Source organism: Haliotis rufescens, unplaced genomic scaffold (genome assembly GCF_023055435.1).
Source record: "Haliotis rufescens isolate VD_foot unplaced genomic scaffold, xgHalRufe1.0.p SCAF_5, whole genome shotgun sequence".
NCBI classification, from domain to species: Eukaryota; Metazoa; Mollusca; class Gastropoda; order Lepetellida; family Haliotidae; genus Haliotis; species Haliotis rufescens.
Window position 1 is genome coordinate 36,526,003 of NW_025964223.1, and position 127,142 is coordinate 36,653,144.

Here is a 127,142-nt window from a genome sequence, read left to right on the forward strand (position 1 = left end):
AGTGAAGAGATAGGTGTTGGTCGGTTCAACCACACCATCCTTCTTGACAGTAAACCGCTTCACAGCTGTGACAGACTGTTTGACATGTTCTTGGATCAGCTGATAATGTTTTCTGAGAGGGGGGAAAACATCGTGTCATTGGAAAACTTGAGTTTATTGAAAATGTTAGTAAATTTACCATGCTTTACCACGCTATAACCGAGTTAGCGCTATATTGAAGGGCGCAATAACAAGGGAACACTGTATTTCTTCTTTGGTCATGCCAAACAGGCAGCATGCTCTGTCATGGACAATTCCCATACATGAGTTCAGTGTCTGGTGCTCGGGGACATCAACCTTGATATTAACAAACTCTACAAGGAGAGAACCGGATTGAAGCTTGGTGATATCTGTAGCCTCTCTGCAGATACCAGCGATAACTTTGGTGATTGCAAACAGATTTAGTTGGACGGTTCCTTGTCACAAGCTTAGATAATCAAAAGGTGTGGCCAATAATCAGACCAATTTGGTGAATTCTTGAAAATTGTGAAATTCTATTTGTCTTCATTTTGAACCAGGGAAGTTGGGAACCCATGTCTTAAGGAAAATGATTCAGCACCCCTTTTCCCTACCCACCATCGAGTGTCAACAAGGACAGTCTTATGATGCAGGGGATCTCCAAGCTACAAAGACAATGGATAAAGGGATGATATACTCCAGCAAATTTGACATGAAAAGCTATAGATGTCTACCGAATAAAAAGCTGGTTCAGCCCATGATCATGAATTGGAGACGAACAGTATTCAGAGGTCAGCATCACCAGATTGGCCCATGAGCCACCACCTTCCAGGCACAGGGCTCTAAGCAAGTTTATAGACTGATACAAATATAGATAGAGTGAGTGAGTGAGTGATTGAGTGAGTGAGCATGGTTTTACGGCGCTTTTAGCAATATTTCAGCAATATCACGGCGGGAATGGGCTTCACACACCGTACCCATGTCGGGAATTGATCCCGGGTCTTTGGCGTGATGAGTGAACGCTTAAACCACTAGGCTACCAGACCACCCCCAAATATATAATAGACATTTAGAATGAGTATATTTTCAAAATGCCAAATGCTTGTGCAAATTACTGTATGCACAAGACATAACATGACCAGTGGATTGACAGAATGGGGCCCATTTTTACCACCCATCTAGGCAAGGTTAGGGTCGAAGTGGTGTGTTGGACAGTATTACGGCCCTGTCGCCCTCAAGCACCAGACTCCCTTCCTCCACCTACACATGGACGCAACCCACAGCAAACAGTTTGCCCAATCTGGTTGCCTCTAACGACCAGCAGTGGGGTGCTGGGGACAAATTCTACTCCGGGTCTCCACCGGAAGTATACCTTAGTTTAGCTGCAAGTTTTACAAAGTGATATCAGCTTGATGACAGCATTAATGCATTATCAATCATTGAAAGATGATACGTTACAAGGTGATCTCAGACTCCACTTTCAACATCATGGGGAACCTGGATTTAAACCCATGATCACAGGTTTCTGGTATGCCTGAGGGACGTAACTCTGCACATTGTATTGTGAAGACTCAGCCATACATACAGCCTCAAATTCCTAATAAATGACTCAAGCATGTCTCATTAGTTTGGAATGCTTATTTCAAAAGGTATGACCTCGGCCTTCTTCACCAAACTGCGAGGTAACATGCCAGAACTAGGTTGAGCACAAACATGAAGTCCCATGCCATATGTTCTGAATGAAACAGTTAACCTGTCATTTCATAAGTGATTGATTTTTACCTTGACCATGACAACTGACACAACTATGACATATGACATGTTGATTAAAGATAATTTACAGATTGAAAAATGTCTCATTTTATCATAAATAAACATCAAATATTTCTAAGGTTTTGGCCAAGTTTCATACCATGACATTGGTGATCTTTACTTTATAAGGAGGTAATCCAAAATTTTCTCTTCCTATGACCTTCATCTGGAATATGGGTACAATGTGTGAAGCCCATTTCTGGTGTTCCCCGCCATGATATTGCTGGAATATTGCTAAAAGCGGCGTAAAACCATACTCACTCACTCACTCATCTGGAATATTGTCTCGGACATCTGTTGTTGAAACCAATTGTTCAATGCCATCAAACCCATTAAGCATCCCACCCTACAGGGAAGATGCTTCATTCTAACGGTAGAGTCACTCTGGTCCACTGGCCCCTAAGACTGAGATTTGGATGACACCAAGTTCATTCCCTTATCTACAAACAACAAGACGAAGTCATCAATGTTACCTGCCCTTTTAAATGTGCATCAAATCAAAAAAGCTATGACATATATCTCATTATACCAAAAATGGTTACTGCAAAAACTTGTGACTAAAACTTTTTCTATAGACAGAGCCTTTTGAATATACATGCACTGCATTACCAGCAATGTCCAACTCTGTCAGAGTATGATGTCACACAATCAACAAATTCACCAAGTCTGGCCATGCAATGCATTAATTCACCTCCTAAAAACAAGCATCAATAAGTTCAACTAGTTGCCCTATAATCACAAAAAATGCGATGTATAAAAGTATAAAAATATCAAACATAAACTTTGCTGAATAGCAACAGGCATCAGTTCAGTGCATGCCTGATGAGTTTTACGAGTGATGTTCTGGAAATGAAACGTGATGGATGGATTGATGATGCCCATTTCTGTATCCCCCACAAAACATTGTTTGTCTGGTGGAAAATGAAGCCATGCTGTGAAACAGCAAACTGGACATTACAGGTCATATGATATGTTGATAGGAAAACAGACATAATGAACATATAAAAGTAGTTTATTAAACAGGTACATTATTTAAATTGTACACTAACCATGCTAACAGATAGTCAGAAAAGTATGTTGTAGTCAGTTGCGTAGAATATGCAACCGTCACTGTTTCTCGCCTGCTTTCTGGGTTGGCACACCTCTGAGATTATGACACTTCTTGAAACAGAGCTACAAGTATAGCTGGAGGGATGTCTGATGAAGTATGTACAAATGTAAACACAATTTACAATACACTTGATGTTTATAGTTCAACTGACCACAACAAAAAGTCACCAAGCAAAATACTTGAATTTTTGTATATGTCTTCAATTGACAATATAATCAGCAGTAAAAGTATAAAAGGAACAACATACTCACTGGTGATTTGAAAAATCTAATACAAAGAACAAAACAAGAACTTCTGATATACATATTCACAAATTGATTTCAATTTTTATATTAAACTTCCCAAGTTAATCTGCAAAATCATAAAATATACACAATGTGGCCTTAGAAATCATGTTGCCCACGGTGACAAATAATGAGTACAAAGTAGTGACTTTTCAAATATTGACTTCCTCAGATTATTGAGAATGAATGACAGTGATCTCCGAGGCCTTGATGTTATCTCAATGGAATGATGACCATAAACTGTCCACAACCTGTCCTTGTAGCAGCAACATCAGGTACACCATACATTGTATACTGGACGGATATAATGGAATGTCCTCCCCCTGCCATCCACCTGCACATGCACATCAGTCTGGCTCACAATTGGAAGACACCTGAAATAAATTTGGTTTTGTGTACTTTATCTTCAAATTCAGATCATGAGATTTAGACCAAAAGCAACTCTTTATACAGATTATTGAATTCCTAGTTAAAAATTTAGCAGTGTCAGCAATGTCTACGTTTAGGCCTCTAGCAAATGTCTCATTCATTATCTCTTACCTCAGGATCTGGCAAATGTGATGATGGAGATTATGCTGAAGATAAGCTCCAATCCTATGAGAGCTAGTTGTATGGCTGCCAGTATCACCTCCACCCGGAGCACATATGTCTGCCACAGTATAATGAACAGAGCCCCAAACAGAGCAGGGATACTCAGCAGAACACACACGATGACACCAACAGTCTGTTCTGTTAGGTTGCCCTTTTGACCTGCACAAAAATCAAATAACATTGCTACAGCAATGCTGACATGTCCTTGTGACCCGAAACATGAACTCAGTCAACAGTTTTCTGAATGTCAGGCTCTCAGTTCTGTATTCATTTTTTCACACTAACTTCATTGGAAAGTAACTTCAGCAATGCCGTTCTCAAGAAACCAAGAGGTTTAAGAGGAGATGTTGATAATAAAGTTAAACTAGAAAAACAGGGGAATGTAAAGGTCAAAGTTTTTATCTGAGTCAACATCAAAGAAAAATGCCAATACACTGTAGATCACCTGGATATGTATCCAAATGTTTAAAATGTCAACAAAGACTGACGCTTAAAGAATATTGCTATCAGCATCGAGTCAAAAACCTTCTGCATAAATAGTGAGGACTGAAAACAAACATTAAAATCTAATGATTTGAACAAAATATAATCTCAACGTTGGGAAAACTATATATGCCAAGTTCAGCTCCCTCAACTAACTATGCCACTTGAGAGAATGCAAGAGCATGACGAAAACAAGGTAAGAATTTCAGATCACTTGACTTTCAAAAAAACATTTCTAAAAATAAAGTCACAAGGCTCTGTAGCTCACCTGACTTATGAAGACATTTACACTTATATTGGTACAAACAGTTTTAATGAGTTGAAATTGGTGCAAAGAAACCTAAGAAAATTAGATAAGTTGAAATGGGATCACATTCAAGATAACGGCCCTTAGATAATGACATGAATGCATGCGTGTATGTGAGTGGCTGCTTGTATTTGTCAGGAGTAAGGTCAAACTTCACATCGCAAAAAATGAAACATTATGTCAGGTACCACTATTTACATCAATGCCAAATTTCAGTAAATTTTGAAAAAGTATGGCTAATTAACAACCATTAATAGGTTTGAAATCTTACATAACGTATTTGCTCAAATAAGCACACTGGGTCCATAAGAAATTAACAAACGGGTTGCACAAGAAAACTTACACAATTAGTAACATCAACATAACATTTGATGTCAGTGATTGAGCAGGAGAGGATAAACTTTGTTCAAACGTTGATGGAACAAAACCTGTGCGCTAATAGACAACGTGATTGATAACTCTTATTTTCAACATGCTGTCATCAATTTTGTCATGTGTGGCTTTCTTGTAAGACAATCCAGAAACATAAGCATGATAAGCAATGACATTGACATGTTTTAGTTCTGCTCCCCTGCACTCCTGATGAGTCATGCCCTACATCATAACTTCAAATATTAATAATTGACAAGATTGAAAGAAATTAATCTGCATCAATTATTGTTCCAGAAATAAAACTCACTGACCTTATCAAACACAGAACTACAGTCCAAGTTTAGCACATGGTATAACAAACTCACCCACAAGCAACAGACTGGCTTACACTAGCCAAATAACAACAGCCATAGCTTTTATGACATGACTTAATTCTATGACAACTAAGGTTTGTTTCAAGGCACCTTTAACATTAGACTGGTCATTGTTGCTGTAAATAACAGTGAGTCAGTGTAATATCCAGATCAGTTCCAACATGATTTTGCCAAAAATAAAATTCACAAAGATCCTTTCGCATCACTTTAATAGATGAATACTATGGTCAGGTCTAACTATTTACCAGTAATTCATGCTCCAACTAGTACTGGAATCTAAGCTAATAAAGACTAATCCTTAAGCCACTACAACATGTACCTTACATTAGTGTTGATTTAGTTGACAACATCAATCTGACTTGTGCAACTTCATTCCCATTTCATAGTGCCCCTGTAGGCCTCCATAAAACTGATTACCAGATTAGGAAGACAATACATATTGCAAAAATGAGGTTCCCCCATGCATAATCTTGCAGAAGAAGGTAAAGATGCAAAGCAGCAATCTATTCATGTATCAAAATAAAGCTAGTAAAATCTAGATATTTTTTATGTTTGTATACTTATCCTTCATTATTCCTTTATGCATTTACTGCTTGTTCTTGACAGAAATAAGAGCTGTATGAGGTCTTGCTGAAGAAGTTGTTCCAACTGGTTGTGTGGCTAATCCAATCACACATCTCCTACATGATCACAGAAGTGATGCAGCATGTGTCATCACATTACTGCTAGATCGTAACATCTGAAGATATCGTGGGGAGGCATCTGCAATGGGTTGGCCACTTTAGAAGAAGTTATGCAGTATAAGTATACGATTATAAAAAATATCTAGATTTTACTAGATTTTTTTAACTCATCCTGCATTGCTCCAGGGATCGATTTTGCTATATCCAAGCTGCACCTATTGCAAGTGCAGGTAACTTTTATTGCCACGTTGCACCCAGTGCAGGTAAAACATTGCAAGTGCAGGGAACTTTTATTGCCACGTTGCACCCAGTGCAGGTAAAACATTGCAAGTGCAGGTAACTTTTATTGCCAGGTTGCACCCAGTGCAGGTAACATTTCTCACCACACATGCACGGCAGGAGTTATATTTGATAAATGTCGAAAACTGAATTCTTGTAGAACTGGCTGCAAATATTTTAGAATCCAGGAAACAAAAGTGCTCAAAAATAGTGAAATACACAGGTCTGCATGCAGTGAACTTGCAGAACTAATTCTTCACAATTACCACTAGAACTGTCACTCATGAGGTTACAATCACATCAGAGACTTTGAAACTTCTGTTGAAGGTTGTTTACTGGATATCAAGATGTGAAAAGCCATATACAGATTTCCTAAAAATAAAATACTGGGCACATTCTCAAGTTTATTTTCTCTTTGAAGGTATTTAATATTCAAAAGAACTAAAAATACAGTGTTTGCCGCCAATATTTTGATGGTGCAACCTGATTAATTCACTTGGTTGCACCTGGAGCAGGTGGTTAAAAAGAATGAAATCGTACCCTGTACTCCTAAATGCATCTGCATCGGATGGCACGAAGAGGGCATTCCTTCAGATCTGATCTTCAATAAACTCTCCATAGACTCCATAGATGTGTGGCATCGAGTGACCATTCCTGTCAGCGGGGAAGGAGAGAGTCAGGTATGCGTGATGTCCAGGTATCATTGCAGTAATAGAAATGAAACGGGTTTAAAGTCTAGAACTGACATACTGAGCCAATGTGTGCACCATGTAACCTTCTAGTCTTGGGTGACACACACCGGAGAGGTTGAAAGGTCAGCTCCAGACATGTGGAAGCGTTACTGGCGTATTTTGGCAATGATCTGTGGGGCAACCACCAAAGGGCCAAAGCTGTGGATGTCTTCCACATCTTATTGGGCCATCTCTCGCAGGTAGTGGTTGACGAAAACTGTGTCCGAACACCAGAAGCAGCCTTCCATAATGGTTCAGATGGAGCAGTTGTGAAGTGCAATGGTAGAGGCGACAGCCCGGATCTCATGCAGGTTGTTGGCTCTCGGAGGATCCAGTCCCATGGCCTCATAAGCCTGAAGAATGATGTCATGAAGCCATAGTCAGTGAATGAGTTGGGTTTAACGCCGCTTTTAACAGTATTCGAGTTATATCGCAGCGTGTCAGCTGAATGTTGGAGGAAAGCTCGAAGTGATGCAGGTCTCAGACATTTACCACTTCGGTGAAACCCAGGGGCACGGGTATGGTGCTGACAAACCTAGAAACATAATCTGGGCAAACCGGGATTCGAATCCCACAATCATAGGTTTCTGGCGTGCCCAAGGGACGCAACTCTGCATAGCAAAATTGCGACGCCTTAGACGACTTGGCCACCCGTGCCCCCCATGAAGCCATAGGACGATCGTCTTGCGGTTGACTTCCACCAGCGACGATTCTTGGAGCGGCGAATGAATCTTTGCAGCGCCCGCTCCGGACATATACTACTCAAAAGAAGTTAAGGGTCACCTGATTCTTTCATATTACAATAATTAATCTCTCGTGCCATGACAGATTAACATTACTAATATGAAAGAATCGGGTGATCCTTAACTTCTTTTGAGTAGTATATAAGAAGTTCCTGTTTATCTTCAACCCCCACTATCAAAGATAGGGGCAGGATAGTGAAGGATCTATCCAGCTGTTGATTCTTGGCTATGAAGTCCCAGAATAGCCCAAGATGAATGTCTCCATGTGATCTGTGCTCAGATCTAACGTGGGTGACGTCCAGAACATGTGCTGCTATTGCTAGAGTACCACATTCAGATCCCCCGCCAGGGGTCTGAAATTGGCCTTCTGATCTTCCAGACGAAAAGAGCGTAACAAAGCTTGGAGTTGGAATCTTGGTCATCTTTCTTTTCGCCAAGATGAAGTTCAGGGCCAAAAGGTAGGTCGTGATGATGCGAGGCTCTCGGTTGACCTGATCTTTTGAAGGACCCTGGGGGTATTGGATGGCAGAGTCTTTCCAGGGGACTATGGATCGACTGCACAGGCTTGTGGATCAGGCACCGGAGACATCAGTGTTTCCGGTCATATTTTTATCTGCCGGACAGGTGCCGGCAATGTACCAAAATACCGGTCATTTGTGATTTTTGTCAGTCCTTAATAAATTCAATAAAATACAACACAAAACATACTGACTTGTTTATTAAAGTTTGCGTTTCTTTCTACGAAAGATCTTCGTAGCTTGTTTAACAGTATTGTTGACGTCTGCGTGTAGATTCAACAGCATCAGGTTGTTTATCCGTTGTTGGGAAAGACAATTGCGACTGGCAGAGTGTATCCTGTTTTGCAAACTGAATCCACGTTCAGCATCAACGCTGCTAACTGGGATAGCAAGTGCTATGGAGCACAGAGTGGAAAAATTGGGATAAATATCTGAAAGTTCAGAAATCACTGTCTTGCAACTTTGTTCGAACGAGTCGGCTCCTATGTTGTTGACCACCATCTTGAAAGGTGTGAAGTCCTGCTGCGCCCGGATGCGAGTGATGACGTCATTTTCAGCTGGACCAATCGGGAGGCAGAATTTGTCCAGTAATTTCTTGAAGGATTCCCTCCGTGAGCTGTCAGTTCCTCTTGCGTTTGGGGAAATGGATTTGGGTTGAGCACTTTGTCCAGACAAGTAACGATATCAAGCGAGTCATCCGGAAATCTATTTCTCAGAGAGTTACAGAGTTCCTTGATAAACCCACAACGGGTTTTCACAAACGCACCGATAGATCGCGGGTCCCCATATGTGACCTGAATTCCACGAAATTCCCCGTTGCTCAGATTATCCAAGAAATGCTGTTCATTTTCACCTGCGGTGTTTTCTAGACTGGTAAGGGAGTCAATCGTAGAATTCACAATTGGGATAATCATGCCCAAGTTGATATTCTCTCTGTGAAAAAGAGTAACAATTTTGTCCATCACAAGGAGCACGTCAGTCATCATGTAAGTAAGTCGGATAAATTTTCTTGTGAATATTCGTGGCATCAGCATTGTTTCGCTCGGCAGATTCCTCTTCAATTTCGTGAACAAGAGCTGGCCAGTTAGATTTCACTGCTTTGACCGCCCGTCCCACGGAAAGCCAACAAACACTGCACGGTTGTTTTAAACTTGAAAAGTCCGAATCTTCAAGGACCTTCGAAAGTTCTCGCAATCTGTTGTATCGCGTCGCTGAATATTCAAACAGTCCTTCTATATTCCGCTACGACCTTTGCTGAAGCAAGTGCGACACGATGGGCTATGCAATGGACGTGCACAAGATATGAATTATGATCCTGCAACCTCTTCCCAACTCCTGAGAGTTTCCTAGACCGACCACTTTTTCCAGAGGAATGTTCCATTGAGGCAAAGTTTCTAGAATTTTTTCCATGATACATTCGGCTGTTCCACTATGAACTGAAAAATTTCCTAAAAACACTGTTTCTGCCTTTCCGTCGTTAACGATTTTCACAAACAATATAAGTTTTTTTTCAACTGTGATATTAACAGTCTCATCGATAATGAGTCCAATAAACTTGCTTTTTTCAAGTTTAGATTTTAAATTTTCTTTAGTACTCTCAACTAGTGCATTCTCCATCGGGTCTATCGTGTCCGAATGAGTGTACGTTTCTCCCTGTAAATGTTCACATCCGTTCCGCTGCTGCAGTTCGATTAGTTTAGAAAACTTGGAGGTAGCAATATTTTCTTGAGACATGAATAAAACTGTGTTTAACATTGCTGTTAATTTCTCGTCAGATTTGTCTGCTGCCACCTCCATATGCGCTGCCATTGCATTTTTTTTTTATACATCGTTGTACAGGCCTGATGATGAGAGGCGCTGTCTCTATGATCTTTCAAAGCAGATTTCTTGAGATTTATACAACCTTTAGTGAAACCTTTAGATTTATTTGCTGCCTCGCAGATTCTGCAAAACATTATGGTTTTGTCGCCCTCCTCCTCAAAACGTAGCCACTTGAATTCATTCGACCACTCCGCATTAAACTTTCGCAGTACAGATTTCCTTTTTCTTTTTCGAGTGTGGTTCGCTAGGCATTTTGTCCGAAGATTTCGAGGTCGAGGGAGTTGGCATGTTTGATTCAATACATTCGCTCGCGTCAGCCGCATGTTTCCGTTTCAGATTAGCACTAGACGTCTCCCCCCCCAAGAAAGTGGAAAGATTCGTCTGCTTCGCCTTCGACATGTTTAATCTCGTGCCACGAGGCGTCATAGATCACGTGATTACCAACGTCATCTATCAAGACAATATTATCCAATCAGAGCGAAGCAGGTCAATTGGTGCGGGATAGTCATGCTATTAATAGATGGGGGTTTCCCTGGAATGCGAGACAGACACTTGCGTTTCTGTGTTTGATGAATAAAGCCTATCAATTTATATGACAAATTTGTTAGGCAAGTAACTGTTGACATGATCATATCTACAAACAAACAATGTTTTATCGGACATGGTAGCCGACAGCGTTCATATTTATCGGCTTGTTGATATTTTTATCGGTAAAAAGCCGGCAATTACCGGAGAACGGAAACACTGGACATGAAGGTCCAGATCTGAAAGTTCTGGCTGGTGGCAAACAGGTCAATGTTGGGGTAGCCGAGGTGTCGACAGACAAGACTGGAGGTGTCCACATGGAGTTTCCACTCTGTGGGAGCTATCTTGTCTGGTCTTGAGAGGGTGTCTGGAGAGGGCGTCTGCAAGGATGTTGCGGCAACCTGGAATGTGTTGGACATGGAACTGGAGCTCCAGCATCTTCCCAAAGCTTCCCAGTGTTTACAGCCAACTTGCATCTTCCTGGCGCGTGAGTGTTTACTGACTATAAAAGTCCAGTTTCCACCCTTGCCGAACTAAGCTGGAATTTCCAGGCTCGAATGTAGCACCACCAGTGGCTATAATGAGTTATGTCCCTTCTATGTCCCTCCTTCTGACCAATAAGATTCCGTTTCTCATATCACTTCCACTTGCTTCAAACAAAATGGCGGCGCCCAGTCAAGACGATCTGATCGATAATCAAGACAAATATTGTTATAAAACGTGTTTTACCCCTCCAAGTGCATTAACTCACTTAAGCACCTTGATTAAAAGCAGGAGCAAATTTGCAAAATATCTGATGACGCTGAATTCCATGCTGCTTACGAACCAGATGTCTAGTTTGTTAAGCAATGTTGATTGGACTTTGCATAAGACTCATTAGTCCAGCCAAAATGTAACTCCAGAATACTCCAAATGTGAATACCAGCCTAGTTCGGCAAGGGTGGAAACTAGGGCTGGTGATTTAGATCAATAATCGTAATTATCATGGATGGAAGAAGGTTGTGACGATTATCGATATGAATATAATACTATCGATAATGACATGTATTTTTTCGACAAATAAAAGTTTTTACTGCAACACATTTGACTTAGGCCTATTTGTTTTGCTGTCCTTGTAATTATCGCTAGATATAATCAGATTCACCCTAACATACAGTTTTTTCACCTTCGCTTTATGTTTAGTCGCAAATAATAATCAAATGTTTCAAAACGTAAAAAGTTCTGCTTTGAATCGAACGACAACGCCATTACGTGTTGTTAGTGGGTAATTACAAATTTAGTCACTGGCATCTAAATGCGGAGTCAGGATTTTAGAAAATATGTATATTTTCGAAATAGTATGAAGTATCGTGATTAAAATAGGTTTCATAATATTTTATTACTTAAAAAGAATTCTTCCCATTCTATTTCATTAAATTTCAAATTTTATGTCTATTTGGTAACTACGTATTCCAGTCTGTTTCAGGGTTTTTTCAATGATCATAGTTTTGGTTTTTCCCGGTGTTCTCAACTCACAGCCCACGTGAGGTCCAGGTTGGGTTTGACATTTTTACGATATGGCAGCAAAAATCCATAATTTCCTCGAAAAGGCAAAAAGTGCTGTGTGGAACATTTTTGGTTTCCATCGAAACGAAACTGATAAAGAACTTGATAAAGCAATGCCGTGTGCAGGCAGTGCTTTACTAAAGTAAAGTATTCCGGCAATACTACTAATTTGCAAGTCCATATAGACAAGTATCATGGTTCAAAAACAGTTCAGAAATGGCAACCAACTATACAACAGTGTATTTCCCCAAATGTTAGTGCAGTAAAATTGACTATGCACAGCCCCAAAGCTGAATCCATTACAAATGCAATAGCTGAACATATCGTGCTCGACATGAGGTTGGTCTCCATTGTGGAGTCCCAGTCATTCAATAAGATTCTAAAGGTTTCAAAGCCGAGCGATGAAATGCCTTCTCGTAGTTATTTCAAGGACAAGATTATACCAAAAATGTACCATGATACCAGAAAAATGGTTGAGATGCAGTTGAGGGTGGCGTTTGATGTGTCTACAACAACTGACTGCTGGACATCATCAGCGACGGAATCTTACATGACAATAACTGCACATTTCATACATGATTGGAAAATTGTCAACTACGTACTCCAGACACACGAGTTACCCGGTAGTCACACAGCTGAACACTTGCATGAGGCTTTGAAAACATCCGTTGCAGATAGGGGATTCGATCCCTTCACTATTGTCTCAGACAATGCAGCAAATGTTGTTAAAGCCATTGGCATGTTTGAAAACACAATACACATTCCTTGCGTCGCCCATACTTTGAACTTAGCAGCAAAGGAGGGTATGAAAGCAAATGCTAGTCTCAGCAAACTGCAATCTCGCTGCAGACACCTCGTTGGTTATTTCAAAAGAAGTCCGCTGGCCACAAATGTCTTACATTCCAAACAGGAGTTATTGCAACTACCACTTTACAATCTTATTCAAGACGTCGAAACGCGTTGGAACAATACATACGATATGCTAACGTGTTTGCTGGAGCAAACTGCAGCAATCCATGCTGCGTTCACTGATCAAAGTCTTAAGAAAGACGCACGTGGCCTGGTTTTAGATCCCTCCGAACAGGACCAAGCAGAACATCTTATCCGTGTCTTGCAGCCATTAAAGCAAGCTACAACCCTTCTGTGTGACGCTACTCTGCCGAGTGTTTCCATGGTTTTGCCAATGATGCACAAGCTTAGGGTTCATTTGACTGTCAAAGATGGGGACAGTGGGCTTGTTAAAGCTGTTAAATCGGCAATTTCAGCTAACTTGTCCAAACGTTACACCAAAAACAAACTCAGAGAAACACTCGTAGCGTCAACGCTGCTGGATCCACGATACAATGGGATACCTTGTATCACTGAGGATGAAAAATCTGCAGCAGAGGATCAGCTATAAAGAGAAGGGACAGAAGTACATTGCAAGTTATCAGAAACACCAATGCGTTTGAGCATAAAGCAGGAGAAAGCTGACTTAGCTGAGAGCGAACCAGCCCTTCCCGACTTGCCCCGATTGCCAGATTTTCCCAACGTACCAGATACTGCAGATAGTACAGATTCAAGCAAGTCTGGGGTGACAGTTGAGACTGAGCCACCCGTGAAAAGGATCAAGACTAAATCTGACAGCATAATTGGAAGTCACTTGGAGTTGACGACTGGTTCTCAGATGTCATTGTCACAGGAGTGGAGAAAGTTGCTGTAGATCATAATCAACGGGCAAGAGAGGAGATATGTAGGTTTCTGAAGGAATCACGGCTATCTGGGGACATGTCTGCCCTGGAATGGTGGAAGATGAAGGAAGTGGCATATCCAGCACTGGTAGTGCTAGCCAAGCGTTATCTCTCCATCCCTGCCACATCCGTCCCCAGTGAGCGGGTTTTCAGCGCCGCGGGACTTGTTGTTAATAAACAACGAAGCAGCTTGAAAACAGACAATGTCGATAAGCTGATATTCTTGAACAAAAACCTTAAAAAGGTCTTTGATCAGTGATGATTTTCATGTTCAATACCAAATGAACTCATTACTATTTGTCATATTTGAGGCAGGTGACCTTGTCAGATACAAATAAGTTTTCAAGTGTTAGCGTTTTGATATTTAGCGGTACATTCACTAAAGTCAAAAACATGAAAAATGAATTGCTGTTAGGTATTTTATTTTTTTGCATTTACAAAATGAATTGATGTTAAATTTAATACTAGTTCTTTATATTTTATACATTTACAAAATGAATTGATATTACGCATTTTAAAGTTCATAGTTTGATTGTTTCTCAAAGTTGGTGACTGACACCGATTGCCGATTGGAGCTATTCCAACTAAACGTTTATAAAGTTATTTTAAAAGTGCATTCTTCATTTTTTTTTATTTCATGACTTAAGACTATTAGACTAATCAATATATAGTAATCATGAGAAAGTTTCGTAACACATTAGTGCTGAGACGATCATTACTACATTATTACAAGGGTATACAAACTTACAGCGTTATAATCGCACGATGTTTGTTTAATATCAGTCTGTAACCCAATCTGTGCCCCACCACGAAAACAATGACGTAGCACTCACCTGACCTATTACGTATCACACCTGTGAACCTAGTACAACCTACTACATAGCACACACCTGTACAGACCTGACATTCACAATGGCGGAATATTTGATAATTTTTTATCAGAATAGTTTCGTGAATACTGTACATAAATGACAAACGACTATATCAGGTGAAATTACATTTAATTTCTCAATTATTCTCACTTTATACAAATAATAATTGTCTTTGACGACATGAATCTTAAACTCAGATTGTTCATCGCTAAAAATGCGAAAATGTTGAAACACTGAGTCTCCGAAGAAGTGAATTGCCATTTTTCTGTAATGTCATTTTACCAAAATAGAATTCTTCGATATTTATCGATTATTGATCGATATGTGACTACCAATAATCGATCTGAGTAATCCATATCGATAACCAGCCCTAGTGGAAACTGGACTTACATGGTCAACACCCTTGCCTCAGGAAGATGGAGCGCCAGTTGATCAACTAGCTGGAAGAATGGACACATAAGATGAAAAACCCCAAGACTAAGCTTCCATTCCATGTCTGCCAGAACATTCCGACATCCAGGCATGTGCTGGACCAGAACACGTAGGCCCAGCCAAACTATCAGATGTAAGAACCGGAATGTCTGTTCAACACATCAATAACTTGCCATAAACTTAGTGTGCAGTGTTTCGAGACACATGTAACAGGTATGGTTCGAGTGTGGCCTCCCCTTATCAAGTTACTGATGTAGAAGAACTCTAGTTTACACTGTCAATTTGCCCAAACCAAGAAGAAAAATATATAACCCAAAGAGCTGTAGACATGGTAGAAGAATTCTGTGCATGATAGTTACTTTCAGTGGAACAAGGGGTGCATTCATCATGTTCATGTACATGGGTTGTTTATCTTACTCAAAAACAGTGTACATCACAGGACTGCTGCTTCTATCATTGAATGTAAATGTTCTGATTTTCGTTGCCTTATGGGTCTCAATTTACAATAAGCATCTTTCATTGGCTCAAAGCCACAAATTGACCAATCTAAATCAAGTTCACACATTTTTGGAAATATAGTAGTCATAGTTCTGATAGTGCCAAAGATTTTTCTGCTTCAAATCCCCTCGGTATCGCAGAATCACCGACCACAAGTTATGTTAGGGATACACAGAATGGCTCACCATGGTGACAGATGGAGGGAAGGTAGAACAACAGAGAGAGGTAGACATTTTCAGCAATCTCATTAAAATCGCTATCGCTAAACAAAGATCTGAGGACATCCCATTACGGGTCACGTCAGAACGACCTTTCATCCGACCAATCAGAGCGTCACTTACCAGATCATGAAGGTGACAATCAGAAGGTGTTTTCTAATCATGCAACCTCTAAAACGTCAACACAGGGTATTCCGAACAACAGTTACAACCCGTACGACTGATTTCGTCAAACTTATCGTCTATCTCTCACTTCAGTGGGATAAACATTTGAACGGAGGAGGTGTTGAACAGGATGTAGGAAGCATTGCTATACAATCTCAACCATATATTAGACATTCCGGAATGTTCGTTTGTTCAGTTTTCAAAATTTTAATCGAGAACTGTGTCAACATATTTTTCAAGCATAGTCTGAAATGGATGTCGCCAGGTTGAAACGAGTGCCAGAAAGCTCGAGAAAGCTGCTTTCTAATTGGCTGATGTCGACTTCTTGTTGGTCATTTCAGTGGTCGGTCAAAGTTAGCGAAAGATCGTTCTGACGTGACCCGTAATGTGATGTCCTCAGATCTTTGTTTAGCGGCAGCGAGAACTCAGATCTGATTTTTATGAGATTGACATTTTCAGCAAACCTGGTTTGTGACCACAAGTGGTTGCAGCATAACTCAGAAAGGAATACTATGACATGCCAGCTTTGTATAAATCATGTGAAATCTAATTCAATGACAAACTACATTATAATTTATAACAAGTACAAATATGCCTTGAAGAGTGATCACAAACTGTTGAGGCTAATTATATATGAAATCGGACGTTGTTGTTGTTGTTGTTGCAATACATAATATCTGAAAAAGATGCAATGCAAAAGTTTTGTGTATTGCTAACGTTACTTGTAGAGGGCGATCCTGCATCATTAACCTGCATACCATAGGGTTTTCAGTTTTATATGATCTCTCAGAGTGTGATCCCATAAGTTTTAAAAATGACCCCATGCATGTATGCTGAAGGGGTCCCTGTCCCCACTTTTTCAGTTTCTTGGCAGAAGTCTGGACTCAAACAAATGAGCCTATAGTACTCCATAATTGTCATTTACTAATTGGTTAAAAATAACCAGAGCAAAAGATGGATAGTGAAACTGTAACAATGCTGACAATTGGCCTTTAGTACTGTTCATGTTAACAGTAAGTAACTGTGAAAGTTCGAGTCATAAAAATAAAATAAAAACTTACTCATACATTTCATATTAGTTCAATTGATGATAGAAGTGCCAAGAAATAATAAGACAAATAAAGATAAACACGAACTGAATGCAATTTGAAAACAATTATTCTGTGAACTTGAAATAAATATGGACCAATTTCGTTTCAGAATATTCAAGCACAAAATGAATGACATATCACAACCTTCATCTGTTTGTATAATATTGTGGTACTGGTACTTACCGAAGAACAGTCGAAGTGCCTCGACTCCAGCCAGTAGGAAGACCAGAATCACCTCTGCCGCCAGTGTATTGGTGGCATACGGCAATGTCTCACCTGCAAAAACATCACACATAAATGTTGTTGCATATACATTTCAAACTTTACAACATTGTTTCAATGTTAGACTGACCACACCTTTCCAGTAGCAAGATACTCTTCTACCATACAAATCTCAGTTGTATTGCCTAGTGGTTTCCGCCAGTAACAATGAAACAAAAATGACATGGTACTTTTATTAAATACCCATCAGCATTAAACATTCAATCCCATCATACACCAAGAATTTACCCCTATACAGGAATTTATAAAATATCTATGATATGTTTCAATAAAAGTATCAATGCACATCATATAAAATGAAGACTTCAACTAACTTACCTTTAAATACATAGATTAGAATTTCGGCAATGAAGAAAAATGCAAAATACCATCCATTGAGGTAGAGAAGTATTTGGTATGGCAGGGATGATCTCTGAGTCCCGTTAAGGCTAAATCCACTTCTAATACATCATCTTACTTTTTTTCAAACTGATAAGGTTCAGTAAAAGGTGTAAAGAAACGTCATTTACCATGTTTAGCCCCAAAATTCAGTCCACAAGAGATAGAGAGCAAGTGAGTAGGGCTCTTATGTGTAGAGAAGGCACTTTTTAATGCCAGTCAATTTCCTTAACTGTTTCACAAAAAACACAGTAAAATCCAAATGATTTGAACAAAATATGTGATCACAAGAAGAAACATACATGCCAAAGGTCAGTTTCATCTGCCACTTTCAGAGATGTTACAGTGTGTGTGTATTTGTTTGTTGTGTGATGTCAAACTCAGCTGTATTCCAGCTTTATGACGGTGCGCTGTAAATAATGTCTGGACCAGACAATCCAGTGATCAATATTGTGACCAACAATGCCAATGCCTATATCGCTAGCCATTCCTATAATGAGCAGAAATGGTTCAACAGTTGCCATTAACAGTTTTTTTTAATACAGCTGTCAAGGCAGCATATTGAAAATCTGATCTGACCCTCTTGAACAACTTCAGATGTGTACATTCGTCGATACAACCAGGTGAAGTTTCAGCTTCACTGGTCTTGTGGTTTCTCATGAGATGATGCATTTTAAGAGAATTTAGAAGAACAGTCCAAAGTGTAATGGTCAAAAACAGGTAATGATTTTAAATATCTTGAAAAAAAGAGAACATGTTTGTTGAGTCCCACATCTACATTAATAAAACTACACAAATTTTGAACAAAACTATTTCATAGCTATAAATAGCTTTTTCATTATGGCTGCCATGGCGGCCATATTGAACATCAGATTTGTGCCTTGAAAACAAATTTAGGTTTCCTCATGGGTGGGAAGAAGTATGTGAAGTTTCAGCTTCCTTGGCATGGTGGTTTCTGAGGAGCAGATGATTACAGACACAGACGCCGATGACAACAGACGCCAGACAAGCAAGTTATGACATAAGCTCACTTGACATTTAAGAAAGGTGAGCTAATGCTAATGAAAATCCCCTATCATGCTTACGGTTATTGACATGTTTGAAGATGATGTCTTGGACCAGTATTTTTAATACAAATTTGGATCATGTGGATAATATAATTAGCTGTTAGCTTCATATTTGCATAAACCATGTAATATCTACAATTCTTCTTCCCTTTGAGATAAGGATACAACCACCTGGACTCGACCTGCAAAAAGAGAGAACAAAGAAGGCAAATGAACACACTACAAAGTCATATCATGGCATCAAATCTACTCAACAATCTATTGTGGACTTGCGATATATGAAAAGGTTACCCTGCTGTACTTTGTTTGTGTTTGTGTTTGTTGGTACTGTTTCAGTGTTTGGGGTTGAAGTAAATCTTCCAGCTGCTTAAATTCTAAAAAAAGATTGATAGACAAAAGGTTGAATTTCTAAAATAACAATGTACCCTTAACCATAGTTCACACTAACATGTTTTGTAGCTATATTATATATTTATTTTGAAAAGAAATCATTTGACCACAACAGTGGGATGAAGATTCATATCATTAAAACATTTAAAGCATGTAAATTGTTTACTTAAAATGACAGTTCATGTATAAACAGTGTTTTATTCAAATTTTACATGAATTTGGATATTTGTGGTGTTAGTATACTTATCCTGACACAGAGCATTGTCAAAATCTATTTCCTTCTTAACTTTGATCATATATAACAAAGAACCCTTCACCATGTTCACTACTTCCACATCAGTACTCAGCTTGATATCCAGACCGGGGATGATGGATGGGTGGGCCGAGTCATCTAAGGATTAGTATCAATATCATGGATATCCAAATTCATGTTAACTATTTCTTATCCTGACACAACACATTGCAATGCTTATCCCACAGATGGAGGCAGGCTCTGCAGCTTGTGGTATTGGTAACCAGTGCCGGGTTATGTGGTCACCTGTCACATTCCTACTCACCAAAACTATTTATGGTCAAGTACCTGTGCAGCTTCCGACATCTGAAGTCAGGAGGACTGGAACTTCACAGTAGTAGCATATAGCAACAAAAGCCCAACAATACCTCATACAAATATTTGTTAGGAAATTGTGTGATAGACCACAAGGGTAATTAATATCTGGCAAGCACTGAGCATGCTGAGCAGTGACTTGTGGTGACTCTCAGGAGACGAAATTCAGATTGTGGTGGAAAGCAACAAGATCCCAACAATCCTTCAGAATATCTATTGTGACAATAAGTGACACATGAGAGATGTCTGGCCAACGCTCAGCAGTGACTAGTCCATAATGCATGGAGGATCAGAAATTCAGATTGAAGTGAAGAACAGCAAGATTCAAGCAGTCACTCAGAATATATATTTTGCCACAAGGACAGTATCTGGCAAACTCTGAGCGGCAGCCTGTAACGATGATCTGCTTAACATCCATAAAGGGCAAGTAAAGTCAACATAAGTTTGGCCAAGCATTTGTGATTGAGTATGCCCTAAAGGCTTCTGAAGTTGCTGTTCAGTATACATGAATATCAACGTTTATGCAAAAATTCAGATCTGGTGAACAGTGTTTTCTTTAGGTTTTCAACAAGTCAAAACTTTGTGTACAGATTAAATAAAACACATTGCTTCATGGGAAGATTTCTGTACGGTAAGTCTCTTCTCATTCGACTTGAGTGGAAAACATTTCTTTCAGACTGATGAACATGTGTGTCAGTTAACATCATAAGCTTCAGTCGTCTGAGGCATCGAGTCCGGTATGGAAGTTGCCATTTTGAAACCAGTGCCTGGGATTTCCTCAGATCTTTGTTTTGCCGTAGTGAGAACTAAGATCTGACTTTAATGAGATTGTTACTTCCGCAGCAAGCGGAGTCCCATTAGAGGACAGTTCCTTCACGCCCAGCTGTCTCTGTACATCTGTTGGGACTTCCTTTTTCACGGAAGTTAGATCTCAACCTGTTCTGGGGATAAGTATTACATTCTGCACATTTAGAGCCTAAATAACCAACAACCTGAATCTGAATATGCAACCGGAGTCTGAAAGGGATCGAATAGCTTCTGTGGTTTTCGACTTCACAGTAAAACCATTGAACTTTTCCATTTGTTTGCAGTTACGGAACTCATGTTAGTTTATGGCAAATGTACGCCCTGTCGTCTGTCCTTGTATGCCGCAACCATTAAAACACGCCATGCAGCATGTCCACGCATGATTTACATTAGCAACCAAACTGTGTTAACGCGCAGGTGTCTGATATGAATGGTAAATTATATGGAAACCAAACAGTATGCAAAATGTGCATATGCTTTATGGAAATGATTAAGTGGCGATCTAAAGTAATGGACCAGCATCCTTAATTTGCAAGATATTTACCCCTCTGTTGTTGTTGGTTTTGAGCTGCCGCCATTTTTGGGAAGCTACATTATCTGCGGGATTGTTTCAGTCACATATCATTAACATTTTTTAATGAGACTTTCCATTATTTGTAGGATATGATATTAAATATTAATATCAGATGTTTTAATCCTTTGTCAAATTGATGAGACAGTTGTTTCATTTTCACCGCGGTACTGGTACATGGCCGACGCCACATCATCAACGTGACAATCGCATTTGCCAATAAATAGAGATCACAGTAGGTGATCGTTAACTTCTTGTGCACCTGTTATTTGTCAGGATCACTGTGTTTTCAAATAACTATTCAGGTGTCGACATAAAGTTCCATTACAAGACATTTTTAACCGAAACCAACAACATCGAATCACGTGACATTAAAGTTCACGCACTTCCTTTTCGGCCGTCACGACTTGAGAGTCAGGAGCCATGAGTGGACAGCAGCCAGCTTTACATAGAGGAATCGTCAAGCAGGTATATTCAAGCAGTTGAAATGTGTTGACTATTGCCGTGTTGAATGAAAGAGAAGACTTTTAGTACAATAAGTGTGTATCTAAGCGTCAACGAACTACAAAACACACACAATATGGGAGCATGCCCTACATCATGTAGTAAACATGCACATGTTCAAAAGTAATAAATTTTAGACTGAATGAAATTTGTGTACAATCCATTTACCATGCAACTGTTTATTAGCTGGTTACCTGAATAATCGTATTAAACTAATTCCACTCCAGAGAACCTTGTGCTGCAGATACAGAACCATATGCAATTTATGATGCCATTACCAAATTGAACATTTCTCTTCTGGCCACTGACAAGTTATTGCCATTTTTTCAGTGTTATTTCTGAAATATTCCTACTTTGATTTTTTGTAAAAATGAGCAAATGCGCTTATTTCTGTTCGTTGAAAAAGTTTAAGTCAATTGCTGCATTGTCGCGTCGAGAAGAAATAAAAGCCGTGGAAACAGGTGTTTCCAAGTGAACTAACTGTACCATGTGTACCAGTTATCACCATCGTCTAAACAGCATGTGATCACACACATCTTTACAGATGCTTTTATCAATTTATCGTTTGCCAATGGACGTAAACCAATATTCCTCAAAATCAATCTTCACATTCTTATCCTTGATACTATATATTATAGATTTCACAATATTTATTCAGGTTATGCATTATTTAAAAATAGTTCTAAATTAGTTTGTAAGATCATATTTTTGTGAAGAAACAACAGACAGATTATAAGAAAAGACTTAACTAAATGTTTGTCATCCTTTAATTTGATTTTTATTCCAGTGTGAATTAGTCCTAATCAATTTTGCTGATCATTTTATAGAAATGTTTCTCTCTTTTATTGAAAAAAGGAGCAAAAGTAACCGATGTTGCACTCATGTAAACATACTATTGATGCTAAATGACAAAGTTGAGTATGCAAGTTAATTAGTAGTTACCACCCCAAACTTGCGAAAAATCCAGCCATCTAAAACCAAGTGCACTTTCTTTATACAATTTTTTATTTATCCTGGATTACTCTTAATGCATTCACTTATGACAAAAGATAGGACAGCGTAACAGCGATGGTCCTGGGTGAAGTAAAACTGTTGTTCGTAGTCCCTCTTTTCGTGACCACCACGGCTGACCTGTGACCTTGATGACATGAGGTCACCTCTTCACATCACTGCCTGTCGCACCAGTGTCTCAAGACGCTTTGATGGGGGTAGCACAAACGCAAGCCACGTTCCAGCGAACACCATTGAGCATTGCGTCTCGCTTACCTGCGCCGAGCTCGGCCCCTGCCTACTACCCAAATGCATCTACAATGTCATCAGCCCTAGGGCTATCAGCGTACAATTGTATCCTGCTCCCACGTCTACGCCTATATATCAGAAGCCTGCGTCAGTTACATCTATGGCTCAGGTCTTAGCACCCATGCCTGCGCCTAACATATATAATGCACCTATTGTTCGTCATAATACAGCGCATTCATCATTGAATAGTGCCATTACGCCTGTGCGGACATAGACGCATGACTCCTATTCGCCAGGCGGATCGTCTAAGCCCTTGGTCAGCAGTAGCACTACACATCAGAGGAGAAGTTGTTCACCATCTAGCCAGTCACGTAATTCTGATTTGCCAGAGTATTCTAATGGTGAAGAGAGAGAGACAGAATGGAATACTCATCTTGGTCTGGCACAAGTACCTGATCAGGTAGTGGATCGCCTCATTTTAGTGCCTTCACCGGGTAACGGGGTGGATAAAAAAGACACAATATGGACACATCCTCATCAATTCCGGTCGACCCGATGATGACAGATATGATTAGATCTTTGGATGAGAACTTCTCCAGGCTGACGCTTACGCCATCGTTTAAGCCACCCAAGTTTAGGAAGGATGAATTTCCTATCCAATTTTGGAAGAACTAAAGCATCCATATGGACGATTACTTTCTCAACGTACTATGTCACAGTTACCAACTAGGCGTAGACCACGGCTCCTCTCCCTTGGAATTATCCAAGAGAGCAACATCTGCTATTAAAGGCAAATATAGATATTCTGTTGTTAAAGAGAGCTGTATAGATTGTACACACTCCAGCTTTAACACCAGGCTTTTATTCTTACATCTTCCTGGCACCCAAGAAGGACTTGGGCAAGATGAGAATGATACACAATCTCTCTGTATTCAACGAACATTATCTGAAGCGCGCACCCTACTTCCGGCTGACCACGTTGAGACTGCTCTTAACCAGCATAAAGGCGTTTGATTCCTTGATCAGTCTCAATAAGCGGGATGCATACCTGCATATACCTATCCATCCCTCCGACTGAAGGTTCCTCAGATTCCAGTTCAATGGGGTTCACTACCAGTGGGCAGTACTCCAATTTGGCATTTCAGTGGCCCCGTGGCTATTTACAAGAGTAATGAAGCCCATAACTGCGCTTCTACAACTGAGGAACATTTGGTTCGAGTCATCCATAGACAACTGTCTCCTGTGTCATCAACACATGCAGACGTACGCCAACAGGATTTCACCAGAAGACTACTGGATCAACTGGGATGGATAATCAACAAGGCCAAGAAGGAGTTAACGCCATCCTATCGACTCCAGTTCATAGGAGGCCTGTTCCAAACAGACCAGGATCCCTATCTGTTCCGAGGGACAGATGGCTCAAGATTTTACGCCTCCTGTCACCTGCTCTTCATCTACCACACACACTTCGCAAACGGAAAGTGTTGTTAGGGTTACTCACATCGGCACAGGATCTAACCAGCAGAGGCCAAATTACAATTCCGTCCAATTCAACAATTCCTGAACCCTTACATCAGGTGTCAGATCCATCTAAGGCCTTACCTCAATTGGTGGACGGTAGAGTCAAATGTCTTAGGAGTCTCTTTTTCCGGGTTACCCTGTAACTACACCTGTTCGTAGATGCCTCCCTTCCGGGGTGGCATGCTCACCTGAGAGGCCAGACAGCCTCAGGGCTATGGTCTGGCGCTCATTGAAAGTGGCACATGAACAACTTGTAGTTGGAAGCGTTAATTCCAGCAATCCAGTTACTGCTTCAGAAGTTCGGGCAACCAAACATCGACCTGTTTGCAACTTGCCAAAATTACCAACTCATGACATGTCTCCCCGTTACTGGATCCACAGGCTTGGGTGGTGGATGCGTGGGCATCCTTTGGGAAGGACTAAAAGCGTACGCTTTTCTGCCACCAGTTTTACTCCCCAGGGTAATGTAAAAGATCAAGGAGACAAGGAGCTTTGCTCTGACTTTGGTCACGCCCTGGCGGCCAGCGAGAGGGTGGTTCATCGAGCTCAGAAATCTAGCAGAAGACAATCCACTACCCCTCCCACAGTGGTCCAACCTATTTATCCACCCTCACAGCAAATTGCCTCATCCAACACCAGACAGGTTTTGTCTGCACGCTTGGTTCGTCTTAAAAAGGCGTTAAGTGCAAAGGGCTATTCGGCGTGGGCAGCAAAAGCTACAACGTTAGCTCATCATCCCTCCCTCTACTAGAGGTTTATACGATGACAAGTGGGGATCATTTGAAACTTTTTGCAAGGCACTTAACTCAGTTGCACTTAACTCAGTGTTGGGTTCTGGAAAATGGCAAGATGACTAAGGTCCTGGAACTACATGAACTACAGGCCCTATTACGCTCATTTGGGTTTGTGGATTAGAAGGCCAGGTTCCACCCACCTGCTTGGGACTTGCAAGTGGTACTTCGATGTTGGCGAGGACCCCTCCCCTTCGAGCCCCTCTATGCATCCTCATTTTATGACCTCACCAAGAAAACAGTGTTTCTCTTGGCTTTAGCCACGGCGGCATGGGTGAGCAAACTACATGTGATCAACATCAACTGGGTTCGTTTTGAGCATGGAACACACAGGTACATATCGGGTTGTGCTGGGATTTTATTGCAAAAAATCAACTACCAGGCCAACCCGAACGTTCCTTCACCATCCCATCAATATTGACTATTTTGGGAAGCGAAGATGAGGTTGAACTTCTACTATGCCTAGTGCGGGCACTGTGAATTTTCATCCGCCGCTCCAAGACTAGGCGTTGTTTAAAGAAGTGGTTATTTATACCCGCTTCTATGTCCAAGACTAAAGGTAGTTGCAACACCATATCTCTATGGTTACGCGCAGTCATCCTTCAGGCTTACGAGATCGCCAATCTGGATCCACCGAGAGCGAATAAACCTCACAAGATCAGGGCGCTAGCCTCTACCATGGCTTTACACAGCAATTGTTTAATAAAAGCAATCATGGAAGGATGTTTTTGGAGGTCCGACACAGTTTTCGCCAGTCATTATCTTTGCGATGTGACTCTCGAGGACGTCGAAGGTGTACAAAGTTTTGGGCCGTTCTTTGTAGCCAAGCAGGTTACCAACCCCTGACGCAAATAATGAACTCGCCCTATACAGAGCCATTCTATATCCAGTGCAGTCGCTCAGATTTCGCCAGTGGAACAATATTAGATAATTGGTTGTCTACAAGGGCTCTATGTCGTAGTAAGTAAGACTTAGCTGGTAAGCTAATTTGATCTTTATTACAAGGATGTATAGGGAGCTACTCTTTAATTCATATGCTCAATTGTTTTCACATTCAAATAACCTGACCGTAATGGCGTTTCTCTGACTGTTTCCGCTTCACGGTTTATCGTCTACGGATGTCGTTTCTTCAGGTTGTGAATTGTTGAGGTTTCTGTATTTTGAGGGTTCCCACCTCCAAACCGTCCGATACAGATGCATTAAGGAGTAATGCAGGAAAAGTAAAACATGTAGTTAAATCTAAATATTTTTTACATTTGTATACTTATCCTGCATTACTACGTCCCACTCGTCACAGACTTGCCTCCCCACTTTGGCATCAGAAACCTCAAAAGTATGTTTTTCTGAAAGCTCGAGCGACAGACAGTGAAGTGAAGAGGTGACCTCAGGTCATCAAGGTCACAGGACAGCAACGGTGGTCATGAAAAGTGGGACTACGAACAACAGTTTTTATTTCTTCACCCAGGCCCATCCCCGTTACGCTGTCCCGTCTTTTGTCGTAAGGTAAGCAGTGAATGCATGAAGGAGTAATGCAGGATAAGTATACAAATGTAAAAAATATTTAGATTTTACTAAAATTATTTTTAGTCACCTGTGTCACCTGATTGCGTCAATCAATGCTCATCAACGTTAATCACTGGATTGTCTGGTCCAGACTCGAGTATTTACAGACTGCCGTCATATGGCTGGAATATTGCTGAGTGCGGTGTTCAACAAACAAACAAAGTCACATGACCAACAGCCAAGTAAATGAATCCATACTGGCCACTGACCGGTTATCTCCACATGTAAAGTTTCTGGCTCCACTGACTCATACTTTCACAAAAGTCAAAGTAATTGTGCTTATTTTAGTCTGTGGAATTGATTTCAGTTATAACGTGAAGATCTGGGTAGAGAATAGGTCTTCAGCAGCCCATGCTGGTCGTTAGAGGCGACAACAAAATCGGGTGGTCAGGCTCACTGACTGGGTTGATACATGTCATCGTATCCCAATTGTATAGATCGATGCTCATTATGTCAATCACTGGAATGTCAGGTCCAGACTCAAATATTTTCAGACCCCCGTCATACAGCTGAAATATTGTAAAGACTTTATTTGAATTCCTCTATGGGAATGAACACAAAAGAAGATTGATAATTAGATGGATATTGAAATGCTAGATTTCTATATTAATTATGCTACTGACTGAAATTGCTAAACATGTTAAATGTAGTATTTCTTCTGTACCAAGCAAAGAAGTTTGATGGACAGGATACTATACTTAGGAAAAATGACCAAAAAGCAACAGAGTAACTACAACATGTACAATTGAGTAATCCATTATCCCCTGACACAATGTCCACCATTCCAGAGCCACTTGTAGTACATAGCATATGGTAAGATTCCCATTATCAGGATTATGCACTGTAAGCCAAAAGGTATCTATTTTGAAGTGAGGAAGTATTTGACACTTGCATTTCATGTTTTAGTTTTACTGTTTGTTTTACTACAACCAAGGGACTCTGAAGTCATGCTTCAGCATGTGTCATGATGCTGTTAACTAATAACCGCATAAGGATACACATCTGTTGTACACTATGCCAGAGTGAAAGAGCAAGAATGCAATCTATTTTGTGATAGGCAGTAGGGCAGAAGCCTTGTGGTTATACATTTAAGGTTATACATTTAAGGTTATACATTTAAGGTTATACATTTAAGGTTATGCATTTAAGGTTATACATTTAAGGTTATGCATTTAAGGTTATACATTTAAGGTTATACATTTAAGGTTATACATTTAAGGTTATCCATTTAAGGTTATGCATTTAAGGTTATACATTTAAGGTTATCCATTTAAGGTTATCCATTTAAGGTTATGCATTTAAGGTTATGCATTTAAGGTTATGCATTTAAGGTTATACATTTAAGGTTATACATTTAAGGTTATGCATTGTCTCATCTCAGTGGTGAAATACCCCCCTTGCCCAAATATGGTGTGTAAAGTCTATTTCTGGTGTTCCCTGAAAGGCTGTTGCCGGAATATTGCTTATACCCCATACACTAAATTATAAGTAACTTCGTGACCACACCAATACATGATGAGACTGAATAACAGACTGATCTTTATCAGACTGATCTAGAGCCAATAGTCTGAACCCCGTTTTTAGTCAACTATGTTTTGGTATTGCATGTGTAGTACTAGTAAGCCCCATAAGCGCCTCCACAAATCTTAAGAGATGATGCACACACTATCAGTGTCTGGTTTGTCCAGATTATTTACAGGCTGCCGGCATATCACTGGAATACTGCTTTTGCATGCGTAACATCATGGAAATTATAATTATTATTATGCACTTACTCACCAGTGAATTTGCCTTTCTATGCTTGCCTTTTACCATGTTTACTAATTATTTTCCTAGATTCTCTCTGGCGATGCCATTGTTATCAGAGGTCAACCAAAGGGTGGTCCACCCCCTGAACGGACCCTCTGCTTCTCCAACATACAAGCACCCAAGGTAGCTCGACGGGCAAACCCAACAGTTGAAGGGGCCACAGAAACCAAAGATGAGGTACAGAAAGATTTTAACTTTAATTAATAACAGGGAGTAAGAAGTTTTAACATGATGAAAGGGCAATGTGTTTAAGATGGGAAACTTGTTGATCAAGCATATTGAGGTAATTCTCAATCAGGTCATCAAATGTGAAACAGGAAAGGATTATCTTGTTGTATATAAGATGTGGTGAAAGCAGATTTGTTTCCCAAGCTTCTTATGAAATTAAAGATGTCCTCAAGATCTACATAACCATTTGACCATGATTATGATAACTCTTCCCATTCTTTCTCTTTTTGGCAAATTTGTCATGGCCTATCGGAGAGTGGAATTGAGCAAACAGTAGGAACAGGAGATTTTTCTGCACGGAATCGTCACTGGGTCCCATTTAGAATGATTCCTGGGAAGTTGTTTTGCATGTTCCACTATGCCCTCACTAAGGATGTTTGACCTTTGTTTCAGCCATTTGCATGGCAGGCAAGGGAATATCTGAGAAAGAAGCTGATTGGACGTGAGGTCGTGTTCACTGTTGAGTACAAGGCGCCAGGAACTGGGCGCGAATATGGATGTGTTTATTTAGGAAGAGGTAGGAATCCCGATAAGCCAGCTTTTGAAAACAATCAAGTGGCCGTATAAAGATTTGAAAGTGTGCCATGGTCCTAAGCTGAAGCAAAAGTTGTTTCCAACAAGTCTACTTCTGTCTGAGGACCAACTCGCATAGCTGTCATGTGATCGACGGAAGTGACGTCACATTTCTGCGTAATTACTTGCTGAAGCTATAGTGGGGAGGCAGGTCTGTGACGGATGGTCCCTTAACCCTTTCGCCCCGACTGCCCGATTTATCGGGCAGCATAAACCGTGTCCCAGTACCCGGCTGCCCGAAAAATCGGGCGGCTACTGTCCAAGCCCCACACACGGCTGCCCGATAAATCGGGCGGCACGACCGTGTTTACAAAATCGCTCTTTCTACTTCCTTTCTCGTGTGTAATCTCGTTCTAAATATGGAAACGAGATCTACACGTAATGACACGTCATTCGATGGAATATCCCAGTCTTTTTGGCGCGAAAATCGCGAATGTCACCTGTTTTCGCGACAGGTATTTTTTCTAGCTTTTTTCGCTGTTTTCATTTTTTCAGTGTTTTCAAGTTTTATTTCACTTGTAAACCCCTGTAATTAGAAAATAACAAAGGTTAGAGACAATAACAACAAAGAATATTACAGTATACTTAATCCTCTTTACAATGGTATATGATAAATGTATATTAAAAGCAAGTTTCTGGTAGAAAAAGTGCATCAAAAATGATAGTGTGATTTTCCAATAATACTGCCAGGGAGGCCAGTGTGCAGGCCTTGTCAGTGTCAGGGACTGCAGGGTTTCAAGGGACATAACTCTGGGGCAGCCAGTGATGAAAGAGTTAAACATCTATAAAATTCATGTATGGTGAAACATCCACAGAATTCATGCAACCAGATTATCGGACACATATTATCCAGACCAGACAGGTCTCACAGAGTGGAAACTCCACCCAGAGGCGTTTCAACTGGTGCATCAGCGGTTTGGCCAAACCAACATCGACCTCTTCGCCACGCATCAGAACTACCAGTTAATGACGTATGTCTCACCGATCCCAGGTCCTAAGGCTTGGGTGGGAGACACATCCCTTGGGAAGGGCTAAAACTGTATGCTTTTTGGCCTACTGTTCTACTTACCAGGGTGGGCATGCCCAGTGCCGTACCATCTGATACAGACGCAGTAAGGAGTAATGCAGGATAAGTAAAAAATTTAGTAAAATCTTAATATTTTTTACATTTGTATACTTATGTTGCATTACTTCGTCCAAGGGCCCACCCATCGCAGACCTGCCTCCCCACTTTAGCTTCAGCAAATAATTATGTCCGACAAGAAGTAATGTGGTGAGATGTGACGTCACTTCTGTTGATCATGGACAGCTGTGCGAGTTGGTCCTCAGACTAGTTTGGAAACAACTTTTTCTTCAGCTTAGGACCATTGCAAGGCTCTGTTTTTCTCATAAAATGTAAAAAATATTTAGATTTTACTAACATCTTTGTTTAAATAAATTAATCTCCTTTTGTAATGAAGACAACACTGTCAGTTCCATAAATGAACATTTTACAAGAATGTAAAATGTAAAAGTACTATCACGCTTGCTACAAATTTTGATTTACCTGTACATACCAGTATACGTATGCAAGCCCTTTAAACATATCATCCACAATTTTCTCAGTGTATTATCCAGTCAATCACAGGTCTCTTTCATAGCAGTGCATTATCTTAATTTGTCCATTATGACACATCATTTTATCTATCGGGGTGGTCAGGTAACCTAGTGGTTAAAGCGTTCACTCGTCACGCCGAACATCAGGGTTTCGATAACCGACATGGGTACAATGTGTGAAGCCCATTTCTGGTGTACCCCGCCGTGATATTGCTGGAATATTGCTAAAAACGGTGTTAAACCATGCTCACTCTTTCATTTTATCTATTGATTGACATTGGGAGTGTGTGCCATAATCTGATTGTATGAATTCTATGCATGTTTCACCATACGTCAATCCTATTTATCGATGCTCATGATATTAATCACTGGATTGTCTGGTCAAGACTCGATTATTTACAGACGGCCGTCATATAGCTGGAATATTTCTGAGGTGTAAAACAACCAACCAATCAATTCTATGGATGTTTCACCATACGTGAATTCATGGATGTTTCACCGTACATGAATTCTATGGATGTTTACACCATACATGAATTCTATGGATGTTTCACCATACATGAATTCTATGGATGTTTCACCATACATGAATTCTATGGATGTTTCACCATACTTGAAATCTATGGATGTTTCAACACAATGAATTCTATGGATGTTTCACCATAAGTGAATTCTATGGATGTTTCACCATACTTGAAATCTATGGATGTTTCACCATACTTGAATTCTATGTATGTTTCACCACACTTGAATTCTATGGATGTTTCACCACAGTGAATTCTATGGATGTTTCACCATACTTGAAATCTATGGATGTTTCACCACAATGAATTCTATGGATGTTTCACCATACTTGAAATCTACAGATGTTTCACCATACTTGAATTTAAAGAATGTTTCACCACACTTGTATTCTATGGATGTTTCACCACAAGGTATTCTATGGATGTTTCACCACATTTGTATTCTATGGATGTTTCACCACACTTGTATTCTATGGATGTTTCACCATGTATGAATATTTCTCTTGGTAGATAATCTGTAATGATACAGAGCCTTGTGGGTCTAGTTTAGAAGTCGGTTGTAATGCAGCACTGTCTTTGAAGAAACAAGTTAATCAATCTTGAATTATGAATTGTGCATTACTTTACTGTAATCGAGTCATTTGTTTGTTAGATGCTAGGCCAGCTGCTTAAAATCTCCTCTGTGACTTTCAGATCAGTCTGGGGAGAACATGACAGAGGCCATGATTGCAGAAGGATTTGTGGATGTGAGAAGATTAGGCCTAAAGGCAGATGAGTAAGTTGCATACTGTCAACTGAGATGTGGTCATTTGTATTGTGTAACATGTATTATTTTTTATCTTATCCTGCATTTCTACCGTAATGCTTCTGCTGCTGTTCTTTTGACTACAAAGACGGAGCTGAAAGAGGTCTGGCTACAGAAGGTGTTGTACCAACCAGTTTTGTGGCTTCCTCCCTCCCACAGCTACCACATGTCTGGAAGTGGCGATGTCATGTATAACCACATCACTGCTAGTCATAGGCCTGTACAGACGTTTGAGAAGAAAGAAACCTTTGCTCACCCTTTGAACCAATACGTTCTCAATTGTATATATTATAGTCAGGTGTACTAGGGTGGTCCGTTCAGGCTTACCCAGGGTATGATTTTATTCTGGTTTATCACCTGCACCAGGTGCAACAAAGTAAATTAGTCAGGTTCCACCATGGCTCTCCACAGCAATTGTTTAATCCAATCGGAGAAGTGGCTTTTGAGGATGTGCAAGGTGTTCATAGTTTTGGTTCCCTGGTGGTAGTGCAACAGGTTGCAAACCCCAGACGGTCTTGACTCTTACACCTCAGAACTGATCCTGCGTCCTCTCTGATAGAACTTACTCCAGGCTAGAGGGTTTCATGTTTCCGCATATTCCAGATGCTTGAATCGGAATTTAGAAGTCGGACGATGCCCTTTTTTACTTTTTCGTTGACTGGATTTCACACCTCCTCCTATCCTTTGTGTAGCTTTGTCAAACAAGAAGGTCAGTGGTTTCCGTTTTATCCCACTCAGGTTGCTATCCAGACTGGCAGGAGGGTCTATCCTAAATTCCATCTGAAAGGTATGCCCCTCTCTGCTTCTTCCGATAATATTGCATTAAGCTAGTAATCCAGGATGAGATAAAAAAAATAGTAAAATCTAAATATATTTTACATTTGGATTCTTATCCTGCATTACTACGTCTGAAGTGCCTATCCATCGCTTTGCTACCTCTTTACAAAGTTTCAGATGTCCGTTACTAGCAGTGACGTAGTTATACATGACATCGCCACTTCCAGTCACGTGGTAGCTGTGGGAGGAAGTAAGCCACACAACTCTTGGGTACAACTATTTCTGTAGCCAGGACCTCTCACAGCTCTGTCTTCCTAGTCAAAAGAACAGCAGTTGAAGCATTATGGTATTAATGCAGGATAAGTATCCAAATGTAAAAAATATTTAGATTTTACTAAAATTCACCAATAATTCATGTGTCAATGGTTTCCAGCCCAGCTCAACAGCGTCTCATTCAACTGGAAGAAGCTGCAAAGGCTGCTGGGAAGGGAAAATGGGCAGACGGTGCTGGTGAAAATATCAGAGATGTTAAATGGACGGTGGAGAGTCCACGTAACTTTGTAGACTCACATCACAACAAACCAATTGAAGGTCAGTTATGGAAATACATTGATTTCCAGTGTTGATTGTTGCTGAACCTTCATCCTGCTGAATTGTTCTCACACTTCTAAGCTCTGCCTGCTGGATTAATTTTAGCATATGATGCTGTAAAGAGGGTGGGTGATTTCAAACAGCCTTTATTAAACCTGGGACGAATGAACCTATATTTCGCACATTTATTACTGACTGAAAAATACACATTATTATATAAAAAATATCCTGACATTTTCAAACATACAGAGGTTAAGACCAAAGCAAGAATATAATTTGTAAATTTTCTTATCCGAATTACATGATTGAATGTTGAATGCCTTTCTGAATTAGGAACCTCTTAAATCATTAAATTTTTGCTGCATTTCTCCTTAATGCATTTACGGCTTGTGCTATCCAGGATTTTACTACTGGTAGTATTTTTTTTATTGGCAAACAACAGTGCAATGGTAAATTATGAACCATTTCAGTAAATTTATTATGCATACGTTAGATAAAATAAAAACATAATTATTTAGGTCATCATGTCATTTGCTGAAAGGAGAATATTAGGCTTATTACAAGTAATGTTATAAAACCTGCAGGAAACAATAACCTACTTATAAAATCCTAATTTCCAATGTTTTGTTTAAATATTTTTATAGTCAAACATACAAATGCCATGTTGTAATGCTAGCAGACCTATCGAAAATAAAACATGGCACGAGCACAGCATGAACTATTGCTGTTTTAATATCAGCAAATTTACATTGTTTCATATAAACACATTGGTGAAAGTTCATGATCTTCTAATTCGACGAGTGTTATAAAGGTGGTTTTCAGTTTATTTTAATGAGATAAAAACGAAACTAACGATTGCAAAATCAGATTAAATCACTACATATCAGTTATCACCTCTAATATGAAATAACATTGTGACTTTAACAATATAATTGGCATACTATTAAATCAGCTTGACCTGGAAAAGGGAATACATGTATAAACATGCATCACACATTTCTGAGTATCTTTTTATTTGAACTGTTGTTGATATATAAGTGTACCGGTAATAGTCCGGCTCAGTCGTAAATGTCCACGTTCCTGAAATTGTTTTGAAGTTTTTATAGCTGTTCAAGATTAGATATGATTATTTATTATTTCATACACATCTTGTGTGTAAAAACTATGTATATTGTAGGTATAAGATCAATTAAATGTCTCATCGTAATATTTAACAGTTATAGTTAGCTCCAGTGATCAAATAGTCCTGCGATCTACTGGCGCTTGCGTCATCAAAAGTTGGGTAGTTCATTCCGAGATTCTTTCATGCTTTTAAATCCACTGAAGTAAAAATATTTATTCCAAAATACTTTCATACCTTCCTGGACATGTTATTGGGTAGATTATATCCATCCTAATTACTGTCACATTTTATATTTGGTGTTTAATCGCATTCTTCTCACTCTAACTTTTGGCGTCTTCTGCTACATGTATTTCCGGAAGTGATGTCACCATGATTATAATCTCATTCCAAATGAGTTGCAGAAATAACAGACTCAACGAAAGTTGTAGTTTTTGGCCCAGCAAGTTTTTAGAAAATTTATAATGATTCCACAGACAGTTTCTATAATAATTACCATGCAGCATTATTGGCTCTGCCTTTGGGCGTAGTAATTATTTTTTTCAAGTAGATGAAGCTAACAAAAGCTAGATTTTGTAGAAATTAATTATCTTACGTCAAAACTGACAAGCGTTAAAATAGAGTGTGACTTGCAGTTAGTTCATGTATGTACTGAAATTGTAACTGCCATAAATAACAACAAGTAAAGATTTAAATTGACTTTTATTATTTGTTATAGTTTTCTTTTTAATCAGTTTTAACAATATCTCTTTGAAACTGATGGTTGCGATGGGACAGAAAACATCCTGACGACCTCATCCCCCACCTCCAACCCGTTACAATAAGGATTACCATTTGATGTTAAGATGAATTTAAAGGGATATGATTAATGTAACTGTGATGTACATGTTGATGATTTTGTTGTCACTACAATAATTGTGTACCACGCAATACGTCTGTAGATAATGTCGGTTGGCATGATCTCTCTCCACAGGTGTGTGTAAGAAAAAAGTGGGCGTGACAAATGTGTTTTGAAATAACATTCATGCTATTTTCAGTAATAGTTTCACATTAAATTTGGGATATTTTAAGAATTTTTGCTTTATAATACATTTAAAGATTTTATAGCTTGATTTTAGAACAATTTGACATAACATTTATAAATTTATTCCATAAATCAGAGACCCTTTACCTATTTCGGTATATAGTGTCTGCATAAATGAAAATATGTATTCCATGATAAAATCAAATTCCCTTTAAAACAGTTATCTACAACATCAAAGTTACTCAAACTTTATCTTTTGGTCTCTCACATCCTAGCAGAAGTCAAGAAGAAAAAAAAGGTAAAGTTTTAAACCGTCAGATTTTGACCAATGAAATTCACAGGACGGGGCTTGAAGATCAAAACACCAAAAATGTCCAGCAAATCAAATAACAAAGGGACAACAAAATAGATGGATTTACCTACAACCCTTCCTCCTTAATATTATACAATTTTCGGATCACAAAAACAATAATAATTTAGATATTTTGTACTTATCCTGCATTATTCCTTAATGCATTCACTGCTTACCTTACGACAAGAGAGAAAGCGCCTCGCCATGGTTCTGGGTAAAAAAATAAAAAGCTGCTTCCATCTCAAGTCGGCTGTTTGTAGGACCATCGCGGCTGTCATGTGCCCGGAAGTGATGTCACATCAAATCATATGGCCGCCATTTTGAATTTGCATTGCATTTGTTTACCTCTTATCAACGTGGTCAAATTTGTTTGCAATTCTTGGCTAGGTATTAACATGCTTATGTATAGTTAGATACCTCTAGCCCTTGGCGTTACATAGAGTTTTCATGTAGATTTCTATTTCAATATTATACGCTTTTAGAACTTGTTTTAGAACTTTTTGCCGATCATACCATGTGTGTTTTCATTGGCAAGCTCAAGTCCATCTCAACTACAACTTCTAATTTTCTAATTTTGCATAACACATGCGGTGTACAAATTGTCATGATAAAAAAATCTTCTTATCCGCGTTGCTTGGACTGCACTCTCTCTGCTTTGAGTTTCTCCATTTATAGACAGGTCACTCACAAACATTTTTATAGCAGTTCTGATGCTTGTGAGCCCATTTACACCCTCCACGTCAACAGAAACGACATCATCTCATTTCATCTTTACAGCCAAACACTCATCGAGAGTGAGGCCTTCGCACCAAACCAGAAGCCACCCATCAGTCTCAAGACTTCTGAGGGTGCATCAGACCAGATTTGAGTTTGATCTGCGATAGAGAATACTGACCACCGGATCCAGCACTTGGGAATATGGGTTAGGCATTACATGAACAAATTACCCAATTTGTCACTTTCATCAGCATCTAAGACGCCCAAGTGTTTGGAAGACAATTTTCCCTTTCGTGCCTTAGAAGTTAAGTGGCTATTCAGACATGTTTCTGGGTATAGGTTCCCTCTGACGACAACTGTACAGACCATACTTAACATCACAGATGTTAGGTTTGTCTTATTGTGGCCGACATGCAGACATGCACTTTAGCTTTGGTTTTTCTTATTTGGGGCCTAACAAGAAGACCTGATTGAGGCCAAAGACATTCGACTAAACCACTTACGGACTGTTGTAAAAAATTTCAACAAATCTCCCACTTAGTGGTGTACGCTCAACATTGGCTAAACGATGCCATGGAGGTGTTGGTACTCTCTTTAAATTGTGTCATGTAGCGTCTGGTAGGCAGCTGTGCCAAAATGAAGAGATTCACACCTCCAAGATCGGTTGTACATTTGAATTGTCATATGCTACAGGGTACCCATCTGTTGGGATCATCGTACATAGGGCAGCGACAGGAGTCACAAATTTCAGGGAGATCAATTTGCGTCTGCTTTGGCCAAGTCACGTGTCCTACATAGAACTTGCATACACCACTTGGCTGTTTAACACACAGTTCATTATGGACTCAAGCTCCCCACAGCAACATCCCGTTCACTGAGCTCTCTTTACTATTGCTGCCACCAGTGAAAGCTCCCCACTGTGATAGGTGGCTAAAACCATGCTTGGAGTTGAACTTGCCGACTGACCGTTATGTATACGAACAAATGATGCCTGCCATGACGCTGAATGCTCCTGCCAAAATATTTTCTTTGTTTGTCAGTTTGAATTTCTGTTTTATTACAACTATCTTGTAATTGGAATAGTAAGAATGTAAGTGAGAATTTGGTTGATTTTTCCATTAGTCTGCAATCTCAAACCAATCTGATCAAACAAACAAAAAGGTAAATTTGTCTGGGAAATGTGGTCAGTTGTAAACCTTTTCAAAATTAACTGTGATGGCATTCCCAAAGACATAAGCAAAAGTATAAACATTACATTAGAAATTTTCAAGATTCTCAAAATGGCTGCGCCCACACTGGAGGCAGCAATGTTATCGAGAGTGTAACAAAGGTCACGCACTGGGAAGGAGCTTGTTATGGACTGTGATTTGTGTGGAGCTCATACCTCGCTTCCAGCATATTGCGGGCGGCAGCCTTGGGGTTTAAGCATTAGCTCGTTATACTGAAGACCCGGGTTTAATTTCTGACATGGATACAATGTGTGAAGCCGATATCTGGTGTCCCCCACCGTGATATCGCTAGAATATTGCTAAAAGCGGTGTAAAATCATACTGACTCGCTCACTCTGGCACATTGCAGGTTTCCAGGTTATTGCACAGGGTGATTTAAATATCACGGGTCAAGAGCCCTCACTGTAAACACCGGAATTAGGTCAGCTAACCTAAGAGGAGCAGTGCAGGGTCATTGTACCAGGTTGATTGCCATGCAACTCACAATATCCACCGACACCAGCACTGTGGTGTGGTGCCTGCGCAATCAAAAGACAACTAGTGGATATCGCTATGGTTACGTGCAGTCATCCTACAGGCTTTTGAGGCCGCTAACCTTGATCCACCAAGACCAAACAACCCTTACGAGATGAGAGCGGTAGCGTCTACCATGGCTCTACACTGCAAGGAAGGATGGTCAACACACATTTCGCCCCAGCTGCTGTCTTCACCATGTGGCATTCGAAGACGTCGAAGGCGTTCGCAATTTTGGCCCTCTGGTAATAGCCAGCAGGTAACCAAACCCTGACGCAAATAATGAACTCATCCTGTCGGAAGCCACTTTTCCCTCCCCAGTGCAGTACTTTCTACAACACGCCTGGTGAGAGGAATTTTTCAAGTTGTGTACACGGATTTATCCTCAATTCTTATGTTCTGTCTGTGAATATGATTGAACCAACCCAACCGTTTTTATGCTTTTGTCCGCCTTACAGTCATTTGACAGGTTTTTGTCTTTCAAAGGGTTTTGGACCGCCTCAGTGGTCTAATCGTAGAGCGGAAGGGCCAGGGTTCGATCCCCGCCCGCGTCATACCAAAAGACGTTAAAAGGTGGTACTTGTTGTTACCCTGTCTGGCGCTCGGCATTAAGGGGCTAAAACAAGGACTGGTCGGCTCGGAGTCAGTATACTGAGTCTGAGTGGGGTATTCATGTTAAACTGCGGCATGGTATCTCAGCTACAGAAACCCTTGTTTGATAAGCTTGGGCGACCAGCAGGAATATTATTTGATGTGACGTCACTTCCAGTCACATGACAGCGGCGATGGTCCTTCAAAAAGCAGACTTGAGATGGAAGCAGCTTTTTATTTTTTCACCCAGAACTATCGCTACGCGCTGTCTCTTTTGTCGTAAGCTAAGCAGTGAATGCATTAAGGAGTAATGCAGGATAAGTATACAAATGTAAAACATATTTAGATTTTACTAAGATATTCTCCTTTCAATAAGGCAGAGTTTTTGGAATTTGTGAAATTATCGTCAGGTTGTCCTCGTAGTTATTCTAGGAGATTGCTTTTATAATTAATAAAATCTTTTAAAATTTAAATGCAGATTCATAGATCGATTCTGGAGGAACCAATGTACTTAATTTGTTCCTGATGGAAGTATGTGTCATAAGCAATTCTTTGAATGAGAATTCCAACGATAAATATATGGTTAAATATTAATGACAACTTCTCTCCAAATCCAGGTTTTGACATGATATATGCAAAGTTCAGTATATTGTTGTGGTTGATCATATTTTCTGTATTTTTTTATACGGACACATCACCACCATTATGCAGAGATGCTAACCATTACATTTTTGGCATTATGATTATTTATTACGCTTGTCCTCCCCAAATTACAATTTTTGACATATTTGTCACGATATATTTACGTCCACAAAATATCACAGAGATCAAATTGTTAATGCCCCGATACTAATTGTATGTACACCGATATTTCTTTGGAACTCGAAACACCACATTGTCTTTCTGCAATTAAAGTTAATAATGTAGTGTCACATGATGAATTTCATGAATGTGTGGAGCTTTGACCACATGTTTCGGCAAGAATGCAGTTTACCGGGTGAATGGAAGTTTTCCCGACGCCCTGTTTTTTTGCATTGCTAAAATAACAGGGTTTGGTGTGGCTTGCCCCTTAGCTTGCAACACATGTTTTCGTAAGTAAGTCTTATGTCTAGGCCTAGCAAACAGGTTGAAGTGAAAACCTGCATTGTGGTAAATGAAATTACGCTTCATTACACCACTGAATACTCGAGAGCTTCAATAAGGGTTGGCATCTCTGCATTATGCTTTGAATATGACCTGTGCAAACACCTGCTGGCATTTTCAATGAGCCATACTTTTGTATGGTAATTTTTAATCTACAATCAAATTTAGATAATTGGGTATCAGTGTAAAGCATGTGATTCAGTTAATCAGAATATGTCCTTAGTTCTTACTTCTAAAACAATGGTAAATCGACTCTGCTGAATATGGGCTTGCGATTTTCCAGTTTCCTGTGCAGCAATTGTTGTAACTCAGTAGGCCAGCACAACTATTGTCGCCAGTCTAAGGGTTAAACATTTACTTAATCTCAAATTCAAACTGATCACTGCTGATTGATACATATTGCATCTGCATGCAAGTGAGATTTGTTCTTATTGCAGCTGTCATTGAGCATGTACGAGATGGTTGCACGGTCAGAGCCTTCCTTCTTCCAAGCTTCCACTATGTCACTGTCATGCTGTCTGGCATCAAGGTGAGCCCTAGTCATTAGATCTGCAGTGTCATGCTGTCTGGCATCAAGGTGAGCCCTAGTCATTAGGTCTGCAGAGTCATGCTGTCTGGCATCAAGGTGAGCCCTAGTCATTAGAACTGCAGAGTCATGCTGTCTGGCAATCAAGGTGAGCCCTATTCATTAGATCTGCAGTGTCATGCTGTCTGGCATCAAGGTGAGCCCTAGTCATTAGAACTGCAGAGTCATGCTGTCTGGCATCAAGGTGAGCCCTAGTCATTAGATCTGCAGTGTCATGCTGTCTGGCATCAAGGTGAGCCCTAGTCATTAGATCTGCAGTGTCATGCTGTCTGGCATCAAGGTGAGCCCTAGTCATTAGATCTGCAGAGTCATGCTGTCTGGCATCAAGGTGAGCCCTAGTCATTAGATCTGCAGTGTCATGCTGTCTGGCATCAAGGTGAGCCCTAGTCATTAGATCTGCAGTGTCATGCTGTCTGGCATCAAGGTGAGCCCTAGTCATTAGATCTGCAGTGTCATGCTGTCTGGCATCAAGGTGAGCCCTAGTCATTAGATCTGCAGAGTCATGCTGTCTGGCATCAAGGTGAGCCCTAGTCATTAGGTCTGCGGTGTCATGCTGTCTGGCATCAAGGTGAGCCCTAGTCATTAGATCTGCAGTGTCATGCTGTCTGGCATCAAGGTGAGCCCTAGTCATTAGATCTGCAGTGTCATGCTGTCTGGCATCAAGGTGAGCCTTTGTCATTAGATCTGCAGTGTCATGCTGTCTGGCATCAAAGTGAGCCCTAGTCATTAGATCTGCAGTGTCATGCTGTCTGGCATCAAGGTGAGCCCTAGTCATTAGATCTGCAGTGTCATGCTGTCTGGCATCAAGGTGAGCCCTAGTCATTAGAACTGCAGTGTCATGCTGTCTGGCATCAAGTTGAGCCCTAGTCATTAGAACTGCTGTGTCATCAGCTATCTGGCATCAAGGTGAGCCCTAGTCATTAGATCTGCAGTGTCATGCTGTCTGGCATCAAGGTGAGCCCTAGTCATTAGATCTGCAGTGTCATGCTGTCTGGCATCAAGGTGAGCCCTAGTCATTAGAACTGCAGTGTCATGCTGTCTGGCATCAAGGTGAGCCCTAGTCATTAGATCTGCAGTGTCATGCTGTCTGGCATCAAGGTGAGCCCTAGTCATTAGATCTGCAGTGTCATGCTGTCTGGCATCAAGGTGAGCCCTAGTCATTAGATCTGCAGTGTCATGCTGTCTGGCATCAAGGTGAGCCCTAGTCATTAGATCTGCAGTGTCATGCTGTCTGGCATCAAGGTGAGCCCTAGTCATTAGATCTGCTGTGTCATCAGCTGTCTGGCATCAAGGTGAGCTCTTTACATAAGGCACAATCTCAGAACCATTCAATACATCAAATATAAAAGATAGTTAGTCATAAATAACTGTGGTTAAATAGAATGAAAATTCTGTTTGGTTCATTTGTTGAAAAGGTTTTGCATGTACCTGATGACTGTTTCAGTGCCCCATGTTCAGACAGGAGGAAGGGAAGCAGGTGGCAGAAGTGTATGCAGAGGAGGCCAAATTTTTCACAGAGTGCCGTCTGCTCCAGCGAGATGTACATATTATTCTTGAGGGAGTGTCCAATATGAACCTGCTTGGCACTGTCATTCATCCAGTAGGTTCAACCAAACTTTCTCTATTTTACAGTTTCGGCCTCTGATTCATGTTATTTTACTTAGTGCACAGTGTCTTTTCTCAGAAACTACTGAAGTTAGCTTATCTAAGAGATACTTCTCAAGACTCAGTTATTTTTTCCAGAGAAAGGGCCTTTTGTGTGTATTACTTTCACTTTTATTCATTTTTTCTGATCACACAATGCGGCCCATGCGCCTATTCCTTCCTTAGGCTTTATAAGACTTTTTTATACCCACGACAAAATGTCGGGGGTATATAGTTATACCAAAGTAACGTCCGTCCGTCCGTCCGAAACTTTGTCCACGCAATTTCTCTTAAACTATTCAGTGGATTCATCTCAAACTTAGTACATATAATCTATGTCATATGGAGGGGTGCAGTCAAAAGAAATAAATTGTTTTTATTAATTTTCCATTTTTTTATGAATTTTTCAAACCCTAACGTCCTCTGAAAACTTTGTCCACGTGATTTCTCTTAAACTATTCATTTGGATTCATCTCAAACTTAGTACATATAATATAATCTGTGTCATATGGAGGGGCGCAGTCAAAAGAAAAAAAATTGTTTTTATTAATTTTCCATTTTTTTATGAATTTTTCAAACCTTAACCCTATCCTCGCTATTTAATTTGAAACTACTGACACACTAGGCAGGTCGGGGGTATTAGTGAGCCACGCTCACTTTTTTTTCTTGTTATTGTTTATATTCACTACTATATGAACAAACAAAATTCTAATGTGCCCCATGGCAGAGAATAGTGATAACACTGTTTTCTTGTTTCTACATGCACCAAGTGCATGTTTAAAGAAATCAAACTTGTGGCGACAAACCCTTTCTTTTCCACAAAGATGTTTGAACACGGGGAATACCTCCAAGCTTTATGTACCATACTACATCATTAATTCCTGTGGTATATGTTATTTGTCCTCCTTTCTTGGGCTTGACGTCATCAAACTGGGTATTTCAAGATTATGTGCACATCCTATTACGTTTTACAGCAATATTTATGTAAAATCATGACAGTCATCAGAAATCAGAGATGTACTTATTCAGTTTATGCATCTATATTTCTTCTTTGATAAATATATGGGACAAGAGTGCAACATTATTTTGTCTGACGCAACTTCGGTGCAAGTTAAATGAAGTTCATTAAATCGAGCCCTGATGACACATTTGTTTGTCCACAGAATGGCAACATTGCTGAGCTGTTGCTGAAGGAGGGTTTTGCTCGCTGTGTCGACTGGAGCATGGGAGTAGTGTCACAAGGGGCAGACAAGCTCCGAAGTGCCGAAAAGTAAGTGTAGCTTCATCACAAATCTATAATGAGTACATTATGAGTAATGAGTACTCTACCTTGAGTACGTGTTTCTCAAACCAGATATGACCACCTCTGTGGTCTCGTGGTAGAGTGTCCGCCCGGAGAGCAGAGAGTTCAATCCCCTTGCACGCATGCAAGCACGCAGGCAGGCAGGCAGGCACGAACGCACATATCGCTATATAAGTGCAATAATCTTGGACGTGACATTTCACCTCAAACCGAGTGGAAGAGTTGTCAATAGAGTGGAAATGTGTACAGCAGATTGTATGACTTACCTTGTTATAGCTGTATATTGTGTGACTTACCTAGTTACAGCAGATTGTATGACTTACCTTGTTATAGCTGTATATTGTGTGACTTACCTAGTTACAGCAGATTGTATGACTTACCTTGTTATAGCTGTATATTGTGTGACTTACCTAGTTACAGCTGTATGTTGTATGACTTACCTAGTTACAGCTGTATATTGTATGACTTACCTAGTTACAGCTGTATAGTGTGTGACTTACCTAGTTACAGCTGTATAGTGAGTGACTTACCTAGTTACAGCTGTATATTGTGTGACTTACCTAGTTACAGCTGTATATTGTGTGACTTACCTAGTTACAGCAGATTGTATGACTTACCTTGTTATAGCTGTATATTGTGTGACTTACCTAGTTACAGCTGTATATTGTATGACTTACCTAGTTACAGCTGTATATTGTGTGACTTACCTAGTTACAGCTGTATATTGTATGACTTACCTAGTTACAGCTGTATATTGTGTGACTTACCTAGTTACAGCTGTATATTGTGCGACTTACCTAGTTACAGATGTACATTGTGCAACTTACCTAGTTACAGCTGTACATTGTGTGACTTACCTAGTTGTATATTGTGTGACTTACTAGTTGTATACAGCTGTATATTGTGTGACTTATCAAGTTCTATACAGCTGTACATTGTGTGACTTACCTGGTTGTATATTGTGTGACTTACTAGTTGTATACGGCTGTATTTTATATGTGGGAGTACATTGTAGCAAGAAATGAGTTTTGCCTTTAAATGCAGGGTAGCCAAAGACAAGCGCTCTAGGATCTGGAAGGACTACAAGCCATCAGGGCAAAGCATTGACGTCAAGGACAAGACTTTTAGTGGCAAGGTTAGCTCACACAATGAAACATTTGCAGTGTAGACTGTACTCTATTTTCGCTGTTAGTATGTACATTTCATTACACACAGGGTGCTTGTACATACATTTCATTGTGTATCTAGTGCTTGTACATATATACTCACCAACAAAAGAAACGTATACCATACATGTTGGTAAATATATGAAGACTTACTCATATTCAAGAGTTATTAGATTGGTTAGACTCACAAATGAACATACTGTTATGTTGTGTAAACTGACGCTCATGAACGCATCACATGTGACGTCATAGATCCATGATTGGAGATGCACCATTTGTCTCCTGCACACCCACAGAGATCAATACATGTACACTATGCCTCCAACCATCGACCTCAAGTAAAGAAAGGAATTGTTTCAACCCTAGCAAGACAAGCTCACAACATCTGTTCCGTGAGGCAACATCTACCTACTGAACCAAGCCACCTCAAACAAGTATTTACACAGTATAACCTCTACCCGGAGCAACTAGTACAACAAACGATAGTACAACAGATTTCATCACCAAGAAATCTCAGAAAGCCCCCTGTCAATAGTCTGCACCCTTTGCGATCAGCCTCCCCTACTTTGGAACAGTTAGCCACAAAATCCAGAGACTCTTAAGAAACAGGCCGACATTGATGGAGTTTTCAAGAGAGGTCATACCATTCAGAACACAATAAAAGCCACAGGGAAACCACCATCCAGCCACAAGCTAGAACCATCAGGAGCAGTGTACCACATTCCGTGCAATCTTACATGGGAGAAACATCTAGACCCCTCAAAACCCTAATAAAAGGAACATCAAAGCTCAGTCTCCAAAGATGACTCTAAATCAGCTCTATCAGACCAATCCATGACAACCCAAGCCACAACATTCAGTCACAGCCCTCACCACCAACCTCAAAGACTTCAAGGTCAGGAAACTACAAGAAGCCATCAACCATTGATAAGTGATAACAATTTAATTTATACTTTGCTTTGCAACAAGATTAACTCACTCATTAAAATAGCACATCACTGCGTCAGAAAATAATAAATATTGATTAAATGTCTCACTCATTACAATAGCACATTAAAAACTTGTCACTCTCCATTGATCCTGTCTTTCACTCAATCAAGCTTAATGATGTGACCAGCAGCATCTAGGAATTCAAGGGGGCTTTTCTGTCCATTTGATAGTTGATTTTTCAAGTCAAGTTTCTCTGGTCAAGTTCAGACAACAATGCAGAGGAAGCGCTGACCATCTATTGTTGTCTTCCATGTGTGGTGCAGGTCAACCTGAGTCAAAGACCTTGGTAGGGCAGGTGTTGTCTTTCTTCGTCGACAGTACAATCCACTCTTCAACGTGTTGTAGGACTGAATGGTAGCAGCTTCTTCTCTGTTAAGGGTTTGCAGCTCCTCATTGTAGATGGCCTGAACAGGCGTTGTCTCTTCCTGGACTCGTCCTCGGAGATTGCTAAGGAATCTGGTGTTGGCCTCATCTTCGGGAGGATGGTTGTGGGGCGTACTGTTTCGGACAAAATCCCCAACAGTTGTACGAGGGGTGTTCATTAAAGATTTCCCCTAAACCACTTAGGGTTATCATATTTGGTTGAAATTTCACATGTGTAATGTTACATGTATCTATGGGTTATGTCTGAATTTGCAGCACCGAACTATTAATCTTACCACTTTTACAGGTGTTATGATCAAGTAGGGTGTGACAATGGAGCCAGTAGAATACCGAGCAGTGATTAGGTTTTTATATTTGAAAGGTCGCACACCAAAAGAAATTTTCGATGAAATGAAAGCAACTTATGGGGAAGATGCCCCATCATATGACGTTAAACACTGGCATCGCCAGTTCAAGTGTGGTCGGACATCTGTGAAAACAGCTGCCATTCCTGGTCGCCCCCATTCAGCCATTGATGAGGACACTATCCATCAAGTGGAGACCGCCATTTTGGCAGACCGACGTATAACTGTTCGCCAGTTAGCACAAGATGTCAAGATCAGTATAGGGTCTGTGGAAAAAATCATCCATGACAATTTGAACATGCATAAGGTGTCTGCACAATGGATTCCCAGGTTGCTCACACCTTTCCAAAAGCAGGAACGAGTCAATTGCTCAAAGGATCTTTTGGACATGTGCCAAAAAAAACAGCCAAACTTTTTTGACAGACTTATCACACAGGATGAAACATGGGTCCATCACTATGATCCTGAAACTAAAGTTCAGTCGATGCATCCATTTGTCAGTTAGGGATGTACTATTATTAGTGTAGGCAAACTACCACACCATGCTACTATTTCTGTAGGCAAAGTGCACTGTAGGCGATAGTAGACTCCACCCAATGATTACATACCCCCCGCGTACCATCAACTCATGAAAGACCCCAATCACCAATAATCCCCCCGTTGTTCATATTACCGGCTTCATCCTTTGTTCATGTCACTGACTTCACCGATGATTGTCATTACCACCTTTGTGTGTACATAACAGACTTCTCTAATCCAGTATAACAATATCTACTCTACTGTATAAACATTACCTCCTACTTGTATATATACTTGTCAACCACACTCTGTATATCACTATATGTTTCTATGGTTTGCGTTTGTTTGGCAGTGAGTATATTTATTTATTCATTCCGTTCCGTTCCGTTCCGTTCCGTTCCGTTCCGTTCCGTTCCGTTCCTTTCCTTTCCTTTCCTTTCCTTTCCTTTCCTTTCCTTTCCTTTCCTTTCCTTTCCTTTCCTTTCCTTTCCTTTCCTTTCCTTTCTTCCGGTACTTGTACTCCTATTTCATTGTATTACAGGTGGTTGAAGTTGTGAATGGAGATGCTCTTGTGGTGAAGATAGGTGACTCGACCATGAAGAAGGTGTTCCTGTCTAGTATACGCCCTCCAAGGTACTCATTAGAGATGTCTCCTTTCTGAAGTGTGTTTGTGGTCATGTGCCAGTTGTAGAACACAGAACACATCTGCATTACAGTCTATCACTGGGGAGATAACATTATGTGATGCCTTAACTATATTATATTGTACATTTATGTACCACACTTATCCAGAAACTAGTAACACTGTAATGTATCAAAACAAGATACTCATCACAAAAATATTCACACGCAGTGAAATGTCAGAAAGATTTCCGACATTCAATCACATCCAATCAGCACTCACTCCTGTTCACTTCACAAAGTGGGTGGTTGATGTTACGTCCTGTATTTCCAGGCAGAGCCAGGAGCCAGCTGGAGAGGGCGCCCCAGCCAAGGACACCAGCAACCGCAGAGTCAGGCCGCTGTATGACATCCCATACATGTTTGAGGCCAGGGAGTTCCTCAGGAAGAAACTCATTGGCAAGAAGGTGTGTTTGCACAAATAGTTTCAGAATACACAACTTTATCATATAATGGGTAGGCTTCTCGGCAGGATAAAGCCAACGGATAAAAACGATATCCGTTGGGGTCATATGCGGATAAAGATGCAAATATCAAAGGTCAAGTAGGGACTACTTTTACTGTTTATAAACAAACATGGTGTCGCCCTTGTCATTCGCCGATCGAGTCAGAATTAACCATCGGGAATATGGATAAACTACAGGGATAATTGCTATCATTATCACAAGAACAGTCATATAAACTGAAAATCAGTGTCTAACTGTGACGTAGCTAAGGCATTTTATAAGTTTTGGCAACTTTGGCGATATAAATTTCGAAACAATTTTGCGAGGGCACGAGACCTAGCCAAGCGGGATCAGTAACCATATCTGCAGCTTGAAACCTTCTCCACAAATTAAAATAGTTGGATTTGGCCGAAATATGTTTGAATTGTTACCTTGTTTCGTTTTGTCGCTTTGTGTACATCTGACTACACTTCTTAACGTTATGACAGGACCGACCGACTGTCAACAACGTCTGACCGTGGCCGTGACGTCTCATTGACTAGGGTTAGAGTAGCTTCCCTTTGACAAAGTGCAGTTACTCTAGCGGACAGACCGATGGATTGCCGCGAAAGGCAATTAAAAACAATTGTTGTTTTGCGTTTATGTTGCTTCGCCACTGTATAAGAAACAGATTTCAGTTGGAACTATATTGGTTTCTGTCACTGTCCGACTGACACATCACTTACCCTGTGACGTAATAAATATTAATGCGCGCATTCCAGGAAAACTCGCAATGTTTCGGTAATGTTTGTGAGAGAGGGAAAGCGATTTTGGTAGCACAGAATTAAAGAATGACATTATATGATAAAGAGGTTATCACGCTTGTGTGTTTGGGGATGGTAAATATCCTGTATTAGGAATAAACACTATGTATTTAGCTCGCCAAGGCTCGCTAAATACAATGTTTATTCCTAATGCAGGATATTTACCATCCCCAAACACACTCGCGTGATAACCTCTATGTATTTGAAGTATTGTTAACAACCAGAAAAAAATACCAATGTTATTGTGTTGGCAAGAGACTAACCTGAACGTATGGTTGTAGCTGGTGAATGTGGAAATAAGTTATTACCTATTCCTTCGTCTGATCAGGGAAGTCTGGAAATCGATTACCGTACATCGACGTCTAGCAACAATTTGACCAATCAATCATCAATGCTCCTGCACTTGAGATAGCAAAAACTTTATGTTGACATATTATAGTCAGACTGCGACAAATATGTCTTTCAACGAGTCAATTTATGGCATTTATGATATATATCTCCATTCTCTATCCACTAAAGTTCATTTCAAGGTGTCAGTAGCGGTAATCTGACCATAGTTTCTATCAATAACGGTGAGTTGTGCGATCTACCGATCACTTCACACACGGTTTTGACAAAATGAATGTAAACAATTTTGAATGGAATTAATAAAAAGATTACAAACGTAAGTCCAGATATACAATGAACACTTTTTGTAACCAGACAGTGCAATTACATGATTAATTTGCGTACTTCAGTACTGATTTGTTGACATGTGTTACATGCTCACAGTAATGTCTTTGTGTTGGGGGGAAAAAACCATCAAAACTCTTCAACCCTGTGGATAAGACCCCATTGAAAGCCCCCTAATTCTAGGTACAAAAAACTTATACACAGCGATAAACTGATCAGTCATGTCTCAAAACAGATTATAACCTATTCCTTTGTGGCAAGGTGAATGTGGAAATAGATTATGACCTATTCCTTTGTGGCAGGTGAATGTGAAAATAGATTATAACCTATTCCTTTGTCTGATCAGGCAAGTCTGGAAACAGATAATGACCTATTCCTTTGTGGCAAGGTGAATGTGGAAATAGATTATAATCTATTCCTTTGTGGCAAGGTGAAATGTGGAAATAGATTATAACCTATTCCTTTGTGGCAAGGTGAATGTGGAAATAGATTATAACCTATTCCTTTGTGGCGAGGTGAATGTTGAAATAGATTATGACCTATTCCTTTGTGGCAAGGTAAATGTGGAAAAAGATTATAACCTATTCCTTTGTGGCAACGTGAATGTGGAAATAGATTATAACCTATTCATTTGTGGCAAGGTGAATGTGGAAAAAGATTATTACCTATTCCTTTGTGGCGAGGTGAATGTTGAAATAGATTATGACCTATTCCTTTGTGGCAAGGTGAATATTGAAATAGATTATGACCTATTCCTTTGTGGCAAGGTGAATATGGAAATAGATTATAACCTATTCCTTTGTGGCAAGGTGAATATTGAAATAGATTATGACCTATTCCTTTGTGGCAAGGTGAATGTTGAAATAAATTATATCCTATTCCTTTGTGGCAAGGTGAATGTGGAAATAGATTATAACCTATTCCTTTGTGGCAGGTGAATGGGGAAATAGATTATAACCTATTCCTTTGTGGCAAGGTGAATGTGGAAAAAGATTATAACCTATTACTTTGTGGCAAGGTGAATGTGGAAATAGATTATAACCTATTCCTTTGTGCCAGGTGAATGTGGAAATAGATTACATCCAACCACCCAACCAGGGATACCCCGAGAAGACCTGCTGTACTATTACCATTGGAGGAATGTGAGGCTACTTCTTTCACAGATATAGATAGATGTAGCTTATGATTTATCTGCAATAACTAAGTGAATCCTGAAGTCTCAGAAATAATTTTGTCTCATGGACACGGAATTGCAGTTGGTTTTCTCTTTCAGTTGTCATCTGTTCTGCTTTCAATTGTAACATCAGTAATATAATTTTCAAGTTCAGAAACAATGCTGAAATACTGCTGGTCATCATGTGTCAGATAATACTAATAGTTGGTGTTTTGTTGGCAGCAATGTGGCAGAAGCACTGGTGAGCAAAGGCTTCGCTACAGTGTTACGGTACCGGCAGGATGATGACCAGCGCTCCTCCCACTACGATGTCCTGCTTGCAGCAGAGGCCCGTGCAGAGAAGAAAGGAGTTGGGCTGCACTCCAAGAAGGAGAAGCCAGTTCACAGAGTGGCAGATATATCAGGGGTGAGTAGTGAAGGTTGTAGTCAGCAGTACCAATGTTTTCCTTTTGTGAGGGGGCCACGGGTGGCCCAGTCGTTTAAGGCGCCGCGATTCGCTGTGCAGGGTTGCGTCCCTTGGGCACACCAGAAACCTTTGATTGTGGGTTCGAATCCTGGTTTGCCCCAATTATGTTTCTAGGTTTGTCAGCACCATACCCGTGCTCGTGGGTTTCACCAAAGTGGTTGACGTCTGAGACCTGCATCACTTCGGGCTTTCCTCCCACATTAAGCTGGCACGCCGTGATATAACTGGAATAATGTTAAAAGCGACGTTAAACACAACTCACTCGCTCACTCCTTTTGTGAGTTTCTGTGACAGAATTATACCCCAACTGAGTATGTGTTGTGTTTTCAGGACGTAACGAAGGCCAAGCAGTTCCTGCCTTTCCTCCAGCGTGCTGGGCGATCTGAAGCAGTAGTAGAGTTTGTGGCTAGTGGGTCCCGCCTCCGCCTGTACATCCCCCGCGAGACATGTCTTGTTACATTCCTCATTTCAGGTAACATGTGGAAATAGGTTGATTCTGTGACAGGTGGCTGAAAAGAGTTGAGCCTTTTTATGAAGTATAGTACACCCTTAACAGTTTGCATGTATTATCATGATTATGTACAATACTTCAAAGACTTACAGGCTGCATTTGAAACAAATACACAACCAGACTGCATATTTCTGTAGGTATCACAGTGGTGTCAATTATCGACCATTCATGAGGACAATATCATGTTTTATAGACCAAAGACACTGATCTTGATATCAGTTTCTCAAAGAGTGTCTCCTTTGAGTCCATTGGCTTAATTACGCAACCATTGAAAATACAGATTTGTTCATGTAATTATAGGTATTATTTGTTCTTGTGAGCGGACAACATTGGCTACCATGCTGTCATTAAGTGTCTCCAACTGAACGAGAATGTTGATAAAAAACATATTTTTTACTTATCCTGCGTTACTCCTTAATGCATATTACTGCTTGTTCTTGACAGAGAAAAGAGCTGTGTGAAGGTCTTTGCTTGAAGAAGTTGCTCCAACTAGCTGAGAGGCCAACCCATCACGCTGCTCTCACGTGACCAAAGGAAGTGACGTCACGGATCATCACATTACTCTTGTCACTTGATGAGAGAAGACCTGTTTTTTCTTCTTGTAACATAAAACTGGTTCAAACCCTCACATGTTTGCTATCTGAGTTAATGTTGTTTTGTCTTTGTGTTGTGCATACGGTTTGTATTTTGTACATTCTATGTTTGATAAACATGTGCATAACTTTTTTAGACACTTACTGGCGTTCCCCAAAAGGAAACATAAGGCCAGGTGTCTTGTTGCTCCAAGTAGCCATCTTGAATATTTTGCGTAGCCAGCCGTTTGTGGACTGGTTTGCGTTTTATATTCTTTGCTTGGTACCCCACGATTGGTGTAACATCTCATGTATTGTTTTGTTTGATTATATTTTGTCTTATGTTTTTCGTAATATTTGTTTCATAAACCCACATAGTGGGATAGACAAATTATAGCATACACAATTGGGCGTGGACGCATTGTGATTTTACACTGCCTCGTTGCAGATATCATGCCCTCCTGCTTAAAGTGCCGACGCAATATGTCGGCGTTGGATCCCCACCCCCTGTGCCTTTATTGTACATCTAAATGCCACCAAGATCACAGATGTAAAGACTGTTTACTGCTTGCACCCACAGCTTTAAGACAGTATCTACGTGTGTGCACTAAACGCAGAACACAGCAGGCCAGGAAACACCGGCGCAGGATGTCAGACCTCTCCGAGGTTTTGCCTTCCAGATCAGCCATCTCGGATGCCAACCCCCCCCCCCCGACCTCAACTGCTCCCTTGATGTCGGTCCCCAGGGTTGTCCCAGGGTCTCTACCCAGAGCACTCGGACAACCACAACAGTGTCTATCTTTACGTCGTTGACCTCTGTGGCGCTCACGTACCAGACCGCGCCTATACCTTCCTCGGATAGACGCCCGGTCTCCCACAGGCCCCCCCCGCCTAAGGCTCAGACGCTTGGTCTACCACAGGCGCCCCCACCTATGGCACAAATGCTCGGTCTCCTACAGGCGCCCCCGCCTTCGGCACAGACGCTCGGTCTACTACAGGCGCCCCCGCCTACGGTACAGACGCTCGGTCTTCCACAGGCGCCCCCGCCTACGGCACAGACGCCTATAATAGACGCCTCCCTCCTCCAGTACCTGCAGTACTTACAGGCGAGACAGCTGGCGACACCAGACGCCTCTACAAGCGCCTCTCATAGCGTCTCCGCAGACGCCTACTCTAGCGATCTTTCAGATGGCGCCTATCTGCACGACGTCCTTACAGACACCCGCGCCCTTGCCTAGTACGTCCTCACGGCGGAGTGACAGCAGTTCCTCTAGGCAGGGTCAGACATCAAGGAGCCGCTCCCCGATTAGCAGGCGCTCCAGTGGCTACCAATACGACTCCTACGAGGGCGCCTTCATCCCTTGATATGATGACACCCCTATGTACGGTGGATCCCACCTGGGTTTTGACCAGGTCGCTGACTGGTTGGCTGACAGATTGGAGGCTATCGCTCCCTCGCCTGGCCTAGAGGTCGATAGCAAGACGGCTATCCGTGCGGACCCCACTTCGATCCCCCCGGACCCACTGATCAGAGACATGGTCTCAGGGTCCTTCAGGGCCCCACGATACAGACGAGATGACTTCCCAGTTCACTCTCTTCAAGTTGCGAACCACGCTCACTCCTTGGATGAGGAATGGAACCTCATGACGGGATCGAACCGCTCCACCTCAGTCCGAGTCTCCGACAACAAACTCGCCTACGTAGAGACCGAGATTCGCCACACGCACAAATCCCTCTCTCTGATGGCATCGTCCTCCAGGGCCATACTGCAGGACTTAGCGGAGGACAACCCCCATAGGATTGACCATCTAACTACTGTCTTATCCTATCTCCAACAACAGGTGGAACAGATGCGCTCCCAAATGCGCGCCACTCTGATCGAGCTCACTACCACCAGACGCCTTGGGTACCTTGCCTTGTCCAACTGGGACCCAGAGAGACCTCTTGCGCCAACCCTGGTCCGGCTCTGACCTCTTTAATGGGTCTCAGCCTTCGCCCGTGATGAGAAGGCTCTCAAGGCCCTGGCAAGGGTGTCTCAGCCAGACTCTGCTAGGGCTCCTACCAACTACGTCACAATTCCCTCCGGTCCCGGGGGCGGGGTGCCACCTCAACCTTTCGAGGCAGAGGCAAGGTGAAAGGAAAGTCTTCAGGGTCATATCAGCCCCGTCGCGGCTACCCCAAGAGGGGTAACGCCAGCCACAGGGACCCTCAGTGAACCGCCGGACAGACACGACTGGGACCCCCCACCCCCAGCCGTCCAAGTTGTCGACACCCCAGTAGACTGGCTCACTTCTGGCAGAATTGGGAGATCCTGGGGGACCCATATGTCACCAACACGGATACAAGCTGACGCTTGTAGACGACCCGCCACTGACGTCATCACCCATACTGGACACATACCCCCAACTCAACAGCAGCTTCTGAGCTGGAATATCACGGCGCTGCTATACAAGAAAGCCATAGAGGTTGTACACGCCCCAGCCATAACACCGGGCTTCTATTCACCTGTCTTCCTGGTCCCCAAGAAGGACTCAGACAAGCACAGGATGATACACAACCTCACCGCCTTCAACAAACGCTACCTGGCGCGTCAGCCGTACTTCCAGGATGACCACTCTCAGGCTTCTGCGATCCCAGATCGAGGCGCAGGAGGCGCTCATCAGCCTGGACATCGAGGAAGCCTACCTACACATCCCTATACATCCCGACGACAGGAAATTCTTCCGCTTCATCTTCATGGGCGTCCATCACCAATGGGCGGTCCTCCCGGTTGGAATTTCTTCGGCCCCGTGGCTATTCACACGGCTTACCAAGCCGATAGCCTCGTACCTCCATCGCCGGGACATCCTGTTCCAGGCGTACATAGACGACTGCCTACTGGACCATCTGGACCCGGTCACCCTACTCCACCACAGGGACTTCACCCTGCGACTCCTATACCAGTTGGGGTGGAAGATCAACTTCAGGAAGTCAGAGTTGACACCCTCGAAGAACCTTCAGTTCATCGGGGGCCTCTTCCAGACGGACCTTGACCTCATCTCTGTACCCAGAGACCGGTGGGAGCGCATGCAGGCGCACCTGATTCCAGGCTCCACCTACCATGCACTCTGCGCCAATGGCAAGTCCTCCTGGGCCTCCTAACCTTGGCACAGGACTTGACCTACAGAGGAAGGCTCCAACTGCGCCCTGTTCAGATGTTCCTGGCACCCTACATCAGACGCCAGGACCCTGCTCTTTCAATCGTCCTCCTCTTTCCATCGTCCTCCCGGATCTTCTCAAGCAGCATCTCCGGTGGTGGACGGTGGAATTGAATGTCTTAGGCGGCGTCTCCTTGACAGGGCTTACGACCTCTCTTCATAGACGCATCCCTACAGAGATGGGGCGCACACCTGGAGGGACAGGTCGCCTCAGGGCTGTGGTCAATGGATCAGCGCCTATGGCACATCAACAACCTCAAACTGAAAGCGCTTATCCTGGCCATCACTCACTGGAAGCAGGCACTCAGACACGCCCGGCTCTCCATCTCGATAGACAACTTCACTGTCGTTTGGTGTCTCCAGAACCAGGGAACGACTCATTCGACCTTGCTCCTTCAACAGACGTTCCAATTATTTCACCTAGTGGATCAGCTGAGGATCCATTTCCAGGTCCACCACATCACGGGCTGCCGAAACATCCTAGCGGATGCCCTGTCTCAGCCAGACAAGGTGGCTCCTACAGAGTGGAACCTTCACCCAGACGCCTTCGCTCTTGCTTGTCAAGACCACGTTCTTCCCAACATAGACCTATTTGCCACCAGCCAGAACTACCAGATCCCGACCTACATATGTCCGGTGCCGGATCCACTGGCTTTGGCAGTCAACGCCTTCGGCGTCCCCTGGGAGGGACTAAGAGCGTACGCTTTTCTGCCACCTGTGCTCCTTCCCAAAGTCGTCCAGAAGATCAGATCGACACAGAACCTCGATCTGACTTTGGTCGCGCCCTGGTGGCCAGCGAGGGCTTGGTTTGTTGACCGCAGAGAGCTATCCGACGGCAACTCCCTGCCACTCCCATATTGGCCAAACCTGCTGATCCACCCTCACAGCAGACAGCCACACCCAGGACCAGACAGGTTACGTCTTGAAATCTGGTCCATTTACAGAGAGCTTTGAGCGCCATGGCTACTCGGCCAGAGCGGCTAAGGCCATCACGATGGCACATCGCCCAACCACCAGGAGCCTTTATGACAGCAAATGGCAATCCTTTGAGAGCTTTTGCAGGAGTAAGCACCAAGACCCCACATCTGCATCGCCACAATTCCTGGCCGAGTTTATGCTCCATCTGCGACACAAGCGTAAGCTCAAGGGCAGTACCATCATGACCTACCTTGTGGCGCTCAACTCTGTCCTGGCAGTCCAGAAAGACACATGACGAAAATCCTGGAACTCCAGGCACTGCTCCGCTCCTTCAGACTGGAAGACCAAAAGGCGAAGTTCCGTCACCCGGCCTGGGACTTGAACGTCATTCTCACATCGCTGAGAGACGCACCTTTCGAGGCACTCGAAACGTCATTATTCTACAACCTGACAAAAAAGACGGTCTTCCTACTGGCGCTCGCTACAGCAGCCCGGGTCAGCGAGCTACATGCCCTAGATGTCACAAGGGTCAGCTTTGAGCAGGGAGCACACAGAGCTGTGCATCTGGGCCTGTGCTGGGACTTCAATGCAAAGAATCAGCTCCCAGGCCAGCCCGACAGATCGTTCCTCATCCCCCCCGTGTGATCGATTGTGGGCGTGGAAGACGAACAAGAGCTCTGTCTATGTCCGGTTAGAGCACTTCATTGCTACATCCGACGATCCGAGGAACGCCGTAGACGACGAGGCCTCTTTGTACCGGTATCTGCGACCTCGCGAGCGGAGGTCCGCCGCAACATGATCGCCCTTTGGCTACGAGCCATCATCCTCCAGGCCTACGAGGCCACGGGACTGGACCCTCCACGCTCCAACAATCCGCATGAGATCCGGGCGGTCGCCTCCACCATGGCACTTCACAGCAACTGCTCTCTACGCGCTATCATGGAGGGATGTTTCTGGCGTTCCAACACAGTCTTCGTCAGTCACTACCTGCGAGATGACGCTTTGAAGGACGTGCAAGGCACGCACATCTTTGGTCCGTTAGTAGTGGCCCAGTAGGTCACCTTTACTACACGCCATTGACCACGCCTCAAAGTCCAGAGCCGGCCTTTCGACCTCCCCTGGCGTAGCCCTGGACTAGAAGGTTCATGCCTCATTTGCATACGGCTCGGTGCTCCAGTCTCGACCTAACCGAGCGCTATTGTCAGGCTGCGCAGTACTAGGACACAATGCATACCTGACTCTTGCCGTCCATGTCATGGTCACCCAGGCCGACCACAGCCAAAGACGGGCTGACGGAAACCGAGTTTCCTATACATGGAGTGGTCACCCGATGCCGACCACACAGCCTAGGATTGGCTAGGGAACAGAGTCTGGAAATAACAGATGAAAGGTCCACCTCTGAAGGTATGCCCACCTCCGGTTCCATCCGATAAAGATGCATTAAGGAGTAATGCAGGATAAGTAAAAAATCTAGTAAAATCCTAGATATTTTTCATATTTGTATACTTATCCTGCATTACTGCGTCTAAATGGACCCGCCCATCGCAGATATACCTCCCCACGGTATCTTCCGATGTTTCGGACTACAGAGTAATGTGATGATCCGTGACGTCACTTCCTTTGGACACGTGAGAGCTGCATGATGGGCTGGCAACTCAGCTAGTTGGAGCAACTTCTTCAAGCAAAGACCTTCACACAGCTCTTTTCTCTGTCAAGAACAAGCAGTAATATGCATTAAGGAGTAATGCAGGATAAGTATACAAATATATAAAATATCTAGGATTTTACTAGTACATGTATGTAATTATGGATGATTAACGACTCACCACTCATCACATATCCAATACAGTAGGCATCTCTCATGGGAGAGTGGAGAACATTCTGAGGAATGTACTGGGCATGACAAAGGTTTCAGCATGCTGGGTTCCATAGATTTTGATTACTGATCAGAAACGTTCAAGTTTCATCTTCTCTTGTGAGAATTTGTCATCGTGAAGCAGACCCAGCTGATTTTATTTTGTGATTTGTAACCATGGGTGTCGTGGGCTCACTACTATCAGCCAGAGACTAATTACATTCAAAGTGGAAACGTCTAACGTCTCCTCCGAAGAAGAAGGCAAAATCTGTTCCATCGGCTGGCAAGGTGATGACTTCAGTGATGGCTCTCGCAAGGTCAGACCATTAACGCCCAATATTGTGCCAACCTGCTAAGGCAACTAATTTAGAATATCCAAGCCAAACAAAGTGTGTTGTCCAACAAGGACAATGCAACTGTGCACAAGTCTGTCGTCGCCATGGCTTTAACTCATTGAACATCCTCCGTATCCACCAGATTTTCCACCAGGTTTCCATCTCTTCCCAAACCTGAAGAAAGAACACTATGGCAAGCATTACTTGAGTGACGGTGCCATCATTTCTGCTGTGGATGACTTTTTAGATCACCGGGAGGAAGCCTTCTACACCAGTGGGATCCAGGCACTCCAGCATCATTGGAAGAAGAGAGTGGACCGTGTCTGGGATTATGTTGAAAACTAATTAGCAACCATCTCCATCAACACAGTCCATCATAGTTATGCTCAGAACTTTTCAGCCACCTCCAGTATGTAAAATCCATTGCGTACAATGTATGTGTACATGTATATTCAAGTCCAGACACTTTTAGACCAGTACAATCCAGTCCAGGTTATATATGAATTCGCTGGTCACTGGTCACCCATTTTGATGATGTTGTGGGAATAAGAGTTATCTCCCTTCAGTAAGGAGTGTTCAAATGCCTTATGCCAGTATTGATATTGCAGGTATCTCCTGTCCTCGTGGATCTCGACCCCTGCCAGGAGGACAGATGGCGCCTGCCGAGCCATATGGAGAAGATGCCCACAGCTTCACTAAGGAGTTGTGTCTACAAAGAGAGGTATGGAACTCAAGTAGGGCAGTGTTGTGAAATTCTTGGCTTTAAAGATAAGCTAGGGTAGATTGAACTGTGAAAATAGGTTGTCTATCTTTGTTAACATTGCTCCATATGTTAATTGTCAGGATGTTATTTTTATGATTAGGATTTTTACATTAGAGTTACAATATTTTAATGTATTTTCTATATATGTGATGTTCAACAGTGGGTATGGACTCTACTATGCATTCCATCAAATAATGCTTACAATAATGTGTTAATGACTTTTAAGAGGGTCCGATCAGATTTTCAATACAGTAAACTACGGTTATAACGAACTGAAAGGAACTACCGATTTTAGTTCATTATAAATATATACACAGCATATATACAGCAAATGGACGGGACCGGAGCAGTTTGTTATAGGCATGTTCATTATAAGAGTAGTTTATTGTATGTCACCATGGCAGCCATATTGGTGAAAAACCTTTATTTTATTCAAAATAAAATGAAATTAGTATGTATGTACTTTGTAGTGGAACTCAACACATATGTTCCTTTATTGTGATATTGTAAAGTGTGACCTTAAGTTAATCTTTGCCCTTTGAAATGGCTCTGTAAACATCATCTGCTCAGAAAACTGTTGACCTGTGAAGATGAAACATCACATGCTTGTACCTGCCAATGATCACACCTAAATTTGTCCGAGAAGTTTGAATCTGATAGGTCAAAGGACCAGGACATTTGTGAAACTGTGCAACAAAGTGTTTGTGACATCAGGTGGAAGTGGAAGTCGAGGCTATTGACAAGGGAGGCAACTTCATTGGCTGGCTGTTTGTGGATGGCATCAACTTGTCTGTAGCTCTAGTTGAAGGTGGCCTAGCATCTGTGCACTTCACCGCCGAGCGCAGCAACTTCTACAAAACTCTACAGGTGGCTGAGGAGAAGGCCAAGACAGACAAGCTCAAAGTAAGTCACACAGCATCTATATATGTTATCATGTCTTTGTCCTACAGTTGAAGTGTCCCCCACCGTGATATGGCATAATATTGCTAAAAGCGGCGTAAAACCATACTCACTCACTCTACAGTTGAAGTATTTCTGCATTATGGATGTAAGATACTGATAAATGATAAATTGAAAGACAGTGAGTTACAACATTAGATAGTTTGAGACTGATTTTTGTTGCAGATGTGGGCCAATTTTGTTGAGCCTACTAAACAGGAAGTAGTGGAAGAGCCTGCAGACAGGAAGGTTACGTACAAGAACATCATCATAACAGAGGTCAACGATTCACTCTCATTCTTTGCTCAAACAGTGGAAAAGGGTTAGTATGAAGTAAATGTATATGTTATGTACTAAACAGTCCAATGATCCTGGGTTCAAAACCTGGTTCACCCTGATTATGTTTCTTGGTTTGTCAGCACAATACCTGTGCTCGTGGGTTTCACCAAAGTTGTCATCGTCTACAACCTCACTTTGGGCTTTCCCCCCCACAAGCTGACACACTGTGATATCGATATCGCTTTAGTACTGTGGCGTGTCATTCACTACTGAACCATCCTTTCTGTGTGTAACTTTGTGTAAAATCCAATTCCTCATATACATGCACAATACTGTAAATATGTGTGTGTTGTTTAGGACAGTGTAAATGTGTGTGTTGTTTAGGACAGTGTAAATGTGTGTGTTGTTTAGGACAGTGTAGTGGTGAGTATGGTTTTACGCCGCTTTTAGCAATATTCCAGCAATATCACGGCGGGGGACACCAGAAATGGGCTTCACACATTGTACCCATGTCGGGAATCGAACCCGGGTCTTTGGCGTGACGAGCGAACGCTTTAACCACTAGGCTACCCGACCGCCCCTTAGGACAGTGTAAATGTGTTAGGACAGTGTAAATGTGTGTGTGTTTAGGACAGTGTACATGTGTGTGTTTAGAACAGTGTACATGTGTGTGTGTGTTGTTTAGGACAGTGTAAATGTGTGTGTGTTGTTTGGGGCAGTGTGTAAATGTGTGTGTGTGTTTTGGGCAGTGTAAATGTTGTGTGTGTTTAGGACAGTGTGTAAATGTGTTCGTTTAGGACAGTGTGTAAATGTGTGTGTTTAGGACAGTGTGTAAATGTGTGTGTGTTGTTTAGGACAGTGTAAATGTGTGTGTTTAGGACAGTGTATAAATGTATGTGTGTTGTTTAGGACAGTGTAAATGTGTGTGTGTTGTTTGGGGCAGTGTGTAAATGTGTGTGTGTGTGTTTTGGGCAGTGTAAATGTTGTGTGTGTTTAGGACAGTGTGTAAATGTGTGTGTTTAGGACAGTGTGTAAATGTGTGTGTTTAGGACAGTGTGTAAATGTGTGTGTGTGTTTAGGACAGTGTGTAAATATGTGTGTGTGTTGTTTAGGACAGTGTAAATGTGTGTGTATTGATGACAGTGTGTAAATGTGTGTTGTTTAGGACAGTGTGAATGTGTGTGTTTGTTCCGGACATTGTGAATGTGCGTCTAGGGCAGTGTGTAAATGTGTGTGAAGTGTTGTTCAGGGCAGTGTTTGAATGTGAGATGTGTTGTTCAGGGTAGTGTGTGAATGTGTGTGTGTTATTTATGGCAGTGTGTGATGTGTTGTTCAGGGCACTGTGTGTGGGTGTGTGTGTGGTTCAGGGCAGAATGTAAATGTGTGTGATGTGTTCAGGACAGTGTGAATGTGTGTGTTTGTTCAGGGCAGTGTGTGAATGTATGTGTGTTGTTTAGGGCAGTGTGTGTTTGTTCAGGGCAGTGTGTTAATGTATGTGTGTTGTTTAGGGCAGTGTTTAAATGTATGTGTGTTGTTTAGGGCAGTGTGTAAATGGTGTTAGTTGTAAAGGACACTGTGTAAATGTGTGTGATGTGTTGTTCAGGGCAGTGTGTGAATGTGTGATGTATTGTTCAAGGCAGAATGTAAATGTGTGTGTTTGTTTAGGGCAGTGTGTGAATGTATGTGTGTTGTTTAGGGCAGTGTGTGAATGTATGTGTGTTGTTTAGGGCAGTGTGTGAATGTATGTGTGTTTAGGGCAGTGTGTTAATGTGTGTGTGTTGTTTAGGGCAGTGTGTGAATGTATGTGTGTTTAGGGCAGTGTGTGAATGTGTGTGTGTTGTTAAGAGCAGTGTATAAATGTATTTGTCTTGTTTAGGGCAGTGTATAAATGTATGTGTGTTGTTTAGGGCAGTGTGTAAATGTATGTGTGTTGTTTAGGGCAGTGTGTAAATGTATGTGTGTTGTTTAGGGCAGTGTGTGAATGTATGTGTGTTTAGGGCAGTGTGTAAATGTATGTGTGTTGTTTAGGGCAGTGTCTTAATGTATGTGTGTTGTTTAGGGCAGTGTGTGAATGTATGTGTGTTTAGGGCAGTGTGTAAATGTATGTGTGTTGTTTAGGGCAGTGTGTTAATGTATGTGTGTTTAGGGCAGTGTATAAATGTATTTGTGTTGTTTAGGGCAGTGTATAAATGTGTGTTGTTTAGGGCAGTTCGTAAATGTATGTGTGTTGTTTAGGGCAGTGTGTGAATGTATGTGTGTTGTTTAGGGCAGTGTGTAAATGTATGTGTGTTGTTTAGGGCAGTGTGTTAATGTATGTGTGTTGTTTAGGGCAGTGTATAAATGTATTTGTGTTGTTTAGGGCAGTTTGTTAATGTATGTGTGTAGTTAAGGGCAGTGTGTTAATGTATGTGTGTTGTTTAGGGCAGTGTGTAAATGTATTTCTGTTGTTTAGGGCAGTGTGTAAATGTATGTGTGTTTAGGGCAGTGTGTAAATGTATGTGTGTTGTTTAGGGCAGTGTGTTAATGTATGTGTGTAGTTTAGGGCAGTGTGTTAATGTATGTGTGTTGTTTAGGGCAGTGTGTAAATGTATGTGTGTTTAGGGCAGTGTATAAATGTATTTGTGTTGTTTAGGGCAGTGTGTTAATGTATGTGTGTAGTTTAGGGCAGTGTGTTAATGTATGTGTGTTGTTTAGGGCAGTGTGTAAATGTATTTGTGTTGTTTAGGGCAGTGTGTTAATGTATGTGTGTTGTTTAGGGCAGTGTGTAAATGTATTTCTGTTGTTTAGGGCAGTGTGTAAATGTATGTGTGTTTAGGGCAGTGTGTAAATGTATGTGTGTTGTTTAGGGTAGTGTGTGATTGGTGTTAGTTGTAAAGAACACTGTGTAAATGTGTGTGATGTGTTGTTCAGGGCCCGAGCTGGAAAAGATGATGGAGGAGCTGCGTAGTGACTTGGAGAACAACCCGCCTCTCAAAGGAGCGTACACACCTAAAAAGGGAGACAAGTGTGCAGCCAAGTTCTCACAAGATGACCAGTGGTGAGTCTTATGAATTGCTCCTCTTCATTTTGTATTGACCACCAACATTAGTGTACACACTATGTCCTCCCCGTTTAAACCACAGACATAAAATTGCACGCTGTGTCCTCACCACACGAACCACTGACATCACTGTCCAGCTGGACCGCCTTCATGGTCTAGTGGTAGAGCGTCTGCCCGGAGAGTGGAAGGTCCGGGGTTCGATCACCGGCCACATCATACCAAAAGACGTTAAATGATGGTACTTGTTGTTACCCTGTCTGGCGCTCATATTTAAGGTCCAAAAATCAAAGACTGGCATCAGTCCGAACTAGTACAAGCAGCCACACTCACTCACTCACTCACTCACTCACTCACCCACGCACGTCACCATATAAGTGGAATAATCTTGAACTCCATGTTAAACCCAATTTCACCTCACCTCACTGTCCAGCCTTTTCCCTCCACCATAAACCACTGACATCACTGTCCAGTCTGTTTCCTCCCCACATAAACCACTGATGCACTGTCCAGTCTGTTTGTTCCCCACATAAACCACTGACATCACTGTCCAGTCTGTTTGCTCCCCACATAAACCACTGACATCACTGTCCAGTCTGTTTCCTCCCCCCCCCCACCATAAACCACTGACCAGTCTGTTTGCTCATCACATAAACCACTGACATCACTGTCCAGTCTGTTTGCTCCCCGAATAAACCACTGATGCACTGCCAAGTCTGTTTGCTCCCCACATAAACCACTGACATCACTGTCCAGTCTGTTTGCTCCCCACATAAACCACTGACATCACTGTCCAGTCTGTTTGCTCCCAACATAAACCACTGACATCACTGTCCAGTCTGTTTCCTCCCCACATAAACCACTGATGCACTGTCCAGCCTGTTTGCTCCCCACATAAACCACTGACATCACTGTCCAGTCTGTTTGTTCCCCACATAAACCACTGACATCACTGTCCAGCCTGTTTGCTCCCCACATAAACCACTGACATCACTGTCCAGTCTGTTTGCTCCCCCAATAAACCACTGACATCACTGTCCAGTCTGTTTGTTCCCCACATAAACCACTGATGCACTGTCCAGCCTGTTTGCTCCCCACATAAACCACTGACATCACTGTCCAGTCTGTTTGCTCCCCGAATAAACCACTGACATCACTGTCCAGTCTGTTTCCTCCCCACATAAACCACTGATGCACTGTCCAGCCTGTTTGCTCCCCACATAAACCACTGACATCACTGTCCAGCCTGTTTGCTCCCCACATAAACCACTGACATCACTGTCCAGCCTGATTGCTCCCCACATAAACCACTGACATCACTGTCCAGTCTGTTTCCTCCCCACATAAACCACTGATGCACTGCCAAGTCTGTTTGCTCCCCACATAAACCACTGACATCACTGTCCAGTCTGTTTCCTCCCCACATAAACCACTGATGCACTGTCCAGCCTGTTTGCTCCCCACATAAACCACTGACATCACTGTCCAGTCTGTTTCCTCCCCACATAAACCACTGATGCACTGCCAAGTCTGTTTGCTCCCCACATAAACCACTGATGCACTGTCCAGCCTGTTTGCTCCCCACATAAACCACTGACATCACTGTCCAGTCTGTTTGCTCCCCGAATAAACCACTGATGCACTGCCAAGTCTGTTTGCTCCCCACATAAACCACTGACATCACTGTCCAGTCTGTTTCCTCCCCACATAAACCACTGATGCACTGTCCAGCCTGTTTGCTCCCCACATAAACCACTGACATCACTGTCCAGTCTGTTTGCTCCCCGAATAAACCACTGATGCACTGCCAAGTCAGTTTGCTCCCCACATAAACCACTGACATCACTGTCCAGTCTGTTTGCTCCCCACATAAACCACTGATGCACTGTCCACCGAGGGTCCATCCAATGTATGTCTCGTTTGTGTTCTTTATTAACAAGGGTTGTTTCCTTTCAGGTATCGGGCTAAAGTAGAAAAAGTGGAATCAAATGACAGAGTGACAGTCTTGTACATCGATTATGGGAATGTAAGTTGATTGACTATTCGTGTGGATGCTGGTTCTATCCCTGATCCCTGTCTTCCCTAACAGTATTTGATATGGATATTTGTTGTGTCCACCCACAGAGGGAAGTGACATCGTCGACAGAGATGGCAGCCCTGCCTGGAAGTTACCAGTCAATCCCCCCACAAGCCACAGAGTACATCTTGGCCTGTGTTGCCTTGCCAGATGATGTAAGTGACCCTCGCTGCACACAAATCGATAGTTGTCAAGTTGTCTATTCTGTAATTTCTTGAGTATAGTTCACACCCAAGTATATTTGTACTCCCTATTGGGTGTCAGTATTTCTGAAAATAAAATATTTGAGTATTATGCGCAGAAAAATAATTACATCATATCCCTTCAGCGAATTCAGGTAAACGAACAGGTGATAACAAACTTGACACTAGATATGTTGATTTACTGTTTAAATTTTATTTTCTGTTCTGCTACACATTGTTTTATATGCAGGGATTAAAATTACCGTGTGTGTTTTCTCATAAACTAAGCCCGAAACAGCAATCAGCTGTACACACATTTTCTCCGAATCTACTGGTGATTCGGTTAAAAAAATTCCCAATAATATAACTTTAGTAATTGCAATGATCAAAAGAAATGTATCAGAAACTATTATTTTATCAGAAATAATATACTTCAATATTATGTTATTTTAGTTGCAGTGTTACTATATATATTTATAATAATAACCATAAGCGCAGCACATTGGTACAGCTTATCGATATTGGTGGATATTTTTATCCCCTGCCGGGCCAGAATGGCCGAAGGGGGATTATGTCATGACGCAGTCGGTCCATCTGTCTGTCTATCCGCCGTCCATCTGTCCATCCCACAGAGGGTACTAAGGTTGTGAAATCAACTCCTCCTACAGTTTCCAGAGAATATCCCTGAAACTCTACACACAAGATGTCAACATGTTGATGATACGCATATCGCAGTCCCGTTTCACTTTGACTAATTTTGACAGAGTTACTGCCCCTGTTTTACGGAGCTTCATTTGCCTAATTGTGAGAGAGGTACTAAGCTTGTGAAATCATCTCCTCCTCCAGCTTTTAGAGAATATCCCTGACACTCTACACACAAGATGTCATCATGTTGATGATACACATATCGCAGTCCCGTTTCATTTCGACAAATTTTGACAGAGTTACTGCCCCTGTTTTATGAAGCTTCATGAAATCTTCTCCTCCTCCAGTTTTCAGAGTATATCACAATATCTAACTATAACTATAACTATAGTTAGTTTCCTTGTATAAGGCTTTTGTGGGTGAGCTACATCCTTATGGCATTAGCATTCAGACTGGATTTCTCCCAATAAAACGTTCTGCACAATTTGTTTCAAATGCAGCGCCATCTACTGTTGTTATTTCATAAAATACAAAGAAAATATAAACTCGTTAAAAAAATTCATGCGGGGGATGTTGTGCTCTCAGAACACTCTTGTTAACGTATGGAACAATTTGATGAGTCACCGTTGAGGCTCCTGCGCTCGTGAAAGCTCCATGTTGACATATAATAGTCAAAGTACAACAAATATTACTTTGAACTAGTCAAAGTATGGCATTTATGATATATGTATCCATTCTCTGTCAAGGCATCAATAGCGTTAATCTGACCTTCGTTGCTGTTTATAATGGTGAGTTGTGCGATCTGCCGATCAATTCATACACTATTTCACACTATACTCAAGAAAATGTTCTTCTCTCGACATAATGTTCTATTTTTGTCATGGAATCAGTTGTTACGTATATATCAGTGGGTTTGGCCCTTGTCTGATGATGGGTTTGAACATCATACCATCTTTGTTATACCCACAACTTCCAAGACTTCCAACTTTACTGAGTTTCAGCTTATATCTCACTTTTAGGGGAGACATCTTGATATCATTGTTAAACACCTCTGGTGATGTTCAACCCGTCATGTGACTCCCCCAAATGTCTGCTTCAGGAGGATGCTAAGAATGAAGCCTTGGATGCGCTGTACTCTGACATCATCAACAAGCAGCTCATGCTCAACACAGAATACAAAGGACCACCAGATTATGTGACACTTGTCACAGAGGCAAAAGAAGACATTGCTCTTGGTCTCATTTCGAAAGGGTTCCTCCTGGTAGAGCCTCGTCGGGAACGTCGGCTGGCCAAGATTGTGTCTGACTACACTAAGGCACAGGAAAAGGCTAAATCACAGAGGGTAAGAATATTCAAGACAACACGTTCATGATCAGCAAAAGAAAATCTGTGAACAGAGTTTGAGAAGTTACAAGCATCAAGTGTTTAAACCCCATGTCACTCAAGAGTTTCATTTGATGATGCAAGGAGTTGGCAGTATGCCTCTGCTTTGTAAGAAATTTGTGTCCTATGAGACATGGTAGATGTGACTTTATCCTGAATCCTTTATCCTTTGTGTTGGATTGTAAATGATGAGTAGATGGTCTTCGCAACATTGTTTCCTTTTAGCAGTTAGTTGTGGTCACTTTAGTATTGGAATTTATTGTCTGAATTTGACCGTCACTAGGGGTGATTTGTCTCTTGAATATCGTACAAAGATAATTGACATCACAGGATATTCTAAAATGATTAATGATTCTCAAAGCAAGCACCATGTGGAATAAATAAGGTCATGAGACTCACTTTTGTGGTTACTTTCTTTAAAAGTATGAATGATAAATGAATGGTGGGGGGGGGAGAGAGAGGGGGATGGGGGGGGGGGGGGGGGGGTTATATGATTGAAACAGACATTGATGTCCTGCTTTGGAGTCCTGATGTTATTAATTTTCCCACAACATGAATTGGCATCCGACCAAAGTGCACGAAACATTCTTATAGAGCTTGGTTGAGGCATGGAACTTTCTGATCTAAGTCTTAGATTCCAGTTATACAGCCATATGTACTGTCACATGTGTATTTCATGTCAGGCCACATGGCAAAAGGCATGTTTCCCCAAAATGGAAATAATGTATTCTTACTAGAAATGAGTGTTGGCATGGTATGGGGGCTTGGAGGAAATGGCAGTGAAGGGGCTGCTGCAGTGTTTGCAAGTACTATACCTACTTGTTTCCTGTTGTGTTGCAGTTGAATCTGTGGCGCTATGGGGACTTCACCCAGGATGATGCCAAGGAGTTCGGCTACTCACGTTGAGCAGTCAACACTCTGCTCTTCACTCGCAGCAGTTACACAAGTGGAAGCTAGGATATATAAACAATTTTTAAGACAGAATATATTTACATTACAAGCAGACTCCTATTTTCTATTATTTTGACTCCCTAGTTTCCTCAATAATGGATGTATTGCTTCAGTCAACAGAGGATTCTACTTGCAAACTGAAAACTACTAACACAGGTGTATGCAGCGTCATGTGTCAAGAGTGAAATAAGTACATTTGACAGAATGTCACAAGTCATTGTAGCAAGATGTGGCTTTGGCTCAGACTTGAAAAGCATTTACTTACTCAAGTGTATCCCTTGTTTAAAGCCTAGCTAGGGCTCATTTCACTGTAGATTGTTCATGTAGTCCTGTCATGGTAGTTGGTCTCATCCCCTGAGTGTTTGTTGCTGTGGGTCTACACAAAGGATACACTCCAGTATCAATCAAAGTAGAAACTTTAGAAACTCATCAGATTCATTGCCAGGTGTGGAAACTTCAGTCAAGGAAATTTCTTTTTTGTCCAAACCTGTGAGTTTTACTTTATCTTGGGATATGGTGCCAAATCAATTCTGCAGTTAATAGAGCATCTGTTTACTATTTATTTGTTCTGCATACTCCCTACTTATGCAAACCTCTGTCTGGAGTTGATCCACACCTGCTTGTATATCTCTGCGCCATTTCTGACAAATACTGCCTTGTTGACAAGTCTGTTGGTAATATATAATGCACACAAGACACGTGCTCAAAACTATGATGGAATCTTCCCCCAAAAATAAAACTATATTTATGAATGTTTCCCAAATCATTTGTCTGTTGTCAATTTGCTGTTTCACAACTGCTGGTTATCAAAGGAAGTGCAGAACTTGGACCAGTGGGACTTGCATTGTGATCCACTACTAAAGCCAGGGAGGAGAGTCATCAGAAGCCAGCTGGAATGTCTGCCTTGACTATCACACCATGTTTGAGGTTGTATGGAAAGAAATGGTTCAATCACAGCTGTTTGAGAAACAATGAAGTAACATTTGTACCAAAGTTCTCACTTGGCCTTCAGGAACTTGAACCATTTGTCCCAAGATTCCAGGTGATTTGTAGTTGTGGACAACAGCAAGACGTACGCTTGGTTAGTGGCAGGTAATGTATTATGTGTGAAGAAATTTTAGCAGGGATTCAAGGAGTGGCTGCACCGGCAGATGAAATTGCTCGATCAGCTGTCACATGCTTGACTCACGCCACACTTAATATCTCACTGGGACCGTTAATGAGGCTTAAAAGATGCTCAGACAATTCGGGTCACATTCTAGACATGAATGACGTATTCATAATTTCTTCTACCCGCACATCAATTACGATGAAAATGTCATTTGCAATATTATGTTATATGTGGAATCACCATGGTAACATTTGTATGTTTCTTGCCATAGCAGTATTTGTTTTGGCCAGCTATGGCCCATTTCTATATCTGTATGTGACCTTGTAGAGCAAGGTCACCCGATCCCGCTAGTTGCCTCATACCACAGGCATGGCTTGCTGAAGACCAATTCTAACCTGGATCGTCACAGGGTGTGGTTCATTTCAAGAGCATAACTCATTAACCTTTTAATAGATCTTCATGACCTCGTGCCTTATGATGTTCAGGAGTAATTTAGCAGCCCCATGTAAGGGTAGGCTTCTTAAGTTGTGTTGTTTTTTTCAACCATACACTTGTAACATGTTAGAGACTATATACACGTCCAATATACCTCTGGAAAAAATCTTAAATGATTGTATGAACTTAAGGGTCAAGGTTACACAGTATGAACTAGGCATAAGACACTTGTGTGCATGATAGCTTGACTGAAAAGGGAAATTGATTAAATGTATTATAAATGTTCTCCAAGGTGGGGTCTCGATCTCATCAACTTTTGTCTGACCTCGATAAAAGCTTATAATTCAGTAAGGCCACACAATTTCACAATTTCAGAATATAGCTTTTCAATTATAAGTATATATGGTGCCTATCGATTATCCTTCATTCTTTTAAAATCTGGAATCTGAACAAGACCAGTTTCCTTGTTTTATTATTTGGGGGAGGAGACTGGAATGGTGTTCAAAATTTTATCCATTGTACCTATAATTATGAGCATAGAAATATTCCCCCGATTAATAACAAAATAGTAGATATAAAAGAAAAAATAGGACTTGCCAGGTATTAAATCCTGTGGGGAAAAAAAGTATATTTGGAGACAAAACAGTCCTATTGAAGAAAGAAGACGGGATACCGTTCTTGTTTCCAAAGAACATCTATCTCTTATCAAAACTACCACCATAGGGATTAATTATTAATCTGACCATTAATATCTTTAGAACTACCATTGCACACAATAGTATGAGGTCCAGGATTTACTACGTGACCTGCGTACTCAAATTTAGCTAAAAACACTATATATTTATAAGATATTAATTGCCCAGATTTCAAGGTAAATCATCAGTTTTTGTTTGAATTTTTGAAGATGAGAATTATAAGTAGAAGTATAACTTTTTCTAGTAAAGAAAAATAAAGACAAGAAAGAAAGACAGAATGCGAATAGAAAAATGGTATCGGTCTACTAAAATTTAGATAATGAAGAAAAAGCAAATTTGAAAGCTAAAAAGGAGGAACCAAAAATGTAAAGAACTGAAAAAATCAAAGGTATCATATTAAGGAGTAAACAAAATGGTTTGAAGAAGAGAAAAAAAACCCTGAAAACTTGAGAAAAAAATCTATCAGTAAAAATATGCGAGAAATTATAAACAAATGTAATGAGATTTTAACAAATACCTCAGATATTTTAAAGGATTTTTTCAAATCTTCATGTACCTGTGATCATGACAAGGGTTGGAAAACTAAATTCCTTCACACATATTCAGAAAAAAAGTGAAGTGCCATTATCATTTGAGGAATGTGCGGAGTCTTTACAACAAATGGAAATGTCCAGGCTTCTATGGCTTTTCAGTTGAATTTTATAAAAATAATTGGAAGGACACCGATATATTTTTACTTGCTCATATGAAACCGGTAATCTTTCTAACTTCCAGAGACAAGGTTACATGTATCCGGAAAGAAAAGGCATGGACATCAGTATTTGCAAAACTGGCACCCAATTACTTTGCTTGGGGATCGATTATAAATTAGATTCTGGGGCAATTGCACATAGTATCAAACATGTATTAGCAAACATTATAAGTGAAACTTTCATGGGTGAAAATACCTGACTATTATGTGATATGAATTGCAGTAGTATAGGTAATGGGGGTTCTGCCGCAACTCCACTGGAGCCAGATTTATATACCTATACTGCTACTACAGGTGGCATTTTTTATGTGTAAATGACTATGCGATTCAACGATAGTTATGAGATTAAGCTTAATTGACTCTAGCTCACCACCACCTGGAGTCAATCAATGATGTCATTAGTACAGATGAGACTAAATTGTAATGAAAATATTCTCTATTATTTTTACTAATACGCATACCATTATTTTGAACGAAGTGATATTCAACATTTTTACTAAGTTCTTTGTTCATTTTACTAGGAGACCAGACTATATACTCTTCTTGGTATTTGGAAAGAAACAATTTATGACCGTATTTGGTTGGTTTGACATCACTGATATAATATATACCTTGTGGTAATTCTCTCCATTTGATAATTTTGTCCCTGAGCATAAATGCTTCGGTAGCTTTTTCGAGTTCTTCCTTTGTTGGTTTGTAATTCTCCATTATTATATACTATGTAAGCATTCGTTTAAATGAGTGTATGATTTTTTATGTGGTGCGATCTAATGATAGGAAGCAATCTATTTTTAATCTCCATTAAGTTCTTTGGTTTTGGCACAGAATAATTAATGCGCTTGTTGTCTCCCCTGTTCTATGAACTTTTTTTCTCGTCTTCGTTAATACCACTGGTCTTACGAGAATTGGACCGAATCTCCTGCTTCATTACGTTGTATTTGGTGAGTTCTGACAGCACTAAACGAAACTCCTCGGATATCTTACAATCAGCCATTGCTGTTGAAATATGATCATCAATGCTGTTCAACTTTGCTTTGGCGAGTATCCGAATATTATCATGTTTTAATGCTTTCTTTTGCAACTTACGAGAAATAATTTTATCGTTATTCCTGCCAGTCCTGAGACTCCAGCCGCTATTTCCATGCCAAGTACGATAGGCGCGGCGATTATAGTTGATAATAAACTGACACCGGCTACACCGGCTACACCGAGTCCCATGCCAGCTGTCACAAGTGCAGTGTCAACTCCGTCGAGAGCATTCACGGCTCTGCTATACTTTTTATACAATCCAAGTCTAAACTCCGGCTCCTTCTATATTCGATGTTTTATGTCGCTTATTTGATGTAATCGAAATCCCATCAACAGTATCCATCTTTTCAGATGCCTCATCGAGCGCCGGATATAAACCCATAGTGTATATTATTATATCATATAATAGTCTTTAATTGGTCTTGCTTAAATGTTTTGAGAGTGTACATCAACCTTATCAAATGTATATTATACGGCATGAATATCTTAGTAAGAGAAATGCTGTCACTTTTAATAATTTGGACCCCCTCAAGGGTTGCAACGGGTGATGCTCCAATATGAATAATACTGCAACGTTGACGTTGGTGTTTCTTTAGCCATTTAATCGATAGACCTGGTAATATTTCGAAGGCATCTTCCGGTGCATCTCCGAACAAGACTTCAATAATAAGCGTAGAAAGATTAGGTATTGCACTCAAGTTATCTTTTATGTCATTGAATTCAGTAACCAAATTTAAACTAACATTTTTTACTGCCGGACGGCTATATAACATATGACCTGGGTTTTCTGGCAGGGGAGAGACTAACACACTTTTTCGTTTTGATGGGATATAAGCCCCGAGTACAATCCCACTATTCATTATCTTAGTTAATTGATGGCCGTTACCCATCATCACATACGGTGGGGTAATGACGATAATCAGTAGCCACTCGATGTTTGCTTCGATCATAGTCCATTTATTATCATCGTTGCGAGTACGATTATACGAAGTGTTTTTATAGAGTCTACTAATGTTGACATCGGTTAAATCTCCTAGATTACCTGTGAATGTAACTTCTTTCCACTTGTATACATTATCTTGTAAGTGTAAAGCGTATAACTTACCATCGGTATCGGGTTTACCGAATCCTTCTGTGTCTCCGAGATTGGAAAGCGCAATTGTATTACATTGAGTGTTCCAGGGCCTGATGAATCAACCATTATTTATAATATGGAGTGTCAAGTATCCTATATGTACAGGTTGATGTTTTAAATCTAATACAGAAATTTTGAGGTCTGAAATAATACCACGCTTTAATTTATTATATTGTAATGATGAGAAAGATTCCGTTCTACCGCTATTATATTTTTCATCTTTGACTGGAACAGCTCTGAGTAGAGTTGAAGGACTTTCTAGTTGAATATTATCGGTCGTGCTTATTTGATCAAGTTGGATGCACAACTCTTTATAGGGAACTAAATCGGGTAATTTAACTCCTTGCAATGTTTCATTGGGTGGTATTATATATTATTGATTTTTGCCAATCAAATCCAAGTGTGTCTGCTATGCTCGGGGCAAGAATTACTTTTTCTTCTCCAACGCTTAATTTCAGCATCCCATTCGACTCATTTTGTGTGAGACTAATTCCATTAGGCTTAAAAATTTCATCATTGAGTGAGCATACGCTGTATTACCCATCAGGTATAATGTGCACTTCTCCTTTTATCCATATCTCATTATTACCTCTTGCAGCACTTATATTGGTCCACCGTGGGTAATACGTTACATCGCATAGAGCGACTTCAAGTTGACCATCCGAGTTATCGATAGTATGAAGCAGTTCAATAGACTGACCATTTGTTATTCCCGGGAGTGTAACATACATATTAAATATACAATGATACTATATCATAACTTTAATATGAAATCAACTTATATTACTAATCAGTCGATTTTAGTAAGTGCCTCTGGTGCTAATTTTGTTGTTGAATTCCCTGATATCTTTGAAAAATACAGGTTCACGGCAACTAGCGATAAAATGGTGCACGATTGGTTCCATAATCCAATGCAATTTGGGCAGAACCAGTTAAACTTTGCCATATGGTGTGCCACAACAGGATGTGGTGTATCTCTTTATGCCCCAGGATTTGAACTGAATAAGTCTGTTTTATCATTTCACGTGTACTATCAGATTAGACGTATACTTAAAGAAATTAGTGCCTCATTACCGCAGGATCGAGCATGGAATGCATCAAATAATCCATACAATAGGTTCGCGTATGAACGTATTTGTCAGGAATTTAATATTTCTACGAGTAAAGATTGGCGTATTAAAGGACTTAACCATGGTCTAGGTGTTCCGTACAGCGGACAAAAAACAGTTAAAGAAGAAAGCGATGATTTAGTTAAAAAAAACTAATCAACCATTCAATCCATTTAAGTTGTTACAGAATAACAATCTTTTTGTAAGATTACATAATTTTAATCATGGCTGGGAACTTTCGAGTAACAATTGGAGGAGAGATCTTATGAGTTTTAAGGGTGGTTTGGCTTATATTGTTACAAAATTTGTACAACTGAACGATACCGCAAACGCTTGGAATGAATTTCTTAATGATAAAACAGAAAATAATTTTACTAACCCAGGAGTTGTAAGAGTTAATGAATCAATAAGAACTTATGTATGGGCAATTCTCGGTGCACAATCGCAAATACGAATGTCCATTATTGGTTCTGGGACGGCGCTCGATGCACAAAAACAGTTTGTCGCAAACGTGGAGGATGCTATTAATTCACCAGTTGACATACCATCTTCTATAAAGCGTTATCAGGATGTATTACAGTACGCTCAATCCAAAGTAGACTACGTTTATGCGCTGGGACTATACATGTCTCCGAGGAATATGAAACTTAAGATCGGTCAAGTGATCGGTTATAATAATAAAATTGTTATTGCTACCGATCAACAAAAACCAGGTATAAATTCAGATATTAACACCGAATTAATAACGCAAACAAACACAGGCGAAATGGGAATAGTCAAGCCACAGACACCAAACCACCCATCTACTAACACACAACCACAAGTGCCACCGCATATTGTAGTTAAAAATCAACAACATATCGATGAAAAAACAGTGCTTATAGTAGGTGGAGTCGCGGTTGGTTTACTCATGATTTGGTTAAATAGTCTTTAGCGGATACGTACAACAGCCCTGCAATTGCTACGATCAGTGCCCACAAGTTTTGACTAAGCCAAGTGGTGGTCTTAGCTAATAAATTCAAGAGCCAGGAAACAATACTCCCTATTATACCGGGAAGTGCAGACACGGCTTTCCCAGCGAGCTTTCCCAGTGCTGAACCTAATGCTTTTAAATGCTTTTTTATCCACTCTTTTATACCATCCCTATCACTAGGGGGTGTGGGTGGTCCGCTGCCACCGGTAAACGGGAGAGTCAAAGTCAATATAATAAATCCCAATGCGGTTAAAATACTGGCTATGGTTATTCCCTGTTCTCTAAGCAATGTTTTAATTTTATCGGCCAGTGTAGTATCATCGTTGAGGACTTGATCGATAGTTTCTCGAATTCGACTGATTTGTGAACGAAGTGCCTTTCTATTACTGGAAGCAGCCTCGAGGCGGGCCGATCTTTCGTCTTCTAAGTTACGCAATCTTTCTGCAACCCGACGTCTACTGAATTCATCACCCGCCTGTTTTGTTTTCTCATAAGCTATATGCTTGTCGAGTTCGGATAGCTTGGCTATATATTATTAATGAGTTCTCCCCGCATTGTTTGCATTGCCTTGTCAAAACTTCGTAATTCCCTAATACTGAACTCCGAGGATAGTACACTGACCGCGGAATTATCGTAGTAGGTATCCAAGATTTCTCCGAGTCCGTCCGAGGCCACCTTCGAGCTTTCTTCCAAATTATCTATGTTACCGAGTTCAGTACACACAGTCTGAAGAACCTTAGTAGTCTTCGCGGAAAGTTTTTCTCGTGAGTAGTCTACAAAACCTAATTCATTACGAACAATGTTGATGCCGTGTTTACTGGCTATCGTAGACAAGGCTAGGGGCTTACGAGTACGAGAATTCATAAGATCAATATCTGGAGAGCCACTCAGTTGCAATATTCCTTTACTATTTATCGTAAACTTTGAATAGTCACGACCAATCGGGCTAACATCTTTAAAGGTATCGTAAGATTCGTAAAGCTGGTTTCATCGGTACCCTCTTCAATTGTACTAGGGTTATCAAAATCATCTAGATTAAAATCATCCATTTTTATATTAAACATAAGGTTACATAATTTCAATGTCTTCGCAATACGGACACAAGTTAAACCCACAACGTAGACTTCGGGATCCATTAGGGGTCAAAGCTATTCTCCAGTCTGTAACTATTTAATAACCCGAGGACCATTGATCAGAATCAAACGCTTCTGGTTCGCTTTCCTAATCTCGGCGCACACGATGTTTTAGTTCCGGGAACTGTTTGACTAGCATTTACGGTTAGTTTGACTTCTGCCGACGTTAACAGGGAGCCTGTTCAGAATATAGGTCGTGCTATCGTTAAGAAAATCGCGATTAAAATTAGTGGTAATGAGGTTTTGAGAATTGATGATAGCAATGTATACTATTGTTACATGGATCTCTGGAGAATGGATAAAGAGCGGGAAAACTTACAGTACCAAGGTATTTGTAATCGGAACACATTGAGACTGCATGTGGGGGCTGAGAATGGTGATAATACGGTCGTAAAAGATCTCGCTGTTGCCGGCGCATTAGGTAACCGATTCTATATTCCGCTAGACTTTGAATTACTAGATTCCCACATGCCCTTTTATCAAGCATCCCTAGGCGATAGGTTAGAATACGAACTAACTTTTAATGACTATGGCAGAGTAATCAGAGCTGCTGAAGATGCTAGCTATTCCATTGACAATATCTCGCTGGAGTATGACATGATAACAGATCCTGAATTAGCCAGACAAATTCGTAACCAGTATACCGGAAGTTTAGCTATTTTGTACGATCGGGTACTTCGACATCGAAAGATCACAAGGAACAAAAAAGATACCACGTCGAATATCAATCTAAACGTTCCCAAGAGATCGTTGAAGGGTATTTTAATGTTGTTTGAGGACCCCTTCGATGCATTTAAAAGAAATACCAAGAAGTTCTACAATCCCAAGATTACAAAAGTAGAATTGACTATCAAGGGCGTTCCTAATCAACTATATAGTCAAGGAATGCTAGCGTATCAACAATGGGATGAGATTAAAAAACTCCCTTCTATAAAACGAAGCCCAGAAGTTAACGCGGTCGCGAAAGATCTGTCTCTCGGGGATGTATCGATGGGTAAATACTTCACCATGAAGTACGCGCTATGGCTCGACATGCGAACCACGGATGATGACCAACTACAGGGTAGTGGGAGGAGAATAGAAAATGCCAGCGAGGGTGTCACTATACAGATAACGAAGCTCCAGGAATCGGCTGGTAAATTAAACATATATTTGTACGTGATTATGGATGCGCAACTTAATATACAGAATGGACGATTCGTGCAAGCAATCTATCAATAATCCTTTACCTAAAGAACCTCACTGCGCTATCATCTGCGCACAAACGGGTTGTGGAAAAACAGCTTTTATTCTAGATATTTTAGAAAGTCATTATCGGGACGTTTTCGATCATATTATGATTCTGTGCCCGACTTCAAGCGTTAATAAAACATACCTCTCGAGAGATTGGGTAATGAATGACGACGGGGTACACAGAGTTGATCCTGGCGATCGTTAACAAGACTGTTACATGTATATTGCAACTAAGTAACTGAGTGCTTAGATCTAATAGATGCCTGGTAGATGTTCATTTGGCCTATTTCTAAAAAAATAATATAAATTCAAATATTCAGATGCAACTTTAATTTTGATATAAAAAGTAACATTTAAAATCAGTTGTTTTATTATTTTGAACGTTATTTCTTCGTAAAATATTTGTAAAGGCGCGGATGAATACTTACTTTATAGATCATTGGTAAAGGCCTGTCAAAGTTGTCTGTGTGCTGCAAATGTTTGCGTATCACTAATTTTATTAAATTGAAGTCCATGGTAGTATTTATTGAGATTTGAATGCTTGAATTGTTGTGGGAAATAACACAAAGGCTGATAAATAAAATGAGTTTGCATTATTTCATCGATGCAATATGTTAGCCCAGACTGACAGAATGCCTCGCTGTTTTCTGACGTAGAAAATACCGTGGCAATATACCATTTTTCATGACGTTTTTCCCGCTATATTCCAAAGTGACAATTCATCTTGTAGTTGAAGACTCAACAAATGTTGATATTATAAACTAATAATCACTACAAAATATGTGCTAGATAAAAATATTCAGTTGTAAACGACCGTTTTTGAACGAAGGTGCAACAGGATAACTCTTTAGCTTGGCTCCGTCTCTACATGTCAGTAGTTGTCGCAGCGCGCATTGATTCAGGAACCAGACCGGAAGCGACAGTTTGGACCGTCGCTTATATCATTTCAAAAGGAGAGTTATTGCCCTTTGGAACAAAAAGATCGCCCATTGCTTAGCAAATGTTAGCAACAGCTTAGCAAATGTTAGCAACAGCTTAGCTAAAATATAGCAAATATAGCAAAATTATAGCAAGAATAGCAAAATAGCAAAAATACTATAAATTGAACATTAGCGGTTATTATGTAATAATGTGGCTTGAAATCCTCATTCTTTTGCAACAGTTTATTATTACGGGCTGTATTGGATATGCCATATTATATTATGTTAGACTTAAATATCTCCTTAGGTATTACATTATGGAATGCGACGAACTCATCGAACAAATGCTCAAAGATGAGCCAGATCAAGATGTAGATAAATCTTTAGATAAACATAGAGAAAGACTCGCCGCTTTGGCAGCCGGTGGAAAATGTTCCCAATATTTGGGGGAAAATTATACCATCGAAAAAATTGATAACATGACCAACGAAGAAATTTAAACGATAGGTTCGGCTATGTTACAACTATACACAGTCGTAGCTAGTACGTTTCTCCCTATGAACATCGCATGTATTTATGCTAATCTCTCGAGAAAGACCCATTCATCGAACACGCTATAAGCGCAATGAGCTGTGAGGTTTATCATAGATACGGAATGTTCTTAGCTCCACTCACCACAGCTTTAGTAACAGCTAGGTATTGTCAATTTAAACATATGTCCCCACTTTATAATAATGGAGACTCAAGTGATACCACCACACATTGTGGAACCACAATCACAACAAGTGAACGAGGATGCACAACAGATTGTGAGTGAGGAAATATCACAAGCCAGAGCAACGAAGAAGAACCCCAAAAAAATCGCAGCCGGTAGGAAGGGCGGGCTGGCGAGGAAAGCGAAACTAATGCATAATTCAAATATTGAACATAGTCGTCCGATTAAAACTTGGGCACTAGTAGGAGTTGTTGCTAAAGCGGTGGTATTGTTGTTTTATAAGACCGGAGAAGAGAAAACGTCACCCCCGATGCCACAACAAGTTCAATTAGACATTAGCCCCCATATAATGCTATAAAAAGCATGACTACTCCAATTACAGATGGTAAAATGTTGGTAAAATGTTGGTAAACGCAACGTATCATTCAGCGATGGTCAGCGGTTTGGCGATTGGTTATGCTCGTATAGCTAAAATGATTACTAAAGCCACACCACCGAAGCTAGATTTTAATGGTTATGATATAGGGTATATTGATTCTCGATATTGGATTGGCTATGGCAACAAAAGATATGCTCATCAAACAAGGGCTTATCCCAGAAGACATAATGAAGTAATTAAACATTTGAATATATTATATTCATATAAACATGGCATCAATTGCAATGATGGTTGGTGGAGTTATTGTTAATGCTCTAGCTTTTTCGGGGAGTAATTTTTTATTTTTCTAGTATGAGAGGTTCGGAGCAGAAAAGACATAATAAAGCATTAGAACAACTCGAAGCAGCCCAGTCACAATTTGACCAGGAATAGGATATTAAGATTAGATTTTATTCATGAAGAACTGCTTAAGCAGGGTCATTCAATTCAAACGTTTAAGGATGTTGAATCTGCCATGCATGAATTCTACCTTGTTTATGGAAAAAAACTTGACCCAATGCCGAGACCAATAATAAGTCAGTTTTATACACCATCAGAGGAACAAAAAAAACGCGAGATAGCATTCATAATGTTGGGATTGACTGGTGTGGCTATTTTAGGTTATACAGTAACTACGCATAAACCATGACCTAGTTAGGGCGAGTCTTATCAGCCATGTCACCCTGACTGCTAATCTATAAATAGCGCTGACAGCTATGACTCACCAGTGGAGATGTTAGGCTGGGCATGCATTTAGACAAATGATACTAGAAGTGTATATTTATCACAATGGCGAGAGGCCCATCAAGATGTAAATTCATACGCTTGGGTCAATCACAAATTTGTGGAAAGAGCTGTATGTCGGATTTTTGTGGAATCCACTCCAATGCAATTAGAAAAGGGCACATTAATTATTCGTGTTCTGTATGTGCGATTGGGGTCAAAGGTAGTTACTGTTTATGTAAGAGTAACGGTGCTAACAAGAAACGGTTTCAAATTATTTATGAGAGGAAAAAGGCTTACCGAAATGAGATAAATGAGATAAATAGATTGGGTAGAATTCAAACCAATTAGACATTAGTTCACATGTATTTATATATCACAATGACTTAAGTTGTCAGAGAGTTGAAGGCTTTGGCAAAGCAACGTGGTCTACGTGGATATCGAATGAGAAAAGCTGAATTGATCGATTTACTCGGTTAGGAATACAACAAACCCCAGACTGTTAGAGAACTCAAAGCTCAAGCATAAAACAGTGGGCTGAGAGGTTATTCTCGAGTGAGAAAAGCTGAATTGATCGCTTTATTAGATAATACTGTAAATCAGTTGACGATGTTGAAAAAAATAATGAGTTAAAATTTGTACCCACATCCGCCATCGTTGGTAAATATCTAAGAGGTTGGAAGATGGATATTAATTCCAACATGGATGTTAATGATGTTAAGCCTATCATATCTAGCAAAATTAACGAGGAGTTAGATGATTTACATAGTATAAAATACCAGCTGACGGTTAAAATGTCATTGAGTAAAAGTAACACAGATGATAGCACTGAATATACCGAACCATATTTCCGTAGCAATCAAGAAGTTATAACCGAATCCGATACTATAAACGCATCATTAGATACATCAATTCAGATGATACAGGAAACTTTGGAACGCTGTACTAATAGAGGTTCGGGTTGGTGTGTGGATAAAATCGATAGATTATATTTAGATATAGCAAATTATATGCCCTTCAAAGGTGGATCTTATATAGATTTACCCCCGTATTATAAAAAGAAAAAAAGCCATAATTAATGTAAAAAATAAATCCGAAGACTGTTTAAGAATGATAATATCTGCATTGTTCCCCGTAGATTCTAAAATTGCAAATAGACCTTCTAGCTATCCCCAAAATAATGGACTCAACTTCGATGGTATAGACGAACCTACACCAATCTTACAAATTGATAAGGTGGAAAAGCAAAATAATTTAGCTAAAAATGTTTTCAGACATTCTAAAGGAATTGTTGTACACAGGATAAGCTCCGCTCCAGAGCATATTCCCAGAATCAATTCATTTCTGATCGAAAAAGATGGAAAATATCATTATACATGGATAAAGAGTTTAAACAGGCTATTATACGATCAAACGAAACATAAGGAAAAGAAATATTTCTGCAAAGATGCCTACATGGGTACAGCAGACAAGATCTATTAGAAGCGCATAAAGAAGACTGTAGAGGTGTTGGGCCGACTGCTATCAGGATCGATATGCCTAAAGAGGGGAAAAATATATTAAAATTTGAACATTATTGTAATCAAATGCCAGTACCGTACGTAATTTACGCCGACTTCGAAGCCCTTATCAAGCCTATAGAAAGTACTGAACGCAATAATCAAGATAGTAGTTTTACATACAAAACTTAAGAACATATTCCTTGTGGGTTTGGATATATAGTTGTAAGGTTTATGGGAAAACAAACCCGCCCGTGATTTACAGAGGTCCCGATGCAGCGGGAAAGTTCCTAGAATATCTACAAGTTGAAAGAATAATCAGGAAAAATTTATCGCGTAAGAAACCCATGAGGGTATGACGAGGGATGATTGGAGGGCCTATAAGAGGTGAACGAGTTGTCATGTTTGTAATAAACCCCTGAATGGGGATTCCGTAAGAGATCATTGTCACGTCACGGGTAATTATCGGGGAGCCGCACATAACGAGTGTAACTTGAAACTAACAAGTGCAAAAGTGAGCTGGCTCACTAATACCCCCGACCCGCCTAGTGTGTCAGTAGTTACAAATAAAATAGCTAGGATAGGGTTAGCCTTTAGGGTTTGAAAAATTCATTAAAAAAATGGAACCAAACTCACTCACTCACTCATAAAAAAATGGAAAATTAATAAAAACAATTGTTTTCTTTTGACTGCACCCCTGCATATGACACAGATTATATGTACTAAGTTTGAGATGAATCCACTGAATAGTTTAAGAGAAATCGCGCGGACAAAGTTTTCGGACGGATGTTGGGTTTGAAAAATTTATAAAAATGACGTTCGCTCGTCACGCCGGAGACCCGGGTTCGAATCCCGACATGGGTACAATGTGTGAAGCCCATTTCTGGTGGCCCCCGCCGTTATATTGCTGGAATACTGCTAAAAGCGGCGTAAACCAAACTCACTCACTCACTCATAAAAAAATGGAAAATTACTAAAAACATTTTTTTTTTATTTTGACTGCACCCCTTCATATGACACAGATTATATGTACTAAGTTTGAGATGAATCCCCTGAATAGTTTAAGAGAAATCACGCGGACAAAGTTTTCAGACAGACGTTAGGGTTTGAAAAATTCATTAAAAAAATGGAAAATTAATAAAAACAATTGTTTTCTTTTGAGTGCACCCCTCCATATGACACAGATTATATGTACTAAGTTTGAGATGAATCCCCTGAATAGTTTAAGAGAAATCGCGCGGACAAAGTTTTCGGACGAACGGACGGACGGAATCTTGGTATAACTATATACCCCCGACATTTTGTCGGGGGTATAAAAATGAATTCTCAAACAATACCCATCCCCGTTGTGATTCATAACCTTAGAGGATATGATTCACATCTCATTATGCTAGCTATCTCAAAGACCGACGGCGGCTTAACGTGTATTCCTAATAATATTGAAAAATACATATCATTCTCATGGACTAAAACTATACATTATAGGGACAGGGATGGGAAAGCCAGAATAAAGCAAAGTAATGGACTTAGATTCATAGACTCCGTACAGTTTCTGTTATCTTCCCTGGATAATTTAGCTAATGCGAACACTCCCGATGACTTTGCGATAACAAATAAATATACCGATAGGTTAACCGAGTCATTTGTTGCTGAGAAAAGGTGTATGTCCTTACGATTATATGGATGATTGGTCTAGATTCGACGAAACTAAATTACCACCTCTTGAATCATTCTATAGTAACTTAACAGAATCTAAAATAACCGATGCCGATTATGAACACGCTCTGACGGTCTGGGATAAATTAGGTTGTAAGAATTTAGGCGATTATCACGATCTGTACTTAAAAACTGATGTACTGTTACTCGCCGATATATTAGAGATATTTAGAAAGACATGTTTTAAACAATACGGCTTGGACCCGGCATGGTACTATTCCAGTCCCGGACTATCGTGGGATGCATTGTTGAAGAAGACCGGTGTAGAACTAAAACTACTCACCGATTACGATATGCTCTTGTATACTGAGAAAGGTTTAAGAGGTGGTATATCGACGACAGCGAAAAGGTATTCTAAGGCTAATAATAAATTAGAGGAAGGATACGATCCGAGTAAACCCGACACGCACATATTATATCTCGACGCCAACAATTTGTACGGATGGGCTATGAGTCAACCTTTACCCACGGGTGGTTTTGAGTGGGTCGATGATATCAATAATATCCATAATAATGATGCGAATAAAGGGTACATACTAGAAGTTGACTTGGAATATCCAAATTCGTTACACAAAGACCATAACAGTTATCCGCTAGCTCCCGAAAGATTAATGGTGAATAAAGATTGGATGTCAGAATATCAACACTCCTTGATGGGTAATACTAGGTTAGCTAACGTAGAAAAACTTGTACCAAATTTGATGGATAAGACAAAATATATAGTTCACTACAGAAATCTCCAGTTATATCTACCGTTAGGTATGAAACTAAAGAAAATACACAGAGTTCTAAAGTTTGATCAAAGCCCTTGGATGGAGCCCTATATAAGGCTGAACACAGATTTAAGAAAGATGTCTACCAGCGATTTTGAAAAGAATCTATATAAGCTCATGAATAACTCAGTATTTGGTAAAACTATGGAGAATCTAAGGAAGCATGTTGATGTTAAATTGGTCAGATCTAATGAGGAAGAAAGACTCAGGAAACTTATAGCCAGTCCGGCTTTTAACAGAAGCAAGATATTTGATAACGACTTAGCCGCGTTGCATATGCAGAAGAGTAATATAAAATTCAACAGACAGGTGTATGTCGGTATGAGTATTCTCGACTTGTCAAAACACTTAATGTATGACTTTTATTACAACGAACTTAAGAAGCAATACGGCGATAGATGTGAGGTGTTATATACCGACACAGATTATTTGTTGATGGAAATACAAACCGAGGATGTGTATGAAGATATGGCAGAAAAAATAGAAATGTACGAAACAAGCGATTACCCAAAAGATAATCCACTGCATAGCGTAGTAAATAAAAAGGTGTTAGGTAAGATGAAGGGTAAATGCACTGGGACTCCTATAGCGGAGTATGTCGGATTAAGACCTAAGATGTATTCTATAAAGAAGTCTGATAATGGAGAGATAAGAAAAGCTAAAGGAGTTAAGAAGTATGTGGTAAAAATGCACATCAAACACGAACAGTATAAAGAAGCATTATTCAATGGTAGAACATTTAAACACGAGATGAACTCTTTAAGAAGTTACAATCATAGGATGTATGGATTAAGAATGAACAAGACATCATTATCCCCCTTAGAAACAAAGAGATGGATTGATAATGATGCTGTAACTACCTATGCTTATGGTTATGGTGGTAATACTGTATCGTTGGGAACTATGAGCAACTCTTCTCGTACAAATGCCCTGCCTGGTCCATCTTGAAGATAATAAAGAATAGGCTCTCCTTTCATAACCAATCGACTAATGTTATATGTCTTAACCTTTAGCCTGCTGAATTATTCTAACACTTCTTACCCCTGCCTGCTGGATTAATTTTAGCATAAGGCGCTCTAAAGTGGGTGGGTGATTTCAAACAGTCGGTGCCTCATTAAACAAGGGCCAATTGAAGAAATATTTTGCACATTTATTCCTGATAGAAAACTACACAATTCTATATAAAAATATCCTGGTGTTTTCAATCATACCAAGGTTAAAGGGGCACTGATCTAACGCAATTCCCCGGACTGGTTGTTGCCTTTGTTATTGTTTTTTCCCCCGTGAGTACCCGGATGATACGCAACGCAACTGAGCGTGACCAGAGACTGGGCTACCGTCTGCAAGGACAGCTAAATAAACTTGGAGGCTTGAGGCAATATTTGTTTTACGCATTTTTGCATAAACACTGATTGGTTAACTGTGATCTATAAAGATTTCGACAAAGGGCGCATGTTAATTAATTTCTTCAGCCTAAACAAACAGACAAAAAGAACGGCGGAGCTCATCGGATGTCGTCATTTGGAAATACCCCAGATGGTTATAGTTTAATACTAAAAAAGTATTCATGCAGTGAAAGCATTTTCGGATTTCGGATTGCGTCGATAATACGATTTCTACTCCCTTGTTGTCATCCTCGTTTTCTCGTATAACCCTACACTTGTGTATTTGTCGTCATTCACTTGATGCTCAGTTAATGAATTTATTACAGGTACAATTAATGGTAGCACCACATAGATTACCTGACAAAGGTTCCCATTTGGCATTTATTGTGTCTGGGGTAATTATTCAATCTAAATCCAGGTTTGAAGTGAGGTGAAATGTGTGTTATGTAATATGCACGTGGCAGCCCAGCAAGAGATGAATGATCAGTTGATTTACTTTTTTTTGTAAATCAACGGATCGTTCCTAGTCATCAAAGGATTAACAGAAAATACGTTGATTGATTAATCACTGTTATCTTGCACAGTGGATATGTCAAAAGTGAGTGTTTACATGTCTAGGTTTACTAAAACAAAGGGAATACACTCATATCATGGCGTGAAGTGCCGATGTAAAAACAACATACTTTGTTCAAAGGGTTAACTTATAATACGTTGATTGATCATTGTTATCTATCACTCAATGGATTTTTTAGGAACGGTGGACGTTATGAAAATAGTTGTCACGTGGGCTTTCTCAGCCGACCCTTGAGGCTTGACACCTATGTGAAACACCTGAAACAATCCAAGTGATCAGTGAATCCAGACAATCCAAGTGAAACGAACACGGGTTATAATATCCCGAAACGATATATATCTTTTTAGAATATTTGATTGTTACAGAGACACGTGACATCGAATAAGTTTCTTTGTATAGCTTCAGACGAGTTGGATATTGTTCCTTTGTGTGGATATTCACGGATACATTCCTCGAACAAGGAAGCTGCCTAAAATTTATACACATAAATTTGGTAGGTTGTAATTATGGTATTTGCATTTTGTTTTCCTTCATTTGAACCGATTCGTTCTTGTTTCTCTACGTCTTGGTTGGAAATTCTTCAATGCTTGATAGACGTTGTTTCACAGGTCTTTTCCTTTGTAAGCGTGTATATATTACCGTCAATTTGTAAAATGTGATTCTCTCAGGCAATTTATAAAATGTGTAAATATTTCAGTCATTTTGACTAAAAAATCTGTCCAGATCGATTAAGACGATCAAAAGGGCCTACGGACATCACAAGAGATTATTATGTAGGATTAGAAGCCAAACAACATAGAAATGTACTTTTCAACGTAATATTTTCAGTCTCTTGGTGATGACATTAAACATAAAAATGTTTGGAATTCGTTATCATAATAATACAGATGGAAATGTTTTTCAGTCACTTTGTAAAATAACTGAATATTTATACGTTTAATAAATATGTTACACATTTGGCATTAAAAAAAATATACACACTATAAAAAAAAGCAATGCTCAGGTGAAATATTTACTTTGTGTTGCAAGTCAAAATAGTGTAAACGAAAATCGCAAAATTACCAAGCAAGTGACTTATCACAACTTCGTCACAATTACCGATGCTACCCACAAAGATACCTACATTTCCTTATTATCTCGAAAACTGTATTTCATTTTGTTGATCAATGTGACCATACGCCCTTATTACTACCGGTTTCCATAAAAGTGACTAATGCGCTTATGAATGGCGCAGCAGAGGTCGCGAACTAGTCTAGATTTCTGCTATACATCCGGGTACTCACTGGGAAAAAACAATAACAAAGGCAACAACCAGTCCCGGGGAATTGAGTTAGATCAGTGCCCCTTTAAGTACAAAGCGAACCTAAAATTTGTAAATTTTCTTGAACTTACCTGAATTGCGTTATTGAAGGTGGTTTGCATAGACTGGTTCCCGTTCGTTCCTGCGACAGACTGGAACGACCGGTATTGGGTAAAACAACCCTCACCTTGACGTTACGGTAAACTGGTTTAGCGCCTTTGCTGGTTATATAGACAGTAACATAGTCAAGACAAGATGGCGACTAATGTGTCGTCTGTCAACAGTAACATAGAAATTGCAAATATTTTGGATCGGGTGAACAGGTACCAATCTTGTTATTTTTTCCAATTAAAGGCTAAACAATGTGATGCTATTTTGGCATGTGCATCAAGGGGTGTTTTGGGTGTTCTACCGACTGGTTGCGGCAAAACTGTTGTGATACAGTGAACGATTCCGCCAGCACTGTAGTGGTTGTGAATCCACTAAATGCGATTCTCGAAGAGCAGAACAATCGCCTCCGTAGCCACAGTGTAATAATTATAAACTAATGTATGTTTCATGTTTGGAAAATAGTGCTATTTAATATTTAAACCTGAAAGGGCGATACCTTGACGTGGTCAGGAGGCTTAATTCTCTTTGACTTTGATATGGTCGTAAGGGAAGACCAAAATCGCCTTGTTGTAGTGATTATTTTATTGCACATTTTGTTAAATGTTTTCTATAAATAAACATGTCTTAGTGTACTGTGTCCCATTATCCTCACCCCATATTCAAATATCAGATCAGTCACATTATTGTTGATGAGGCGCATTGTGTCATATCATGGGGGAAATCTAACTTTCGACCATCCTTTCTCAAAGTAGGGGATTTACGTGCAATCCTTAGAGCCCGGTATGAAATTCAGCAGGCTTTGTGCATAGTGAATCCTCTAATTGCAGCTGAAACTCCTGGCAGGTGAAATTTGCAATCAAAATAGATTTATAAACAAAACAGTATACACCAGCGAGGTATCGATACACTTTGTTGATACCCAATTTATGAAAACTTGACATGTTTCGGAAACATTTCCCTAATCTCTATTAAATCTATTTAATAGTATCCCAACTAACATTTAGTACATTGAGTCATTTGATAACACTGATGTAGACATGGAGATCTAAGATTAAGTATAGCCATGGACTTGTATAACTTGTATATAGGTCTGTGGTTTTGCATACAATGCAGCAACCTATAATCTAAAGGGCATCAACATTACTTACAAGGGTCAAAAGGGAAAATACCTCCCAAAAGGGTTATAGAGTATTTGTTATTAGACTTTCTGCACATGGTTGACCACTGGACAAAAATGATGTTTTCCATGTACAATGTATTTCAATAGTTTCACACATACATACATTTGAATTTAATAATATTCTTAATGCTATTGGAAATGTGAAGTACATCCAAAGTAGTAGTACTAGTACAGTATACTGTCATCTCAAGAAGAAAATTAACACCACAACAATTGCACTCAGAAATCTTTCAATATATTTTCGAATATACACACTACAACATGTACAATCTACAGTATGGTTTGATAAGCTAAGGCAATTCATGTAGCGAAGCACTTTGACAATTACAGAGGTTACCGTATTCGGCGTAATAAGCGCCCAGGGCGCTCTCAAAATTAGAAATAGGGAGCTCTTATTAGGATATTATTTAGAGTTGAAAGATCGTAAATTTCGTGGTTTATGCTGACAGCCTGAAATGTTATATACGACAGATATATTTTTCCAGGATTTAATTGCCCATAATTAAGGGTGCATATGACATACGAGTGCGTATTATACACAAGTAAATAAGTCTTGTGTACATTAATCAATTGGAAGGGATGCTTACTGAGATTGTTCACTAGCCAATATATTAGCAAATATCGTCGTGGGCGCTTATTAGAGCAGGGCGCTTATTATGTCGAATACGGTAGTTACAAATAATCATGACGTGACAAATCCCAAATTTGAACAGTTACCATTCATCTCATCAACTTTTAAAATATGTGATAATAATCACATTTGTTAGTGAAATTATAGAAAAAATTGCTTACTTTTCTTATTCTCCATTCACCAATGTTTAGAAAACATATTGTTCTTAAATGCCAAGTATAGTATGACAAATGGAAACGTAAAAACAATTTACAAACAGTCTTTTAAACATTTTTCGTTTGAGAAATGGTAACATAAACTCAATATCCTGATTTTGTTTCACAGTAAATATGAATTATGTATTATTGCTTATGTCTGTATGTTTACACTAGTGATCATCAATCAACATTGTCACTAAAAACAATTGTGAAAGTGAAATTCTAGTCACAGAATAGGTATGTTTTTGCCACGAAATACAGCTGGGATTGATATTAGTTACAAGAATAAATAGTTATAACACTGAAATATCTTTCTTCGATACTTCACAAAACAACAGTTCAACATGATCATAGAATTAATATCACACAATCCAATTTGAATGGCCCCAAATATATGGTGAAAATATACAACCAGTGAACAGTAACCTCATTACCAACATTTGCAAATTGATAACCCATCTCAGCTTTTTCCTGAACTTGTGAAAGTATTTATGCCAAATGGCAAAGAAATCTCTTAATGCGATAATTGAGCATTTATTCATTTTGTTGTACATGAATACCAGTTTGACCAGATGAGTCAAAGATACTCTTCCAGGAACATTTATTGATTGGTGGGTAAGAAATTCTGCCAATTGACATTATTTTGTTCTGCCTTTTAATCTTTTTCTTTGATAAGATTTTGGTTCTCTTTTGATTTTCTTAGTTATGCTCAAGCATAATTGAACAACAGACAACTGGTGAGGCTGGTTCACTGACTGTAAGTGGTTGCAAGCAGTTTTGTTTAGGCACCAACGGAGAAGTGGCATCAGTTCACGGTATGTCAGAGACATGGCAGGTCTGTGAGCATATAGCAGGTGCGGCTGGTTCACTGACTGTAAGTGGTTGCGAGTAGTTTTGTTCGGGCACCAACGGAGAAGTGGCATCGGTTGACGGTATGTCAGAGACATGGCAGGTCTGTGAGCGTATGGTGGGTGAGGCTGGTTCACTGACTGATACATTTGATAACATAGATCTAATTAAGGAATGCGAATGAGTGGTATAAAGTGCATGACTGCTACATGCCCAGGTCACTTCAATCATAGGCCCAAAAGTTACATCAGTCTGTACACCCATTACTCTGGTCTTCCGCACAGTCCTTCCACTCTTTGTATTTGATATTTTCCACCCCCCTGCTCTCCACAAACTGTCAAAAATTTCTCCTCATCTCTAGTCCATCTCCCATTATGGCATGGTTCCTGCAAAATATTTTTTTTTTTTTTTTTTCAAATATTCTAAATTTAGGCAAATGGTGCAACATCAGTATGTTTAAACAAAATTTGTGTCAACAGCTTAAAACAAAACTTAGAAAATAATGTAGGGAGTCTCATATAAAACTTGTCAGGATGGCCAATACTGTTTGCTTTGTCTTAATCTTTACCACCTAAACTTTGTATCAATGATTATGTTATGGTACGGTCAGTCATGACTTCATTCTTATGCAAGTTCCTACAAACAAACATGTATGTGTATGCAGTTTGAATACAAATAATAATTACATGGTAATGAATGATTAAATATTAATAAATATAAAGAAATATTTCTATAAAGAAATTTTCAAATGAATAAAAAATAATAGTCTGCCGTATCAATATTTGCACGAAATTAGTCAAAAGATACACTGACATCAAATAGCCATTATGTGGGTACTAATACTCACCTCTATTACTGCGAAAACTACAATATTTCAAGGCTCTCAAGCCTTGCCCAATGTGTTTTGTCAGCCGCCATCTTGTTTTAGCAGACCATGTTTTATGGTGGGCGATAACGGTCCTTTAATTCCTTGGAAAGCAGAGCAAGAGCAGCGACACCAAGCAGAGGATCCGGGAAACATTCTATGGCCTTACGTGACACCAGCTGTTAATCTGGAGACAACAGATGTAATTACAGTTACTGTACATGTAGTATATTCACAAAGGCATTCAACAACATATTATTATATTATATGTACCTGCATAGGGCCTGTTGCATGTTAAAGTAGTGCAACCTATTCAACTGACTCTTTATGTATTGTAATGCATTGGTTAACCTGATCATCAGATGGACACATTTTAAAAGTAACATCAAATGATTAAATATTTATAAATAAAAATAAATATTACTATATAGAACTTTTCAAATAATTTAAAAATAATAGTCTAGTCTGACCCTATAAATATGGAGAGATCTTTAATGTCCTTTCAATTAAATATGAAGCATTTGACGATTTATTCATTGTCCTGATTTTTTTCATCAGTTGATCATATTTATAATGTTAATTCTTTGATTGAATCAAGACATAAGGGACCAACCATTTGGTATTCTGGTGGTAGGGCTGGGATTTTATTAAGAAAAATAAATTGTCCCTGAAATATGCTTGAAAAAATATTCATGCTTCAAACTGTTGAAAAAAATAAAATTGACTGCTACAAAGAATTCATTGTTGCAAGAGGCATATAAAAACATGATTAGTCTCATAGTTGTAATTAAAAGAATATCTGGTATTTCAGCTGTAGCTGATAATATATTTTGTCTCCAAACACAATCCTAGACCCAGACCACCATCCCCTACCCCACTCTCCCACCAATATCAAATGGTCCCTCAGTATGCTCAGGAATTTAATAATATACCCACGAAATTAGGGTACATGACCATATCTGACCATAAACATAGCCCAGTTCAAATGATTCCCGTTTCGTAATTATTGTCACGATAAAATATTTGCAGCAAAATATTTATTCGTGCTTTCATTGCCTTTAATTTTTTGATGCGGGAATCATCAAAACTATTCACAAAATATCTCTAGATATTGTTTCGGGCAAAATTCAGTTTCATGTGTTATCATTGACATTTTGGCCGTGTCATGTTGTTGCCTAGAAATGACAATTTCGTACTACCAGACACAATGACAAGCATATGAATTATGAATATAAGTGCATATGTAATAGTCCATGCAACAGATAGTTGACAACACAGCAGTTTCATACAGAATTTCTCAGAAACTTAAATTGTCTTGCGTAAGAACTTCATGATAATCTGTTCAGAAGGTAAATTCATAAGAGATTCATCGTCCTCCATTTAAAACAAAAACACTGCCGTGTCAATATTTGCACGAAATTAGTCAAAGAATACATTGACATCCCATAGCCGTTATGTTGGTACCAATACTAACCTCCATTACTTGGAAAACTACAATTTTCCAGAGCTCACTAGCTTCGCCCAATGCATTTTGACAGCCGCCATCTTGTTGTAGCAGACGATGTGTCATGGTGGGCGATACCGGTCCTTTGATTGAAACGCGGAACAAGTGCAGCGACACCAAGCGGAGGATCCGGGAACCAGTCTAGTGGTTTGCATTTCATGCTAGGAAACTTTTAATATCGTAACATTTGTGCAAATTGATTTCAATAATCATGTCTCCGATATGTTAATTTTAATTGAGTAAAAATTAGGGTTTTTTGTATCGGCATATAACAGCGCGATGGTAAATTATGAACCATTTCAGTAAATTTATTACCTAAACGTTAAACAGAAAAATAACTTATTTTTCGAGGTCATCATGTCGGTTGCAGAAATACGAATATTCGGGTTAATCTGACGTGTCATGTTATAAAATTTGCAGGAAACAATTAATGACTTATAAATATTCACTAATCCTAATTTCAAGCGTTTTGGTTGAATATTTACGATATACAAAAATAAACAACCCGTGTCATGATGCTAGCAGACGTCCTAAAATCAAACATGGCGCGCTTCGCCCGACCTCCGCATAACTTATTGCTATTTTAATATCAACAAAGTTTACATTGCCTTTATAAATATAACTTGGCGAAAGTTGACGATCTTCTCAATCGAAGAATGTTTTATTCGTCATACTCCAATAAATATGACGACAGAAAAATGAAAATAAAGATCGTGAATTCTGACAGCACTATTTCAATAAGTGCAAAGGTCACCGGATGTGATGTCACAGACAGGGGTAGTCTGCTGATAAGCTTTCGAAACAAAACAATTACAGTAAATTTTGAAATAGTTCGCCTATCACATACAGCAAAAATATAAGTCGATACACAGTATCAGTAATCACCACTAACATGAAATAAAAATGTGACTTTGACGATATAATTCGCGTATTAGTTAATCCGTTAGACCTTGCATGCTCCCGTGACCCGGAAACGGTAGACGATAAATCAACATGCCACATGCAAGTTTCTCGGTATCTTTTATTTGAACTTCTGTTGATATTTAAGAATCACCATTCAGTGTTGTGAATACAAATGGGACATGATTCATATTTCTGCGATGTACACGCTGATAAGCTTCACTACAACAAGTGTATCCCACGTAATACGTCTATGGATATCGTCGATCAGCAAGATCACCCTCAACAACAGGTGCGCGAAAATGGGCTTGACAAAACGTGTTTCAAAATAACATCCCCGCGTTGCTGAATATGATAGGGTATATATAAGCAATAAAATGCTACGTACATATTTTCGGTGTTAGTTCCACATTACATTAAGGATAGTTTTCCTTTCGGGAATACATTCATTCTTCCCCGCCCTTAAGGCGGGGAAGTATACGGGAAACGTTAAATTTGTGGCATGTCGACATGTTGGTTTATTTGAAATTTCAAGCCACGCATTTACGGAAACAAAACATACAAATCATGTGCGTCAAATGTTGATGCTATTCTTTTCCAGCAATAAGAGATACTTCAAAGTCGTCTTTATGTAGTTAATTGATGCATCTGACCGTTTCTGGTCATTAGCTGGCATTATTAAACCATTCATGTGTAATCCGATGTCCTTTTTTCCTCAAGGACTAATTTTCTGATTTTCACGGTGTATACAAAAGAAGAACTGTGCTCCGGAGATCGTAAATAACAGCATAATAAAAATTATGTTCTGAATATGCTTATTCATGAACAACGACATCTCAATTTAAATGTAATATGGCTGAATTCCATATTCTACATACCACACTTTTGATTGTTTGGATGCTCATGTTCACTGGAAATATTTGGAATAGTTATATTCCGTATTCTGAATTAACCCAGTCCCCCATGTGTGTTGTTTAATCAGTGCACCGCACATAACCACATGTGAAACGTTTGGTAGCAAAGTCAAAGCAAAATCGGAGTAGTGTGTCAGCGAATTTGCATCAAGGCTGTAGTATTTTTCAACCGTTTAATGGAATTCAATGTACAGCCGTAGCTCTGGTCATTCATATATTTTGTGTCCCATAGCTCAAATCTATTTGCGTCTGTACCGTGTTCCACTGACCTCGATAATCTGTGGGATGAAGGCACAGCTCTCTACAGCCACAAAGTTAACACCGAAGGCTATGAGGTGTATTTAGGTCATAATCAGTCCCCAGCAGCCACTGCCTCAAGCGATATTGTCTACACAACAGATCAGTTTTATGGCTCCGTCACAGGTGCTCCAAATATTGAAGCAGGGAAAACAAATTTCATAGAATCATTTCAAAAAGCAATATTGATATCCCCGTCACTTTTTGTAACTTTTAATGATGTCTCCATTCCATTTCTTTTACGGATTTCGATTCGTATGCATTATTTGCTGTCATCAGCGGAATGGTCTTGGTCAGATTGATCCGAATGGACAAGCTGTTTTACTTCTGTTTAGTAGTATGGATGAATTGTCATGTTACATCTTAACAGTATATATATATCAGGCTACTATGCTTGTCGTAAGAGGCGTCGATCCCAATTGCTTGGATCGATGCTCATGATATTAGGCACTGGATTGTCTGGTCCAGACTCGATTATTTACAGACCGCCGTCATATAGCTGGGATATTGCTGAGTGCGGCGTTAAACGACAAACCAATCTATCATCATCATATGAACTCAAACCAGTCATTGTTACAAGTAAACCACATTCCACAACAGTTACTGACACTGGATAAAAAAACAGTATATAGAAAAAAACCAAGTAACTCAACTCATCATGATCACAATTACTATTCTTTGAAAGAAAGAAATACACACAAAAACTGACCAAAAAACGTAAAACAAGAGACGAGGAATCTCCGTTATCGATTAGTTCCGGTATTGAAATGTTCTCCAACTACGTGATAATATTTTGAGTATGTGCATCTGTGGTTGTGACAAAAAGACCTTATCTAGTATGACTTTTTTTGCCATATGGAGCCCTTAGTATTTTCATTTACATTATTATAACCAAATGCTAAGTGTAAAAAGAATGTGATCTATTTTTTGAGTAAGTGCATCTGCCAATGTTGTTGGCAGTTTTGATACTATTTCCACATGTTTACATTTGTGACAGAAATTGCTTCCATTTCCTTCGATCTACTTTTTAAATAAAGACCCAGGTAAGAATAGGTCTTCAGCAACCTATGCTTGCCGTAAGAGGCGACGAACAGGATTGGGTAGTCAGGCTCGCCGATTTGGTCGATGCATAACATCATATTCCAATTGCGTAGTTCGATGCTCTTGGTGTCAATCACTGGATGATCTGGTCCAGACTGGATTATTTACAGACCTCCGTCATATGGCTGGAATAATGCTGAGTGCGGCGTTAAACAAGAAACTATTTTTAAAAAGACCTACCCTATGCAAATGTATCAACTGTATTGCCCAATACTCAAAATAAATAATATTTTTTTCCACAACAGCGTTGTGTTATTTGTGGTTAATATAATTATGCTCCATCATGCCTTTCAGTAACATCATAATTATGCGTTTGTGAGGCATCACATATGGCGGGGAACTTTGATGCTCTGCATCAATGTTTTCTTGTAGATTCTAGCATGATTTTAGAACAGTTTCACGAAGGATTTCTAAATTTATTCCAAAAATATGAAGACCACCATATGATTGCGTATTGATGATAGATTTGTAATTGTTTAATTATTTACAGCTGTTTACAGGTTTTAAAATTTAAAGTTATATTTAATAGTTATTTTCCCCACAATGATGGTGTGTGGGGACAGTAAATATTAGTCTTTGCATCAGCACAGTGTAACTGATCAAACTTCAATTATTATCTTTAGTTTAAACATATTTATTCAACAGTTATTATCTTGCACTCTGAAAATCAACTATGTGAATAAGTAACTCTCTGATGTCATCATTTTAATTTTAGTATTCCATGAATAATGAATAAATCAGATCCTTAACATATACATACTAAACTCATATGGACATTAATCTTGTGCATTATGTGGTTTGTTTCCAAATATTAATAAAACAATTATATAAAAAAATAATTTAATAGGAATTAATTTAATTTAATTACAGTAACAGCACTTGTAACAGTACATGACATTTTTGTTTGTTTAATCACAAGAACCATGGTGGCACATGAGCTGGTAAGTTTGCCATAGGTTTCTTAGAAAATGCTATCTCAGTCTTCTGGTAAGAATGAAAATAAACATGCCTGTGTACATGTTTACCCTTGCCAGATGTATTTTTTCCAGTCAGCCAATCCATTACTTTTGTTCACCTTATGTGGTCTATTTTATACATACAGGTACTGCTTCCAACCTGTTTTTTCTTTGTATGCAATCACAGTATCACAACTTCCTCAGCTGGTGTGTATAAAAGTTCCCCTGTCATCATGAAAAAAGAATTATAAAGGAAAGTCATATTTTCATTTAAAAACATATCTGTCTTTCCTTGAATACTCTTTGTCAAAGTGCCAGAAATGTCAGTGTCATAAAAAAAATTAAAAAAGAATTTTCATAAGGACTTTTCTTGGATAGACCTAGATCTTAGTCAAACCATGTGACTAGTTAGGTAGAATTATAACCTTATAAGCCCTCATTTCTGAGGTGTCCATATTTTCACATTTTTAGGACTACACGTGATCCGTGTAGATCTGCCTGTTTTGTTATGTAAAACAAATTCTTCTCTTAAAAAATGAGAAAAGGAATCATTCAAACGGAATTTTTTTATCCCATTGATTCACGAAAATCAGTTGAAATGTACAGTGGTGACTTTTGTACCCAAAATTTCTAGTAATTTGTTACCCAAATGGGTATGTGATTTTGTAGATCTACCTAGAATTATTTCAAAGATATACATTAATTTGGTGTCTTAAACTTAACATAATATCACTTTCCTATCAAAACAATTCATTCTAACTTAGGTTTAACCAACTTAACTGGCCTCTCCTTCAGTGACAAGACGTCAATTTTCTCTCAAAACTAAACAATCAATTTCAAGGATCACAGTCCTAATCATATTTGGAACTTGATGAAATATTTTATTATGTGTTCTGTTCATCTACATGAAAACATACATATAATTATAGATCTATTGTCTTATTTTCTTAGGTACAAATTCACAAAGTATTTTGGGTACAATTTAATTTGTTTTGGGTACAAAATCATATATAGGAGCCCTAGAATCTATATATATTTACACTACCTCGTTGTGTACCAAAATTTTATCGGTTCAGAGGACGGGAGGTTCTCAGAAAGTTTTCAACAACATCTTTAATATTTAAATTGTTCTTTTTGTAATGTTAGACCAATAACAATATTATGTTATTATTATGACATATCAATACGTTGTATCGCTCTCCGTTGCGTTCGTTTTTAGAAAATATTTTAAATTTAAAATCATCGAGCGTGAAATCCATTACGGTTTCGGATTTAGACTTACACATTTGATGGCGACAATCACGAAGAAATATGAAACAAATAGGAGTGAAGACTGCTCTCCAGATCAATAAATAGTATATAGTTGACGAAAAATAGTAAATTATGTATTTTCTTTTGAATTTGAATCTATTTCGGAATTTCTTTATGATAGCTTACCAACTTTTGCATATTTTGCTTCCATGTGTCACATGCGGTACGTGCTTCCGGTTTCAGAAATGATAGCTAAAATTGCAATTATTTTGATTATTTCTCGTAAAATGCATTATTTTGCTATTGAATGGTTTACCTAGAATGTATATCAGTTCAGATTTTGCGTATCATCCAATATTTGTCATTTTTCGCAGTGTTTGTTGACTTTGTTCAACTCAACAAATCGCGAGTTTGGCCACGCCCAAACGTATCACTGACGTTTGTCGGCTTGTCAATGTGTCGGAAAGTTTATCAAACGAAATCATTTGCAAACTCTTTAAAAATGAAATTCTTTTTATAAAGATTTATACATACGTGTCATTAATTCTAGAAATTAAGTTAGATGTAACAAAATGATTGTAATAGTCTAACGGGATAACTATGCATGTGGAGTTGTTTGTTTACCGCCGTTGCCATGATCGTACAAGTTCCATCCAATCGATGATGTTACGATTCAGATTGTTTTTGTTTACAATTAGTTACACCGAAAGTTGCTAATTTTTAGAAATAAAGGAACATGAGTGTTTTTCTTTCGTCAGCAAACAAAAAATTATGATCGAATAGGAAAAATGATGAAATTATAAAGAAAATATCGGACTGCATGCCGCTCAACGTGAAGTGCCAAAAGTCAACAATGGCCGTTTCTGGTAGTTGTGTGCCGAGAAGTTTGGCCGAAACTTTTTTAACTCCCGATATTTTCTTTTTGAGGTAAATAAATGACTGAACGTTTTGATATTGAGCAAGCTGAGCATTTATGCATGTCATACGTAATTTAAATGTTACGCAAAGCCTTTTTCGGTAAATAGATATGGCGAGTTTTATTTTGGGGTGTTGTTATGCTATTCGCCTGTCGAATGGGTTCGACATCAGATGCACGGGGATGGACACCTCTGTCGAACGGTTTGGACGTTAGCGTGCAGAGCTTTAAGGGACCAAATCGGATCGGTTGCGCGACTTAGGCCTCCTTCGAGTTCACCGGGCTGGTATAAATATCTTACGCTTACTCTATCCAGAAGTTTTTGTTCTTTACCTCTCCTCGGTGCTGAAGATTCGGAAGTCACAGATTTCATTTTAATCGCCCGGATGGTTTCTTCCCGATTAATCTTGTTACTTCATTATTCAACGCTGATACAACAGCTGATAATCGTGTCACCCATTCGGTTGATCTCAATCGTTCCGATTTCATTTCGATCCCATACTGATAGCCAAACAAACGCTAATGTCCGGTTAAATCTTTTGACGATAGCTTGACTACGGTGGGCCTCTTTTTCACCACGCCTGATTTCAACATTGTGCTTTGTTAACAGTTTAGTTACCGATCCCATAAATTCACGACCAGGATCTACTTGAAATAACATAGGCCATTTTAGTGGTCCGCGTTTATATATGCGACTCAGTGCATTAGCTACTTCTGTTGAATCTTTCGAGGTTAATGGCTCAGCCTCTTTGTATCGACTAGCCACATCCACTACTGTTAAAGCATATTTATACGTTTTGTGTCTTACCTTATCGTGGGGAAGAAACAAGAGGTCAGCCTGATGAACTTCATTCATTGTAAAAATATCAAACTTCTTCCTCGGTATATAACGCGGTGCCGGTAAGTATATTTGCCACATCGCTTGTTTCTTTAGCCAATCCTTGGCCACATCTTTAGATACCTTAGCCGCGGTGGCTAATTTTTTATTGCTCCTATACCTTTCCAATATCCTCATGGGCTATAGTAAATTTTATTCATTATTAATTAATATTGATGTTTCTTTTAATACGACTCATGACTATCGTTGAATCGCATCGTCATTTACACATAAAAAATCCCCCCTGTAGTGGTGGTATAGGTATATAAATCTGGCTCCAGTGGAGTTGCGGCAGAACCCCCATTACTTATACTACTATTGCCGTAAAATTTATTAAATACCTGGCCTATTAGAAACTCTAGATTTTGAAATATATTTACTTCAAATGAATGACAATTGGAGGCCTTTAATTTCAGTCCAATTTTTAAATACTGGATACAACTATTCCAAACGCAAAGTTATAGTGCACTTATAAATCCAGTATATATTTTTCAAATTTCTTTCTTTAATGCCATATCTTTTCATCCAACGTACAGAGTTACTTTCTACTTCAATGAAGAAAAATAAAGCATTCAACTATGTTAAGTTCTTTTCAAACTAATTCATACGCTAAGGAGTTTGCAATTATCTCGGTGCTGAAAATTAATTGTGATAAAACTATGGCTACATGGGTATGTTACAAATAACATTCCAGTCAACAACTCTGTCCCCACATACCTCTTCCTTGGTTCAAAAAATCATTGAAAAATATTCGTAATATTATTTTCCACAAATTTTAACGAACTACATATGAACTTTAATACACAAGGGACAACATCATGAAAAATTCACAGATCACTTACACTGCAAGGAAAGTTGACTATCATTAAATCTTTAGTAATGCCTCTTTTTATTCGCCTTTTTACTACGTTTCCAGAACCCAACATAGGCATTCCATGAAAGACAACTGAACATAAAATGGATTAAAAGGTTAATCTCATCAGAAGGCTTATGACAACCAAGTAATCAATACATCCTTACAGTAAAATGGACCTATCTTAATTTCCACAGAAACACTCCACACGATGTATGAAAAGAATTATGAAAATCCTTTTGGAAAGATTTGCTGCTAGGTTACAGTAAGAATGTGAGTTTAGAGTTGACTAGTAAAGGCTGAGAGTTCTTCAGATTGAAGGCTATGTGGTAGTTTGCTCCAAAGGAAATGTCCATATTTCAGAGAAAGATTTGTCACCAAATGATCTTGTTCTAGTCTGAGGAACCCTTTAGAAGAGACTGGTCACTGGAACGGAGATACGAGCGCTGGCTGAAAAGTTCTAAGCCTAAGTGGGATATCTCATTTGGATTGAAACAAACTTTTGCCACCAACAAGTACAATCATTTAATGAATCATAGACATAAGAACTGCAACTGCAGTGTTAATTTTGTCTTTGTACCAGACCATCTTGTGAACCTACCCATTGAAATCACCAGAAATGGACAAAACTGGCTGTAGGGCAGTCATCAAGTACCAGCAACTGAAAGGGCTAACTCCAACACAGATACATGCTGACATGGTCTCCACTTTAGGGGATGATGCCCCTTCCTTTTCCACTGTAAAGAAGTGGGCTGCGGAATTCAAGCGTGGCAGAGAGAGCCTTGACGATGACACGCGTCCAGGAAGGGCTGCAACAGCAACCATTCCAGAAAACATTACCCGGGTGCATGACATGGTGATAGCTGATCGACGATTGACCACTCGACATATTGCCAGTGTTGTGGGCATCTCTCATGAGAGGGTTGAGCACATTATCACCAACGAGTTTGGAATGACAAAAGTTTCTGCAAGATGGGTGCCAAAGCTCTTGACAGCGGATCAGAAACGTGTCAGATTCCTGACGTCCCGTGACAATTTATGCCGTTTTGAAGCAGATCCCGATGATTTTTTGGCCCGATTTGTAACCATGGATGAGACCTGGATTCATCACTTTCAACCAGAAACCAAAATTCAGTCTAAACAATGGAAGCATCCAGCCCCCCCAAAAGCCAAGTCGGTTCCTTCTGCTGGAAAGGTGATGGCTTGTCTTTTGGGATTCCAAGGGTATTCTGCTGATTGACTATCTTGAAAAGGGCCAGACTATCAATGGAAGATAAAATGCTGACCTACTGAGACAGTTGCGTGAAGCTATCAAAGCTAAGTGACGGGGAATGCCCACTAAAGGAGTCCTGTTCCACCAAGACAATGCTCCTGTTCACAAATTGGTGGTTGCCATGTCAGCAATCCATGATTGTGGCTTCGAACTCATTGACCATCCCCCTTATTCACCCGATTTGGCCCCATCAGACTTCCACATGAAAAAGGAACTAGCCGGTCGCCATTTTCCTAGTAATGATGACGTCATTTCCGCTGTGAATGAGGCCTTGCAGCATCGCTGGCAAAAGTGTGTAAACCTGGAAGGGGAGTAGTTTGTGTCAGCGCTCTGGTACCGCTCCTGGCTTCTGATTGGTCGGTTTGGTCACGTGACCTCTGATGACGTCATCATCCAAGATGGCGGCATGGCACCTCCAAGATGGCGGGAGGAGAGAAGTTGGCAAGGTGAGGAGGAGGAAGGTTTTTTTTTTGCTTTGGTGGGTGGGTGGTGAGAGGGTAGTCAAAGCAAAGGATGAAAAGCATTCTTTCGGGAGAGATGGGTGGCCCAGAAAAGGGCCGTTGGATCGTGAGAGACTAACTCCTCACCCACATAGGTGCTGTGCTGCAAAGGCACGGATGGCCTGCCACCTGTCTCCTGACAGGACACTTACTGGTGTGGCGATTGCATGTGGAGATGTAAGATCACTGAGATGAGCAACTTTGTTGCTAGGTTGACGTCACATCGGCGAAGGATCTTGCAACAAAATTCCACAAATGACATCATCGGGTATTATGATGTGATTGTAAACTTTGAGGTGCAAGGTCTTGTTCCACAAGGCGATCGTGTTGTAGCGCAATGACAGTCGTTCGTCTAAGTTAAAGTATGTGAGTGGCGAACACCTTAGCGCTACAATCATGTTGTGGAACGGAAGTCTGAATTCTAAAGGTGAATCGACATGGACAGCCATGAACGTGGTGTAGGAATGCAGGGAGCAGATTGAAATGTTTCCTGTTTTGATTGGTCCAAAACGCTGCAAGCTGATTGGTCCACTGCCGCCTGGCCTGTGCCCTGGTTTTCCAAATCGGCCTGACCCTTGTGTTTCTTTTCCATAGGAAAAGCGATGACAAGGGAGCGTCTAATGGTTTTAAGGCACTGAAACCCTGCTTCCTGATTGGAAGACAACACAAGCTTCTGATGGGAAGCCTTTTTGATCTTGTTTTTCTTGGGTGTGCATGTCAATCCACATCCTAAAGACAACACAATTCATTTTTTTTCAACTTTTAGAGTGGATCGAAAGGGCCCCTGTTTTGATTGGTCTAAAATGCAACAAGCCGATTGATCCGTTTCGGAGCCTGGACTGAGCCTCGGTTTTTTAAACCGACCCGACCCTTGTGTTTGTTATTTTCATAGGAAAAAAAAGCATTTTCCATGGGAGAGAAAGCACAACTTGCTCGGGCGCTGTCTTCTGATTGGTCGAAAACCCAAGCTTTTGATTGGTCAGATGTTTCGACCAATCAGAGACCTTCTATAAATAGACCTTGTTGTTTGTCTATATAAAGGAGGACAGACGTTCATCAGGCACTCATCACCATCAGTGACAGGCAAACAGAGTACACCGTACCGATTGGAGAGTAAAGACACGACTCGATCCAGATGGTTTAAGAACTGCTAACCATACGTATCATTTGACATTCAACCCAGACTACTTGGAAACCGTACCACCGGACCCCATTCCCATAGAACTACCGTCTTTATTATCCCCCGCCCAACGAAAGTTGGCGGGGGATATAGAAACGGGGTCCGTCCATCCGTACTTCCGTCCGTCCGTCACGTTTCGTTTCCGGAGCATAACTCATAAACCGTTCAATATTTTTTCATGAAACTTTACAGGTCTGTCAGGTACATGCTGAACTGGTGCCTTTTGCCATTGAGAAATTTTAGAAATTTTTATTTTTTACGTTTCCATTGCAACAAGATGGATCTGTGAGGGTAGGGTTCGTTTCCGGAGCATAACTCATAAACCAATCAATATTTTTTCATCAAACTTTGCAGGTCTGTCAGGTACATGCTTAACTGGTGCCTTTTGCTATTTAGAAATTTGAGAAATATTTATTTTTTACGTTTCCATGGCACCAAGATGGACATGGTTCCAAACTCATCTTTTTTTTACAATTTCCATGACAAGTTCCACCTCGGTTAAAAAAGGTTAGAGTTTGTTTAGATTCAATTATTTCATAAATTCTGCAACAAGGGCAGGGGATATAGCCACGTTAGTGGCAAACTCTTGTTTGACAGGGTGATCGAAAAGTCCAACAGTCCAACAAAGCCCTGAACATCGATGCCACCATGGTTGTGACCTTTGTATATGTAGCAGATCCCGATAGGCTAGGACCAGGCACCATCTGAATAACGTGGTTGGACTTGAAGCATTTTTAGAACAAAAAGGGTATTGTACGGATCAAGAATGAAGATCAATCCTGTTTGGCAAGGGCCCTTGTGGTGGCACAGCATTATGCCCAGAAGCCCAACCCTCTGACCCAAGAATGGACCAACCAGCGAGTGAGACTGATGAGAACGGATCGAGTCGACATTCAAGGCATATGAGCAGGGGACTTGTTTCGGCACCTTGGCATTCCCGAAGGTCCCTGTCGGGGCCTGGACGACCTAGCACACATGGGACGCGCCTTGGCCCAAATCAACTATCAACTGAAAATCTACCTTCAAGAGGTGGACCAGAGACTGATGTACAAGTGTGATGAGGCTCCACCCAACGCCACCGTGCTGCATTTATTTTATCATGATCACCACTACGATGTGATCACTTCCATGCCAGCTTTTTATGCGTCTAGCCATTACTGCTAACTCGGTGCCCAACCAGTTTTCAGCTTGTCCGCGTCTTGGAGACACCCAAGGCTCATCACGAGTGCTCAGATGAAAGACCTCTTCGACGCACTCCACGTAGCAGCAGAAACAGCCGCAGCAGCAACAACAACCTCACCAGCAGCAACAGCACCAGAACTCATCTCAGCACTATACAGAGCGGCAGTAGCAGCAGCAGCAACACCCTCAGCAACAGAAGCAGCAGCAGCAGCAACAGCAGCACTCGTCACAACATTAAGCAGGCTACCTGTGTGATGACGATGATGAAGGTTGTCATTCACTTTTTTGCATTGTTCGCATTGTTTTGCATTGTTTCACATTGTTTGCCCTGTATCTAAGTTGAAGTTTGTTAGGGTTCATCATTAAACAGGGATAAATTGAACTTACTCTTTGTGTCTTGATTGATCTCAACTCCGATAGGGTGCCAAACCGAGGGTAGAGGTTGAGTTGAGATGTCGTCTACGTTGTCTGTCTGTCTGTCATGTCTGTGCACATGCTCGATGTAAAAGTTAAGATAAAAGAGAAAGGCCATGCTTGAAAGATCAGCTGCCTGGTGTCAGTCATCCCAGTACACAGGATAGAGTCTTATCACATCGTCAGTGACATGCAATACGTCATGGAGTCACCATGGTTTTCAGACTAATCGACACACACCCTGCTTTCTTTGCCAAACACAAACAACAATCCAAAAGAACCCACACCCTCCCCAGTCCTCTTGGAGGCACACGCCTACGAGTGACACCACGCCTCTATGTATGTATGTATGTATACACGAGTGCCATCACCTATGTCTATCGATCTCTCTCTATCCTTATCCATATAAATATGATAAATAATAATATTTATAAACGTGTTTGAAGACACGCATGACACCACGTTTGCATGGAGACACTAGTGGCATCACGTTTGCATGGAGACACGCGTGACAGTACACATGTAGGCATACACGTGTGCCAACTCCTCGACGTGGATGAACGAGTGAGTGACAACGTCACGCATGTCTATCGATCTATCTTCAAGTAACATCTGTTTGTAGTCACACGTGACACCACATTTTGCATGAAGACACCCATGACACCACGTTTGCATGGAGACACCAATGGTAGCACGCATGTAGGCATACATGTGTGCCAACTCCTCGTAGTGGATGAACGAGTGACAACGTCATAATAATATTTATAAACGTCCGTGACCCGTGAAGATTCCGAGGTAGAATAGGTCTTCAACAACCCATGCTTGCCGTAAAAGGCGACTATGCTTGTCGTAAAAGGCGACTAACGGGATCAGGTGGTCAGGCTCGCTGACTTGGTTGATACATGTCATCGATCCCAATTGCGCGGATCGATGCTCATGATGTCAATCACTGGATTGTCTGGTCCAGACTCGATTATTTACAGACCGCTGTCATATAGCTGGAATATTGCTGAGTGCGGCGTTAAACAATAACAACAACAAAAAATATAAACGTCTATTTGTAGTCATGCGTGGCACCACGTTTGCATGGAGACACGACCTGTCTGTGCATGTCGATTCACCTTTAGAATTCAGACGTCCGTTACACAACATGTTCGTAGCGCTAAGGTGATCTCCACTCACAAACTGTAACTTAGACGAACGACTGTCATTGCGCTACAATACGATCGCCTTGTGGAACGAGACCTTGCACCTCAAAGTTTACAATCACATCATAATACCCGATGATGTCATTTGTGGAATTTTGTTGCAAGATCCTTCGCCGATGTGACGTCAACCTAGCAACAAAGTTGCTGGGTCATCGACTGTGTATAAGCTCGTCTCACTGATCTAACATCTCCAAATGCAATCGCCACACCAGTAAGTGTCCTGTCAGGAGACAGGTGGCAGGCCATCCGTGCCTTTGCAGCACAGCACCTAGGTGGGTGAGGAGTTAGTCTCTCACGATCAAATGGCCCTTTTCAGGGTCACCCATCTCCCCCGAAAGAATGCTTTTCATCCTTTGCTTTGGCTACCCTCTCACCACCCACCCACCAAAACAAAAAAAAAACTTTTCCACTTTCTCCTCCCCCCTTCCTCCCTCCTCGCCTTCTCACCATCTTGGAGGCACCGTGCCGCTATCTTGGATGGGGAAATGACCCCTCGGAACCGGACGTGCCGCCATCTTGGAGGTGCGGACGCATGATCCACAATGTCCTGCGCAGGTAACGTGACCCGATGACGTCATCAGAGGTCACAGAGGTTTCGTGACAAAGTGAAACACAGACTCTTTCTCTTTAGAGCAGTAACTGCACAGATCACTATCCACGTATCCCATTTTATAAAGACGTGAATTTGTGGAGAAGATGTAAGATTGGATACTGAAACCATTGGAATTTGTTGGCATTGGTGCATTTGAAAGGCACTAGGTTATAGCTAGCACGTTGTCTTTCACCTATGCCATGACCAAATATGTGTTCCCATTTTGCGAAATGTTGATTTCCATCCTTATGGTTTGTTATCAATATCTGATAGAGATGTTGGGATCCTTTTTGAATTTTTAACAGGTGAGATAATTGAAACGGTATCAGTGGATAGGCAATTTTGTTCATATTCACAATATTATGTTCCCGACAGTATTTCTTGATGTCAGCTTAAAGTGGGAGGAAAGCCCGAAGTGATGCAGACGTTTACCACTAAGGTGAAACCCACGAGCACTGGTATGATGCTGACAAACCTAGAAACATAATCGGGGCGAACCGGGATTCGAACCCACAATCATAGGTTTCTGGTGTGCCCAAGGGACGCAACTCTGCACAGCGAATTGCGGCGCCTTAGACGACTGGGCCACCTGTGCCCCCAGCACCGACAGAAATACTGAAATGAAACAGTGCATTTATTAATGGCCGTTGATAGCTATTTTTTATCAGATTGTATTGGAATTTGGTAAATGTGATGTCAGCAGTGGGGCCTAACTTATATACTGAACCGCAAAAGAAACATCACCCCAAGTAGCATTGCACGAAAAGTTGTCATTTAAATATCTGGGTAATTTTTGTCAAAGTTTCATAAATCTAACATTACCTTGTCCGGACAAATGAAATTTGATGATAAAAAATCAAAGCAGGTGACTATAAAACCGATAGCTCAAACGCATCACGGCAACGGCCATGGTAACTCATTGCACGTGAGAACGATGCAAATTGTAATACACATGCGTTCCCCCATTTTCGTGCCCTATAAAAATCCACCAAGATCGGATAACATTCATTCGTTCTTGAATTGCTACCACATGCCAAGCTTGACAAGAAATCAGCGACGCCAAGTCCTTGGAGGAATGTAAGCTGGACAAACCGCCAGTCCATGTAAGGACCATTTACAGGCTCCAGCAACGGTACCAGACCACCAACACTACAGATGACCGACCACGTAGTGCAAGACCAAAGGTCACCACCCGACGTCATGATCGTCAGATTGTGCGACAGCATCTTCAAGATCGCTTTGTTACTGCTGCGGAAACTGCTCAACAGACCATGGGGACACACCAGCGACACATTAGTGTGGACACCGTGCGTCGACGATTGACGAGCAGACACCTCCACCGTCACGGGCCACACCGCGGACCCATTCTGACACCACGTCATCGCCGGAACCGTCTTCAGTAAGGCAACACAGCACCGGCATTGGCGCCACCAGCAGTTGAGAAGAGCCCTCTTCTCAGATGAGAGCCGTTACTGTATCTCAACAGCAGATGGCAGAGAGTCTGGCAACGCCGTGGGGAACATTATTCGGACGCTTGTGTTGTTGAGAGAGACTCGTGGGATGGTCCGAGCATCATGGTGTGGGGTGGAATTGGTCTTGCATAGATGGTCGGCCCTGTGGTCTTTCAGAACATCGGTCCAGGGAGAGGCAATGGTTTCGCAGCAGCTCGGTACATTGATCAAGTCTTGAGACCACACGCCATACCTCATTTGGCACGTAGCATGATAACACCCGTGCCCACACTGCGAGAGCAACAAGGGACTTCCCCCAGCAGAATGGAATCAGAACCAGTGGCCTGCCCTCAGTCCCGATTTAAATCCCATTGAGCACCTGTGGGACGAGATTCAAAGACGACTGAATGACGTCCGACCAAAGCCGACAACTGCAGCTGAACTGCGTCAGGCGTTCCTCAGAATGTGGGCGCAGGTGCCTATGGTCTTCATCAACCGCCTCATCCATTCCATGTATCAACTCTGCAGGGCAGTCATCAATGCACATGGCAGACAGACGAGATACTGACTTGTGATGCCATTTGCTCAGACTAGTGTTGTGTTTCACTTTAAGACCATTTGACACTTCAATTTCAACCTTCTTTTTGTTTGATATGTCTCAAAGTATGTTTACAGTGTTAGGACAAATAAGGTTTCTCATATATCTATCCATGGTGATGTTTCTTTTGCGGTTCAGTATATGTTCAATTCAGATCACTGAATTCGTTGTTAATGCTCATGTGTAACAGCACTAGGTTAGGAGTATCTGTGAACGTGGGGTGGCTCTCAAAATAACCACAAGCAGGTCAATGTTCATTCGGAATATTGGTATTTTATGTCTGTCAGCCTGAAATAATAATAATAAACAAATGTAAAATATGATCTAATAGCTACCTATAAACTATTGCAATTACTGCACAGCCATTACAATGGCAGGATAAAATGTGAGAGTATTTGAAATGACAAGAATAATAATCATCTTGCCACAACAGTGGTCAAGCTTCCGAGGTAGGCCTAGTCTAAAGACAAGAGTGAAAAGTGGGTATTGATGTAATGTCAGATGAAATGTGAGATGAGACCGGGACGCTGCAGCTCCACACATATAGGTTAACCAGCTTCTGCACTTTCTACACAGTGCCAGACCAGTCCAGTGTCACTTGAACATCACATAAATGTCCCCCCATGTTTCTATATTGATTTACATCCATCCATGCTATTCCGGAAGTTTACAGATGAGTCGAGCATCTAAATATGATAACTTCCTCATAGTTATACATTCCTGACAACTTATCACTGTCCAAGTACAATGCAATTAATTTCTAGCGAATCTCAACAGAAACTGCCATAACTGAAACTAACAATGCAGAAAACTATATATAAGTGTAAAGTGATAAGATAGCCACTCATATCAAACATACAACACTGGTACACCTGCACTATCCAGATACATCAATCACCGATATCAGACATACAGACATACATTCACATTTACTTGCCACTGCCGTACACATAGGTTATAACAAAATATTTAGTTGATAATACTGAATTGTCAAGAGAATCAATAACTCACTGAGCTGAGTTCATCTACAACTATAAATATATACACAATACAATATATTTCCTATCAACCAGATTAGAAAAGAACTACCCAATACATGATATAGGTCTTCAGCAACTCATGCTTGTGGATCGGGTGGTCAGACTCGCTGATATAATTGATGCATGTCATCGTATCCCAACTGCGTGAATCGCTGCTCATGATGTCAATCACTGGACTATCTGGTTCAGATTATTTACAGACCGCCGCCATAAAGCTGGAGAGGCATTAAAACGCACACCAGTCAAAATCATGTGACAGTGATAATATCACACAGGATATAACATAAAAAGATCATAAAACGTGAAATGGAGATCAATCTTGACAAAATGATGTTGTTTTTCTCAGATTTTAATGCAAACCAACAACTGGAGAGCATCTCAAATAGATGAGGTATGAAATCAAAGTTCAAAGTTCAATAACGTGTATGCCCACCTTGGGCGACAATGCATGTCTGAAGTCTGTTAGGCATTGATAAGCACAGTCTTCGAATAAACGTCTGTGGAATGGCCCTCCATTGCACCTGCAGAGCTTGTGTTAACTCAGTGACAGTCTGTGGTGGTTGCAACTGACTTCGAGCCCTACGGCCAAGCTCGTCCCACAAATGTTCAATTGGATTCAAATCCGGCGATCGAGAGGGCCAATTTAACACCCGACCATTGTTTTGTTGCAAGAAATTCCCGGTCACGCGAGCTGTATGAGGTCAGGCATTTTCATGTTGAAACACCAGTTAGTTAACGCCACGTCGACGTCCTCTCAGCAACGGTAAGAGGGCTGGTTGCAACACTGTGTCAATGTAACGCTCGGCGTTGAGATTTTCACGAATCACAACCAAGTCAGAGCGAAAGTTGGCATTAATTGCAACCCACACCATGACACCTCCACCTCCAAAACGATCATGTTCAATAACGCAGTTTCGAGCAAAACGTTCATAGTTCCGTCTGTATACACATGTATGACATCTCTCCATTGCCTAGGAGCAAGATGACCACCTGCAGCTGCCCAATGTTGACGTGCAAGACGGTGTGCATGAGTCAAGATCTGGCCACGATAGGGTCGACAGCACCGGATGTTTCGTGCAGCAAGGCGACGTCGGACTGTGCGATCACTGATTGGTCGTCTCCTTGTTCCCATGCCAATGGCAGTCTGTTGCGCTGTTCTGAAGCGATCCCTAAGGTGACTGACAATAAAGAGTTGGCCCTGCCTCCGTGACGTCATAGGCGGCGTTCCTGGTCGAGGACGGTCGGCAACACTCCCAGTTGTCCTGTGACGATGCTGCCGTCGGACAACAGTTGATCGATGGACATTGAAGTGCGCAGCAACGTCTCTTGGCGTCTGGTTATTGGTGGTGGAGGGTGGTGGTGGTGGTGGTAAAGGGAGGAGGGAGGAGAAGGGAGGGAGGGAGGGAGGAAGGAGAAGGGAGGGAGGAGGAGAAGGAAGGGAGGGAGGGAGGAGGAGGTGGGTTCTTTGTTTTGGTTTGAGGGTAGTCAAAGCAATGGATGAAAGCGTTCTTTCGGGAGAGATGGGTGGCCATGAAAAGGGCCGTTTTGGAGAAGAAGATGATTACTTCTCCCACATAGGTGCTTTGGTGCAAAGGAACGGATGGCCTGCCACCTGTCTCCTGACAGGACACTTACTGGTGTGGCATAATCACCCTTGCCATGCGCATAGACTGGCAGGCACCCTTTGCACTTGTTGCATTGCCATGGAGGAATGTGTTCGAAGTCCCAGCAGCAGTCTTTGCACAGTGGCAAAGGGTACGCAACTGAAACCAGCTCCAAGTCCCAATTTTCTTCATTAGTTTGCATGATGATGATGATCTCATGGAATGCAGTGTGTTAATGGGTTCGCTCTTGTTTTATATGAGTGGCACTGACACCCTGCTTCTTGGTTGGTTCGCCATGCAGCTCACCGATTGGTTCGTTCCGGTGCCTGGCCTGAGTCTCAGTTTTCCAAAACGGACCGACCCTTGTGTTTCTTTTCCATAGGAAATGTATTTTACCATGGGAGAGAAAGCACAACATCGGTTCGACCAATCAGAGCCCAGCCCAGGCCGAGCGTAACCTCTGATTGGTCCACAACCCAAGCCTCTGATTGGTCAGATTTCGATCCTGTTCTTTTATGTAGTCAGGTTTTTAGGTAGACGGTCGTCTGAATTCTAAAGGTGGACCATCGTGGGCAGACATGGACGTGATGTGGGAATGCCTACGTGATGTACGTTGTGTCTCTATGCAAACGTAGTGTCACACGTGTCTTCATGCAAAACGTAGTGTCACGCGTGACTACAAACAGACGTTTATCAATATGATGATGACATCACTCGTTCATCCACGCCGAGGTGTTGGAACTCGTGTATGCCTACACGTGTACTGTTACTAGTGTTTCCATGCAAACGTGATGTACTTCGTGTCTCTATGCAAACGTGGTGTACTTAGTGTCTCCATGCAAAACGTGATGTCATGTGTGTATCTTCAAACAGACGTTTATGAATATGATTATTTATCATATTTATATGTATAAGGATAGAGAGAGATCGATAGACATATGTGGTGTTTAACTCGTGTCGCCATGCAAACGTGATGCCACTTGCGTACACATACATACACACACACACACACATACATACAATTGTGGTGTGACTCGTAGGGGTGTGCCTCCAAGAGGACTGGGGAGGGTGTGGTTTCTTTTTGATTGTTGTTTGTGTTTGCAAAGCAAAGGATGAAAGCGTTCTTTCAGGGGAGATGGGTGGCCCTGAAAAGGGCCGATTGAAGAAGAAGAAGAAGAAAAACTTTTTGTGCTGCTGTCCAAGAAGCAACATCATGTCCAATCTTATTGACAAGACAAGGATTGTCGAAGCGGAACTTGCTGCCATCTGGGTATGCCATCTGGGTGCCCTGCGTGGCACAACTTGTGGCCAACAAAGAAAAGCTTGTTGGAAACAGGAAGAGGAAATAGACTGAACAATCCACAACAACAGCAGTAACAGCAACAGCAGCAGCAGACAAACGGGAACCAGAACAGGAACAGGAACACAGGAAACGCGAAATGTCCTCCTAGGCAGCCAGATGAAAGCGTTCTTTCGGGAGAGATGGGTGGCCCTGAAAAGCGCCGTTTGAAGAAGAAGAAGAAAAACTTTTTGTGCTGCTGTCCAAGAAGCAACATCATGTCCAATCTTATTGACAAGACAAGGATCGTCGAAGCAGAACTTGCTGCCATCTGGGTATGCCATCTGGGTGCCCTGCGTGGCACAACTTGTGGCCAACAAAGAAAAGCTTGTTGGAAACAGGACTGAACCATCCACAACAATAGCAGTAACAGCACGGCAGCAGCAGCAGACAAACGGGAACTGGAACGGGAACAGGAACAGGAACACAGGAAACAGGAAGTGTTCTCCTAGGCAGCCGGCCATGCTACACCATTTGTGTTGCTCTGGTTCACATTCTCCCCACAGAGATACTGTAGCTGTAGCTTCTTCTTTTGTCTCACCAGGCCGGTCAGCTTGAGGTAGTCACAGTGTGGGGACCACTCGTGGTGTTCCAGTCAAGGATTGTCGTGGGATGCCCATCTTCTCAGCTGCACGCCACATTGGAAACAGTACACACCATCGGCACCCTGCGTGTACACAAAGCCCGCATGGGCCATCTCTTCAGCGGTCTGATTCATTTGCGTCGGCCACGCCTCAAACGAAGCGAGCCTTCTTTCAAATTGTAGATAATAGGGCGATGGTGTGTTACTGAGCGGCAACATCCCATCACAAGCATCCGTACTCTTACTCCTGCATCCATAAGCATCTGCACTATCAGTCACCACGTCTCCCTCACACATAGTCATACAGCTCTCATTTTCGATGCAATGATGATGATTTTCTTTTTCACAAGTGACACTGACCCCCTCGAGTGGTTGTTCTCTTGTTTTATAGGAGAGGAAGCGGATAAAAAATCACTGCACGTTGATTGGTCCAAAACGCCCTGCTCTGATTGGTCCGTTCTGGTGCCTGGCCTGCACTTCGGTTTTCCAAAACGACCCGACCCTTGTCTTCTTTTCCATAGGAAATGTTTTTTTCCATGGGAGAGAAAGCACAACTCGGCTCGTGTGCTGTCTTCTGATTGGTCCGTGCTGTCTTCTGATTGGTCGAAAACCCAAGCCTCTGATTGGTCAGGTTTCGATCCTGTTTTGGGGTAGGTTTGTCTATAAATCAGACGTTCAGTCAATCTTATAGTGCAGACGTTCATCAGGCACTCAATGCCATCATGACGGACAAGCAGAATGATGGGTACCGTTTGGAGAGGAAAGACACGACATGATCCAGACGGTTAAGAACTGCTAACCATACGTATCGTTTGACATTCAACCCAGACTAATTGGAAACCGTACCACCGGACCCCGTTCCCATAGAACTGCCGTCTTTATTTGACAGGGTGATCAATGACTTCTATCAACAGATCTCAGGCCAGAAGGGAGATCATATTGGTCTAGGTATCGACCATCCCGCTTTGAACACTCCCATACGGATTCCCTTTCCTTACTTTGAAGATCTCCATGGGCTAGATATCTTGCATGCCGTGGAAAAAGTCCAACAGTCCAACAAAGCCCTGAACATCGATGCCACCATGGTTGTGACTTTAGTACACGTAGCAGATCCCAACAGGCTAGGATCAGGCAGTGGCCACCATCAACTGAAAAACGTGATTGGACTTGAAGTATTTTTAGAACGCAAAAGGGGTATTGTACGGATCAAGAATGAAGATCAGTCCTGTTTGGCAAGGGCCCTGGTGGTGGCACAGCATTATGCCCAGAAGCCCAACCCTCTGACCCAAGAATGGGACACCCAGAGAAAGAGACTGACGAGAACGGATCGTCAAGGCGACGTTCAAGTCATACGGACACAGGACTTGTTTCGGCGCCTTGGCATATCTGAAGGTCCCTGTCGAGGCCTGGACGACCTAGCACGTGTGGGACTCGCCTTGGCCCACATCAACTTTCAACTGAAAGTCTACAGTCAAGAGGTGGACCAGAGACTGATGTACAAGTGTGATGAGGCTCTACCCAACGCCACCGTGCTGCATTTATTCTATCATGATCACCACTACGATGTGATCACTTCCATGCCAGCTTTTTATGCGTCTAACCATTACTCCGAACTCTGCGACTATCGTTATGATCATCCGGAACTCCATCCCTGCACCAAGCAATACCGCTGCCACCTTTGCCTCCACTCTAGCTATTGCGGACCCAAGGAAGAGCATGGGATCCCCTGCTTGACATGTCAACGCTGGTTCCCAGATCAACAGTGTTACACCCAACATCTCCAGTCATCGTCAGAGGGAAAACCCAGCGCCTGTCAATCGATTCACATGTGCCCAGGCTGTTTTCAGCTGGTTCACTTCTTGGAGACCCCCATGGCTCATCACGAGTGCTCAGATGAAAGACGTCCTTGCTTAGTGTGTCGAGAACCCATGACCCCAGACCATCGCTGTTACATGACGCCCCTCCGTGAAGCCCACGATGAAGAGGAGGGGGAGGAAAAGGAGAAAGAGGAAGAATGTTGCAACCCAAACTGATGAGACAACGTCAAATACGTCTTCTATGATTTTGAATGCATGCAAAACATGGGTGAGCACATCCCAAATTTGTGCGTGGTGCAGTTAGGATGTGGACGATGCATCGTTGAAGCGACAAAGGAGTTGTGCAAACACTGTCCATGGAGAGAAGAAGGTTATGGTCCCAGCCATGAGATCGTTTTTCGAGGCCCCACCACGCGACGCAATGGGTGTGTTTGGTTGACGACTCTGGCCGAAAAACCCAAGAAGAAGAAGAAGAAGAACCAAGAGGAAGAGGAGGGCAGCACATGCAAAAGAAAACAGGATGGAACCCTCTCAGGCCATTCACCAACCAAACGTCAGCAACGTTCATCACCCCAGGAGGAGGAGGAAAAGGGGGAGGATGCCATGGAGGTGGACGCGCCCACTCCGTTGGAGGCGAAGGGGAAGGAGACGAAGAAGACAAAGACAAAGAACAAGAACACCACCACTGTCCAGAAGGAGGAGCTCATTTATGTGATGGCACATAATCCTATGATCTGCACATGATCCTGAAGGGCCTGTACCCACATCTGGTGAAACTCCCCACCAAGATTCAGAATGGACAACAGATTTTACAGGTGACCCTGGGACGATTGTGTTTTGAAGACAGTTTGAATTTCAAATTCTACCCGCTGAAAGCATTTCCAAAGACCTTTGGACTGAATGAACTGAAGAAAGGGTATTTTCCACACTTTTTAAATACCGAAGCCAACCAGACCTACAGAGGTCCCTATCCACCAGCCATCATGTACGATCCCGATGGCATGTCTCCCACGGAACGCACTGCCTTCCTCCAGTGGCATACCCAGGAAGTTCATGCTTGGATGACAGCCGCTGCGTTCACCATGAAATCCTTCCAAAAACACGATCTGAAATCCGATACCATAGCCATTCTTCCACCTCAAGGCTACCAACCCAAGAGAAACTATTCCCAGGCCTGTATGAACTGGTTAAATTATCTCATGGAGACTGACCCCGATCTGCACCTCCAACACGCCAGGAATGGAGGTGAAAAAGAGTTCACGTGTGGAGAGGGTAAACATCAGTACAGTGTGGATGGCTATGATCCAGCCACAGGCACCATCTACGAATTCCTGGGGTGTTTCTGGCATGGGTGTCAGAAATGTCACAAGACCGAACATGGAGAACCTCATCCCGTCCTGGGCATGTCGATGGGAGCAAGTTATAACGACACACGTTACCGCCTGAGTCTCTTGAACCAACAACCTGGGGTCAAACGGGTCGTCACCCTATGGGAATGCGAGTTTAAAAAAATGCAACAGGAGGACTCCGCTTCGCGTGCTTTCTTGCAGGGACCCCACTGTATCCACTTACCTGGTCCGCTCAACGCCTTCTATGGAGGTCGCACCAATGCCACTCGATTATGCTACGAGGCCCAAGAAGGTGAAACCATCAAATATATCAGTATCTGTTCACTTTATCCTTACATTTGTAAGACCGGAGCGTTTCCCACGGGACACCCGACCCTTCTCCATCAACCACCTGTGGACAAGTTGTTTGAGCTGAAAGGATCAAATGTCGTGTCCTACCCTCGAAACGACTCTACCATCTGCTACTACCCTACACATCGGGTGGTAAACTGCTCTGTCCTTTGTGCAGCACATGTGCTGATATCGATCAGACTCACCCTGCAAGCACACGGTCGAAGGGAGGTTTTGGGTGGGCCACCGTAGAACTCCATGAAGCCGTGAAGAAGTAGATCCTTATGGAGAAGCTCAACTCACTCCCCTACAACGTGAATGTAGTGTCTGCCGACACAACAACATGTTAAGATACATAAGCTGCAACAGTGGTCAAGTGATGTGTCACGTCTGTTTCAGGGAGGCCATAGACTGTACCTGTTTTACTGATGGGTCCCTAACATGGTTGGGTTTTGTTTGGGACGGTATGATGGAGGACCACATCTTATGGTGACCCCGTCTTCACTCGAAGAGCTTGAAGATGGAAGATTGAAGATGAAAGGTTTTCACGTTGTTGAAGGGACATGCAAAGCACTCCCTCCTCAGTTGTCTTTTCGTATTTCCTATGTATCTGGTTGTTGTTGTTGTTGTTCATTATTAAACAGTGATTGATTGAACTGACTCTTTGTTTCTTGATTGATCTCAACTCCAATAGGGTGCCGAACCAAGGGTAGAGGCTGAGTTGAGATGTCGTCTACGTTGTCTGTCTGTCTGTCTGTCATGTCAGTGCACATGCTCATTGTAAAAGTTAAGAAAAAAAGTAAAGTAAAAAATAGATAAAAGAAAAAGGCCATGCTTGAAAGATCAGCTGCCTGGTGTCAGTCACCCAGTTCACACCACCACCACCACTGCTGCCATGTGTCAGTCAGCCCAAACACAGGATGGCGTCACGTGGTGATGATGATGATGATGATGATGATGAAGAGGTCATGACCTCCCGTTTGAGGAGAGGAGACTTTCATAAAAGCAGGCGAACTCGCTGACCTTCCTTCAGTGGAATCACAGTCATCATGGGGCAAAGACGGTCTATAAATGTCATGTCATCATCCCGAGATGTCCCCGATACCGAGTGGTCTTCTGAAAAGGCGAGAGAACAAGCGAGAAAACACACACACTTTATGGATGACACACTCTTTATGGATGACACATGGCGACTCAGTGACATTCTGGAGGGACCTTCTCATTCTTACACTTTGTGTCATCCTTCTCATCCTAACTATGATTCATTTCAAGAACGTCTGAGGTCTTTTCAAACGTGGCCTAAACAGATGACCCAGACCCCTTATGACATGGCCATGGCTGGTTATTTCTATCAAGGACGAGGTGACCGTGTTATCTGTTATTGCTGCCGTGTGACACTCTGCCAATGGGAAGCCACAGACAAACCCTGGAAAGAACATCTGAAGCACGCCAAAGTCCCCTGCGAATACTTGTGTGTGTTTTGTCCTGATGGAGAAGTGAACGAAAAATACAGACGTCTGGAACGGAAGAGAAGAGTCGAGTGTCGAGCGCCGGAACGAACCAATCGGGAAGCAGGGTGCCAGTCCCTTTCCTATAAAACAAGAGCGAACTCACAATCACTGCATTCTATGAAATCAACCATGTCGTCTCGATACAACTGTATGAAGTCCCAGGCCGACAGTCACAGTTACCTGTACTGCCCTGAAGTGACATGTACGGAGTGCCACACTCAAAGTCACCGCCACTATGTCTGTCCAAAGATAAGCAGTGAAGATAAGCAGAAGACTCCCCAGGGCCCATTTTACAACTACCAAGTCGTGGGCCATTTCGCTGCAGATTGCCCAGAACCCAGTCGAAAGAAGACTTCAGCAGCGCCGTCCATGTCGACACCCGTGACACAAGTGACACAAGTGCTTCATCTCATAGAAGCCATGCATTTCGAGGTCCGTGCCCTAAAAGAATGCATCGCACAACTCCATGCAGACGTCACACCACGTCTAGGCAAAAGAAAACGGGACAGAAGCCCCTCAAGAAAGCACTCTTCAAAGCGGTGGCGACGTCATCAGTCCGAGGAAGAGGAGGAAGAAGAAAAAGAAGATAGATCATCTGAGCAAAGTGACTTACGCATGGCACATGCTGCTCCACTGTTTTTCAAGTTTCCAATCGTTTCCAGTTTTAATACAGTGTTCCAGTGTTCCTACAGTTTCCTGCCGTTTCCAGTTTCCAGTTTGTTTTCCAACGGCCCTTTTCAGGGCCACCCATCTCTCCCGAAAGAACGCTTTCATCCATTGCTTTGACTACCCTCAAACCCAAACAAAGAACCCACCTCCTCCTCCTCCCTCCCTCCTCCTCCTCCCTCCACCACCACCTCCACCTCCCTCACTTTTTCTTAAAAAATAGAAAAAAAATGAAAGAGGAGGATTTTACATGCGTTTCTTATGGCCTCCTCCCTGGAACCGGATGCGCCGCCCTCTTGGAGGCGCACACCAGCGGAACCGGACATGCCGCCATCTTGGATGCGCGCGCCACCGGAACTGGACATGCCGCCATCTTGGATGCGCGCGCACCACCAAGCGGAAGTGACGTCATTGTACTGCCAGAGTTATCTCCCCCTGGTCCTGTAGCGCTGCACTCAACTACTGACCTACCTGTGGTTTGAAGTATTTCAGTCACAAGGTGTCCTATCGACAAGTGTACAGGAGAGAAATTCGAACCAAAACAGTAAGTTCACATTTATTCTCAGTCTAAAACGAACTATAGAAACTTGCATTATGATGATGATAATGTAGTCTTCATAAAACGTTTAATCTAGAAAAAATTCTAGATGTGCATCTTCTAAAATAACAAAATGACCCTGCGTTCGTTTTGTCAACACAGCTCCCATGAGGCATGTTACATGACATTTGCACAGCCACAGCCACAGCCAAGGGTGTGTACTAGGAAATTTATATGTATATAATAGTTACACTCATACCCCGTTCACATGCCAGCTGATACTCATGTGAGTATCTTTACATATGTGAGTAAATTTACTCCTGGTGTGCAAATGGGTCATGTGAACGCATTTATTTACATATGTAACATTGCTCCTGGATGTATATTTACATGACCTAAAGAGGTCATGCAAAAGTATATTTACTTATAAGTATATTTACAAATGGTATGTATACTGAACAACAAAAGTTCCTACGACATTGAATATGATTTAATGCAAAGTTATGTTTTTTACCAAATCTGAAACAATTTCGGGTTGCAACAGATGAAAGACTCCTGTAAGTGTTCAAAGGGTTTAATTTGCCATACTGACTTCAGAAAATGCGTGATTTCATAAAAAATACATGAACATGCCAAAATGTCAATTTGCAAATCAATAGCGTGTGTGTCCACCTCTGCTTGCGATCCAAGCAACACATCTTCATCTCATTGAATGGATCAGGCGTCGAAGGCCAGGGATGCTTCTTGCAGTCACTGTTACTGGTTGAATCGATTTCGTAGGTGTGTTGTTCGAATCCAGTTGTCTTGTAGATTATTGTTTTAGCGTGGCCTGCCACTCCGAGGATGGTCTCTGACTGCATTCGTCTGTTGCCAACGTTGTCATAAAACCAAATGGTGTTTCTGTGGACGTTAAATTGTCTTGCAACATCACGTTGACTCTATCCTGCTTCAAGCATACTAATGGCTCGCAGACGCTCATTTTAGGACAGGCGTGGCATTTCGTAATGTTGAATAATTGCGTAATTTTGTTGTTTGTCTGAGTGGTTGTTGTCAGCACGATGCTAAACATTGCATATGCAATCCCGTTAACGCACACGTTTATATTTGCATTCTTGGGTAGGGAAATGCATGGGGCTTGCATTAAAGTCAACTTTTGCATGGAAGGCAGGCTTTTCTGTAACAGCTGCGTTTTTGTGACTTGATTCCATACATGTACTACAATATAGAAAACCAAACTTTACTTGTTTGAAAATTACACTAAAATATTGGTGTCACAGGAACTTTTGTTGTTGAGTATATTTTGTGCCATGTGAACGCAAAACTGTTTCATCATGCCTAAAAATAGCAATATATGACAGGATCTCTATTAATAGCTCAGATCAGGCAATCATTCAAAACATGTATACAGGCCAAGTCGCTTACAGGCTGAACAGAGGTAAAATGGGAACCAGAAAATATAAAAAACGAGGTTGTTCTTGGACTGATGAAGAAACCGAGGCTCTTCTCGGCGTTTGGAGTGATGAAAACATAGAAAACCAGTTGGAGAATCCAAAGCGGAACAAAGGTGCAATATGTGAACATTTGTAACCAGAATTGCAGAATCGGGGCTTTAGCGCACAATGCAAGATCCGCAAGCATACTTTAAAGAGATCCTTTAGAGAGTGCAACCAGCAGCTAAAAAAACAGTGGCAAAGGCCGAAAACTATGCAAGTTTTACAACAGACAGAATGAAATCCTGGGAAATCGGGCAGCCACCTCACCTGTGAAAGCATGACAAGAAAGTGGAGATTGATCGAGTCTGATGATACAGATAAGTCTGATATTGGTAATGATGATGACCTGACAGAAACAGTAGATACTGAAGCAAGAGAGACCGGCACAGATTTAGTAATTGAGTCCAGAGAAGACGAAAAGAATGGTCGTGGAGAAAATACTACAGAGGATGGAGAAATGAAGGCAAAGGAAACTGAAAAAGAACCTAATAAGAAGTCTATAGAGAAAAGATAAAAGAAAAAACGATTGGAAGTGGCCCTAGGTTCAGTCATGAAAGGCTTTGGAGAAAGTAATGATAAGTTTGAGAAGATGGTGAAACTAAAAAGTTTGATGCAGAGTTAAAGCGAATTGATCTACAGCAACAGAGGATCAAATCTGAGGAACGCCAAAAAACGTGAAGAACAGGATCACCAGTTCAGAATGATGCAGATGATTTTAGGAAGAATGACTCCTCAGTCGCATCAGCACCAGTCAGCTTCCCCGCCTGGTCCTGGATTTCAGCACCCAACACTGACCGGCAGTTCCATCGCCAGGCCTCCACAAGCTCCAACTGCAACGTATCATATGATGACTCAGGAGATTCCTTCTATAACTTGTAACTGATTTAATTAAAGATAACATTTTGTTTTTATTATGAAAGTTGTTGAGAAAGCAACTACATTGTTTAAAAGAGCAATAGACACGGTATGCAGTCTGAAGAGGAACGACTAGTTTTGTTTTCGAAACAAACTTGAAGAAGAGGTTTGTCTCTGATACTGCAATGATTTGTGAGTTACTTTTTGTCTGATGTTCACACAATTTCCTTTTTTGTGTTGATGATGTTGTCGCTATCAACTTTCAAGGTATTGCGGATCTGAGGTCAACTTTCCCACGATACCATTAAAATGATTGTGGCTGCTAACCAATATACTGCTATGTCATCCCTCTTTTTAGCCGACCATTTAGTAGCCACCTGTGCGTGCAATATGGTCGTGAAACTATCTCTGATCACGAGCACATGTTGGAACCATCCCTTTGAAGTTTGTAGAGTGAGGAAATCCATGAAGACTAATTCCAAAGGCTTGTAACGTTGTGATGGCATCTAGAGGTGGGCAGATATTAGAAGGTGTCTTCCTCCTGAGATATCTGTTCTTGAGCCAGTCCAGTGTATCAGCTTGCATGCCTGGCCAATAAGATATGACTGAGTAAAGAGAGGGTCCGATCATGTTAAGAGTGTCCAATATCATTGTTGAGGCCTTGTACTGCATCATTGATGAAGTTAAACAGTAACACAAGTGGATCGTTCGTAACTCCATCCACAATGATCTGGTGCTACAATACCCCACGTTGAATACAGTAATGTCCAAAGGAAAAGATACCAAGTGTTTGAAAGGTTATGGAAGAAAAACAGAACCATGTCAAAAATTCATATTGGTATAGTTCATTTGAGCAATATTGTAACATTATGTGTACAAAAATTCATTACAATTAAACATTAACATTCATGCTACTCATGCCACGAGCCTCGTTTTCAAGTCACCGCAGATTCCCCAACACCTCCGCCTCCAAATGCCCGGACTTGATGAATACAATTCGGCTCTAAACGTTCACCAACCCTTTTCATATCCAATAGAAATCTCTGCATAAAGCAGAGTCGATTGTACAATTCTGACTATATCATGTGCATGTGTTTATGAATCACTATCAAATAGTAATGATACCAGGTGTTCGTGAAAAGGTGAGCGTATCCTGCCCCACCGCTGGCACCCATCACAAACACATGCAAAGGCAAGTCAAGGGTTCACCTGAAAAAACATGGGAACATATGGTACAAGTCAAAATAGGGAATTGCATCGGACATCATTCTTGTCACTGATATGACAAATTTGGAAATATCCTCCACAACTTCTGATGATGCTCTTTGAAATCATGGTAGAAAGAGCACGCTTTATTGTATCTTGAAAGTTGCGAAATGTAAACACCAAGGGCTGGAGCTGCTGGAATATTGCTCGAGAAGATTGGAAAGTTGAAGTCATCCCTCTTGTCATACAGTCTTTTGTCACTCTGAATCTTTATGCATTGGTGAGGTGAGGTGAAATTGGGTTTAACGTGTGTGTGTATGTGTGTGTGTGTTTGTGTGTGTGGCTGCTTGTACTAGTCCGGACTCATGCCAATTTGTAGTGCAGTTTAACATGAACACCCCACTCATACACAGTATTCTGACTCCGAGCCGACCAGTTCTTGTTTTAGCCCCTTAATGCCGAGCGCCAGACAGGGTAACAACTAGTACCATCTTTTAACGTCTTTTGGTATGACGCGGCCGGGGATCGAACCCCGGACCTTAAGCTCTACCACAAGACCACGGAGGCGGTCCTTCATGCATAGATCTAAATGTGAGTGAGTGAGTGAGTATGGTTTTACGCCGCTTTTAGCAATATTCCAGCAATATCACGGCGGGGAACACCAGAAATGGGCTTCACACATTGTACCCATGTCGGGAATCGAACCCGGGTCTTTGGCGTGACGAGCGAACTCTAAATATGAAGCAGATGAGGCGGACTCACTGGCCTCCTTTATTTCTAGTTAAGGTGGGTAAATCAGTGGAAGGGAATTGGCTATTTGATTTGTTATTGAATGATATCAGATCACCGATATACCTGAAGTTTAAGTTAAAATTCCTGGCCAAATTACCTTGTTTTGACTTTGCAAATCCGAACAGAAATTCCGATTCATATGCATAAAGAAACAGATCCACAAGAAGGGGAGCACAATTGGTGCCCATGGGGATGACTACTTCTTGCCTAAATGTCTTACCCCGAAATTTTAGGTAGATGTTATCAAAGAGGAAGTCCAGCATTTCACATATTGTTTTCTCAGTAAAGCTCGGATGGCATTTGCTTTCATTCTTCACAAATTGCCCTGAACCTCTGAATATAGATACATAACTATCTGTGTTCACCACGTTTTGTAACAACAGCCCCATGGATCAAGGAATGAAGTTTTTCCTTAAGTTTGTCATGTGGGATAGTGGTGTACAAACACGTTGCCGACCATCGGTCCTGAAGAGACAGAATCTGCTCTCAACAGAGAACATAACACGTGCCCAGTCAAGCAGATGCCAACGTCAAAGTCTCCTGGCCCATATCAGTCTGTCGAGGCGATGTTGAGGTGTCAACAGCAGTCCTCAGTAGGGTCGATGTGCTCTGATACCATGTTCCTGTGTCGCAATGCGTCACTGCCGTTAAGTCTATGTGACCAAGTGGTTTCGGAGTTGAATTGTCCGGATGGAGCGATCTTGAATGGGCGAGGTCACCCGTGGTCATCCGCTTCTCGGCCAGTCTGAAGTAACTGCTGCATCAACCTGGTAACAGTTATACAGACGCATCGAAACGTTCTAGCAATGACGACGTGCGTCGCTCCCTGTTGGGCCATTCCAACGGCTTTCTCCCTCTCTATCCAGTTAAACGTGCCATTATTTTTCATGTGCTTTTGGTGTTGTGTTCCTTACGTGTCGGGTCAGCAGTTTTATACAGTAGATCTGCACGTGCATTACGTGCTACGGTACCTGACATCGTTTATGTAAAGTGCACGTTTTTTACACAAATTGTCAAATTTCCCACCGATTACATTTGGCTTGGTACGTGAGATATGTTTAAGTATGTTTTCATATACAATATATCACTTATAACAAAAATATCTAAAAATAGTTGGTATCGTTTCTTTAGGACATTAGTTTAGAATTGTAGAGAATTGTAGCTCTGATATAAGAATACATCTGCTTTGGTATGAGGAAAATCTTGTCTCCTTGACTTCTACAGCCTGTAACCAAAATAAAGCCTGGTAATCAGCATTTGGCGTTCCCCAGAGAT

At 41.1% G+C, this 127,142-nt stretch overlaps 2 protein-coding genes and 1 long non-coding RNA gene across 3 annotated transcripts; 1 reads left to right on the top strand and 2 right to left on the bottom strand.

Annotated features, from left to right (window-relative positions):
• Nucleotides 1-2,805: 2,805 nt before the first annotated feature.
• On the bottom strand, nt 2,806-21,330 carry LOC124118516 (transmembrane protein 216-like). The gene is made up of 6 exons (XM_046480637.2): nt 21,258-21,330; nt 19,075-19,091; nt 17,783-17,876; nt 17,366-17,458; nt 3,745-3,954; nt 2,806-3,578 (listed from the first exon to the last, which is right to left on the bottom strand). The coding sequence occupies exons 1-5, from the start codon at nt 21,289-21,291 to the stop codon at nt 3,746-3,748; spliced, it is 447 nt and encodes a 148-aa protein (XP_046336593.1). The 5' UTR covers nt 21,292-21,330; the 3' UTR covers nt 2,806-3,578; nt 3,745.
• A 143-nt stretch (nt 21,331-21,473) lies between these two features.
• Nucleotides 21,474-70,080, top strand: LOC124118515 (staphylococcal nuclease domain-containing protein 1-like). The gene is made up of 22 exons (XM_046480636.2): nt 21,474-21,752; nt 28,739-28,888; nt 29,333-29,456; nt 32,326-32,407; nt 33,648-33,805; nt 40,932-41,023; nt 42,525-42,680; nt 43,888-43,994; nt 45,072-45,162; nt 47,972-48,063; nt 48,386-48,518; nt 51,092-51,174; nt 51,429-51,612; nt 52,003-52,144; nt 59,670-59,782; nt 60,539-60,727; nt 60,950-61,085; nt 63,953-64,079; nt 66,036-66,105; nt 66,204-66,311; nt 68,083-68,325; nt 69,207-70,080. The coding sequence occupies exons 1-22, from the start codon at nt 21,708-21,710 to the stop codon at nt 69,270-69,272; spliced, it is 2,691 nt and encodes an 896-aa protein (XP_046336592.1). The 5' UTR covers nt 21,474-21,707; the 3' UTR covers nt 69,273-70,080.
• Nucleotides 70,081-90,787: 20,707 nt separating this feature from the next.
• On the bottom strand, nt 90,788-94,544 carry LOC124118532. The gene is made up of 3 exons (XR_006858497.2): nt 94,252-94,544; nt 92,760-92,964; nt 90,788-92,298 (listed from the first exon to the last, which is right to left on the bottom strand). It is a non-coding gene; the product is annotated as an uncharacterized LOC124118532 (long non-coding RNA).
• Nucleotides 94,545-127,142: the final 32,598 nt, after the last annotated feature.

Coding starts and splice junctions, on each gene's coding strand:
- LOC124118516 (XM_046480637.2), bottom strand. CDS start 21,291: ATGGCGGCAGCTCAAAACCAACAACAACAGAGGG. Junction 17,459..17,782: donor TCTAATCTATGTATTTAAAG/GTAAGTTAGTTG, acceptor ATGTTTTTGCAG/GTGAGACATTGCCGTATGCC. Junction 3,955..17,365: donor GGCACTTCGACTGTTCTTCG/GTAAGTACCAGT, acceptor ATTTTTGTGCAG/GTCAAAAGGGCAACCTAACA.
- LOC124118515 (XM_046480636.2), top strand. CDS start 21,708: ATGAGTGGACAGCAGCCAGCTTTACATAGAGGAATCGTCAAGCAG. Junction 41,024..42,524: donor TCATGCTGTCTGGCATCAAG/GTGAGCCCTAGT, acceptor TGACTGTTTCAG/TGCCCCATGTTCAGACAGGA. Junction 48,519..51,091: donor AGAAACTCATTGGCAAGAAG/GTGTGTTTGCAC, acceptor CCTTTGTGCCAG/GTGAATGTGGAAATAGATTA.